The sequence below is a fragment of the Microtus oregoni genome, unplaced genomic scaffold, assembly GCF_018167655.1.
Source record: "Microtus oregoni isolate MIOR12 unplaced genomic scaffold, Mior012 000011F_ref0000422, whole genome shotgun sequence".
NCBI lineage: Eukaryota > Metazoa > Chordata > Mammalia > Rodentia > Cricetidae > Microtus > Microtus oregoni.
The window spans coordinates 50112878-50256092 of NW_024543070.1; the positions used below are offsets into that span (position 1 = coordinate 50112878).

General features: G+C 48.8%; 2 protein-coding genes across 5 annotated transcripts; both read left to right on the plus strand.

The window, feature by feature from the left end:
* Positions 1-8881: 8881 nt before the first annotated feature.
* On the plus strand, positions 8882-9454 carry Tifab (TIFA inhibitor). The gene has a single exon (XM_041659752.1). It carries the CDS (start codon positions 8882-8884, stop codon positions 9452-9454), a length of 573 nt encoding a protein of 190 aa, XP_041515686.1.
* A 35583-nt stretch (positions 9455-45037) lies between these two features.
* On the plus strand, positions 45038-110798 carry LOC121453341 (core histone macro-H2A.1). Of its 4 annotated transcripts, none has more exons than XM_041660046.1 (9): positions 45038-45230; positions 56334-56538; positions 82176-82282; positions 82644-82841; positions 89288-89398; positions 95613-95703; positions 99741-99830; positions 102111-102285; positions 110048-110798. In XM_041660046.1, the coding sequence occupies exons 2-9, from the start codon at positions 56367-56369 to the stop codon at positions 110211-110213; spliced, it is 1110 nt and encodes a 369-aa protein (XP_041515980.1). In that variant the 5' UTR covers positions 45038-45230; positions 56334-56366; the 3' UTR covers positions 110214-110798. The 4 variants fall into 4 exon arrangements, with proteins under 4 accessions (XP_041515980.1, XP_041515981.1, XP_041515978.1 ...); XM_041660047.1 differs by having other exon boundaries at positions 89291-89398; XM_041660044.1 differs by lacking the exon at positions 95613-95703 and adding an exon at positions 93935-94034 and having other exon boundaries at positions 45039-45230.
* Positions 110799-143215: the final 32417 nt, after the last annotated feature.

Here is a 143215-nt window from a genome sequence, read left to right on the forward strand (position 1 = left end):
CCAGATTTTGGGATGTCATCACCCATAGTGAGTGGGAAATTTGGGGATCATCCTTACCCCTGTAAGTAAGTAGATCTAATAAGTCCATTGGCCAACCAACCTGGATTTAGCTGGAGCTGTTCTTCGGTCTGCCGTGGGTGCCCTATCCAGGGTAAGGAGCTGTTCACTCACACCTTGACAGGGAAGGCCATGCAGCGATGGCAGAGCGGAGCCTGGCTTCCCAGGCAGCCGTGTGTGAAATGCAACCACCACTATGATGTTAGGGACCTGTGAGAGGTGACGAGAGGCTGAGCAGATGGCTTGGTGAGGAAGGCACTTGTGATGCAGGTGTAAGGAACTGAAGACCTGAGTTTGAGTTCTTAGCATCCGTGTCGATACTAGGTGGGCGAATGGGCCACCTGCAATTCCAGTACTCAGAAGCAGAGATGGAGGGTGCCCAGGGAAGTGACTAGCTAGATTAGATGATTTGGCAAGTTCTGTGTTCAAGTGACAGGCCTGACTCAATATTCAAGGTAGAAGACAATTAAGGAAGGCATCTCACATCAACCTTTGATCCCCAAAGAATGTACATGGAGACACACATGTGTATCTACACACATGGATGTGCAAATACATATGTGTGCACACCCTACACATGTATATATGTAAAAAAGAGAAATAAGATTATGAGGGGCCTGTCATCCTGAATGGACTAATGGTTACCAGAGCATGGGACAGGTATCTCAGGAGTAATTTTTGATAAAAGGATAATGAAGTGTGGCCCTCATCCTGGGTCTGGCATGCTCACCTGATTCAACATCAGGCTACTAGACTTCAAATCTTCTGAACTGTGAGCCAAATACTTTCCCATTCATTATACATTGCTCAGTGCACAATACCGCTGTGTAGGTTCCTTTTTTGCTCTATGGTCCCTTGGTCATCAGGATGCTGTAGCTAAAGGAAGAAGAGATGGCATGGAACCCAGGGCATTGGGAAGCCTCCTCCTCCATGTCCCTGCTCTCAGGCAGCCTAAGAGACAACCAGTGCATCCTGTGGACACAGGGAGTCAAAACATGTGAATTAATGGGGCCTTAAGGGAACCAGCTCTATATGATCTGGTCTCTCCCCCAGGTCATGGTTCCAGTCATTGTTGAATTTAGCATTAAGTAGAATTTTGTAAATTAAAAATAGGAAGGGCAATGAAATTGTTTTAGTAATGAATCCTGGAATAGGGGAAGAAGTATGGACCAGAATAACAGCAGCTTCCTCTTCCCACCAGCTCTGACTCCTCAGGTGGAGACCAGCCAGTCTCTGCAAGGAGGCCCAGTGTTTGCATCTGGAAGCAGGAAGGGCCATCCTGGTCATGCTCCACTTCCCCCAGCAGGATGTAGGCCAAGGGACAGCAGAGCTGTTCCAACCTGTGTGAGCCCCACCCAGTCCATGAGAGCTTACCCCTTGGGTTGACACGGAGTCCAGGAGTTAGGGGTAAAGATTTGGAGATCAGATCTGGGTTTGAGAGACAGTATGTGTAGACGAACCAGAGCAAGAGGCCTCCTTAGCTCTGCCTCAGTTTCTCACTTGTAACAAAGATAAATAAATAGTGGGCCCTGTCTCTACTGGGAGGATTGAACCAAGACATAATATTTAGGAAGGAATTACATGTTTTAGTGTTTTGAAATTTAAATATTCCATGATTACTGTTCAGGGCAAGGCAGAGTCGGCTACAGAACAGGAACCCACCCCTACAACCATCTTCCCACCAGGCCTCACCCCCCGTCCAGCAAGGCACCAACTCCTCATAATCACACAGACACAGGCACATCTCCAGGAGATCTTCCTCGTGGCTGCTTGTTTGAATATGACGAGTCTCCCACAGCTCATCATCTTGATCAATCCCTAGATGACTACAGCAGTGACAGGTGATTGACCAACAAGGGTGTGACCTCATCAATGGGTTAATCTATGGATGAGTTCATATCCAACTGGGTTATCAGGCAGTGGGGCCCAGTTGGAGGAAGCAGTAGGAAGTGGGCATGCCTCTGAAGAGATATCTTACCCTTAGATCTCCCTCTCCCTCCCCCAACTCCCTTTCTTCTACCACACCCTTCCATCATGGTCCTGGCCATTCCGCCTTGCCCCAGACCTAAAGCAATGGAGGCAGGTTACCACAGGTTGAAATGTAACGAAACTACCAAAACAGGCCTTCCTGTTTTGTTTTGTTTTGTTTCTTTCATGTATTTGATGACAGAAGCAGAAGGCTCCCCCGCCTTGGGGTCACAGTCACAGTGAGTCACAAACACTCACCCTTCCTGAGAGTTGGCAGGGGCAGGAAGTGTTGTCTCAATCATAGAGAGCCACACTCAGCTCCCCCGGGAGGGGAGTCAGGGCCAAGCTTGGTTATATCTTCTCCCAGGTTCCCCTCAATGGGCAGGTCATCTCACCCCATCTTACAAGACAACTGTTCCCTGTGTCCTCCCTCCTGTGTCTCTGCCCACTGCCCCATGTAGCCTGTCTTAACTCTGTACTCTCTGCAGTCTGAGTGGGGTCAAAGAAACCAGGCTCTCTCACTGTGTTGACTGTCAACTCAACACTGAACTAGAGTCAGCTGGAAAGAAGGGCCCTCAAATGAAGAATTGCCTCTGATAAGATTGGCCTGTAGGCAGGCCTGTAGGGTGTAATTTAACTTTCTTTTCGGATCGCCAGTTCATAGATAACAACATGAGCTTATTATTAATTATGAACGCTTGGCCTTAGCTTAGGCTCTTTCCTAACTACTTCTTAAAACTTAAATTAACTCATATTTTTAAAATCTACATTCTGTCACGTAGCTCATTATCTCACCCCAATACTGCCTGTTCTGCTCCCCCTCTGTGTCTCTCTGGCGACTCTGCCTTTCTTCTTCTCAGAGTTCTCTCTCTGTCCGGAAGTCCCACCTACACCTCCTGCCCCGCTATTGGCCACTCAGCTTTTTATTACACCAATCACAACAGTGTACACACGGTGTACACATATTCCAGAATATGTGGGAGCATTTTCTTGGCTAATAATTGGTGTGGGAGGGCTTGCCCAGCCCAACCCTACAGTGCCATCTCTGGGCAGGTGGTCCTAGGTTGTAGCTGAGTAAGCCGTGGAGAGCAAGCCCGGCAGTGGCATTCCTCATTGCCCATGCTTCAATTCCTGCCTTGAGTTCCCGCCCTGACTTCCCTGGGTGACGGACTGACACTTGGAAAAATAAGCTGAAACAAACCCTTCCCCCCCCCAAAAAAAAACAAACCCTTCCCCAACCTGGTTTTGTAGGGGTCTCATCGAAGCAACCAAAGCCAGATTAGGGCATTTCCCATCAGAGGGGTGGTTCTCCTAGGATTTTTGTCTCTTCTCCCTCTTCAGCTTTGAAAAGCAGGTCACTGGTCAAGGGTGCGGCCGCAGATCCTCAAGGCAAGACACGTCAAAGGCATCCAAGTCAGTTGGGGAGCCGGAAGCAGGCATCCTTAGCTGAGCGGCTAGCTGGCCAGGCAGCTAAATTCTAGAGAACACCTGGATGCAAGTAGCAGCTTGATGTGGTCCAGGAGCCTCACAGACCAAGCTCTAGAGTGGTCTGCTGCTGTCCAGGCATATGACCTTGAACGAGCCACCTGACTGCTTCAGCCTCAGCTTCCGCATCTGTAAGATGGGTAGCAGGGACCCATTCTGCAGCAAAGAGTCAGAGACTTTCTGGCATGCTGTATTTAGCTCATTTTGATTACAATGGAACTCAGGTGATGCTCCCACATGGTGGGTATTTCACTCCTAAACTCTCCTGTTTTGATCCCTACTGGAGCTTTTTGGGAATGTAAGCTTTAAGTGTGTCGGTGTCTCCTGAGAGCCCCTCTTCCGGGGTACGTTCTGGGTCTTCAGCTAAGGCTTCTGCTGAGGCTGAGTTAGCAGATCTTGCCGTGCCTGGCACTTTCCACGCTTTTAGCCCTCCCAACTGCAGCCAGTTACAGAGCAGAAAACTGAGGTCCAGACAGGATGCCTGACTCGAGGTCATACAACTGTTGCTTGAATGAGCAAGCCTCAGACACAAGCGTGCCTGGGCATGAGAGCCTGAGGGGGAAGACCTGGGGAAGTGGTTGTTTTGTTTCTGGGCTTTCTAGCTGGCTCGTGATGGGGGCACATTTCCCTGAAACAACACCCCAGAGTCCTATGCTGGATGCCAACAGTCAGTCAGTGGTGGTGTGGGTAACACAAAGTCAGTCAGAGGAAACCTTCCTAGTGAGGCCGGGAGGCTGTGCCTCCATTTCCTGGCTTTATTTTCCCAGTCACTTTGCCTCCAACCTTTTACATAAAAAGCTGGCACGAAGTGTAGTCTCTACACACCAACCCCAGAAATCCAGAGAGTTCCTATTACGTCCAGAACCTGGGACAGAACTTCCTCTCACCAGAGTTTCACTTCCCTTTCGTAATGGGAAGTGTTCTAGGCCGCAACTTCTACCCTGCAGGGACTGAAAACTGTCTCATACCCACACCCTTGTGGAGGCGTGACTGTTGCAGGGAGGGTCCCCTCCCGAGAGGAGAGACTCAGGAGTGGGCAAAGGCCCGTGCCATGCCCTAATCTGCAGATTGAGAGGCGTAACATCTGAGCGTCATTGAGGTATCATGTAAACTAGAAGGCCAGCAGACGCGGGGAACACTGAGGAGGCTCTTTCATGCAGAAAGAGGGGCTTGGGTTGTCTTCAAGCTTGAGAGACCTATGTAGGCAAAGACTGCAGCATGTGAGCTCCGAGGTACAGTAGACACATCCGTCTGTGTGTATGCAGTCCATGAGGCTCCTTCTTGTGGCTACTGGACTTCTGGTCATCCATCCACCCGTCAGAGACTGTACTGTTTTCACAGAATGGGACACAGCCCTGGTAATATGGCTGAGGTCCAGTCTAGCTTCCCATCCTATGTATGGCTTCTCACCCTCCCCAGGCAATTAGCATGTCTGTCACATCCTCCAGGCCACTCCTTGGGTTACTGTTGCCCCCCTAAGTTCCCTGAAGAGACAGCCAGCCGGTCACCAAGAATTGCCAGGATAGAATTTTCACAGTGCATGGGTGTTCTACTCCTTCTTTTTCAAAGCCAGGAGGCCTAGGGCATGGGGAGTTGGGGGAAACTGAAGAAAGGGCTGTCGAAGGCACTAAAGCCACATCCATGATAACACCAGTCGAAACACCCTGCTTCCTGCCATCAGTGGCTCCCAGAGGCAGCCTGGCTCCTTCCCACCTGTCCTGAATCACCAATGGCAGAGCCATACTTTTTCCAGACCCCAAAGACTGTCCCCAAAACATGGCCTAGAGGATTCCGTGGCCCAGCAAGCAAGGTATTGCACTACAGCCAGGCCATGGAGCCCAGGGATGAGTTCTCCTGGGCCCTTACCTGGCTGTGCTGCAGATTCACTATGTGACCCTGGCAAGTCACCTCTGAGCCTTGGAGTTGGTTATTTCAGCACCAGCTCTGGGGTGGAAAGGAAAGGAATGGCCCAGGGGTAGCCATGGCGCCCCAGAGCTCCCTTGAGCAAGTACAGCCTCTAAGACACTGTATCAGAGGGTTCAAACCATGCCTTCTTATAAGAAAGCAGCAGAAGCCTCTGGAATGAGTGAGTCTCTGCTCAGGAAAGTATTGCATGCCAGCCCCTCTCCCGTTCTACCCAGCCCAACTGCAAGCCAGGACTGAACTGTCCTTGTCCCACCTCCTTAGATGTCCGCTTTTCCTACTGCCCGTTTTAAGCACATGAAGCCCTCACTGTAATTTTTTATTCCATTCTCCAGCTATTAGCTTGTCTTGGAGACATAATCTCCTGATTACATAGAAAAATCAGATCATGCGCCTTTAGATTATTATTATTGTATTGTTATTATTATTATTATTATTTGGTTTTTCAAGGCAGGGTTTCTCTGTAGCTTTGGAGCCTGTCCTGGAACTAGCTCTTGTAGACCAGGCTGGTCTCAAACTCACAGAGTTCCGACTGCCTCCTGAGTGCTGGGATTAAAGACGTGCGCCACCACCGCCCAGGGCACCTTTAGATTATTAAGTCTACCTTCAGTTCATGTCCCTGCATCCTGGACAATTGAGAGGAATTTGAAACACTAACTATATGTAACCCTCCCACCTACCCGGACTTTAATAATACATACATAAATATGTAGATATTTTAAACATATATAACATATATAATGAAGCCCATTTTAGAATGTCATCCTTATTGTTTCATTGACCTGAACCAGCAGGTCATTCTTCAGGGATGGTCCTGAGAGAAAGGACCAGGGGATCAGAAAACAAAGAAGACAGGAAAGTGGGCTCAGGCGGTCTTGCACAAGATGGGTCTCATGCCAAGCAAGTTTATGAACAACTACAGCATCTTCTGTCTGATTTTAAGGGGAGAAACGGAACAAAATTATCAGAAGGCCTTCTCTGTGTGCCGAAAGGGGCCTATTCCTATGAGTGGTCATACTCTCTGTCCTCTGGGTCTCTCCTGAGATACCCTGGAGAGCTGCCATTTCTTAAGACTTCCTTAACCAACCCCTGACAGCAGAAAGGAACCGTGTAATCTGGGAGCTCTCTGCCCAGCAACCCTCTGCCGTCAGATGGGAGAGGAAGGTCGTCAATACTCTGTGGTCTCTGGGGCTGGAGTAGTAGAGCCTGGGAGCTCTGAGGCCCGAGACACCCCAATATCAAGAGGAGGGAATAGTAAAGGCTGGGAGCTCTGAGGCCCAGGACACCCCAATATCAAGAGGAGGGAATAGTAGAGCCTGGGAGCTCTGAGGCCCAGGACACCCCACTGTCAAGAGGACTCTCCTAGAGGGTACCAGTTTCGCAACTCTGGCAGTGGGTTCCCCTTCTGCCATGGAAAATGGCACTTTCATTTCTTTCCTAGAGGGAAAACGGAAGAGCCGTAGGACGGATGCTCTGACAATGCATTCCTGAACTACAGAAGAGCCCGCCCAGGCCTTGCCACAGCCCAGTCCCCTCCCTGCAGAGAGAGCACACAGCTGCAGAGACATACCCCAGCAGTAAGGTAGGTGGAGGTCAGAGGAACTGGGACCACCAGGGAGGCCTTGTGGGACTAAGGGGAGGACTCGCGGCCAGAACCAGCGTTCCTGTTTGTCAGTCATGGTGGGCAGTAAGAGGTCTGGGTTTCTGTTCTCCCAGATCCACTGGGATCCAAGACAAACAGGTCAGCCTCTGCAGACGTGCTGCTGGGCAGAGAACAGGCTCCCACCAGCTCTGACTGCTCAACAGCGCAGAGAGAGATCTCACAGGGCCATGTTTATTTATAGTATCCATGGGTCACGGTGCTGGTTTCTAAAGGATGAACGCTATGCTATGCTATGCTATGCTATGCTATGCTATGCTATGCTCTCAGGCTTGAGAGCTCTGGTACCCAGCCCTCAATCCTGGGCCCTGCCTCAGGAAGAAGTGTTCTTCGGGGTCAGAAGGCAGTGGCCAGAGGTGTGTGTCTGCCTGCTAGGGAGTGAATGTCCTCAGGGGACTCGGCCCCGTTGTCGGTTAGATTCCCACTGACATATGACATCCGAAAAGCACCAGGGCAAAGGGTGGTAATCTAGCAAGGCTCCCAATCCCACAGACTGTAAGAACCAAGCTGCCATCTATAGTTGGTTGAATATCATCCAATATATGTGATGTCGCCTTACCTTGTTCCTGGCAGATGTACCCCCAGACATTTGTTGTGGCCAAGCGCTCTCTGAACTATATGGCGGGTCACACTCTGCCATTGGGAGACATTAGGGAGACAAGAGAGAAGATTGAGGAAGACAAGAGCCTGCAGAACTCTGGGGGTGGCAATACAGATGTGTGTGAGGGAGTAGGGGTTGGCTGAGTGCCCTTGTGGCTGATGTTAGAGGACACAGACAAGGTCACCTTCTCTAGAGAAGAAAGTATTTGCACTGGTTCGTGAGAGATGAGCAATGTTTTCCCACACAATCTAGGATGGTACAAACATTCTTAGCAGAAAAAAAATATACTGCAGACCAAAGCCAGGCACTAGAAAAGGTATATAATGCTATTGAGCCCCACTCAGCCCTTGGTTCCTGCTGAAATTAGTGGCAAATCTGGGGTTATGTGAAGTGTGTAGATGTGACAGAATCTGTCCTTCAAAACCAGGCAGGAACAAAGCTGAATATAGGATGGTCCTTCCCACGTGTGCCCATCAGACACTGAAGGACGAGTTCCTGGAGGTGGAGTTTTGGGACCTTATGTGCATTTCCCGGAGGCCCTGAGGGGTCTCCGGTGAGCCAGCTTCCCTCTGCCCAGTCTCCACCAGGATCTGCCTTCTGCCCGGATGTTCAGGAGACATGGTGGCTGGCCCGTTGGAAGCACCAAGAAGGTGCTTGCTATGTTCAGGACCCCTTTCTGTTGCTCTGTACCTCCATATCTGGAAGCACCATATCTTCCCCTCAAGAGGGGTGCCCCCAAGAGTGAAGGCCTGTCTCCTTCTGCCTCACCACAGCACCCAGGCTGACACCTGGCTCAAAGAAGGGCTCTGCGAGGCTTTGTTTGTTCGTGCCTGCCAGATACAAGGAAGCCTCATGCGTCTGCTTTCTTGTTCCTCTAACGCAGAGACAAACTGTCTCTGGTGACCTGCAGACTCTCAGACTCCAACCTGTAAGCTGGTAAGGTTTATCCCATGCCTAGAAGGATAGGCATGCCTTTATTACAAAATAGTAAAACCCAGGGAAGACGGGCAATGTGTCCTGTTCTGCTGTGAAGAAACAGAGTTCCAACACTAATGTCAACCTCCACTCCATCCTTGCTTGGGCAGAATAACTGTATCCATTTAGCCATGGTCCTCATTGGCAAGACGTGGCCCCAGGACCCCCAAGGTGACACAAAGGTGTGTGTGTCTTTGTCCAGGATCTCATCCATGGAGAGGACCCTCACCATCCTGCAAGTGAGCCTGTACCACTCCACGCCAAGCCAGGTTGCCTTTGCCAAAGTCCCACTACAGCTGCAGCACGATACCAGTCGGCTGTTGGTGGGACGAGGGAAGGACACCCACATCCAACTGCAGCTGCCCCAGCTGTCTCGACACCATCTGTCCTTGGAGCCCTACCTGGAGAAAGGCAGCACTCTGCTGGCCTTCTGCCTCAAGGTACTGTCCCGGAAGAGCTGTGTGTGGGTCAATGGGCTGCCACTGAGGTACCTGGAGCAGGTGCCCCTCAGCGCTGTTAACAGAATCTCCTTCTCCGGCATCCAGATGGTAGTCCGCAGAGAGGGGGGTGACTCCCTTGATGCCTTTGTCTGCTACTTCCGGTTCAGCTCCTCACCCCTGATTTACAGACCCCAGGCCCAGGAGACTGACGAATGGGAAAACGTAAAGGAAGAGACTCCTCCTGTTCGGAGGGAGGCAACTCATGGTCTCTTGGGGTCTCCCCATGGCTCCTCCTGGACTCAGACAGCAGTTTCCAGCCAAGCCCCAGAGGAGCAACAGAAATAAAACTGCAGAGGGAACCCCCAGACACAGCACCCTGCCAGCCCTGCTGGCTGAGAGCAAGCCTTGCTAAAACAGGGTTTGAAATATTTGAGCTACGGCACACGAGATTGACACACGAAGCTGACATGCAAGGCCTGCTGGTCGCCCCTTCATAGCAAACTGATTCTGTAAACTTTGAGCAGCCCATGGGTGGAAAAGTGCCCTTCATGGCTCTGGGTAATGGGAACTTCATATACTTTAAGAGGCCCTGAGGGGTTCTGGGAGTCTCTCCCAACACCCCCACCCATACACACACCATTTCCTCCCCTGTCTGTCTGCAGTTACTTTATGTTGCTCATTTTACTGGCTGCTGAAGAACAGAAGCATAGGATCGCAACAGGAATGCAAGGACACGTAGAGAGATGACATTTGGGGTAGCTCGGGGTTGCCTTCAGCTTTCAAATATCCACAGGCACTCGGGGCTTAGGAAAGCCTGTATTTAATAAACTGAAAGTATTTCATTAAGCTGGCATACTCAGTAGGATTCCCTGAGCCCCAGATGGGCCACATGTACGCCATGTTGTCGTATGGAGCTGTGTGTGTGTGTGTGGGGGGGGGGGACCTGGAAGAGGTGTGAGAGGAAATTGGGAAGGTAGGTAGGAGTTTCTGGGAAGGCTGTAAGCAGTGCTCAGAGCTTCCAGGAGGGGAGCTAGGAGCCAGGACTGCTTGACTATTTCTTCCCCTTCTCCCCCTCCCCATCCTCCCTCCTCCTCCTCCCTCTCCTCCTTCTCCTCCTCCTTCTCTTCTTCTTCTTCTTCTTCTTCTTCTTCTTCTTCTTCTTCTTCTTCTTCTTCCTTCTCTTCTCCCATTCTCTGTCACTTTTGGACCAAGGCCTTTGCTCACCAGAGGGCAAAGATCCTCAGGGAAAGATGGTTTCCCAGAGAAGTAGGCTCTTTCAGAACTAATTTCATGGTTGGAAGGCAAGGCTGTGTCTGAAGTCAACCAAGTTATCCCACTCAGAGTAAACCAGATGCCTGCTGGGCTTATCTTCCCTGTGGGTTGGGGATGGGATCGTTCAGGAGCAGGCAAGGGTTGGAGAATTTTCTTAGTGAAAAGGGAGCAGAGGGCTAGCAGCTGCTTGTCACTTAGAAACACGTTGACTCTTGAGAGCAGGAGAGTCCCTCAGACTCGGGTAACCACCATAAGCCCACACTTTGCCCTAGAAATACGCCTTCCAGCAGCTTGCTCTTCCTCGGGAGAGATAAGCAATGGGAACAAATGACCTAATTATTTTATCTCAGCTGTTGGATTGGATCTTCTCTCTCCTCTGATTGGGTTTGAGATCTACCCTATCATTAAGTGGATTTGAACTTGATACTTACTGTATGTCCATACCTCTGCTAAGCAAGTCACAGTGTCTAAGTCCTTGAAATCTGCAGCCAGCTGTTACTACCTTTCAGTCCTCATAGTTCCCCAGATAGACACGGATAATCTCGAGTGCAGTTCGCAGAGAAGGAACGTAAGACCCAGAAGGCTAACTATCTAGCCAGGGCCTTGTCATTTGTGACCCAGGTGACCTTGGGCAAGTGACTTAGCCTGTCTTGCTCTCCATTTCCCCCTCTGGAAAGCCAGGAAGACAAGCATACCTACCTGCCAGGACAGTTGAGAGGCTCTTAGGAGGCGGGACATGGAAAATGCTTAGTGCCATACCTGCCACACAGAATGCACTCAAGAAAGGCCAGCCATTCTGAGACCAAAGACAGGGAAGCCAAAATATACAAATCCTGAGGCTCATCACAAACATGGAACTTGGAGAACTTGAACCTCGGTGATGTGGCTCCAGAGCTCAAGGGCTTCCAGTGTTCTCTGACTCTGCCGGTTTTGTTTCAGAGCGGCTCCTGGAGGGAGGAGGGGGCTTTAAGCTACTTTCGTATCAGAAGATCTAGGTTTGTAGAAGGAGAGACACTATTGGCAGTGGGGAGGAGGCCCTGCCTGTAGTTTCAGCTGATGCAGTCCTCTGCTCAGGATTGCTTTGATGTGCCCCTAATTCTAAAGGAGGCACAGATCCCTGGAAGATTCTAGCACTGCCCAGTCTGTGTATTACAGAGCAGCTGCCCACAGACAAAGCTTGAGAAGCCACACTTAGAGACTGCTGGCCACCCAAGGCTGAAGGCACCTGGGTCTCTGGGTGCAGCCCCTTGTACCTCTGAAGAACTTTCAGAACAGGCTACAGTGCCTGAGCACCTCTCTCCATCCAGGAAGGCATGAGCCCATCCCTGCTAACCGTCCATGAGATAGCGTAGCACATTTCCTCTGTGGGCGAAGTGTCTGTGAGGTTCTCACGCGGAAAAGTGGGTAGAGGATGACAGGCCAGACACAGGAAGGGGAAACGCCAGGAAACATCTGGCTCCTTTCACAAAGTCTCCTCGGAAACGTTCCTTCCTCCTCCTCGTTCTCTTCTTATTCTTTTTTTTCCTTGAGTTTTAGTATTTTTGTAGACAAAGTCTCACTGTGAGTCTCAGAGTAGCCTTGCGCTCGCTACCTCGCATCTGTCTCCCAAGGCGTCAGTCACAAGCGTACACCTGGCTTGTGCTAAGTATTCAAGACAGCAAACTCTGCTAGACCTCCCTCCTCTGGCAAAACACAAACTCAAGCCATCAGATTCATGCCCCCATCCCCCTCTATCACTTGAGATTTCAAGGTTGACTTTAAGACCCTGGTTTGTGGATTTGACATCACCACCACTTCTCTTGCCTACACAGGCTCTTATCTAACCATCTCTTAAGAATGTTCTAAGCCTCCCCCCCCCTTCCAGCAGGGCAACATGTATGGCCACGGGGGTAAGCACATGGAAGCATACGAACATGCAGACATGCAAACACCTATATGCACAAAACACAGGTTGTTTCGAGCTCTCTGGGCAATTCATGCTGCTCACTTACCATCCCATGATCTTTGGACCTGTGACTCCTACAATAGAGTCACTGTAGAAGGAAAATGAGGCACTGGCTGTACAGTTGTCTGTGGCACACAGTAAGTGTTCAGGAGGGTCGGTTAGTGATGGCCAGTGCAATGGAACAAGCTAAGCATATGTGATCCTGTGGGCTCAGTTACGTGTACACATATGTTGCAAACGCACCTGCCATATGTGGAGAATCTCTTATGATCAGATGGACCGCAGACCACTGCAATCCCAGAGAAGACGTCTGGAAATTCCAAGGTCATTCCCTGCCCTGCCTGTTGAAGCTATTTAATCCTCACAGGTACTGATAATGCACACCTTCCCAAACCGACACTGTCTGCTCAGGACTGTGGGATGCTGCTCTCCCAGTGGCTGGGATGGAGCTGGACAGAGGATGTGAGGCCAACAGTGACAAAGGTCTGAGGTAAACCCACAGACACCAGCACTCAGAGGCCCACAGTGGAAAAAGCTAAGTAGCCAGCAAGGTCAAGAAGACCAGAGAGCCTGGGAGGATGAGACAGAGCTGTCGGTCCCTTCCTTGCCTCAAACAGAACACAGCAGTGTTTCCTTTCTCTTCCTCCTCAAGCCTCTGGACCCCAACTCAACTGGAATCTGGGCTTTGCGATTTTGCATGGTGACTGGTGACTGTCATGGTGAAGGAGACAGTGCCCTCTCGCCAGCACTGGTGGCTGTCATGGTGAAGGAGACAGTGACCTGTTACCAGCACTGGTGGCTGTCATGGTGAAGGAGACAGTGACCTGTCACCAGCACTGGTGATGTCATGGTGAAGGAGAGACAATGCCCTGTCACCAGCACTGGTGGCTGTCATGGTGAAGGAGACAGTGCTGTCACCAGCACTGGTGGCTGTCATGGTGAAGGAGAGACGATGCCCTGTCACCAGCACTGGTGGCTGTCATGGTGAAGGAGACAGTGCTGTCACCAGCACTGGTGGCTGTCATGGTGAAGGAGACAGTGCTGTCACCAGCACTGGTGGCTGTCATGGTGAAGGAGAGACGATGTCCTCTTGCCAGCACTTCTCGTCTCCGATAGAGGTGCAAGAGGGCAGGCTCCTCCAGGAGACCCTGAGAACGGCCCTGAGCAATGCCAGTCAGGGGTCTCTGGCTAGACTGAGTCCAGGCCAGTCACCTACCAAATCTTTCTCTGCTTCCCATCCCAGGCACACACCAGCAATACCCACCTTGCTGTGCCAGCCTGCCATGTACACACACCAGTTCTGCTTGAAGCCATAGGGAACCATGAGGCCACCCTGCTAGAGGCCTGGACAGGACAGTTCTTAACCTGAAAGAATACTTGTTGGTAGGCAAAGGAGCAGCAGTCAGTTCTGCCAGCGGGACACCAAGGGAGCACCAGAGGGTCACCGAGGGAGCACCAGCAGGTTACTGAGGGAGCAACAATGGGTCACCGAGGAAGCACCAGCAGGACACCGAGGGAGCACCAGCAGGGCACCGAGGGAACAGCAGTATGACATCTAGGGAACAGTTGCTCCATTAATGTGTAAAGGAAGCTTTAGTTGAGGGGTCTGGTTTCAGGCCTCCCAGTGACTGATTGACTGGTAGAGCTGAGGACCTGGACAGAGGATCATTTCTATAACAACCCACTGCACCACCAGGCTGCCATCAGCCACGAGGTGTCAGAAACAAGCAAGCTTCACTGAGTGTGCACGGCTCCACACTACCTCTGCTGCCCAGAAACCAGCGCGAGCTGGGACAACTGCCTCCTACTCCATCGGCCTCTGGGTCGCAGTCACTATCTGTTGCCTCAGCCCCTCCATCTGGCCAAGATCTGGGGGAGGGGGTTAAGCCATTGATTTCAGTGAACTTGGTTCACATTGCGGGACTCTGATTCCTCTTACCTTTAATGTGAACTCACAGGCGGATTAAAGTGAAATAAAACCTACCATTTGAGCTACATTTTCAGCTTATTGGAAACATGCACTACCTCCTCGTGACGGGGCCGTGAGAAGGAAAGTTATTGTCTCCCTTTAGAGTTTGTAAACGCTTTATGGCCAAGGCATTAATCCTGCTGGGGTGGGTGATGGAGGAAAAGATTGTTCCCACTTACCTTTGTTCCCCAATCACATGCTCCAGAGGGAATGGAGCATCCCAAGTGAGCAATGGAGGGCCAGGTGAGCCCCAGCAGCGGAGTGTGATTACCTTCTTCTTTAGGCATGGGAACTGCAAGGGCATTAAAGTGCCATTTGGCGAGGGAGCTTGTTCCGTCCTCCGGAGAGCACGCAACTCACCCGTCCTCACCCCAGCCTCGCCCCGGATTTTCTAGTATTTATTTCCAGGAGAAAAATGGCCTCCATCCCCATGACAACATCTGCATCTTAGAGGGGGTGCTTGCTGGGAAGGGCACAGCTCTAGACATTCAGGAACAAGAAGGAGCCAGAAAAAAAGCAGCGTGAAGTCATGATCATATCCATGCAGGAATGAAGGAGTCACCATGTGGACCTGGCTCTAGAGAAATGGGATTCTTCTCCCCTAATCCCTCTGTATACTATCAACACAGAGAAGCCCCCAGCTCCAGGCTTGGAGTCTGGCTTCCTAACTCCTGGAAGGAAGCCTGGCTAAGGTGTCTGCTTTCTTTTAAAGCTATGGAGTCAGGGGCTGAGAGTGTCTTCAGGGAAGCAGAAGCTGGCCCGAGAAACCAGGACTCAGCCAGGCAGACAGACCTGACATTTCTGGGGTTGCTTCTCTGCAGGGTCAGATGTCATGATGCTATTCTCCCGGAGAGCCTGTCTCAGATGGGTTAGGTACAGGAACACTATCAAGTATCCCTGATTAGAGAGTTTTAGTCATCCGGGGTCAATTCAGGCAAACAAAGACAAACACAAGTATTGAAAAATTAAAAAATGTAATTTGGGGAATTGGAGACACAAGTGAGAGAACTGCTGAGCTGCTAAAGAGGAAGTAGAACTTAGAGATGGGCATGCGAAGACATTATAACCACTGCTGGCTGGCTGCACCCCTGCAACTGGGGGTGGTGTAAGAGACACTAGGGTGGCCCCGATCCTGAACTGCCATGGCCAGCTGGGATCACAAGTGGCTCGTGAGTTGGTAGGAAGAGGCAGAGATGGTGGGGTGGCTCCCCTCTTCGTGAGCCCCCATCTCCCAATAGACCTCCCATTGGCAGGAACAGTTGACGAAGGATTCTGAGACTGACTATTGGCCTGAAGGGCCTGGATCCCTGCAGGACAGAACGGAGGCGAGAAGAGTGTGGTGGACCAAACTCCAAAGCAAGCTCCGTGTGCTCCCTGTCAGTGTCCACCATGTACAATGCAGTGCTGGGAGGGAGAGTCACCGTACAGAGGACACCACTGCCCAGGAGCTCTGTCCCCAGTCTCTCACCGTACAGAGGACACCACTGCCCAGGAGCTCTGTCCCCAGTCTCTCTAACCTAAGCATCTGTAGAAAAGAGGATGGGTACAGCATAGTGACACACAGACATAGCCTTTTTGGGCTCGCCTAAGCCATTACCAGGATGTCATAATGCCCTGCTTTTCTTCCCCTTCTCAGGAGTCAGGGCATAGAGCAGAGGTGTCCAGAGAAGACCAATCCCCAAATCCTAAATGTTCTCCACTGATTCTAACAACCTCATCATCACACATGCCACCATTTCCTTGTCTAAAATGAGAATACTGTTAGCACCTTCCTCCCCTCTGTGACGGTGGAATAACCCAACATGTGAAAACAACTTATTACTACATGGACCATGCACCAAGCACCAGCAGACACATTAGCCACTGGATCCTTACAGAAAGATCCCTGGCTGCTTCTGCTGATAAGAGCCCTCTACCGCCCAGCTCCACACCAATGCTGGGGCACTGAAAGCAGTTATCTGTGGCACAAAAGTCCCCATCTCCGCAGGGGTTCATTTTAGATGTCTACTTGCTACCAGAAAAAACCCTGTATGTGGCAGAAACTCTCAGACATGCCTATAGACTGGCAGCTGCCTGGCTCCCGGTAGGCAGGAGGGTCAGCTGTGAAGAATAATTTTGGTGGGGCAAGAGCAGGCTTCTAAGGACAAGGCTGAGCTGACCCTTGATGAAGCCTTGGTAAAGCTGTTGCGGGAGCCAACCAAATGGACTTTGAACATCCGGGTGCTCAACTGAGAAGATGAAAACGGTTTTGCTCTGTTGCGGGAGCTACTTCGGCTTCTTCAGCCAATAGCCACTGAGAGACCACGCCCCAATGGTGCCATCATCACACTGCTTATTTAACATTTTTAAGGCTTATTTTGTTATGGATGCATGTATGCCTGTGCGCCAGAAGAGGGCGCCAGATCTCACTACACTTGATTGTGAGCCATGATATGGTTGCTGGGAATTGAACTCAGGACCTCTGGAAGAGCAACCAGTGCTCTTAACCACTGAGCCATCTCTCCAGCCCCCAAATATATCTTATTATTAAATTAAATGGTTTGGTTCTACTTAGATGTCTCACATCTCATGATCTTTTTAAAGATTATATCTATATCTATCTATCTATCTATCTATCTATCTATATATATATATGAATGTGTGGTTTGCATGTGTGTCTGTGCTTGAAGGGTATGCCTTATGATCCTCTGAAACTGACATTATGAATGGTTTTGAGCCACTGTGTGGGTGCTGAGACTGGATTTGGATCCTCTGTGAGAATAGCAAGTGCTCCTAATGGCTGAGCCGTCTCGCTAATCTGACATCTCGTAGTCTTTAACAACCAATGCTTATGACAAAGCCTCAGTCCCCTGCTGCATGGAGAGCATTCTTGTCTCCAGTACTCGGGTGCTGGTTGGGACAAGAAAATAAGCAAAGTAAAAATGCCTTTAAAACATGAAATGATTTTACCACGCAGGAACAATTTTCTTTTTTAAAGCACCACAGAGGTCAGAAGTAACTTCAGGAGAAGGCTTAGTTGTAGCATGTTCTAGATGAGGAAATGCAGGGTCAGAGAGCAGAAGGGAGCCCGGCCTTCTCAGGCGGTCAGTGGTGGCCCTCGGGCTTTGCTTACCTCCCATTCCTCCATCCACAGATAAAGGGCAGCCCATGGCTAGCTCTGAGCTTGCCTGGTGGAGCCTCATTGCTGAGGTCTGCCTAGCAAGGGTGGCCTGTCGTATTTTATAACTGGAGAGCCTATGCAAGAACTGGAATCAGGCAGCCCTTAAAATGCAGCCTGGTAGGGAGTAGCAGATAAACGGCCATAATCTCGTCTTTCCAGAGTCAGTGACAGATTGAGGGTCACACATAGGCACCTAGAGACCCCCTTCCTTCTCACAAGGTTGGAAGAACAGGGTTCTCTAAACTTCATCTTCTGCCCTCTGGGATACAGGATGCTAATGCTTCTGGAAAATGGATCAGCAGGAAGCAGGAGCAAAGGGTTTTAGCCTAGGTTCTCTGAGTTGGTCTCCTGGTCGCTAAGAACAGGGCAGTGCATGGTTGGTCACCCATGTTATCTGTGCAGAGCTACCCAGCAGCCCTTGCAGGGCCCCATGACACCTCACCCTGCAGCTTTCAGCGCTGGGCTCCTGGACCCTGCTGGGTCTGGAAAGCAGCCCCACACAGCCTCCAGTGTACACTGTCCCCTTCTCCCACCTCCTTCTCTCTCAGTGCCACTGTTGCTTCAGCTTCCGGGCAGGAGACACCCGTTGCCCAGGCTCCATCCCTTCTGTCTTTGTATCTCTCTGTTTTCTGTAGGTTTGGCGTGCTCGGCTCTCTTAAAAATCACGCTTTATGGTCGTTTGCAGTGCAATTTTGTTCCTATCCTGCCATTCAATTTGAATTAAATATCAAACAGATGTGAGTCATTTTTGCACTCTTTTTAAAGAAAAAAATGTTTAATATCGGGGGGCATGCCCTGCTAAGGTCAGGAAAGCCATTCAGAGAAATAAGCCCCCTCAAATTAAAAAAGAATCGCATTGGTTAGCTTGAGGTGCTTTCAAGTGGTACCTTCCGAAGTGCTAGGGAACCGTGTTTCCAGCAAGCTATAAAGCATCAGGAGAAAGCAAGGCAAGATATATGGCCTGGGGCTGATGGGGAAATTGAGCTTCGAGAAGGGGCAGCCCCACCTGGGAGGAAGTGCTGAGCCTGGAGATGAGGTTTGCAGATGATGGGGGAGGCCATCTTCCCTCGAGGCCCCAGGGAGGGCCTGCGCTTTGCAGCCTGTGTGGTCAGGCTGAGTAGGGACGCAGGATGGGTCATCCATGTGCTCAAAGAGCCAGCTGAACCTGTGCAGAATGTCCCATCTTCACAGGCTGGTACCCCATGGCTTCTCCCGCGGTCAGCTGTTACAGCCTGAATTGTCTTCCTAGACACACCAAACGCCTTTGGGTCTCTGTTACAATCTCCTGAATGGGGGATCTCTGGCCATTGGCTGGCCATTGGAGGAAGAAGAAAAAGACACACCTCCTCTTTGCAGACAAGATCAGAAATAGACTTGTCCATGACCTCGGTGGCTATGCTTACCACCCAGCATAGAACAGCTCGCCCCCAACCTCAGTGGCTAAGCTCACTGCCCAGCAGAACCTTACAGCATAGAGCGGCTCGTCCTGAAGTGCTCCACTCACAGGGCTGGGGCCCATCTCTTGATGGCTTTCCCCATGAGCAGGAATGGCTGGTCAGGCTCCAAACAACTCCCCTCAGTTCTTGGCACAGCCGTACATGCCTCTCCAAATTATTGGACCTGCCGCCATTCATGGCTTCCAGCCAGGACCTCTCCAGGGCCCAGCGAGGCTAAAGTGTTTCCATGTGGTCCCTTGACTCAGTACACCAAAGACACCACTCCAACCGCTGTGCCGACTGCAAATGGCATTTCCACATCCAGGGCGCGGGGCCAGCTTGTTCTAGATATTTTGGATATTAATACAATGTTCTGCACACCCAAGGTTTGCCTCAGGGACAACAAGGGAAGACCCAGGGACCTTACATCAGGCCCTGCTGATGAAACAGAGCCAGCATTTCCCAAAATTCTGCAGAAAACAGACCAGGCAAGCAAAGGAATTTAAAGAAAGAAAAGCCTAGATGTTGGCTTTAGGTAGCCGAAATCAAGACCGAGGTTCTACCCCTTCCTAGTTCTGTGACCTTAGCAACAATCAACCTCACCCAGTCTTCCTTGTTTGTTTTTTTTTTGTTTGTTTGTTTGTTTTTGTTTTTGTTTTTGTGTGTGTGTGTGTGTAATTTTGTGTGTGAGTGTTTGGCCTGCATGTATGTCTCTATGCTGTGTGCTTGCAGTGCCCACAGAGGCAGGAAGTTACAGTATGTTGTGAGCCACCACGTGGGCGGTCAGAATCAAACCCTGGGATCCTCCAAAAGAGCAGTAAGTGCTCTTAATAATTACTGAGACATTTCTCTAGCTTCCCCCACCCGTGTTTGTTTTGTGTGTGTAACACAAGCATCTCTCACCTCATGGATGCCAAGGAAGATGGGGTGACATGTGGAGGAGGGCTCAGCACAGCGGAAGACCAGTACTTTAGCACTAGTGGTAGGCAGTTATTCACCCCACCTTCAGGTAACAGGCACCCCCATCTGATAGAACTTTCTAAGGTCTGGGAAGCTGGATGTTGGGTCAGAGCCAAGTTTCTCCCAGAAGGAACCGCACTGATGACCTCAGGAGGAATGGCAGACACAAAGAAGGGTGGTGAACTAGTTTTAGTTATGTCCCAGGGAAGGAAGAGCCAGGGTGGGGTGGGTGGAAAACCTAAAGAAATATCAAGAAGCTACAGATAAGGAACTAAGAGTTGTGAACCCCTGTTGTTCCAAAGGTCCTGCGTCCACAGCATGCTCAGTAAGAATGACCCAAGGCCGGCCTCTGAGAGCCTGTGGTGGCGGAGTGAGATGGTGGGTTGTTGAGAGCGTGGAAAGCAAAGGTCCTGCCCTATAGGGAGGAGCAACCCTATCTGGTTTCTAGCAGGACTCTCAGCTCAGACTAAGGCTGGTGAGAAAAGGTTTCTAGAAGAAGCTGTGCTTGGATGATGGGCAGTGGACTAAGACGGGGTGGAGGAGGAGAGTGTTCTCTCTTGCTGTTCACCAGGATAGGCAGCCAGCTCTTGGAGATCTCAGTCACTGCCCAACCTGCAGAGCTCCGCCCGCAGCCGCTAGCTGGGACTTCACTGAGGGCAAGAGATCCTCAGAAAGGGCGGCTTAAGGCCCAGCCGTGGAATAGCCATGGAATAGCTTACCGCTGACGGGCTCTGCACACAGAATGACCTGGAACCCTCTTCTGGTAGAATGCAGTGGACTTCAGGGGATCTGAAGGCCCTCTGGATCTTGGCAGAAAGCATGCCTACACCTCAGCACAAATCCTCTGCCACTAGAGCTAAAGAGGTCAGATATCCTGAGGTGCAGCCACAGAGAAAGGGGCTCTTCTCTCTTAGACCCAGTATTAGGTAGGGCTCTCCCTGCCCCCTCCATCCCTACAGAGTGTAGGGGTATGAGATCCTAAGTTATGAAAGACCAACCATGGGATGGGGGGGGATGGTTCAGTAGTCAAAGTACTTGCCACTCAAGCGTGAGGACCCGACTTTGGATCCCCAGTGTTCCTGTAACAAGTTGACATGGCAGCTATACCTATATATCTATATAGGTGTATATATACAGCTATATACCCAATGCTGGAGGTGTGGAGACAGGCAGGTCCCCATAGCTTGTAGGCTGGCCAGTCTAACTGAAATGGCAAGATCCACGTTCGGTGAGAAAGCCTGTCTCAAACAGAATAGAATGGGATGGGATAGGATAGAATAGAATAGAATAGAATAGAATAGAATAGAATAGAATAGGCGATGAAGAGTGTTAGAGAAAGACACATATCAACCTGCACAAGCACAGGTGAGCACACCTACACACACAGAAAGACACACAGACAGACACAGACACAAACACACAGAGACACACACACACAGACATACACACACAGACACACAGACACACACACACACACACACACACGTGTGGGCGCGTGGCTGACTGTGGTGCTGACTCAGTCTCACACACCCCAAGCATACGCCTCAGGCCGAAACCTTCAATCTGCAGCCACCCATATTCACACTGACGGCCTGCTTCCACATCCCCGGCGGGGCAAGGGCCTTCTCAGTCCCTGCCACATCTGAGCTCACACTGGTCTCGTCCTCTGCTGATGCCATGGGGCTTAGGCTGATTGGAATTCAGCATCTTATACACATTCGTGTTGTCTCTGTTGCTGGGCGCAATAACCTATTAGGTGGCTTAAGCCCAGTAAATAAGCAATTACTACACCGTCATTCAGTGTTCCTCAAGGCAGACAGGCTTTTGTTTCCTGGGCTCTGGGTCTGGGTCCATGCTTGTCTTATTCGTCTAACCGGTTACTTTGTCTAATCATCTGATAGACCTTTGAAATGTTTGCCGTATCTCGGGCTGTGTTTGAAGTTATAATCCAATGCATCCATAAAATGTGCCTTTGGAGCAATTCCCTTGGGGCCATTCCAGGGCTACGTGCCCAGGTGAGAGCTCTGTATTGGATTTTCTCACTCTAAACCCAGGCATGTACCTGAGAGTTGACAAAGGTTATTTCGTTAGCCCACATGCCAGTCTGGCTCGGAGTGCTCTTATGATGGGAAAACAGCGAGGTGGGGTGGGGTGGGGGTGCTGGCTCAGTGGTGCCCCATGTCTGTATGTATCATTTCTCGGGTTCCTCTGCTCTTGAGGTGTAGTCTGGATTGTACTGGAGCTGTGAGAGCCATTGTTCATGGTAGCAAAAGACTAACAGTGGAATTAGTCCCGCAGCAGCACAGAGGCACGAGGGGAGGAGAAAGCTGCTGCTTTGGCCTCTGAAGCTGCCTCTGCAGATGGCCGTCTCAGACCAAGCCCAAGGCTGCCCTTCCTGACCCCTCTGAAGATGCCCTTTTAAGTGAGTGGGGTGCATTAGGATTTCTAAGCCTCTTGGAAGATGTGAAAATGGGGGCAGGTCAGTCACATGAAGAGCGGGCTACAACGTGTAAACTCACCTTGAGGATGCTAATCTCCCAGGTCAGCTTCTGGGGCCTGGCTGCCCACTGCAGGAGCAAAGGCTGTGTGATCCTGTACCAATGACAGGTGGTCTCCGGGTTCCTAGGGTCAGGCAGGACACTATTAGTGGGCACCTATGCCCGCTGCAGCCCAAGTGTCCTGCCCAGCCTTCCCCAAATACAAAGCCGCCAGAGCTGCCAGGCTAGAGCTGAGCTCCAGGTTCCCAGAAAGATCCCTGGCCCCTGGTTGTGCCCCTGGCTGAGGTGCACAGGGCTAATCAGAAACACCTGTGTACATGGAATTTCCTGCCCTGGTTCAGCCTTCATTTCCGCTGCCAGTAAAACCCCAAGGCAAGCAAAGGTGAAAGAAACCAGCCAGTCAATCACCCAGACGACGGCCACCAGGGCTGCAGGGAAAGGACTTTCTAAATTAAAATTTAATTCTCACCTGATGGCCCAGCCAGGACAACCATGTTTCCAACCTTGTAACCAGTGGTCATAGCCAGGGAGCTCTCCACCCTGTCCTTGCTGGAAACAACCGCACTGCCTCGGCAGGCTTGGTCATCAGGCAGTAGGGCAAACCCCTGAGAACGACACCCTTTCTTGTCAGCTCTATCCTGCAGCTGTAAGGGCTGTTGCCTGATTAGCTGCTCTTGACTTTAGGCTGTTTGAATTATTAGGTGCTGGAGAGATCAGAGCTCAAGGGTGACCTGGGGACATTTAGTAGACAACATCAAAGCCGGGGTCCAAACTGGAGGATAATGGTCAGAGCCTGAGGGTCTGTGCTCTGTCCTAACCCAGCAGGTTTAGGTGAGGAGAGAGTCATAAAAATGCCTCTGTCTTTTCCAGACCATTTTCCCAGAGATCCCTGAAGGCTAGTGGGGGTGGGGCTTGGAATGGGGAGGAAGAAGTGTGGTGCTGCCCACTTTATGATCAAACAAACTTTGTCTGAAGAACGACCTGGCTGATTGCACAGATGGAGAGCAAGGCACCAGGCTGAGGAAATCACAGGGGAAGCAGTTGTGGGATGGACAGGGCCCTGAGAGACCACATCCCGACTAAGGACTTGGGCCTGAGGTGATTTGATTGTGAGCTCAATGCCTATCTTGGGCCATTGCATAGGCTGATTTTGAACAGAACAGAAATAATGGTCCTCTCTCTCTCTCTCTCTCTCTCTCTCTCTCTCTTTCTCTCCCTCTCTCCCTCTCTCCCTCCCTCCCTCCCTCCCTCCCTCCCTCCCTCCCTCCCCTCTCCCTGATTTGGCTAAACTGGCTAACCAATGAGGCCCCAGGATCCTACTGTTTGCACCTTTTAGGGTGAGAACCATCCGAATGAACTCCAGGGAAAGCACAGCAAGCCCTTGGCTCCTGAGCCATCTTCCCCCACCCCACCCCACCCCCACACACTCCCACTACAGACAGTGGTAATGCAGGTGGCTTCCACAGGAAATACCAAGCACAAGCTTACAGACAAAACAGTTCCTATGAAGAGTAAAATGGGACAAACGGAGTTTGTTACATTTAATCAGAAGAAGGGGGACTGGAGAGATGGCTCAGTGGTGCAGAACTACTCTTGCAGAGAGAGGACCTGGTTTTGGTTCTCAGCACCTGAATTATGCTCATTACTGCCTGGAGCACCTGGTCCAGGAGGCCCAACATCCTCTTCTAGCCTCTGGGAGTTCCTACAAGCATGTGGGGCAATATTCTCCTGAAGGCTTGCACACACATAAAAGTCAACAAAGCTTTAAAAATAAGAAAACACAATAAATCAGAAAAGGGTCCTCCTTGCCACAAGTATCGAGTAGGGGTTGCTATTGGAGATAGGAGTGCAGTAATGACTGACTTATTTTGACCTCAGTGCTGGCTATGTTCACTTAATGAAAATCCACTCAGCCCTACACTCAATTTGTTTGCTTTCCCTATGCATGCCATATTAAATACCATTTTCATTAAAAAGTTGTCAGGTCCAAAACACTGTATATGCAAATAAATAAATATGTAACAGTCATCCTAGTTGAGAAAATGTGGGTCTTACTTGGTTTTAAAGCAGAAATCTAGAAATACGTCATTCATCTCACCATCTGGAGTTAATTCCTTAAATGTTTTAGTGGATTTCCGTCCCATTCTTAAAAATTCTTTTTTAATATTTATGTACATGTTTGTGCACAGGTACATGTATGCAGGTGCCTGTAGAGGCCAGAGAGGGTACTGGGTGTCCTGGATCTGGAATTAGAGGTGGTTGTGAGCTGCCTGCTGCGTGTGCCAAGAACTGAACTCAGGTCTTCTGCAGGAGCAGTAAGGGCTCTGAGCCCCTGAGCCATCTCCCCAGCCAGTCCTTCTCACTTTTTTCTAGTGCATGATGCTGTGTGTGTTTTTAGCTTTAGTAATAGTCTCATATGTAAACATTACATGCACTTTAGAAAACAGTCCATGGCTAGTACACGTCTGCTCCTGCTCTTGCTAATGACTGGGTTCAGGATTCCATTCCTCTTTCTGGTCAGTGACACTCCATTGTCTAGACGCAAGCCCACATTCGCTTCCCTATCCATCGGCTTCTGGCTCCGTAGGCTGCATCCGCATCTTGGCTATCGATGAGGCCTGTGTATGCACAGGCATGCGGATTCCATTTCCTTGGTCCATGAGCTGGTGTGTCCCTGTGCGTCATGTGGCAGAAACCTCCATACTTGCTCGACATCGTGACTGCCCTGAATGATTCTCACCAAATGTATTCACAAGTTTCTTTTCCTCCACATCCTCTCCGGGATTTTATTGTTCGTTCTTTCTTTTTTGTAATAGCCATTTTAACTGGAACAAGTTGATACCCTGTCATAATTAATAATAATAATAATAATAATAATAATAATAATAATAATAGAGTTCTTTATGTATTATGGGTGTCTGTTGTCTGTCAGCTGAAGCGCTGGCAAATACCTCCTCCATTCTGTAGTCATCTCACGACTCTGTCCATTGTCTTCTTGGGACCCCACCTTGCAGTGTCAGCCTTTTCCTGTGCTGTCTGGATCCTCTCCAGAGAATCCTGCCTGTGCCAAAGTCTCGGAGTGCGTCCCTTCTTCTTGAAATGTCAGTTTCAGATCCTCAGGTCTTTGATCCATTTGGGGTTGATTTTTGTGCTGAGTCAAAAGGATTGGATTCCAGTTTAGGGGAGGGGATTTTTCGATAGTCCTCAAATAATGAGTTTTCTACTCTCAAATAAAACAAAACACTGGTTTCTGGTGCTGAGCTCGGTGGTGCCTCAAGAGCATGTGACACTTAAAACTTTGACATGAGCCATCTGCACAGGCATGCTTGCATCTTACGTGAGCTGGCAGTGCTGGTGGCATAATTTCTGGTGTTTGGCTGCACTGGGACAAGTAGCCTAGCAGAGCTCTGTGGGTAAGAACTCTTTCCATGAGACTTGTAAGAGCCACAGTCAAGAGATCAAATAACCCGCTTACTCTCGGCCCTACAGCAGGCCTGGTCTCCATCAAGCAGGACGTGCCAAGCCAGTCAGGACATAACTTCCCTGCAGACAGCGGGGCTATGAGGCAAGCCATAAAATGGCCTAATCTCTTAAAGCAACACGAACTGTTGGCAAGAGCATAAGGAAAAAACAGCATTAGCCAAAGGCTAATTTTCTTCTTGTTTTAGATACCTCTTGACTGCCTGCAGAAACCAAAAGGGGAAAAGTCCTGCTGATACTAGTGGGCAGCGAGATGCACAAATAGCCTTGTAGCTACTAGTGACAGCCACTGACTGAATGCTCTTCTGCAAAAGAGAGTTTTATATTTAATTGCTTGACAAAGCTTTGTGCTCCTAAGGTACTAGTAGTATATCATCCGATGCCATTCATATCCTATACAAAAACCCAGTAGACACTTGAGTATTTCCTACAAAAGGTTTTCATATAGGAATCAAAGGCTAATAAGTTGTAGTAAGAGCTAGAGAAGACTATGAATAGTGGTGACAACTATCATTGGAATATGAGGAAATGTCACAATTCTTACATTCGAGACATGTAGACTATATATCTCAACTGAGGACAGCAAGCAGTTGCTATAACTGGCACCATAACTATTAGCACAACCAATTCTGTCACTCTTGAAGCTGGTGGCCCTCTTGGATTGGCTTCATTACTGTCAAACTCTTTTGAAAGAAGACTTACTGTGTTCTACCTTCCAAAAATCTCACAAGAAAGATCACTAAGAGGAATTTATTTCTACCTGAGAACCCTAGCTGCAAGGGAGTCCAGGAAACTTCAGGCAAGCAGCATGGATTGAGAATAAGACTGTCTTCCATCTAGGCTTCTCAGTTGAGGTTAAATTAAGTAGGTAAAAGCCTGGCAATGGTGGTGCATGCCTTTAATTCTAGCACTTGAGAGGCAAAGGCAGGCAGATCTCTGTGAGTTCAAGGCCAGCCTGGTCTACAGAGCGAGTTCCAGGACAAGCAGAGATACACAGAGAAACCTTGTCTTGGGGAAAACAAAACAAAAAACAGACAAACAAACACAATCAAGTACACAAGCCATTACCTGAGCCTAAATTAAGGGATTCTGAAGTCTGACCTTATCCTCTGCTTTCTGGGGAATTAAGAAAAAAAGCACTTTGTATTTTAAGCATTTAATTATCTACAATTACATCAATTAGGTTCTTATCAGAACTCAAATTAAACTGCTGTTGGGGGCTGTGGACTCCCAGAACCTGAATTTCCTGTGCCAAAGTAAACAGCTTGTTTTTCCTATGCTTGCAGCTGCTCTGAGCACAAGGCCCTCATCAGGTCCTGATAGCAGGGGAGCGGATTCTGGTGGGTTGCAGCTGAAACTCCAGAGAGCTAGGGCATGGCCATTGGTCAAGGAGACTTTATATAAGCTGCCCTGGAACACAATAAAGTGGGTGTTCTTGATTCAAGCTGGCATTCTTGGGAAATCCGAGGATGACCCATGCCTCTGTCTCTGTGTGTGTGTGTGTGTGTGTGTGTGTGTGTGTGTGCGTGTGTCACTCTCAAGGCCTTTGCCCTGCTTGTGAACCGTCTGTCTTACCTACAGGTCTAGAACCATAGTACACGTAGTACAGGTGCTACAGCACCATAGCACAGAGCAGGTGTTGCTTTATAAACTGCCACAGGATCACCCTGAATTTCACACAGACAATGCATCTTGGTTGTGAGAAACTGATTGTTTTCATATTAGTAGAGATAGGATAAAGACAGACACAGTGAGAGGAATAAAAATCAATGTGACTGGCATGGATCAAGCTTCAGATCAAATCTGTTTTCACCTAGGTGTCCCCAAGCCATTCTCCAGGGGTGACCATGGCGTGATACACATAGCTAAGCCTCACTGACACTTGGGAGCTAGGTCCTGTGCCTAGTGCGTCACACAGATGAGTTAATGTCATCTACTCAATGAGTTAAAGAGGCAGTGCTCTCCTTTGAATTTCATAAGCAATGATATTGAGTCTCAGGTCAAAGGAGATGCCCAAGGTCACACTGCCTGCCCATGGGAAAGCAGAGCTGGTATCCAAGTCTATCTCAGATTACATTCTGAACTTTTTAACCCCGGGCCGTGTGCATACCTTCCTGACCACTTAAGTTCTAGAAGCTTCTCACAGCCCTGAGGAGTTAGATCCGTGGAGGGATGGCAATGACTGCAGAAAGACCGTGGTGATGGCTCTGGAGCACTTGAGCAAGCTGGTGCCAGGAGATCGGGAGCCGCATGAGACCAAGGCATCTCCCTAAGCCAGTGACTCCTGCCAGCTCCGTCATAAAACCCCACCCTTCAAACCCATCCCGCTAGGCCCGGGACAACTCCTAGAACCACACTGTTCCAGATAAAGAATCTTTGCTAGCCCAGCCCTGCACAGACAATGGTAGCAGGAGGGCCGAGCCCAGGCCCTGCCAGCCTCGTCAGCTTTGGCACTAACATGGACAAACCCAGTCTTGCCAAGGAAGCTGCTTCTTACCGTGAACGGGCATTAACACACAGCCACAGCTGGACAAGGCACTGAGCACAAGGGACTTCTGGACACTCAGAAGCGGGATGTCTTCCTCAAGGCCCTCCCTCAGGGCTCACGGCTCTATGCAGAAGAGACAGGAAGACTATAAGAGCCAGAGGTGAAGGTGACCCCAGGACACAGTGACTCCGGAAGCCGCAGGACTGCTGCGCACGTGAACTCAGGAACCGTGGCAGCACACACGTGACCTGCACAGGTTCCAGCACTGAGAGTGGCCCATGAGCAGGAAGCCCCACCCCTTCCCAAGAAGCTCTCTGTGGTTGATACCCACCAGCAAAGGGAAAACTGGCTTTCCCCAGTGGACTCTCAGTGTGTGTATCCGCAACACTCCAGAGCAGACCCACGCCCAGGAGTAGTTAGCCAACACAAAGTGAACTCCATGGTTTTTCTGTGCTGTTTGTTTCATTTTGGTTTATTGGTTTTGTTTGTTTTTGGTTTTACGGTTTTTTTTTTTTTGAGAGGAGAAATCATAAAGTTGGGTATATAGGAAAATGGGAAGGGTCAGAGAGGAGTTGGGGGAGGGGAAAACATGACAAAAATGTTGCATGAAAAATTTTGATGAGAGACAGAGAGAGGTCCCATAGCCCAAATGATGTGCCAACAGTACACACACACACACACACACACACACACACACACAGGAATTCCTCCACATCTGTGGCCAGCTTGTGAAACTGGATAATGGTCTATTTCTTGAGCTGGGCAGTGTTGACCTGGCCATATTGACACAATGAAAATTCTCTGAACTCAATACTTCCATTTCTACATCTTTATATTATCTCAAGTTTCCAATTGAAAATTTACTTAGAAGACATAGTGTCTGCTGGACTGATCCCAGGACCAGGAAACTCATCCACATTGTGTTTGAAAACTCTCTTCTTTCTAGACGAAGAAGTTGAAAAACATCCCTGCCCAATTACAACCACCAACTCAGCTTGAGTAAGCACAGTGAAAGGCAAGGCGGTCTGGGAAACCGTGGCAGAAGCCATGACATTACTTCTCATGCTTTTAGAATGCAGGGTTTCCCTATCTATCTCCGTCCCTCTCTATTCCTCTTTGTCTCTCTCTGTGTGTGCATATGTGTGTGTGAGAGAGAGAAAGACAGACAGAGAGAGAGAGAGAGAGAGAGAGAGAGAGATCTACACAAACCATTCACCTCTCTTCCAGAGCAATCAACTAAATACATGTCTCAGCCTCCCTTGCAGGCAGTGCAGCCATGCAATGGATCCTGGCCAATAGAACACTCAAAGTGGGCACAAGTAGTGAACGTGAATTCCAAGTCTGGCTCATGTCATTGTCTTGTACAACCTCAGTTACCGCTTCTAAGCTGCTGGGAAAGTTCTCAAGGTGCTGGAGGAGCATAGGACATAAAATGGAAAAGGCCTGGGCTCCCAAGAGACCACAAGGAGCAGAGCCACACAGGAAATTAACCTGACCCGGTAGACCTACAGTGGGGCACTTGCACAAACAAGAAACAAAGGCTGAGGCACACAGTGGTAAAGCCTCCTGACTCACGCGAGGACTACTCCCTCATAGGGCACATCTATTCTCTGAGCCATTTGCATCGCTTCTGTTTAGAGGCAACCCCCAAAACATTTTTAAGTTTCAAGAAAACATGGTGACCTCTTAACCTGTGACTTTTAAAAACGATTTATTTATCTTGATTTCCTGTGTGCATGCAGGTTTCGCCTGTATGTGTGTACTTTTACCGCATGCGAGCTTGGTATCCTCAGAGGCTAGAGGGTGGCTTTATATAGCCTGAATCTGGGGCTGTGGAAGGTGTGAGCTGCCATTGGGGTGGATGGGAGCCTAACCCAAGCCTTCTTCAAAAGCAGCACGTGCTCTTAACTGAGCCATTTCTCTGCCCCAGACTTTTAAAGCAAAACCAAACCAAACCAAACAACGAGAACAACAATGAAAAAAAGAATTTAACAACAGCGAGTCACTGTCTGGCTCTCAGGTCACCAGAGCGCGAATCCAGAGGGAGAAATTCACTGTCGTACATGGTAAGAGCTGGATATTCTGTCCTTTCTTTGTATCTTTAAAAAAATTTCTCCTCCAAAGCCAGGGCTTTGGGGGAGCCTAGGCAGTTTGGATGCTCACCTTACGAGACCTGGATAGAGGTGGGTGGTCCTTGGGCTTCCCACAGGTCAGGGAACCCTGATTGCTCTTCGAGCAGATGAGGGAGGGGGACTTGATCGGGGGAGGAGGAGGGAAATGGGAAGCGGTTGCGGGGAGGAGGCAGAAATCCTTAATAAATAAATAAATAAATAAATAAATAAATAAATAAAATTTCTCCTGTCTTCCCCATCGCTGACTGAGAACTCAGACCAACGGCATTCTGGATTCACTTAATGCAGGGCCTGACGGTCCTGCACCACCAGGGGGCAATACTATATAACAAGCAAACGCAGATCGTCAGTGTTGTCAGAGAGAAATGGAGGGAATCCTCCGGCAGGGACTCCGGCAATGTGGTCCTTGGGAAATGGGAAAGGGATAGCTAAGAAGGCTTCCTCGACCTCCGGCTCCCACTTCTACCTCCTCTGCCATTCTTCCCAGAGCTGCCCCTGCCTGTACGTTTTCTGCACATATGAAAACTCCACAGCAGGAAGGTCCAGCTGCATGAGGCAAGGAACAACCGCGCTGAAGCCACCTGCCGCGGAGACATCTAACACATAGCTGTTGGAAAACGAAAATACGGAGGGCAGAACTACGGGCCTGCGAGACAACAGTTTCTTCCACATTACCCTGTGGTTTCCTAGTAAAACCGAGGGCTGTGAGTTCTGCTTCCTGGAATGGGAGCTTACTTCCCCTAACCCCCATAACGAGCCCTCGCTAAAAATACTTTGAGAAAGTTCAGCCTGTTTAACAGCTGCAAAGAGCAGCTGAAGGTTTGTAGAGCAAGATGGAGGAGAAACGGTGAAGGAGCTCTAGCTGGTCCCAGCGCTGGCAAACATGGCTCTGGAGGGCCTTGCCTTTCCCTCGTCTTTGCTAAAGCTAGCCACCAAGTCTATTCCCTTATTTGGCCACTTCTGGCTGGCTACCAAGGTGTAGCTATCAAAGTATTAAAGTCCAGAAATCAAAGCCCCATTTTGACCACCCTAACTAACAACAAAATTAAACCCCTCATTTTAACACGGGCTTCCCCTTTTTATCTTTATAAACCAGCATTTGCCTATGGGCCACACCTGTTTCTTCTCTATCCAGAGGCAGTCATTTGTCTCTCTGGGGCAAATATCCCTTCGCCCTCCCCTTGTTCCTTTCCCCATCTTCCTGGTCCTCTATCTTCTGTCTCTGTTCCTTATCCCTGCACTCTGTCCCTATGGGGCAAACAAACCTCCTTAGTGCTGAGACCTTGGTCTTGAGGTGCCTTGTGCCAATACTGGTCCTTTCAGATGGGGAATTCAGAGTTCAGGGTTAAGCAGAGCCTTTGACAAGCCCTCACTGGCTCACGGCCCAAGATACCCCAAACAGAAGTGCATCAATGAGCAGCTCGGATTTTCAATTGGGATCTCTGAGTTTGGCTCCAGAACAAGGGGATTTGGGGGCAGGTAGCCCGAGGTAAAGGGTTTGACATGCGTGCAGGAGACAGGATCTTAAGGGAACATCACAGAAAAAGGAGACAAGCAAGACAAGGAAGAGAAGAGGCAACAGAGTTTAGACAAGGAAGATGTAAAAATTCTAATATTAGACCAAATAGATTCCAAGATGTGTTATCAAGAAGAAGGGTGAAGGTTTCTAACGGTGCGGCACAGTTCATTATGACATCACAGTCCCGATCTGTCCATAGCTAAGACATATATAGTGTTAACACATTCATGTGCAAAGCATGTTATACATAAAAGCATGCGTATATGTACATATATATAATGCTAATGTATCTAAAGCCACAATCATAACTGCCAGAACTAAAAGAGATTGGCAAATCAACAGACAAAACGGAAGACTCTCACACACCCCACTCAATACCTGATTTAAAAAAAGACAAGAAATAAGGACATTGAAAATTTGAAAAATATAATTAATAAACTTGACTTAATTGATATATAAAATATAATCCCCAGTGATAGTAAAATGCAAACTATTGCCAAGTGCATATGAAATTTTAATAGAAGAAAGCCATATGCTGAACCAGAAAGACTCTCAACCATTTTCAATGCTCATGTGATCTGTTGAATAGTGTCTGCGTATAATGGAAGTAAGCCAGGAGTAAGCATCAGAATCCTGATGAGCCCAAACGTCAGCTTTACAAGTCACCTAGACTTGGGGGCTGGAGAGCAATTAAAAGCACTCGTTGCTCTTGCAGAAGATCCAGGTTCGATCTCCAGCGCCCTCGCGGCTGCTCACAATCAACTGTAACTCCAGTTCGAGGGTAGCCTAGGCTACAGAAAATCCATTTCCAGAAAGAAAAAAGAAAACGGAAACAGAACTGGAAAAGACACTAGAACAAAATAGGAAAGCATGCAATCTTAGCAATTTAATTGGGGTAACTGAAAATTCAATTGAAGTGAATTAATTCTGGGACAAGCAAGTGACCAAACTGACACAAGAATAGATAATTTAAATAATACCTAAGAAATAAATCCTGCAATTCAAACCTTCCCACCAAGTGAAACTCCAGACGGCTCTACTAATTTCCACCAAGTTTATATATAGGAAATGAATCCAGTACTACTGATCCAATATAAAATCTCCCAGAAAACTTAAAAAGGAAGGAGAACAGTCATCCAAATTCTATTTTGGGCAAGTAATCTTGAGGGTGTCAATAAGCTGATTCTAAAGCTTGTGAGGGAAGCAAAAGACCCAGAATGACCAGCACAGGATGAGGGAGAACAGAGGAGGAGCCCTGATGCACGTTCAAGACTTCCTGCAAAGCTGCCGCCCTGAGACAGCTGGTGTGAGAGGCAGAAGGGCCTCCCACATGGCTGGGGGAAACAGACAGCCAGGAATAGGTCCACATGAATGCAGGTTTCTTTAGTGGTCTTTGGTACAGGCCTACAGTATTCAATACAGAGAAGGTTTTCAACATAGTGTTGGAGCAACTGGACACACAGACAGACAGACAGACAGACAGACACACACACATATATATAACAGTAGGTACAATAACCTAGTGATGTACACACAGACCTTGGACTCTTTACACTAAATGAAATGGGTCACAGAATTGAAATGTAAAACACAAAACTATAACATCCCTTCATGATACTATAGAAGAAAACCTTGGTGACCTGGGCTTGGTGATGATCCTAAATACAACACTGGAAGCACGATCTATGAAAGAAATAATTTATAAGATATACTTCATTAAAATAAATTTACCTAGGGGCTGGAGGGATGGCTCAGGGGTTGTGAGCACTTGCTAAAGGACCCAGGTTCAGTTCCCAGCACCCACACTAGCTCACAAGCATCTGTAACTCCAGCTCCAGAAGACCCGATGCTCTCCTTAGTTACTGCTCGTACACAGTGCATATACATCCTTGCAGGCAAAACACTCGTGCACATAACATTTTAAAATCTTAAAAAGTTAAAAAGGTTATCTTTCGTCTGAATTCAGTGGACAACTTTCCAGAAAAGTGAACCCCTCACAGAGAGTTAAAAACAAAATCAGTGGTTGCCAGTTATTGGAGAGTAGAAGTGGGAAGGGTAAATAGGTAGAGGGAAGACATTCAGGCAGTAAAATCACTTGCATGAAACAACAGCAGAAGCCACATACCCTCCACGAGACCTTTGTACAAACCCTTGCACTATGTAACACCGACTGTAAACTATTGTAAACCATGGTCTTTGTGTGACCATGGCTTGTCAGACTGACTTTCTATTTGTAACTAAGGATGGCTTTGGTGAGGGCTGAGAGTGGGAAAGCTGTAATAGAAACATCACCAAACCGTATGAGCTACAGGAATACAAAGTATCAAAGCACTAATAAATAACCACAAAACTCCAAAGTGCAGAACTGATCTAGAAGAGCCTAGGAAGTTAACTTAAGGTAAGTGTGGAAACAGTAAACAAATGGTGCAACAGGGGAAGGAGAGGAAGAGAAGAAAGGGACTAAGGGAAGAAGTTATGGAGGGGGAGAGAAAAGAGCAAGAGATGAAAAGACACAAATATAAAAAGAAAGAAAGGAGAAGTTAAAGATAATTTACTGATTATCTGAGAAAAATACCAGACAAACCCAGGGGCTGAGGGGATGGCTCTGTCAGTAAAGTACTTGCAGCAAAAGTATGAGGATCTAAGTTCAAATCCCCAGCACTCACGTAAAAGCCAGGAGGGACAACACACATCTATCCCAGCTCTAGGGGTATGTGAAGAAGGGCAGGTCCCTGGAGCTCACTGGTGAGCCAATCTAGCTGAATCAGTGAGGTCTGGTTCAGTGGGAAACACTGTCTTAAAAATCAAGGCAGACGCTGACTGGGGAAGACAGCCTGCACTGACCTCTGGCCTCCGCACGCACACACACACACACACACACACACACTCACATGCATGTTCATGCACATGCAAATTGGTTAAGTGTAAGATTGGGCTAAAAATTCAAAACATAATAATTAAAAATAAAGTAAGTTAAAATATTACTAAAAAGTACAGTGGAGAGAAAAGCGGGAAGGAACACGGGAAGGGACAAAGCAAAGAGGACCAACAAGATGATTCTGTGGACGAAGCTCTTGCACGAGCCGGACAGCCCACATGCCCAGGATTCATTTGAAAGTAGAAGTAGAGGGCTGATGTCACAAAGTTGACCTCTGACCTCCACATGTGTGCCATTGCACGTGTGCTCGCCTGCCCACAGAATGAAATGAAAACTCCTGCAGAAAAAAAGAAAGAAGAAGAGAAAGGAGAAGGAAGGTATTTCTCAGTAAGGAAAATTTTATGTAAGTAAAAATAATTATGTGAGTATATGGAGAATTAAAAAATAAAAAACATAATTAAAAACATGATAAAGTTAAAAAAATACAGTCAATGTGCAGGGGAAATGGGGGTAGGGGAGAGTAAGAGCCTAGAAAGAAAACAGTGGATGTGTCTGTTTTCTAGAAAGTTAGAGCCTGCTCGCTATGTGCTGTGAAGGAGGAAGAGCTGCCCTGCTGGAGTCTTGCCTTTCTTCAGCCTAGTGGCTTCCCTTCTTTGTGTACCAGGGGCCTCTGCTGGCCATGCTTAGCTTTGCAGTCTGTGGACTTGGCTCTCTCACCCTCCTGAGACTTCTCTCCACACCTCCTGGAGAGGCTAAAGCCCCAAGTGTGTCCAGAGTGTTGGCAGCAAATGGCACTGAGATCTGAGCCAGTGGAGGTCCTGCCTTCATACTCAAATCCTCCTAAGTATAAACTACCCTGGTAGAAGGTTGCATTGGGCATGAGTTAGTCTTTACTAAATGTGTCTTGGCCTGAGCCAAACCTCCTGCCACTTGTGCCCTTTGGTTTTCAAGCATCTGTCTGTTCCTCCTCCTCTTCATGGCTGCCCCAAATGCTGTCTCTCATCTTGGGGGTGTGGCCGGTTAAGTTCAGGCTCTCTGAATTGTGGTGGCTCCTTGTTCTCACGCTATCTCGGTTGGAATCCGTGGATTCACTCCAGAGGTGGTTCTGGCAAACACACTCTGAGTCACAGGGAACAAAGAAAGGGGACTCTCTCAGTGACAGGTTCCTACAGAGACCACTGTCTCACTGAACCCTGAACTTGCATTTGAAGCCTGTGAGACTGAGGACATGGCGTCGGGCCAGGACTGCAAGTCTGTTTTCACCAGGGTATCTGGCTAACCTTCTGGGTTAGGCTTCTGCTTCCTTTTCCAGACCAGGGCACAGGGCTGTGACTGAATTCCACTAGGCTTGCTTTTCTGTGTGTTCTCTTTTTGTTGCGTCTTTCTGGTGAACTGTCATTGTTCATTCAGAATTCCAGAAGTCCCTTTCCTCTCTCTTTGGAAGAGTTGGCATTTTGTAGTTTTGATTTTTCCTGTACCAGGTCAGCTGAAGGCAGTTTCTCATTCACTACCTCAGCCAGCAGTACATTTGCTTGATTTTTGACTTCGCTTTTTCATTTAAAGCCTTTGGCTTTTAATAAGGTCAAGGCAGGGGCATTAGGATAACCTTTTCAGATAACTGTGCACATTGTCCGATTCTGTACCCAAATTTGACAAGTGGCCAGTTCTTAACACTGGAAAATGTTGAATTCTTAGATCCCACAGAATCTAAAGCCATGTCACTAACTTCACATACTGATATTAAGGCCACTGGACTATCTTGTACTTTGAATGGATCTTCTCATTTACATATAATCTTGTGACAGCATACATTCATAATTTGGAAAAGTTACGCAGATATTTAAAATGTTAGTTGACCTTATTCTATACTATACACAATGTATGCCATCAAGAAGTCATACTATTTTGTGACACTGTTTTTGGGAAACAAACAAATGTCTACTCACTCCAAACAGGGAACCAATGTCAGACCCAAGTCCAACTTGGTGAACCAATGAGTTTTATTCGGGTTACTTACAGGAGTCTGGGCAAGGGATTACTCAGAGGAGCAGAAATGACTCTGGGCAGCTGCATCACCAAAGCCCCTTCCCCAGTGCCTACCATGGGTAACAGTCCATGAACGCTAGACACTTGAATCTCACTGTACAACTTATAGGAAGCTCAACAGGTTGGAGAGTGTCTCTTTCAGCTGTTCAGCTTGCCGGAAAGTATCTCTCAGTAGGCCTTACTGCTTATACATGCTTGGAGAGGGAGGGGCCTAGTACATCTGGTTCATTTCAGGGCCTTTCTAAACCTTTTGAGTTGTTTTCTTGTTGAGTGGCAGTGTTGAAGGGCATTTGTTTACACTGTGTGAAGATGTGTCTTTGTGATTTGTTTAATAAAAAGCTAAATGGCCAATAGTCAGGCAGCAGAGAATAGGCGGGACTTCCAGGGAGAGAGGAAATAAGAGACCAGAATAAGTTGGGCATACAGAGTGGGGAGAAAGGTAAAAGCCACAAGGCAGAACGTTGATTAATAGAACCAGGTTAACTGAGGTTATAAGAGCTAGCTGGAAACAAGCCTAAGCTAAAGGCCAACTTTCTTAATTAATAGTAAGTCTCCGTGTCATTATTTGGGGGTGGGTAGTCCAAGAAAGTCCAACAAAAAAATCTAGCCACATGGAAGAGCTAACCTGCAGGATGGAAATGTCTCACCTTCCTTTAGGACCGACCGCCTGTGGGGTGTGGCCCCTTTGGGATTGCAAGACTCTTTCACGGGGGTCACCTCAGACCTTCAGGTATTTACTTTATGATCCATGAGACAGCAAAATTATGGTTATGAAGTAGCAATGAAAATAATCTCATGGTTAGGGGTCACCACAACTTGAGGAACTGTATTAAAGGGTCACTGCATTAGGAGGGTTGAGAACCACTGCTTTAGAACATCCTGTGTCTTAAAGGACTGTCCTCCAAGGGGGAAGGCTTTATCTAGGAGGAAACTGACACAGAATAATACATCAGCTGTTACCTGTCACGTCCGAACAATTTTACGCTTTGGGAAGACACACAGAGTTCATGTTAGAAGGCAAAAGTTTTAAACTTTTCTAAATTTTTATGATTACAAACTTTTTAACTCTTATGTAAAAGCGTGCGTGTAAAAGGCAGAGAGCGAGGAGGATAGGAAGTGAAGAAGCTCAGTCTCCTGTGTGCTGCTGGGCGTCAGGTTTATTCACGGAAGCCTTTGCATCTCATCATAAACAGCAAAGCAGGCGTTTTTTTAAAAAAAAAAATGGCAAATGACACTTTGTTATCAATATAAAAACAATTTTGAGATACAAACTTCATGAAAGGATCCCAGAGTCCTCGGAGGACCACATTCTAACTACAGCTGCTGAACTGCAGAATCTTTCAAACTGTTTACTGCCCTGCTCTAACCTCGGGGGCAAATTCCCACTTCAGTCTAGAAAGGTCTGTAAGCAACAAAAGAGTTGGTAACACAGTTTCTCCTCCTTCCCATAACCACCCCAGGCGGCCTCCCTGGCTTCTTTGTTATTCTTCAGGAAAGGTAAGCAGTCAGTCTCTCTTCCCCTAAAGCCGGGCATTCATTGCTTAACAAATTTAGGAGTCTGAGTCTTAGAAAACCTGGGAAGGTGTAGGTTGGAAAAGGAAATTGTTGGTGGGTCAAAGTAAGAGACCAAAGGAGGAGCTAAGTGCTCCCCGTGTGGAATGGAACACTGGCTTGCTAGGAGGAGGCTAGGAGGAGGTGAGAGCAGACAGAACACAGTGGAGAGGTCTGCCACCCTCTCCTGCTTGCCCCACCCACTTTCCCTGAGCACACACACCTTTCTGGTATCCTGGAGACCCACTCTTGCCTTCTGCACAGCACCCAAGGGAAATAGGTTGTTTACTGCAAAGACATGGGAGATAATCTCAAAGATTTGTTTTGCTCACATCTGAGCATTGGGGATACAGTCTTAGAGGCAGTGTCAAAAGGTCAGAGATCCCTCGTATAAAGGACTTCTAGCCAAAGTGGTCAGATGGCTCAGGGGAGACATCAAGGTGTGTAGCCAGTGGGTGGGGTTAAGTGCCCTCCGTGTCCTCAACACTTCTCGCCCCCTCAAAATGATCCAACCTTTGTGGATCTGAGGGTCAAACTGAGGCAGACCTGGAAGGGGAAAGGGGGGAAGAGCACAGCCACCATCTGTTAAGTACACAATGGCTCCCACCCCTGGCTGCACCCGGCACCTTCCTGAGTTCTGGTGAGTCAACACAGCTCTCACAAGAGCACTGAGACATGACTTGACTTTTCACTATTGATTTTTGCACAAAGTAGCGCAACCATGGTATAAACACAAGTCAGCAGTCTATCTAGTGAGCAAATATGATTCAATTCACTACTTCCCAGTCTCGCAAGGGGAACAGCCAGCCCTGATGTGCTCTTGATGTCACAGCAAACAGGTGAATAACTGTTGAGCCTTCGGGACAAATTTTAAAAAATATTCTATGTGACTGAATGAGAAACATGTATGAGGTGCTTCGTTGTCTGACAAACGTGGACGGTCACCTGGAGGAAGAGCGCTCACTACATTCCTTTCCTGAGGGACACGTTTCAAACTGGCACCGTGATGCAGGGCTCTGTCATGCTTTTGTGGGTCACGGACACTCATGCTTTGTGAGCCCCATCCTTTGGGAAAAGGAAGGGAAAACTTCATTTTGAGATCTTGCTGTCATGAAGGCAAATTATTACTATTATCTGTTGTTTTCTTCCATTAAGAAAGGACCTAACCTTCATTTTCTTCTGATTTTGAAAGAAATGATGTTTTTGTAGACCCCCAAAGACCCACAGGCTTTGCTGTAACTCCTTAGGATGGGCTGAGCAGCTTTGAGACACCTCGTTCTACAGGCACGATTCCCTAAGAGGAAGTGTTCATAGGCTGTAACAATGTATCCGTCTTTTTACCAATGCAGGTTGTTTTTGTTTTGAGACCGGATCTCACCATGAACCCTTAGCTAGCTTGGAACTTCCTGTGAAGACCAGGCTGGCCTCCAACTAACAGAGATCTACCTGCTTCTGTCTCCTGAGTGGAATTTGCGGGGGTGGGGGTGGGTGGGTGAACAAAGCAGTTATTTCAAGGAAAACCCATGTGACATTACTGTTTCCAACAATCTGGTTGAGCTTTTGAGCAAAAAAATACAAATTTGTTTACCACCATGAACCTGACAACTTTCCCCGGTCTGAAAAAAACCCTCACGGGGCCTCTGCTGCTTAGTTTCTGTCAACTTAATCCGAAGGGTCCCCTGGGAAGAAGAAACCTCAGTTGAGGAATTGCCTCTGTCAGTTTGGGGCATGTCTGTGGAGTGCTTTCTTAACTGCTAAATGACAAGAGGGGCCCCAGTGGCACCTTGGGCAAAGCGGGCCAGTAGTATAAAAAGGTTACTGAGTGGGAGCGGGCTTCAGTCCCTGCCATGAGCAGGCCATGAACAGGTACAGTACCTGTGTGCGCCATGAACTGTTTACCAGAAATCCATCCTAAGTAATTCAGGGAGTTTGCTTCGTCCAAATGACCCAATCCTGTGCAGCTAAAAGGTCCCTTCCAGACATAAGACCAATGCTTTGTAATGTACATGCCATCAAAACTGGTTTCAGATTCTACATTGCAATAATCTTCAAGAAACTATTACTTTTTAGGGCTAGAGATGGCTCACTGATTAAGAGCACTTGCTCTCTTCCAAAGAACCCGAGGTTTGATTTCCAGCACCCACATTAGATAGTTCACAACTACTTGTAACTCAAGTTCCAGGAGCCTGATGCCTGCTTCTGACTTCCATGGGCACCTGCATGCATGTGGTATATACACATACACTCGGGCACATGCATACATATAAAATAATAAAGAACTCCTCAAAATATTATTGAACTTGAATACAGTATCAAGAAAGTATTTGCAAAGGCTATTTAAACCCTCTATTCCAAATACACATCTATATCCACAAAGCTGATTCATCAAAAGTGCATATAGCAGCTGATTGAACACAGAAGATGCTAGAATGTAGCTCTATTAAATCAGGCATTCAAGAGGAGTTCAAAATCATGGCACAATGTCACTCTTCTTGCTAGCTTTTTAGTTAATACAAGTATTTTTTATAACTGTTTCATTATTGTGTTATACATATGCTAACATTTTTAAATGAACATTTTGCTGAATATTTATTTTTTCTCAGTTTTAGTTTAGTTTTATGGTACTTTTTTGGCAGAAAGGACTTGAATGTAGGGCCATGCACTTGCTAATTAAGGTCTCTATCACTGGGCTACATCCTTAAACCTTAGCAGAGACTACACACACACACACATTTTCATATAACCAGGTCTCTTCAGGGTCTTCGGTAGTTTTTAAGAGTGTCAAGGGGTTCTGAATGCACACAGTTTGAGAGCTGTAGCTATAGGAAAACTCTCTGGGAAAATACTCAAGTAGAACCATTAAGTTTAAAAGCAGGTGCTGAGCACCGGAGTGGAAACCGTTCACATTTAATATGAATCAGATTTAGGGAACCCGTGTAACTCAGCAGACTTTAAGGGAAACATTCTTTCCCAGTGAGTGCTTAGAGTGATACTTATCTTTACAACGTTTTTATTTTTGTAGTTTCCATTATGAACACACATTTATCTTGCAGTGTGTGTGTGTGGGGGGGGGGTAAAGTCTTTAAAAATTAAGAGGAGCATCTGTGTGTCTCCCTGAGCCAGACTGGGAAGAGGGCAGATCACTGAGAGAGAGGGTGGGGCACACGGTGGGGGGAGAGAGGCAGGTAAAGGCTTGCTGCACTGGACAGTACAAGAGTCTTACTGTATTCTTATGTAGTCTGTGTCAAGAGCATGCTGGGGTTCCAGGGGTGAAGGTGACACAAGATGGCCTCTTGAGGGGGGCAGGCTCTGACTTTACCTGGTGGCCACCACAGAACTAAGGTGCTTGCCCAATGATTCAGAGGGGGATCTAGCGACAAAGAAGGTCAGCCCTCTGGCTTCCCCATTTCTGCTCCCTAGGCACCCTGAATGCTTTGTTTGGGATTCGAAGTGTCTTCATTTCCTCAGCTTTTCTCCTGTCACGGCGAGTCTTGATTATATCTTAATTGCCAATTGGAACAGATTAAGAAGTATCTAAATTAGTAAAGTGTATCTTTGGGAGGAATAAGAAAGAAGGAAGATCTGCCATGAATCTGGGTGGCATCGTACCATGGGCTGGCAGCCCAGACGGAATAGAAGAGGGAGGAGAGCACCAGGGAGGCAGGTCTCTCTGCATCCTAGGTATACAAGGTGATGAGTGGCTCCAGCAAGCACTCCCTGCCTTGATGTTCTGAAACTGTGAGTTGGGATAAATCTTCCCTAATTTGCTTCTTTTAATTCAGTCACAACATGACCAACATGGAAATATGATATATGAGAAGTTAATCTGACTGCGTAGTGCAGATACCTTTAGAACTAGATCATGGGAGGAGATATACAGCTTGAAGATGTAGGCTAGTCACACCCTGTAAGCAGCATTTAACAGACAAATTCTGGTCGAAGCTCACAAGACCATAATGGATATTAATGTGGACAAGAAAAACAGTGTTTGTGAACTTTCAAATGACAAGGACTTCGTCGGAAACTGAGTCCGTGTTTATCACATTTTGGCACGTAGTTGTGTCTACATTTTGTCTGTGTCCTGAGACATAGAAGACTGGGTTTGAACGATCAATTAATCTGATGGCGGAGGACTCAAGGCAGCACTGAAGTGTGGCATGGGTGTTGCTCGATGCTTTTAGCCAGGTTTACAGTGAGAATTGGAAGAAAATCCCGAACAGGAAAGATTTGAGAAACTTGCACCTTGGTCAGAAAAGTCAGCGTCAAAAGCTGATAAAGACATGGTTTCTAAGGAAACCAGAGCTACTAAGGAGAAGCCAAGAGCTTTGTATTAGGACAACAGAAAGGATACCTTGAAGGCATCTCGAAGATCAGCCAGACTTCCCCTTGATAGGAGTGTGCTTAGCAGTTCCCAGCTCACACAAGGGCACCTGGAGAAGTGTTTGGTTGTTTTCAGCTGCCTGGGCACTCAGAAAGTTGAGAAACACTGCCGTAGGGGCTCACAGTTAAAGAGTTTGCCTCAAGTGTCAAAATTTTGGACTTGAACTTTTGAACAACATTGGGATATTAAGACCATGGCCACTTGTGTCTTTTGCATTATGAGATGACACTGGCCCTTTAGCCCCCAGAGGCAAACAATATGGCTTAAATATGACGCCCGCCCTGACATGTCCACTGTTGAAAGTATGGTCTTTAGTTGGTGATGTTGCTTGAGGAATTCTGAGAAGTTTTAGGGTATGAGTCCTCGTGGGAGGAATTAGGTTACAAAGGGCTCATTACTGTCCTGGCTCCCTCTCTCTCTTTGCTTCCTGTTTGCCATGGGATGAGTAGCCTCGGCCATGTGCTCTGCCACTTTGATGTTCTATTTCACAATATGCCCTAATCATTAGGGCTGTGGACTATGGGTTGAAACCTCTGACATTTAGTAAAACAAAACAAAAAACAAAAACCCTTTCTTCTTTAAATTGTTCCTCTCAAATATCTGTTACAGTGACAGAGAGTCTGACTAATGTGTTTTCCCTTCATTTTCTGGACTCCATTTTCATACTCTGCTCCATAATAGTTTTAGACATGCTCCTGCCTCAGAGCCTCATGCTTGGAACACTCCTCTCCAACAACCACATGGTTTGCTTGCCCCCTTTATTCCTTCAGGCCTTTCCTTGAATGTTTCTTTCATACTGAGCCTTTTGTTTTGTTTTGTTTTGTTTTGTTTTGAGACAGGGTTTCTCTGTAGCTTTGGAGCCTGTCCTGGAACTAGCTCTTGTAGACCAGGCTGGTCTCAAACTCACAGAGATCCATCTGCCTCTGCCTCCTGAGTGCTAGATGAAAAGTGTGCTCCACCACTGCCTGGCTGGGCCATCTCTTGAAAACAAATTTACTTATTTTAATTCTCTGTGCATGAGTGTTTTGCCTGCACGTGTGTAGGTGCTCCACATGGTGCCTGGTACCCATGGATGTCAGAAGAGAACATTGTATCCCCCCAGACTGCAGTTATCAGGACCACACGAGTGCTGGGAACAGAACCCGGGTCCTCTGTAAGAGCATGAAGTGCAGTTAAATACCGGGCCCTCTCTCCAGCCCCAAGACCGCCTCTTAAACACACCCTGTCTCATCTTTCCTATTAATTTCCTACCCCCTTTCCTCCCAGGATTTATATTCTGTAATACATGATTTCTTTGTCTCTTGCTTTTCTTTCCCCACCAGACTGCAACTCTAGGACGTCAGGGACTTTTGCCTATTTTGTTCATCACTTCGTACCTAACACTTAAACTTATGCATGGTGCAAAGTATGTCCTAGGTATTTACCTGAAAAATGAAAGCCTGGATGACAGGTATCAGTGCTTTGTGTCGCTTGAAAATTATACGTAAGGGGTGGAGAGCTGGCTCTAATGTTAAAGACTAAGGGTCATAATCCAAATACCTACTGCTATTCTAGCGCAGCCCGAGCTGGGGGGGGGGGCTGTCTTTAGTTCTGTAGATGGACTTGGATGTCTTTTTCTGACTGCTCTCCCCTCCTTAATACATGTGTAAGAAAAGTGTCATTGCTTATACCAGTAAATCTCCACTTAGAGCCAAGAGCCAACAAACGTTTGCTTAGTGGAGGTAGCTGACCGATTCCATGAACAAAGCAAGATCGGACTTTGAGGCCATCTGTGAAGAAACCCCACTGATCCAGGGAGTTGAGATGCAGCGGCGGATCCGGGAGCACGCATCGGGTTGGCTTGTGGCGCCGGGGGTTTGCACTGACTGGGGAGAAAAAGATCCCTGGTAACAACAAATATGCTTTCCCCGTCTTTGTCTTTGTAGAAGACGCTCCTGGGCTTGGGGCTGTGCAAGCCACACAGTAGGTGCTCACTGAAGACACAGGCTGCGATGCGCCCTGGACGAACATCTTCCTAAGACCTGACTCCCGCAGCTGGCGCGCGCGGACCCACGCCTGGGGACAGGGCGGGCCGGCAGGCCTGGGTGCAGCCCAGGCTAGAACCGTTGACGTCCAGGACCCCGGCGCAGGCCCGGGGTCAAGGCCGGGGCGCTGGGCAGCGCGGGGAGGGGTGGCCGGACGCGCGAGGCCGGGAAGGGATGTGACGAGCGGCGCGCTGTGCATTGTGGGAATCCCGGGGCGGCCGCGAGTGGTTCCAGTTCACTGGTTCCAGCGGAGCCGGGCGGAGGGCGCGAGCGCGGGACGCGCGGGCGGGAAGCGAGGAGGCGTGGGCGGGCCGGCAGGAGTGCGGAGCGGAGCAGCGCGAGCGGCCGACAGGGCTCGGGCCCCACACCTTGCAGCCGCCCGGTAAGTGCCGCGCGGGCCTCGGAGCCGCAGGCTGCCGGTCCGCACCGTCTGGGCCCCGCGCGCCCTCCCGCCGCCGCCGTGCGCAGCGGCCCTGCTTGGTGTCCGGGAGAGCTCGGGCGGGTGCCCCCGGTCAGTGGGCTGCACGGAGCCCGCCAAGGCCCTGTCCGAGTAGTGCGCGGGTCCGGCTGGTTTTGTTCGGAAAGCAAACCCGGAAACCAACTTCTCTTGGAGACGCACCCCTGTCCCCGCCGGGGCGCTTTGTGGGAAAGGGGCCGTTTGGGTTTCCTCCTCGGGCGGTAGAACCAGAGCTGATGCGGGCCCGAGGACACCGAGGCCCGGAGGCCCTGACTGGCCCGTCCGCCCCGGGCTCGGAGCTGCTGTGCTCGGAGTTGTACTTGGTCGCGCGCCGCCGGCCCGCGCGTGTCCTCCCGGGCACAATAAGTGAGGCGCGAGCCTTGGGCCGTTGTGTGGCCGGCTGGAGGGGACCCGCCGCGAGGCCTGAGCAGGGGAGGCCCGGGGACCACTCGAGGACCGAATCCCAGGCCGGGGCGGGCCGGAGAGGAGCCACGGAAGCCCCGCTGCTCTCGCTCGCCTTTTGTTTGCTTTGTGGTGGGGAGGTGTTATTTTAAGGTGATTCCGGAAGGCCGTAGGCTCCCCGCGGGCAGAGGGACAACTGAGAAGTCTCTGGGGGTGGGGCGGGTGGAGATGGAAGGTGCGGGATGCTGCTGGCAGGGTCACCTGACAACAGGTGTGCAAGATGATGAGCCCTGTCCCCCCCCCCCCCATACACACCTGCAGTGACCGCTGATAACTCACGTTGCTGAGCCGAGCAGAAGATCGCTTGAAAGAGTTTTAGGGGACGTGTTTTTCAGAGCTTGAAAGTGACTTTTGAACGAGCAGTTGAGACAGACCTTGGCTGCAACAATTACAATCATTACGAAGTCTTTGTAAGATTTTAATGATCCAATAAACTGCTTAGAAGAATAGACAATTAGAAGGGTTCTCCTGCTCGCTTTCCTCCTTGCTGACACCTCTGTGGTTTGAGGTTTTACTGTTAAAAGAGAGGAAGTGTTTTGTTTCCAGTCTCTGCTGCAGGGAGTCCCAGTTTGGGGCAGTTTTATGCTGTAGTGCAAGACTCGGGAGCAAACTTGGGCAACTCTACTAACCCCCCTGCCACCTTCAGTTCCTGCTCTGCAGGCACAGATGCCGTTAGCACCGAAATGGACAGTTGGTGCCTGCTACTGTCCACAGTCGGGCAGCAGCAACTCGGCTCACACACACCCTCTGACTAAATCACCTTTTTCGATTTGTGGGGGTTTCCCCTCAAGGATAATGAAACTCCTGAGACTTTAGACTTTCTCCCTTTCTCGTTTTGCTGTGAATGAGGGCCATAGTTTTCACGTGTTGCTGTTAGTGCTGATCCCTAGGTAAGGTGTGGGGGAGGGGGAGGTGGACACTGATAGTTTACATATGATGAGGCAGGGAGAGCTCACATTGTAGTAACTGAGAACTGTCAGCACAGTCATGCGTGATGCCTCCACATTGGCTTGATTTTTACCAAATGGGCCAGCGTCACTGGTACCATGTGCCATGTGCTTGACTCCTAGGAAGAGCCAGTTTTTTCCTCCCCCAGTGACAGGCTTGGAGCTGATGATACCCCAAGTTGATTAAAGACTTACTTGAAAGAATAAACTGGAAAACCCAGATAATTTCTCTGTGATGTTCAGAGATGTACAGTAGCATTTGGTTCTTGATGGGCTCTGAGCCTGTTCTTGGAACACGGGATGGGAAGGGGTGGTGGGAGTAGGAGGGAAGCCTACCCATCCTGAGCCCCTCCCCCAGCCAGTATGCTTATGGTTAGTGGCTCGTGCCTCAGGTCTTCTGAGTGCATCTGAGTAGATCAACTCTTCATTCCAGAGAGGCCTGTGGCTTGTTTGCTGAGAGCAACCCCACCTGGTTGGTCTTGCAGTCACTAGTATGTCCCAGGAATCTGTTCTGGGTTAGGTAATTTCATGAGCAAGAAATGTCCAGCCCTTGTACTGACTGTAGGAGATGCAAGCAGGTGAGTGGCTCTGAGGAGACCAGTGGGGGAGGGACAGTTGGGTTAGTGGGACTGAGCTCTAGTGGCCTGAAAAGATCAAGGGGAAGTTTGCTGCACAAAGAAGGACAGATGGGGGCCAGTGTCTGAGGACTGAGGAACCACGTGTGCCGATTGTAGAAGACAACAGTGGAGGACCTGGAGGTACAGCCAGAGGTTTAGGATGGCACTCTAGGGACAGGGGACAGGCAGGCAAAATCACAAGGAATCCTCATCAGAACCACAGTTGATCCTAAGAGCAGTCCGGAGCCACCAAGGAGCTCTGAGCAAGGGAGGAGAGCAGTGGCCAGAGATAGTCTTGTTTGGTTGGGATGCCTGTTTAGCAAACAGCCAGAAGCTTCCAGACATCCGCTGACTGGGTTCCTGCCCTCTTAAGGTCACATTTTCTTCTAATGGCTTTTTGGAGGAGCTGTCTTGGAATTTAGCACAACCTTTAGAAGGGAGAGGAAGCAAGTGGCAGTGTTGCCCTCACAATGCAGGACTGCCTTCTCCTTGTGCCACTCAGGAAGCACACTGTAGGGCATATTCAAGGGTGAAGTTTCAGGCCCAGCTACAAGCCATCTCCTGCTTGTGATTGACCCTTGGGTTCGGGGTGTGCTTTTTCCCCACTGCTGGAAGCTGGACACAGAGCAACACATGTGTACTGGGACTGCTTCTGTTTGTAGTCCCGCCTTTGGTTGCCAATGATTCATTATGTGACTTAGTGTTTGATGAACACAGAGAGATTTTTCCTGATTGACTAGAGTACAAAGACCAGTCTCTGTTCTGAACCAATCAGAATGCAGCTTGGGTCGTGTAGCAGCCACGTGCCTCTGGGGACAGGACAACAGTGCCGCTGTTAATAGTCTGGCAGGAAAGGAATATGCAGGAGAGCGTTGCAGACAGGATTGCCATCAGAGTGGAGCCCCTCTGCTTTGCCTTCGTGATCAGCGCTGACAGGTGATCTCTACTGGATACAAGCATCTGCTCAACTGCAGGGAATGGAGCAGGTGGCCCTCATTGAAAGTGCCTTAAACACTTCATTTCAGAGTCCTCCATGCCTAGGTCTAGGACTCAGGTTCTCTGACACAACTCCCCAGTGGTTCTAACCAATAACTTCATTCGCAGTCAATACACATATATTTGAAGCTTAGAAAATGAAATGGATCATTCCTGCGATTTGGGTGCCCTGATTGGTTACATATACAGCCAACAACCTGCAAGCTGTATGCGTCCTAGGGTAGCATGAATGTGGTCCAGCACTTTGTAGATGCTAACTTCATGTTGTTCTGTTAAAAGCGTTGGTCACCCCTGGTAAAGGCTGTCTCTGCTATAGCATCAGTGGGTCGGTGTCTTGTAAGTGTGAAGATTAACATTTCCTCTGGCCAGTATTCGTCAGAATAGTGCTGAGAAGAAAGGCAGACAGGGTCAAAGATTGTTACAGCCATAACCCTTTGTGGGACTTGTGTCTCATCCATCAGGACATGTTAACTTCCTGGGAACTCCCAAGGTGGCACAAACTCCCCTGACTTTTGAAGTTCTCAACTTTCACAGCTACTTGACAGATGGGTCTTGACAAATGGTATATGGAATAATCCAAAGATTACTGATGTCCCACTAGCCATGGCTGAGTCTGTAGCCTTTGGACATGCTGCCCTGTTCTCTTTGGTGTAACTAAACCAGTTATTCACTGTAACTAAACAGCCAGACAAGATAGCAAGCAGGGATATAGTGGCAACCAGAGGAAATTGGCTTGGGATACCAAGACGGCTAAGAAAACAGGTGCCGATGATACATTGTAGCAAGTGTTGAGGCGTTCCGATGATACAGTGTAGTGAGTGTTGAAGTGTGCCGATGATACAGTGTAGCGAATGTTGAGGTGTGCCGATGATACAGTGTAGCGAGTGTTGAGGTGTGCCGATGATACAGTGTAGCGAGGGTTGAGGTGTGCCGATGATACAGTGTAGCGAGGGTTGAGGTGTCCTGATGATACAGTGTAGCGAGGGTTGAGGTGTGCCGATGATACAGTGTAGCGAGTGTTGAGGTGTCCTGATGATACAGTGTAGTGAGTGTTGTGGTATGCCGATGATACAGTGTAGCGAGTGTTGTGGTATGCCGATGATACAGTGTAGTGAGTGTTGAAATGTGCCGATGATACAGTGTAGCGAGTGTTGTGGTATGCCGATGATACAGTGTAGTGAGTGTTGAAGTGTGCCGATGATACAGTGTAGTGAGTGTTGAAGTGTGCCGATGATACAGTGTAGCGAGTGTTGAGGTGTGCCAATGATACAGTGTAGCGAGTGTTGTGGTATGCTGATGATACAGTGTAGCGAGGGTCGAGGTGAGCCGATGATACAGTGTAGTGAGGATTGAGGTCGGATCAGAATGGTGAACAGGGTGGAAGGGAGGATTGAAAAAGCATTTGAAGAGAACATGACATTGAAAAGAATCACTGAATATATTAGAAGGAATTGGCAGAGGGAAATTATCATATAAGGATTTATTTATTTATTGCTGGGTCCCCAGGAGCTATAGCAAGAATAACTGAGTAAGTTGGACTGGGGATGCTTTAGTTGCTAGAAATAAAAGATTGGGGAAAGAAAAGATGCTCAAAACTTTGTGCCTCAGAACTGACCTCGCCAGGATGTCAGCAGGGACAGAAAGCTTGGCCACAATAGCATGGTGAGCCCCTTGATGGACTTGCATCATCCGTAGAAGACACAGGCCCCTCTAGGGAGGACAGCGGGTGTGGGGAGGGTGGATGGGAGTGAAGGAGGTTGCTGTAGGAAGGTGTGCCGGGCAGGTGGCAGATCTCTACAGCACTTCCCTTCCTGTCCCTCCTGGAGAAAGAGGGCTTCTTGTCGTGTCCTCCCCTCCCATGGAGTCCTCACACCAGCTTTCTGCTCCATCTGTGCTCTGAGGACAGACTGTACTATCCCAGTACACCTTCCTTGTCAAGCAGCTTGCGAGTAGAAATTGCCTTTTCACTCATGTGCTGTTTCTCCACAAGTTTTTCTTTGGGTAAGTTTTGGGTTTCTGCAAACGAGGTGCATGCTTGCTGTGATTAGCCTGGAGATGAAGGAGCTACAGAGTGAGCTCCTCTGTCTTGGTACTATGATGAGCTTTCAGAGGTGGGCTATTTTATAAAAGAAAGGGGTTTTGGAGGTAAGCCTTCATCCTGTTACGGTCCTGAGGTTGTGTAGAGTATCAAATGGTGTGGGACAGGGATTGTGTGTGTGTGTGTGTGTGTGTGTGTGTCTGTCTGTGTCTTAAACTCTCTTCTTCCTTTAAAGGCACCAAGATTGACTCATGCGGATTCTTGTCTAGTGACCTTACTCAATCCTAATCATTTCCTGAAGGCATCACCTCTAAACGTACTGCCAGATTAAGTGTCTATCCTCTGACCACCCAAAGCTGTAGGAAGTATCCCAGAGTATAGGGATGTGACCCAGAGATCCCCTAGGATGAGTGGCAGGAGCTTCATGTCCTAGACTGGTGACAGCTCAGGGATGGCTAGCATGCAGTATATCCGGGTGCATTTTCAGTGTCTTCAGAGTGTTTGGGACCCTCTGGATTCTTCTGGATGGATCCTCCTGGATGGTTAGCACAGCAAGGAGAGAGATTCTTCGATGCCCAGAAGAATAGCAGTGGTGTCCTGAGAAGAGACTGAGTGCTTGGAAACTCTTGTCCACGATGTTGGACTGTCCTTCCCTCAGATCAGGCTGCAGTAGGACACAGGTTATATTGGACTTGCCGCTCAGACCGTGGCTTCAGAGTCAGCTTTTAGACTGGCTTGTCATGGTCCATCACAGCCCCTCTTGTGGTTCCATAGAGATGTGTAACTAGGTTCTGACTGATAGCTCACAGTCAGTAGTGGTGTGCCCATTTTCAGGCATGGCCCCTCAGACTATATGTTATCCTCCATAGCAACAGTGGGAGACAGGCATGAAAGATGACAGAACCACAGATGGGAGGGGTCGGGATCTATGTGTCATGGAGATGCGACTACCAGTCATGGAAACCATTTCTGAACCTTTTTGTATTTGCTTTTCTGCTGCCATCTTGAACTATCTGAGACTAGGTAACTTCACAAAGAAATTGACTTAGCTCACAGTTTCGAAGGTTTGTGGGTATGGTGCCAGCCTCAGCCTAGCTCGGATGAGTCCCTCCTGATGCATATTACAGTGCTTTGAGGAAGGGGTCGGTAAGCATGATCCTCTCTGGTTAGAGAGGAAGGCAGAGGAGTCTGGAGGAGCCAGTACTAGAGTCCCCACTAGCTCCACATCATAAAGTCAATGTCCCTTATCACCAAAATGGAGTCTACTTTAACACTTGAGTCTAGGCGGTGTCACGTCTAAACCATAGCAGGAATTTTTATGAGTGAGAAATAAGTTGTAGGGAATTACCTAATGGCAGTTTGGCAGTGGTGCCCTGTCCAGAACAAGCGTCTCACTAAAGAGTTGCCTTTTCTTAGGTGTCCTGTGTCTTGGCTCACAGTTGAGCAGTGACTCGGAGTGTCAGCCCACTTCCTCACACACTCAACCAGTTTTCCTATCAGTTCTTTATGGTCCTTTTTACCATCACCTCTAACAGACAGAGGAAAAGAAAAGGTTCAGAGGGATTAAGTCACTTGACCAAGGCCATATGCCTACTGGTAGTAGAGCCATATTAGAAGCAGGTGAGGTTGGTGGAACTTCTCACTATAGATCATGCTGCCCAGTAGCCTCCTCTCCCACGGCCGCTCTTCTCACACTGGAGCTAAGCTGGAGCTGCTCTCACCCCAGAGGTCTCGGAGCAGGCAGGACCTGGCACATGCACAGGCTTCTCTGGAGACTGCAGGTAGGAAGTGATTGGGCAGAGAATGCTTAAAAACCAACACACACTGCTTGAGGTGAGGAGGCTCAGGGCACACAGCGTTCTTCCATGACTTGGGGAACTGTAGAGGAAGTGCAGAACGGACCCAGGCGTGTAACACAACTCCAGCACAGCTGGGGAACTGTAGAGGAAGTGCAGAACGGACCTAGGTGTGTAACACCACTACTGCACAGCTGGGGAACTGTAGAGGAAGTGCAGAACGGACCTAGGTGTGTAACACCACTACAGCACAGCTGGGGAACTGTAGAGGAAGTGCAGAACGGACCTAGGTGTGTAACACAACTCCAGCACAGCTGGGGAACTGTAGAGGAAGTGCAGAACGGACCTAGGTGTGTAACACAACTCCAGCACAGCTGGGGAACTGTAGAGGAAGTGCAGAACGGACCCAGGCGTGTAACACCACTGCAGCACAGCTGGGGAACTGTAGAGGAAGTGCAGAACGGACCCAGGCGTGTAACACAACTCCAGCACAGCTGGGGAACTGTAGAGGAAGTGCAGAACGGACCTAGGTGTGTAACACCACTACTGCACAGCTGGGGAACTGTAGAGGAAGTGCAGAACGGACCTAGGTGTGTAACACCACTACAGCACAGCTGGGGAACTGTAGAGGAAGTGCAGAACGGACCTAGGTGTGTAACACAACTCCAGCACAGCTGGGGAACTGTAGAGGAAGTGCAGAACGGACCTAGGTGTGTAACACCACTACAGCACAGCTGGGGAACTGTAGAGGAAGTGCAGAACGGACCTAGGTGTGTAACACCACTGCAGCACAGCTGGGGAACTGTAGAGGAAGTGCAGAACGGACCTAGGTGTGTAACACCACTGCAGCACAGCTGGGGAACTGTAGAGGAAGTGCAGAACGGACCTAGGTGTGTAACACCACTGCAGCACAGCTGGGGAACTATAGAAGTGCAGAACGGACCCAGGCGTGTAACAACTGCAGCACAGCTGGGGAACTGTAGAAGTGCAGAGAGCACAGGCATGTAACACAACTGCAGCACAGCTCCCATGTTAGTGAAGATGCTGACACAGGGAGGAGATTCGGGGATGCTCCTCACCAGCATGGTGGCTTTGGGGTCCATGATGAGCCACCTGCAGCAGTTGGCATGCAGTCGCTTGCACAGCAGTTGAATTGGTCAGACACATACACGTGCTGACATACATGTGCTGACACAGGCTTTGGTAGGGAACAGTGGTCATTCTGGCTATGGCCAGGGCCAAGAGGGTGTGTGTGTGAACCTTCGTTCAGTGGGTTGACAGAACAAAGGGCATTCCAGGTGGGAGAAACAGCGTATTTAAAGATATTCTTGACACAGCATGGTGGGCTTGGGATGTCAGAGGGGCCTGGGGTTCCTGAGCCAGCAAGGACACTAGGAAACGGTGCTATGGAAATAGGTAAAGATACATTCTCAGAGCTCACAGAATATTGCCACAGATGGGACTAGAGACCCAGAGAACTTTAAGGTGCCTGTAGAACTGATAAGTAGGCCTTTGTCATAGAGGTCTGGTAGCCGGATAGATACTGACATAGGGACCGAGTGTCTCTAGTTTGTGGCATAAAGACTCTTGGCTGCTGTCAGAAGGAAACAGAAGGAATATCACTCCTAAATATGAATATTTAATACTAATAGTGAATACCTAAAGTGAATACTTTTAATACCTAAAAGTGAATATGTGTAACACTTGTCCCGTCCTGCTACCTATGGCCTCCACTGAACACAGCTGTCCACAGAGGCAGCACAGTCACATCTGTAGGCTTTCTGGGGGAGCTGCTGGTCTGTGCATGCATCATGAAGGGGTTGAGCTGCTGGCATTATCCTTGACCACAGGCTGCTCCTGCAGACAGAGGAGAGACCCTCACAGTAAATGCTCTGAAAGTCTTGGGTTGTTGGCAAAGATTGTAGGAACCAGTGCCAACTCCCCTGAAAACAGTGTGCCACCCCCACTGTGTGCTCGTCGAGCCTGGATGCCTGTGCACGTGGTGTGCCCTGGAATGCTGTGGCCACAGAGAGCGCATTGCTTCAGAAAAGCTCTGACCGTCTCCCAGCATCCCAAGACCTTAAGACTTTGTATCTTGGATCTGGCGCAGTGCAGGGCTCCTGGCAGGGCTGGAGCTACCTTACGTCGGCTGTGGTGTGGCTGCCTCTGCACACCCAGGAATTTTGTTGTCTGTGGCCCTCACAGCTAATAACAAGAGCTCCTAGCCTTGGGGTCTCCATGCTCACAGGCATAGCCTTTAGCACTGGAAGGCCCACATATAGAGCCTGACCTCAGTGCCTTAGCACATGGGAGACCTGTCCATTTGGTTCAGTGAGCGTTAAGAGTGCCTCAGGGAGACTCCAGAATCACCCGGTATCCCTCAGAACCCATCTTCATCAGCACCCACCCCACACTGACTTCACATGCAAATTTTACATTTGTTACCATTATAAATTAAGTGACTATAGGGTTCTTTTTTTCCCCTTTGGCTTTTTTGTTTCAATTTGTTTTTTGAGACAGGGTTTCTCTGTGTAGTTTGGTGCCTGTCCTGGAACTCACTCTGTAGACCATGCTGGCCTCAAACTCACAGAGATCCGCCTGCCTCTGCTTCTTGAGTGCTGGGATTAAAGGCGTGCGCCGCCACTGCCTGGCTGACTACAGGATTCTTAATCAACACTCCCCACCACCTTGGGAGGGCAGGGAGCTTTGCTGGGTAGTGTAAGCTCCTGTAATGCACTCTGAGTGTGAGCGTTCTCCACCCTACAAGTGCAGCCAGTTCAGCCCTCCTCCCACGTGCAGTCTGTAGAAGAAGCTGGAATCAGGGCCCATCATTGCTGTGGCCTGAAGCTGGCGGAGTTGAGATTATGCTAGATCAGAGATAATTAGCAGAGCAAGGAGAATGCAGCTAAAGGAGGTCCTGACAAGGGGAGAATCAGCGTAGAGGCATGAAGAAGCCAAGCCAGAGGACCTTCGTGGGGTGCCCCGTGGATCTCCATCAGAGCTGAGCTCATAGTGAAGCGATGCCAAATTAGACTTCTGTGGCAGGCTCAGATTTCTAGGGCCTCGCATAGTGGTGCCCAAGGATCATGATTTTTATCTTGGGGTTTGTGGTGGTCCTGGTAAGCTTGAATCAGGGTGAGGACACATTCAGGTGTGTGTGTGATAAGACTGACCAGCCTGCAGGGTAGAGTAAGAGAGCAGGCAAGTGAAGGACTTTGCAGATGCCTGGGACCACGTGGTTAGCATTGGGTGAGCTGGGTCCAGTCATGGCAGGTGACCACATGGTTAACATTGGGTGAGCTGGGTCCGGTCATGGCAGGTGACCACATGGTTAACATTGGGTGAGCTGGGTCCATTCATGGCAGGTGGCCACGTGGTTAACATTGGGTGAGCTGGGTCCAGTCATGGCAGGTGACCACGTGGTTAACATTGGGTGAGCTGGGTCCAGTCATGGCAGGTGACCACGTGGTTAACATTGGGTGAGCCGGGTCCAGTCATGGCAGGCGTCTACGTGGTTAACATTGGGTGAGCTGGGTCCTGTCGTGGCAGGTGCCGAGGAACATCCTCTGGGCTAAGGGCCGTGTGGGTGGGAGTAGAGAGTAAACGAAAGTGGGGCCGAGGCAGCCCCAGTGGACTGCGTGCACTCGGAAGGCCTTGTTCAGCTGCCACCTCTGGCATCTGGCGTTTCCTCACTGCTTTTGCCTGTCATAGATCAGGGTCCTAGGGGAGAGAACACAATTCTCACTACAGAATCCAGCCTCTTGGCTTTACGTCCTTATTCTAGGTGAAGACTGTGGACTTTCCTTTATGTTGTAGATTTATTATTCCAGTCTCAAGTGTGTAAAAATACAATTATTGAAGAGGTGTAGAACATAATAGAAAATCCCATTATTTTTATTATTTTTACACATGAGGCATAAAGGCAAGACACTTAGGAGCAGTCGTCAGTATAGCATTTAAATGGAAGTGACCGGTAAGACTGATTCACAGGATGAAATGTACAGAACTGTGCATTCTCTGTGCAAGGCTCGGATAAGGCCTTTCAAGCACATAAATGCCTCGGCAGGCTGCCTGCTGTGCCTGCCCTCTGTTCCTGTCGAGACCACAGCAGCCCTGGAAAATGGGTAGTGAGCCATCCCCAGTGGCCCTGACTGTGCTTCTTGCCTTCACAGTGAACTTGCTGATCTGCTTCTGGGGCCACCGCCATGTCGAGCCGTGGTGGGAAGAAGAAATCTACCAAGACCTCCCGGTCAGCCAAGGCAGGAGTCATCTTCCCCGTGGGACGGATGCTGCGGTACATCAAGAAAGGCCACCCTAAATATCGGATCGGCGTGGGGGCACCTGTGTACATGGCTGCTGTCCTGGAATACCTGACAGGTAGGTGTGCCCAAGCCAGCTGTGGCACCATGGGGTGGATGTGCTGGGTCTGTGAGCTTTCTAAGGACTTGGGGAAGCTTCTTCCAATTTCTGGAAAAGTCAGAATAGAAGAATTGTTTTTACCTAGATCTGCCAGTCACTAACATTTTACCTCACTTACCTGCCCCCTCCTTTACGGTTTTGTGTGCAGATTCTTCTGTGTTTATTTTTAGATGTTAGGTACCTCATTTTTAAGTTTTCAGAGTTACCCTAATTTCTAGCGTTACCTTTGGATTTCTTTCTGGATTCAGGATTTGTTTCAGTATGTGGGATTGCGCGTGTCCCTCAGGTTAACTGGCTCCAGGCTTTGGTTGTTTCCGAGCCTCCCATCGCCTCGGCATCTTAAGGCTCCTATGCCACTCACCTTGCCGGATGTCCTTTGCTCTGAGCTGCTCTCCTAATGTGAGATTGAGGCCCTGACTTGCGGGCGAAGCAGGGTGTTCACTCTTACTCTGCAGCGGCTGTGGGCGTGTCCTGTTCCTCATTCTGCTGGAGTGGCCGCTACCAGCTCAGCTCACTCTCACTCAGCAGTCTGTTGTTCTTGGTCTTTAGTCTCCCGGGATGATCTTAGGGCCCATAGGTCATGCTGTGGTTGAGCAAGGATTTGGGACTTGGGCTATTTATTTATTTAGAGATAAAAATCTCATGTAGCCCAGGTTCTCCCCCAACTCTACAGAGATAAGAATGGCGCCCGGCTTTAATCCCAGCACTCGGGAGGCAGAGGTAGGCGGATCTCTGTGAGTTCGAGACCAGCCTGGTCTAGAGAGCTAGTTCCAGGACAGGCTCCAAAGCCACAGAGAAACCCTGTCTCGAAAAAAAAACAAAAACAAAAACAAAAACAAAAAAAAAAAAAAAAAAGAATGACCTTGAAATACGGTAGTTATAAAATAGAGCTTTTTTTCCATTTCTTTCATTCTGTATATCCTAGGTGGCTTTCTTCTATCAGTGGGATGTTCTCCACTTCGTTGCCCTTCCCTTATTTTTGTGCTATCAGTATTGGCTGAGGACTGAGTGACTTGCTGTGTGATTCTCCACTCATGTCATGGCTCATTTTAATGCTCAGCTGGCCCAAGGTAGAAGGAAAGGCTGGTTCTTATGCTCCTCTTCCATGTCCTCATTGCTTTCTGTATGTTTTCTTGCTGTGGAGCTCAGTGCCTTAGTCTCACCTTGCACATCTCTGGTCCTGGTCTTGGAGATATCCACTTCTCAGCAGCCTGTGTTCCTTTGCACAGGTCTAGTCTTTGATTGTGGCTCCATTGTGGGAGGCCAGCTGAGCAGGGAAAGATTCTGTCCCTGTTTTCAGTAAGGAGAAAATGAGGCCTCGGAGCAGGAAAGGACCTGCCTGGTCTGCACACACCCTTTAAGGGGCTCTGAAGGTCCCAGATACTGCTTGGTCTGCATATGCCTGTTAAGAGACTCTGTAGGCCCCAGATGCTGCTTGGTCTGCATGCATCCTTTAAGGGGCTCCGAAGACCCCAGATACTGCTGTCTTTCAGAATGGCATTTAATTGGATGAGCTTCCTGGGTGCTAAAAAGAAGCTCCCTGATGCTTGTGGCTGCCTCCCGTCTTAAGAAAGAAGAGGTTTAACAAGACAGGGCACCTCTTCTAAACCGGCACAGCTAGTAGCAGAGTTGCTGGACTGCTCCTGGATTGTCCACACCTTTCCGCATGGCAAGTCTCAGGCCTCCCTGGAGCAGACACAGTCGTGAGGGAGATGACATTCTCTTGATCATCAAGCCTCGAAAAGTAGTCATTTTGTTCGAGTCATGAGGTATTTGCACATATTTTGGGGCTTTTGATTTTCTGCTTGGGAAGTGTGCACATAGGTGACAGACCTGGTGGTGTGAACTGGGCACGAGTCTCACTCTATAGATGAGGAAACAGAGTACCCAGTGTTCTGGTGTGTTTCTCTGTCCTGTGGAAAAACATTGACCAATAAAAGAAGCTTGGTGGAAGGAGAGAGTTAGTTTAGCTTACAGGTTATAATCCTTCATCGGGTGAAGCCAAGGCAGAAATTGGGGTAGGGACTGAAAATAGAGCCCATGGGGGAGTACTGCCTGCTGTCTTGCTTCCAGTTTTGTATTCAGATACGGTTTTTACACAGTCCAGGCCCACCTGCCCATGGATAGCACTGCCCATGGTGGACTAGGTCCTCCTCCATCAGTTAGCAATCAAGAAAATGCCCCCCAGATGTACCCACAGGCCAGTCTGTTGGCTCAATTCCTTAGCTGAGGCTCCCTCTTTCCAGGTCTGTCAGGTAGTAACTGAGGCTGACTGTGACAGGGAAATGACACATAGCATTGGCAGTCAGCCGGAGAAGGGGTGGGTGACTAGATAGAGAGCAGAAGACTGTAGTTTTACATAGGCAGTTACAGACATGGTCACCTACGGTGAGTCACTTTCCTTACAGCTCAAATGGAGTCAACTGTCCCTGCTCCACTAAATCCAGGCTCTTTGAGAGCCAGAGCAACTTCTTTAGAGTAAGATGGGAAAGCTTTTGTCTTGGGAGTTCTATTTTTTCCCTATATCTGCTTCTGTTTTGGTAGTGAAGTGTGAGGGGAAAATACCATTGTCATCTCAGGCGACTGCCACCTGTTGCCCCACACGTGTCTATGTGAGTCTCTTGTCTTTCTGTCTCCTTTTGACTCTGAGCCCACGACTTAGGGGACCTAGGTGGAGATCCTTTTGCATGGGTTTGGAGATTTTTGACCCTGGTGCCCTGCCATGGCCTCTCCTGCTATGGGCATGGTGGTGGTGCTCACAATGGAGAGGGCATCGCTGGAGAAGCAGTTCTTCAGGTAGGGCTGCTGCTGACTGCATACACACTGTGTCTTCCTGCAGGCATCTTTAGTCCTTAGTGTGAACAACCCCTGACACTGCCCATCACACACCCAGCCCATGTAACTCAGGAGAATGTCCAGTTGTTGGTGCTGTACTGTTACCTGTGAGGCCACGGTATCCTGTGTCCTGATGGAGACAAGTCAGATGAGCACAGGTGCTATGTCCAGCGGGAGTCCTCAGAGCAGCGCTGCGTGCACGGGGACTGCTCTCAGAAGGTTGTGGATCAGAATGTGACGTGCAGGGATACCTGGGGTTTGACAGAGGTTTCTGTCCTGCCCAGTCCTACAGCTGTTCAGTCACAGAGAAACACACAGAGACCTACATAAATTATAAACTGTTTGGCCTATTAGCTCAGGCTTCTTATTAACTAATTCTTACATCTTATAGTAACCCATAATTCTTGTCTGTGTTAGCCACGTGGCTTGGTACCTTTATCAGTGAGGCGTTCTCGTCTTGCTTCCTCTGTGCCCGGGTGATGACTGCAGACTGAGCCTTTCCTCTTCCCAGAATTCTCCTGTTCTGGTCACCCCACCTGTACTTCCTGCCTGATTGCTGGCAAGTCAGCATTTTATTAAACCAGTACAAGACCATTGTCCCACAGCATCAATCTTGCTTTGAGATCATTAGTGAAAGGAGAGGTAGACCAAATCCCCTTTCTGTTCTGCTCTTTGCTTTTGTTTTACCAAAGACCTTTTCTTGTTCATCTTGCATATTTATTGAGTACCTACTATTTGTCAGATGCTGTGCTGTGCTGTGCTGTGCATGAGACCACAGAGTGATTGGGCAGAATGGGCTTTGCTCTGTAGAGCTCTATCCAGTTAAGTACCGTGTGCAGAGTAGGCACAAGCAAAGCAAAGGGGTGCCTGCCTGATCACCCCTGACCTGGAGAATGACTGTCAGGGAAAGTTTCAGGGGTCAGAAGGAGATGTCAGCATTGGCCTGAGGAGGCCTTGGTGTCAGTCACACTGCAGAAGCTGGAAAGTTTCTTCAGTCAACTCCCTGTGCTCCACATCTGCTGGATGCTCGCCCCACACTCAAGCACAAGCAAGGTATAGAAGGAGGAGGGAGCAGAGTTCAGCATGGAGATCCTTCAGCTTGGAGTCTAGTCAAGTAGTCAAGATGAACATTCAGTTCTGTGCTGTGACACCAGGCGAGTGTCGGCGGGAAGGCTCGTTCACCTAGCTGGTCCTCACAGTGGGCTATGATAAATCTGGCACAAACACCAGACCCATCCTACTCCAGAGAACTTCGTTCCAGAACAGGTACAGGTAAGTGCCAGGCAGTGAGGAGGCAGGACCACCCATATTGTGAGGGAGAAGTGGGACTGTGAGCAGGTATCAGAAACTCTCCTGGAGGATGTTGTTAAAACCATCTCTGTATATTTTGTTCTCCCTGCACCCTGCAGAGAGATTGCTTTCTTCTCTGCATGGCCCAGACTCAGAGGCAGGCATGGCACTGGGGATTTCCATTTGAAAGATGAACTTGCCTCTTACCTTTGAAAAGGCTGCTGGAGACACAAGAGGGGCCTGTGGACATGCTGAGCCTTCTGGAGAAGGGAGGATGTCCATGGGTGGCCAGCTCTGTTAGTTTTGTTGTCTCTGGGACAAGAACCCTGACAGAATGACTGAGGAAGAAAGCACTTGTTCCTCCTTCCCTGTGGGAAGGCAGAGTCTCCCTCTCATCACAGGAGGCGGTGGCAGGAGATGGCAGCTGCTTACACTGTGTCCAGGCAGGAAACATGGATGCTTATGTTCAGCCCACAGGATGGTACTGCCCGTATTTAGGGTAGGCTTTCCTACCTTAATTAACCCAATTTAGAAACTCCCTTATACACATGCCCAGAGGTGTGCCCCCTGGGGGTTTCTACATCCTTCTGATCTGACAGTATTGATTGTAAGGTGGACATCTCAGTCCTTGTCCCAGTGAGCTCTGAAGTGGAGGAAGAGGCAGCTGCAGAGTCTTCTTGACTGTGTACCCTGTGTGCCAAAATAGAACATAAGAGAGGTAGGAAGTCTCCACAAGCTCTATTCTGAGGTGTCCGGGTTGCCACTTCCATTGAGGATGATAAGGGAAGCTGTCCTTGTCCACTGTGACTTGTCTCTCCAACTGACCCCCTTGCCTGGTCTCCCCAGTACCCACAGGATGTCTTAGAGTTGCTGGATTCTGTTCCAAAAGCCTTCATCATTGGACATTTCAAGGTGCATCCTTGGCAAACTCTTTTCTGGTGCTGAAGGTTCTGTGTCTTGAGTTCTAAAACATTCTTGGAAATCTGAAGGATTTCTCAGGTTATGGAGGACCTGAGAGGGCCCAGCTTTTGGCCTATTACACCTAGCTGAGGCCAAACTAGCCTGGGAAGGTGTTGAGCTGGTGGTACCCTGTGAACCAGAGGTTCGGAGCATGGTTTCACATTGTGGAGGTTGTATTTTCAGGGTCAGCCATGCAACTTGTCTTTTATTCCTCTTAAGGATGGAGGGATGTGAGGAGGTGGTAGTGCATCTTGCTCTGGAACTTGAAGCTGGCATTGGTTCCTGTGGGAGGAGCCCAGACATTCGCTGAAGGAAATCTGAAAGATTTCTCAGGTTATGGAGGAGCTGAGATGGCCCAGCTTTTGGCCTATTACACCGAGCTGAGGCTTCCTGTCCCACCAGGTCCCACAGCCATTAAGTCCCAAAGAATCACACAGAGGTCTACATTAGTTTTAAACTGATTGGTCCATTAGCTCAGGCTTCTTATTACTCTTACAACTTATGTTAGCCCATTATACTTGTCTATGTTAGCCACATGACTCGGTACCTTATTTGCTGAGGCAGTCACATTTTCTTCTGTGGCTGGGTCAGGACTGTAGATTGCACTTCCCTCTTCCCAGCATTCTCATTGTCCCGCCTCTACTTCCTGCCTGGTTGTCCTGCCTATACTTCCTGCCTGGCTACTGGCCAATTAGTGTTTTATTAAAATACAATTGACAGGGTACAAACTATTGTCCCACAGACCAAAGCAGCTTTATTCAAGTAAGAGCAACACATAACACAGAAGGACATCCCACATCATCTCCCCTTTTCTAAGTAAAAAGGAAGATTTTTACTTTAACATAGCAAAATTACATATGTAAAACAAGTTATCAAGTAAGAATTATACTTAAAATATTTAGTCTATTTGTATCTGGAAAGTTTCATATCTAATTTATCTTTTTATCATTAGTAAGCCAAACTATAACTGTAACTATCTGTCTTCAACTCTTCAAAGACTCCAGAAAGATACAAAATTACCCAAGTAAACAGGAAATGCATTGCAAGCAATGTCTAAAACTCTGGAATTGACAGATACATATTACTGCCTGGACTGTCACCCAAAGTTTCTCTGCAATGCTGGGGCATCCATCTTCAGCCTACAGGCCATAGTATCCATCAGACTTTTCTATGAAGCAGAAAATTTAAAGATCTATTTTGTCCTGTAATGGCAAAGTTCATCAGTTGCTTTCTTCTGTGTCCTGCATAATTTCTGGCAGTTTCTTCTGTAAAGCAGGAACCCTGAAGAACCATCCCATCTTTTGGAAAGTTCAGCAGTCACTTTTCTGCTGTTTGTTGGGTGAATTATTTTTAGGGTACATAGACACCTTTTGGGGGCTGTTGGTTCTTCAAACCACAGCAGCCTGGAAGGAATCCACAGATTCTTACCTTCTGTGGAAACAAAAGCAGAACCTTTTTTCAAAGTAACATATCCTTAGTTTCAAATTTTAAAGTCAAAATACCTGTAATATATATATATGTTGGTTTAGTGTAGCAGCATCCAGAATCAAATGTGTCTCTTTAATCAAAAAATTTAAAGAAAACACAATAATATACATAATCCAGACTCTCTATGTATGTCCCATCTTTATGTGGCTTAATTTTTTTACTCCTTTTAATACTGTCTTTACTTCTTTAATTTATGACTTTCTGTACTCTTTCTTCTCTCTCGTAAGCCCATATACATATATCCAACATTGTGACCCATTCAGAGGTCTTTTTTTGTTTGACTCTGTCTTTATTGCATATCTGTAATCATTTTCTGACCAGGAGCACCTTTTTCTTCCTAAATGCTAAGTGGGTGTGGCTAGGACCAACTCCATGGCCTTGCTGTTGGCTCCACCCCATCCAACATGACAAAGGTATGTTTACTGCCTCTGCTAGCCATGCTCATGGCCCCAGCTCCAGGGATGCAGTGGGTCTTTGTCGCCATTAAGGAACTAGTAGCATACTGCTCACAAACCCCATTTAAGCACAGGACCTCTCAAATAGCCAGAGTTCGTGCTGCCAGCACAAACCTGGAAAATGCAAGGTTTTTTTTGGTTTTGTCTGTTTGTTTGTTTTGTTGTTGTTGTTGCTAATGGTGAGCCAGGAAGCCATCCCTTAAAGGAGTCACACCTCTGCTTGCCACCAGCAAACAGAGCCTATCTGGAGAAAAAAATGCACCAAGAAGCTGTGTTTGGCGCTCTCGCGCTCTCTCTCTCTCTCTCTCTCTCTCTCTCTCTCTCTCTGTGGGTCTAGAAGCCTTCTTCTTCTTTTTTTTAAGTCTTTTTAGGTTTTATGTGGATCCATGCTCCAGACAGTGGGTGTCTTTTTGTAACTGGAGACTGCTCTTAGGTTTCCTAGCCGCCCAGATCAGAATAATCACAAAGAAACTATATTAATTACAACACGTGTCAGCCTGTTAGCTCAGCTTAGCTCAGGCTTCTTATTGGCTAGCTCTTACATCTTAAACCATTTCTATTAATCTGTGTATCACCTTGAGGCTGTGGCCTACCAGTAAGTTCCAATATGTCCTTCTCCTTCAGCAGCGTCATGGTGTCTCCTTGATTCCACCTGCTCTCTCTAGATCTCTTCCAGCCTGGCTATAGTCTACCCTGCCATAGGCCAAAGCAACTTTATTCATTAACCAATAAGAGCAACATATATACAGAAGGACATCTCACATAAGAAATAAAGAAGAAATACCTATATGAATACTTTGCTATGATAGTTAGGAGCACGGGACCCAAAGTGGTGGCATCTGAGGAGGGCTAAGTTAGGAGACACAAAGCTTCACCTTAAAGAATGAACTGTAGTCTGGCTTGGCGTTGATTCTCCAAGCTGGACCTAGGAATACCCAGGTCTCCTCCATAGAGAACTGTAATGTAGACAGCTGAAATATCTAAGTTAGACAGTCACCTTGGGAAGTTTTATGCTCATGCTATATATGCTTGCGCTAAGCTACTGAAGGGACCTAGTGCTACACACTGGGGCTGGAAACAAGAGCTCAGCCTTCAAGAAGCTTGCCCTGGAAGGAAGAGCCTTCACGGCCTCTCAACCAAAGCCCTGCGGGAACAGGCCTGGTTCTTCCATGATCAGACAATTTTCCTGTTTTTGTCCCATCCCTTGTTATGTAATCTTGCCACATACCTTTTATTCTGTATTTAACATTCTAGTGACTGAAGCCTGTGTGCCCAAATGAAATCCACCAGCAAAGGGTGTCATGCAGATGAGCAGAATGGGAAATGTTGGCTACCAACTCCCAGGATAGGATATCCCTACAGGACCATTGATTTGAGTTGAAGCTAGGATGTTTAAAAACCTAGTTTCATATTGGTATGTGAATCTTGTAGGATGAGGTGGTGGCCTGTGGCTTTTCTGCCTTGCTTGAGTCAAATCTATAAAACGTATAATATAATGAAGACATCAGTACTTGCATATTGATCATCCCCTACTCTTTCATTCCATTTCCAAAACCCCACCCCATCCCCCGTGTTTCTAACCTTGGTCTTCCGTCTTGCGTCTTGTCCCTGGCTAGAGCCTTTCCATGACCTCTCGTGGTCAGTGCTACAGGTCAGATACTTGACTGATGGTTGTAAAGTTTCAGGGCTAACTCCTGACTTGGAGAAGCAGATGTTCCCCCACTCCTCCACCCCCAGGGTGACCTGATGGTCACTATTCAGCCTGAATGAGGTTCAGGGCTTGGGCCTGCCTGCACTAAACCCCAAGAACAAGGCATGACTGCTCGACATTTTCCTGCCAACTGGGTTTGGCCAACAAAATGGTCGTCCTCACCCATGCACCATGGGGCTTCTGGTCTCTAACTTGGGCTAAATGTTGCATATGCCACAGACCATTCCTATCCCATCTCTTAGGGAAAGGGAAGAGAGAACTCTCCTGGCAACAACAACCTTGCTACACAGATGTGCCTTGCAACTCGCAGCTGTCCTTGCTTTGTTTGTTTGTTTTCGAGACAGGGTTTTTCTGTATCTTTGGAACCTGACCTGGAACTTGCTCTGTAGAGCAGGCTAGCCTCGAACCCACAGAGGTCCGCCTGCCTCTTCCCCCAAGGGCTGGGATTAAAGACGTGCTCCACCACCGCCCAGCCCACACTTGCCACTTCTGTGGAGAAAAAGACAGGATCCTCCAAACTGAAGATTGGCTTTGGCAGGGCCTGCAGTTAGGGCCTGCGTTTAATCTGTCACTTTCCTTGAAAATGAATCCCAAATCTCTTTGCTGCTTTCCTTTCTGGGACACCCCAGTGTGTCCTGAACTAACACAGCTAAAAATAGAGCAGAAAGTGGAATATATTCAGGCTGAGCTCTGTGATGCTGTACAGCCTTGGAATGCCTGCGTGCCTTGTCTGCATGACTGCTTTGACACTATGACAGCACCAACCTCATTTTCCTTAAATTAAAATAAAACACAGAACTGAGAAGCCAAAAATTTTAAGGAGACAGGATTGCAACAAGAAGAAAGGTGGAGGCTACTGAAATTTAAAGTTAACTGTGCAGAGGCCATTTTGGATCCGTTTCCTTTTCTGGCTTTGTGAGTACTTTGTGTTGGAAAGTTTAGGAAACTGAAACATACTTACAATCCCACCAACCAGAGGGAGCAGCTGGCTGTGCAGCCCAGTGTGCAGGATGAGCAGCGTTAGTCTGGCTGTCACTAACATGAACTATCAGTGTTCTTTATTGGAAACAGACTATGGAGTTAATGCTGAGTCTTGCACTAAACTGTCGAGTGACTAAGGAGATTCAGGAGCTGTGTCCACCTGCAACCTCAGTCTTTCATCTCTTGAGGGGCAGATGACTCCAGGGAGCCCTTGAACAAGAATCAGTTCAGCACTACTTCCCTAACTGAATGGTGTCAGTAGTAATGGCTTCCCTTGGGGTATACTTTAGGGCTAAAGGGAAGAGCCTGGAAGCCAAGGGTCGCCTTCCTGCAGATGTGGAGGAGCAGGAGGGCTGGAGGACTGGCCTCCTCTGCTGCACTGCTGCACAGGCTCTGTAGAGCTCCAGGCTGAGTTCTTAAAGAGTCCTTGATCTGGATTTAGTTTGTTTCTTTCTTATTTCTTCCTTTCTTTTTTACTTTTGATTTTTGAGGTAATATGTTTCTCCCTTCCCTTCCCCCCTCGCCAAACTTTTTCCACTTTGCTTCAAATTCATGGCCTCTTCTTTCATTGTTACTACATGCATATATGTATATGTTACTTACATAAATATATATATATATTACATAAATATTCCTAAATATAACCTGCTTAGTCCATGTGTTACTTGCATGTATGTTTTCATCAAACAGTTGATGTGTTCTTCCCTGGAGAAGACTACCTCTCCTGCTCCCAGGCCTTGTGGGTTTTTCCCGCTCCACCTCGGCGTGTCCATTGATACCATCCCTATTCAGCTCACGTTTGAGCAGATGTGGTGAGACTTTATGGGCGTAGCTTCTGACATTACTAGCAAATTCCCTGAGCCTCTGGCTCTTATGATTTTTTTTTTCCCTCTTTCTGCAGTGTTCCTGAGCCTTAGGTGCAGGACTACTTTGTACGTGTAGCCTTTCACACTGGGATCCATAGCTCTGCATCTCATTGGCTGTGGTTTCTCTGTTGCAAAGCGAAATTTCTTTGGTTAGGGGTGAAGATTACACTTACCTGTGGGTGTAAAGACGTGTATATATTGTTGTTAGGGCTTACACTGACTAATCTGGCTTTCCTAAAATGTCCATGGAGCAGATGGGTCCTGGATACTCTGAAATAGTTGTCCCGGATCCCCATTCTCTCCCAGGGCTGGATCACATATTTATATCAGACTTAATTTATGTTATCATTTAGTGCTTAGGCTTCTTTGTATGTTTATTTTGTTGTTTTGAGACAGGATCTTAATGTGTAGCCCTGGCTTGCCTGGAACTCGTGTAAATGAGTCTGGCCTCGAACTCGCAAAGATCTGTCTTTCAGGTGCTGGGATTGAAGGCCTGTGTCACCACGTCAGCACTACCACGCCCCCATTTTGAAGTCTGTAATCCAGGCTGGTCTAGAAATCACTGTGTATCTATGTTGGCGAGGACTAGGGTGACCTTAAGCTCAGAATCCTCCTGCCTCAACATCCCCAGTTCTGAGGTTGTAGGGCGATATCACCACACTCAACTCATTGTTTTTCTTCCTTTCATCCTTTTTTCCTTCCTTCCTTCTTTCCTTCCTTTCTTTTATTCTTTCTCTCTCTTTCTTTTTTGGGGAGGTTGTTGTTAATGTGGCACTGGGGATTGACCCTAGGACTTCACAAGTGCTGGGAAATGCTTTGTCATTGAATTTCATCTCCAGCCCTTGACAGTGTCTTTCATAGAACAGAACAAATTAATTTCAACAAAGGCTAACCTGTCAGTTCGTTCTTTCACAGATGGAACTGTAGTGTTTTCATCAGACCCAAAGACATCAAGGTTTTTTCCCCATTACCTTCTATGAATTTTATGGTTCTTGTTCTATACAGTTAGATCTGTGGTCTATTTTGACTTAATTTTTTTTTGTTGCCAAGTATAACATCCATATTGAGACTGTTTACATACCTATTCACACATTATACTATACTTATTGAAAATCTCTGCCATTGTGAAGATAAACCACAGCACCTAAGAACTGTAGAGTGTGGAGGCTCACTGTGCTTTCATGGTCTCTTTCTCTCTCTCTAAAAAAAATTCATTTATTTTACATCCCAACCAGAGTTTCCCCTCCCTCCTCTCCTACCAATCCCTCCTCCCACCTCCCCTCTGCTCCCTATCTCCATTCACGTCTCTTCCATTTCTATTCAGAAAAAGTCAGGCCTCCCATGGATAGCAACAACATATCAAGCTGTAGTAAAACTAAGCACCTGGCCTTGTATTGAGACTGGGCAGGGCCACCCAGAATGAGGAATCTAGCCCAGTATGAGGGTCTCCAAAACCAGTAAAAGAATCAGACAGCCCCTGCTTCCACTGTTAGGAGCCCCACAAGAAGACCAAGCTCTACAGTTGTCACAAATATATGCAGAGGGCCTAGGTCAGTCCCATGCAGGCTCCCTGGTTGTCAGTTAAGCCTGGGAGCATCTGAGCTCAGATTAGTGGATTCTGTGGGTTTTACTGTGATGTCCTCTGGCTACCACAATTCTTCCTCCTTCTCTTCAGTAGGATTCACTAAACTAGGCCTAATGTTTGACTGTGGGCCTCTGCAGCTGTCTACACCAGTTGCTGTACGAAGCCTCTCTGATGACAATTGGGGTAGTCACTATTCTTATGAGAATAGCAGAATATCATTAGGCATCATTACATTGACTTTGTATTTCTGTCATCATTTTTGGTTCTATCCTAGGTCTTTGACACTCCAGGAGTGGGCTCACTCTCCTGGCATGGGTCTCAGCTGGACCATGCATTGGTTGGCCACTCCCACAGTCTCTGTGCCACCCTTATCCCAGCACAGCTCATAGGCAGGGCAGGCTGTAGATCAAGGATTCTGAAGCTGGTTTGGTGTCCACTGGAGATCTTGCCTGGTCACAGGAGATGGCCAGCCAATTCAGGCCGTGTATTCACTATTTCTAGGAGTCTTAGCTGGGGTCATCCATGGAGATTCCTGGGACTTTCCCTTGTACCAGGTTTCTACCTAACCCTGAAATGATCCTCTTTCCACTCATTTCTTTCAGCTCTCCCCCCACCCCCATGATATCTCTTGATGAAGCAATCTGGCATTTTTATTTTTGCCACCAGTATCTGCAGAAGAACAGACAACTTCTACATTAAGGGCCTGTTTTTCTTGGGCCAAGAGAAGCTTATAGCATCTTGAAATGCAGGCTTCACATGCCACAACCTTAATGTGCTTTCTTCCTTCTGGGATGTATGTCTGTTCATGGTAAATACTCTCGGGTTGTTTGTGAACTTGACGGTATCTCGGTCTTTCTTTATAGATGACAGATTTAACATGTGATAGTGTTTCATTCCACCTTCCTCTGTTAATCTTATTTTTTTCCCCATCTCTTTCTGAACATTCTAGATAAGCTCTTCTGATCTGGGTAAAAGCCCTCTGGGTTTTCCCAGTTTATTGACTCTCTCTTCAATGATGCATAATCTGTGGTTCAGTCAGAAAATGTTATGTTGTGTGCTGGTGTGCAGTGCCACGGGGCACATGGGGGTCAGAGGACAACATCTGTGGCTGGTGTGCAGTGCCACGGGGCACGTGGGGGTCAGAGGACAACATCTGTGGCTGGTGTGCAGTGCCATGGGGCACATGGGGGTCAGAGGACAACATCTGTGGCTGGTGTGCAGTGCCACGGGGCACGTGGGGGTCAGAGGACATCTGTGGCTGGTGTGCAGTGCCACGGGGCACGTGGGGTCAGAGGACAACATCTGTGGCTGGTGTGCAGTGCCATGGGACACGTGGGGGTCAGAGGACATCTGTGGCTGGTGTGCAGTGCCACGGGACACGTGGGGGTCAGAGGACAACATCTGTGGCTGGTGTGCAGTGCCACGGGGCACGTGGGGTCAGAGGACAACATCTGTGGCTGGTGTGCAGTGCCATGGGGCACGTGGGGGTCAGAGGACATCTGTGGCTGGTGTGCAGTGCCACGGGGCACGTGGGGTCAGAGGACATCTGTGGCTGGTGTGCAGTGCCACGGGGCACGTGGGGGTCAGAGGACATCTGTGGCTGGTGTGCAGTGCCACGGGGCACGTGGGGTCAGAGGACATCTGTGGCTGGTGTGCAGTGCCACGGGGCACGTGGGGTCAGAGGACAACATCTGTGGCTGGTGTGCAGTGCCATGGGGCACGTGGGGGTCAGAGGACATCTGTGGCTGGTGTGCAGTGCCACGGGGCACGTGGGGTCAGAGGACAACATCTGTGGCTGGTGTGCAGTGCCACGGGGCACGTGGGGGTCAGAGGACAACATCTGTGGCTGGTGTGCAGTGCCACGGGGCACGTGGGGGTCAGAGGACAGTTTCTGGGGTCTGTCTTCACCCTCTTTTTGAGGCAGGGTCTGTCATGCTGGCCCATGAGCTTCTGGATGGTTCTTGGGTCTCTGCTCCTATCTTTCCTAGGAGTGCACATCACTTTGGGCTCTCTGTGGTTTCTGGATTGAACATGGGTCATCAGACTGGAAAGTGCTTCTGCCACTTGAGTCATCCCCAGGCCAGGCTGCAGCGATACCCCAGTTTCTCTAAGTTCTGTTGGAGCTCTTAAAAAATGTCAGCTAGTCTGTATTTATTTTAATATAATTTCTTGATTTTACATAATTTTCTGTTATCATATTTAAATTTTACAATTGTATGTTCTTTAAATAATGGTATAAAATCTTTACAAAAGATTTGTTTTAATTTTATCTGTATGGGTGTTTTGCCTGTATGAATGTAAGCATACTATGTGTGTACAGTGGAGGACAGATCCGTTAGATCTGAAATTACACACTGTTGTGAGCTGGGCACTGAACCTGGGCCCTGGACAAGAGCAGGCAGTACTCTAACTGCTGAGCCATCTCTCCACCCCAATGCAATGTCTTCCTTAGTGCGTTTCTGTTGGACTCTGAGTCACTGTTCAGAAGGGGACACACACGGACACACACTTCATGCTTATTGATTTTGTATGTGTATATGTGTGTACAGGAGATTGCTTCCATGGCACGTGTGTGGTGGTCAGAAGAATACTTTTGGGAGCTAGGCTCCTGAGATTGAGCTCAGATTTTATCAGGTCTGGTGGCAGGAGCCATTCCTGCTGAGCCATCCCCAGCCGTATGTTCTTACGCCGTTGCCCTTTCTCACTGCCCTCCCACTTCTCGACTCCAGCAGGTTTCCCTCCTCCTCGCAAGAGTGACCTGTGTGAAGGGCAGAGAGTAGGTATTGACACCACGGGAAAAAATGGTCTGTTTGTAGTGGTTTATTTTTTATATTCTTACTTTAAAGCATTTGGAATTTATCCTGATGTGGTAAACTGGTTACTCCAACACGGTTAACTGAAGACCTTATCTTTTCCCTGATCTAGCTGCTGCCTGGATCACACAGGATAATGGGGATTCCTTCTGGACCCCTTTTCTGTTTTATTGGTCTGAATTGTTGCATACTTCCCCCTCGTAGCAGTTTCTTATACCCAATGGTATGCATTGCCTTGCCTTTTGTCCAGTTTATTTTTTTAGTAGGTAAAAGTTCCCCTGGTAAAATTCACCTGACAAAGGATATTCAGTGAGGCCTAGGATCTCTCTCTCTGTGCTTTGACTACCTGTTTCTCCCTTGTTTTTTATATATGTACTTTGTGAAAATAGTCTTTTCCTTTGAATAAATTTTCCAGAATAAATCTAGAAAATGAAATGAAAAAAAAAAAAACAACTCAGTGCACCAAGAGGGTAATGGGCTCACATGGTATGCACAGGTGGATTGAGTGGGGTGGACCTAGCCCGCCTCTACCCCTTTCCCCAGCCCAGTCTTCACTTGGGGCTGTGAGACAGGGCTTGCCACACCCCGAGCCCAGCCTTGCCTGCTTTCCTCTGGGATGGCACTTTGTCCCCATGGTCCTCGCCCGCACTGTATCCAGAGCCTGTGTTCTCATAGATGAAACCAGGCCAGGGCCTTGGAGAACAGCCCATGCACCGCCTTCCACACCTCCCGACCACACCAGTGATCGGGCCTCTCAGTCAGTAATTCATCCGGAATGACCCACTTGTGAAAGATTCACCGAGCGCTGAACAAGTACACAAGCTGGGTGTAGGAGTCAAAGGATTTGTATCCATTGTCCCATGTGTCAACCATATCAGAGGCTGTCGCCTTGATCCAGCACAGGGACTGAGCCTTTCTCTCCCATCTCTCTGGTGGTAGCCAAGCTCCTCGCATGGGGCCTGAAGTCCCACAGCATGGCAGGAACAGTTCTTTCCTGAAGGAGGACACTAGTCAAGATGGTAGGCTTTGGGAGGGAGCAGGGCACTGATGGGTCGTGATGCAGGGAAACTGGAGCTGCACTGGAGCCTGGAGTTTTAAATGAAGCAGAATTGGGATGAACTTGAGCAATGGCCACACCTGTGGAAGGAGGGGCACTTGATGGGGCAGCTGTTACTGGCAAGCAGGAGGGATTTAGAAGACTCACACAGACTGCCTTTTCCTGTTGCTCCTAAAGTCCCCAAGGTCTGTCATCTATACCATGAGCAGGTTTGCTTGCCAAGGAGGTGACATAAACCCTCCTTGGATTTGCCAGGTGCACCTTTTGCCCGCTGCTCTGGGTACCTTCCATCCCTCCTTTTCTACCTTCTCTTGAGACCCTGTCTGCTTCTTTATTAGGTAATCTTCCATTTAGTGGCTGGAGTGTGTGTGGTCTCGGGTCTCCAGAGCTGCCCCCTTCTGTAACTTATGGGACTGCCCGATGTCCTCTCATTATATGATTACACATGTCTGTCTGTCTGAAGGGAGCTGTTTTGCATCTTTTAGAAGCCTACTCCTATGGCTCCCATTTCAGCTGGCAGGGTCGTTTGGAAACTAGACGCTCTGCAGATAGCTATGATCGTCCTTATATCCCAACTGATGTTACTTGTCGTGATTAGTAGCTGAGGTAGACTTTGGCAACGTTTATCTGTTGTCTTTATAAATCCGGATGCTGACTGCTGAGAGTCAGTGTCTGCATTCATTGAGAAAACAAGGACAACTTGCCTGAGGCAGTACCGTTTTCCTTGACCTCCTGACCCTACCTCAGGCCCCACTGGTCTCCAGGGACCACTAGTCCACTTTGTGCTTGCTTGTTTCAGGTAGCCCCTGGTGACCCCCAGGAGGACTGGTGTACATCCAGTCTTAGTTCTTAGTGAAGGCTAAGCCTGAGGGGGCAGCTCCAGAGCAGACAGACACATGTTACTACCGGAGTGTGCAGGGGCCGGAGACCCTTCTGTGGCCTGGTGGACCAGGGAAACAGAGGTCCTGCAACAGAGACCAGGGGATGACAGGTACAAGGCCAAGGGTGAGGGGACTCCAGAGCATGAGTTGGAAATGGTAGAAGCCAGGAGGGCATGGTTCTTCGAGTGACCTGGGCTGGGGTTTCGGGAAGGATCTGGCCCATGCTGGCAGCCACAGAATAGCAAGTTTCTAGGGAGCATCTGCATAGCCAGGAGCCTCAGGAGAACCCCACAGGCCTCAAATGGAAGGCCTGTGCAATCAGTGTGCAAGGTTGTGTTGCTCAGGAGTGCTGGGGATGCAGTGGAGGGCAAGAGGCTTCTGGACCAATGTCTCTTCTTTGGCCCCTCAAAGGAGGGAGAATGGAGTGCAGGGTGTATACTGAGCTTATGCACGTGTGCCTAGACACTGACCCTCAGCCTCAGGAATCCACAGATAGTACAAAGGTAGGACTAATGAGGGTGGCCCCAGGAGCTGCAGTCCCTCTTGGGGTCCTTCCTTTTGTGGCACTCTGCTACTTTGGCTACTCTTCTAGAAACACTCAGCCATGGAGAGCAACCTGACGTTCCCTGTGCTCGCAGCCTTGCTCTGAGAAGACAGTGCAGGCTGGGAGGCAGTGTCCGAGGTACTTGTGACTTGTAGTAGCCAAAGCCTGTGGGACAGCATGGAGCTGCGCCACTTGGCATTCACTATTGTTTTGATTTCTTTGTTTCCTTTACTTCTCTCTGATTCTGGTTCCCCATGGCCATGCTGCCTATGTGAGAGTGTACCGCAGCAGTTTGCTGCTGTGTGCCTGGGTTTCCCTTTAGAAGCCCATCTGGAAAATGGTACCAAGTAGGGGCTCTTTAAATGAACTTCCTCTTTACATTATGCTCTAAATCATTTCATTTCCGCAGCCATCTGATTGTTCACTCCTTCCTGGCTGAACGAAGAACAAATAGCTGTGGTTTTCCGTATTAAAACAAGCATACACATTAACCATTTCCTTGTAAATTAATTTAGAGACCTTGAAAGTAAGTGATTGGTGGTGCAGCACCAGCCAGGGCTGGGGTAGAGCACCTTTACTTAGGCCACCTTCCCTTTCCCTCTTCTGCTGCAAGAGTTCTGTAGTCTCCGCACCTGGCTCTGGTTCTGCCCGGCCATGGCGCCCCCTGCTGGGGTCAGATAAAAGTCCCTGACCCCATCCCAAGACAGAGCCCGCTTGCTGCCTGGGGGTCTGCCTGTGCAGCTGCCTGGGGTGCTGTGTTCTATCAAGGCAGGTCTGGCAGGACAGAGGTTAATAGAGTTCAAGTGCATTTTTCAAACATATGTAAACTGTTAAGTGTAACAGCAAAGGGTGAACTGCTGGGGAGGAAACACCAGGGTTTCTGCTGCTCTTCACACACCTCTGTCCACCCGGTGCTTAGATGAGGAAACAAGGGAAAGAAAGTCTAGTTTCTTGCCCTGGTAATTAAGGCTGGGCTGCTGCTATCGCCTCCCCTTCCTCCATCCCCACCACCTTTCCCTTCTGCCCCTTCCTCCCTCTCCTCCCTCTTCTTCATAAGGATAGTGTAGCCTTAGTACATAGTAGCTTGTGGTTACTAAGTCTGCTAAGCATTTTTACTTAGCAACAGCCCTTACAAACCTCAGAGCTAACCTCAGTCATATTTCATAGAATGTGGAAGGGTGTTGTCTTAGCCATGTCTGACAGCAAATTACAGAAGCTAAGATTCAAATCTCTGTACCTGACATCAGACCTGACCTGGTGTCACCCATGGCACATTCATGGCTGCTGCCCTTTGCCGCAGGCCCCTGGAGGTGGTGTAAGTGAAGCTCATACCTGCAGAGGTGAAGGACAGGTCCCTGCATTGGAGCTGCTCAAGCACTGGGCTTGGCAGCAAAGTTCAAGTGTTTCTTCTGTTAGCATGCATGCCTCTTCAAACCCGCATATGACTCTGACATGTGAAAAACACGTGTCCAGTGGAGCATACTTCAGAGACTCCACGTTAGGCTGCAGTTCTGCCTTGTTGGTAGTCCTTGTGGGACTGGACCAGATGCCACCTGGTTCATAGAGCTGACAGCAGGGATGAGCTGCATGGGCCTCGTGGGAAGCAGTGGAGCAGTTCACTCGTGAAAAGTCTCTGTATTCAGCATAGAAAGACTGTCTACAGTGCCTGCGTAGCCTTTACTTTATGGAATACCCGGTTCCTCTGAAAGCCCAGGGTTGGGTGAGGGTGGATTCTGGGACAGGCCAACAGCAGGGAGCCCCACCAAGGGGACAACTCTGCCAGCCTTAGTCTCTGCGATTCCCCACCTGGAAGGTGGGGTGGATTCTGTGGTGAACATGGCAGCAGACACTAGGGTCACTGAGGGAATTAGAGAGGACCATGGTGTTGTCAGGACACAGGAAACTCTTAGCGGTCATCCTCCAGTTGGGGTTGACTGGGTTAAGGCCTTCTGGAATGGTGTCCCAGTTCTGAACCTCGTGAAGTCCATGGAGGGGTGAGCAATCAAAAGAAACACAATGAACAGATTCCTTGTCATGCTGTTGGCTCTGCAGCAGATATCTGTGTTCTCCCTGGGATTACGCGAGTATTTGCTTTCTTTGATTTCTGATTGTTACTTTCGATCTTTCTTTTGTTAGACGAGATGCTTCAAACAGCTCTTTAAAAGCCCCAGATTCTTTCCTATTGCAAGGTCTGTGTTTGGACTTTGGCTCAGCCTCACCACATCACCTGTTAGCTGTTAGAGTCTAATTCTGCAAGCCATGACTTCATCTCCCTTAAGGAAGGTAGACGGAATGCTTCCATACAGCAGAGCGCTATAGTTGGAGATGTTGTGTGGGGGAGGGGGAGGGGAGATTCTAAACCTTTGGGCTTGGGGTAAAATTGAGAAGCAGGGCTGTCAGAAGTATTCTTGCTCAGCCAGCTGTCCCAGAGATGAAAGGGCTGCTAAATCATGGCCTTGTCCAGGGCCATGGGAATCTTGTCATGTTGCCCTAAAACCATCATGTTCAATGAGGCTCGAGAGCTGTGCACTCTGAGGAGACAAGACCATATCACCAGTCCTGGTCACCACAAGCCAGGAGACCTGGCCAAGAGTGGGGTGCTTGGGTGTCTTTCTAGTCAGATCTTTAAACAGTATTAAAAGAACAGCTACCAAAGTACCCATTAGTGCGCCTCATGCAGCCTTTCTGCCTGGGGAGCTTTTACCGTATTTACAATCCCCTCTGGAGCTGACCTCGTGTGCTCCGGGCCCCAAACCAGGCCAGTGTTGGTCATTAGCCATAACAGTTAGCCTGTCTCTGGCCAGGAAGAATGTTCCACGGGTGAAGGGCCTGGCACGGGCTTCTGGTTCTTGTCTCCTAATGCTCCCATCCCAGCCTTCCATGGCTTGTCACCGGCTCCTAAACAGCCCTCTGAGGAAGGGTCTAGGCACTGAGCCCTGGAAGCCATGGAGATGCGGTCGCAGGAATTAATTGCCCTACAGCTCAGAGCCCCCCATGATCTTGCCCTCCATGTAACTCACCAATGAGAGGGTCACATTCAGAAGAGCTGAGCTCAGGCCCTCCTCCCTGTGGTGTTCACACCCACACCCGGCCACAGTCTCACAGCAACCTTCCTCTCCCTTTGTGTAAAGACCAGTGTACCCTGAAGAGCAACCAGGAACCACCCTGTTCTGCTGAATGCCTGGCAGTTTGTATCTCGCCTTCTCCATGCAGCAGGCGGCCCTATCCTGGCCAGGAAATCTGTTACTTTATTGCTGTTTCTAAAAGGGCAGAGGGTACCTGTTGCTCAGCAAGGAGCGAGCGCTCACAGCTGCAGTCAGGATTTGCCCTTCTTCTTTCTCACCTGTTGTAAAATGCAGTGTAGAGGCAGCTTGGGTGTGGAGCACATTTCTTGTCAAAGGTGTGTCTTTGAGGTGCTCTGTCTTGTGTGTCCCCTCGTGATAGTGTTACTGTGGTTACTATCCATCTAGAAACACATGCGAGTAAACAAACCACAGTACTGGCTCAGTCAGCTGGAGTCTGTCCAAGCCGCACCTACTGTTGTAATGTGGACAGCTCCTGCTCCTCCCTGCAGAGTCCAGGGCCCACTCTTTGGTGCTAGGAACCTAGTGCTGGACATTATCTTGGCCTGTGCACATTGCTGGGTTTTGCAGAAAGGAAGCTTTGGACTTCAGTTCCTTGGTACAGAAGGCAAGGGAGTGACATCATTCCCATGCTCTTTTCCAGGAGCCCCCGTTCCTACAACTGTCCACCCTCCTCTCTTCACATCACCATTCCCATGGGACTCCAGCTGGCCTCTCTGAATCCAAGCTAAACTGGCAACATACAAGGTGTCCTTAAAGTTTTCCAAGGGAAAACTAATCCATTGAAGCTGGAGCCACAAATCAGGGGCAGGCTAGTGAAAGCTGGGTGTCCTCAGGTCTGTGGGGGTTAGTGCACCCCTTGACCTCTGGTGCTGCTTCTGAAGCATTCGGTTGCTTTCTATCCATTTCTCACAGTCTATCTTCGTCCCGTCTCCCCCCCCCCCCCCCCATCAGCTGCTCGCACCACTCAGGGTCTTCTGTCTTCATATCTGCTATTTCCCTGCACAGAGAATTGAGGACAGTTTTGGAAACAAAACAAAACCCACAAAAAGTCAGAAACCCCAGAGAGACCCCACCTCTCCTTCACCCCACCTCTGACTGGGGAAGCCTTCTGTTAGCACTCCTGTGAGAAGAGAAAAGAGGCTGCTTCTCCAAGAAACTGCTCCCATGTTTGCTTGTCATGTGGTGGGCTCAGAGTGGCGCTGTAGGCTCCTGTATGCTCCCTCTGTTCCAAAAGGAGCAGGCAAGGCATTTTTAGCAGGAGGGTCAGCAGACTGTAACCTATCAGGCACCCTCTGCACACTCTGGCTCCTCCTTCCCTAAAGCTTCAGGGAAGGAGGAAAGGCTTAAGAGGGGAGTATGCTAGAGGCTAGAGGCTTGATGTTAGTGTTCTGGTGTCTGTACTGGCCTGTCCTTGGGGTCCTGACAGGATATGTCTTCAGCCCGCAGCCACTCAGAGCACCTCCTGTGCACATTCACTGTTTCTTTTTAAAAGTGCCCTGCCCACCTCACCTCTCTTTCTTTTTCTCTGCCCCCCCCCCCTCTGCTTCTCTGCCTGTCTCTCTCTCTCCCCCTCTCTCTTTCTCTGTCCATTTTTCTCTTTTCTCCTGCTGCTCCTATCCCCAGAGGCCAGTCTCCCCCTTCCTTTCTCCTGTTTTATGTTATCTTTCCCTAATAAACATCCTCTCCACATAAGCTCTGTGCATGGTGTCTTTCTCTCTAGCACCGCTTTTTAGTTTACAACACTAGGAAACGTCCAAGAGTGGGCTCCAGAGCTCCGTGATGCCAGAGACCACCCTAAAGCCTTCCTAACTGCCGAGTTCTAGCCCTGGAACTGCTCTGGTGGGCTCTTCTCTCTGCCCTTTACTGCCAGAATCTGCTCTTGTGGCACCTGTGGTACCTACTTTGCTAACTTTAGAGCTGAAGGTAGAACAGTAGCCTTGTGGATTTCCTCCTTCACCACAAGGCCAGGAACCTGAGGCTCCACTGGACCACAAGCAGGCATTTCTGCATCCTGAGGCACTACAGCTAACCTCTTCATTTACCATGAGAGCCCATGAGAGAACAGTTCCCTCAGTACTGAGAAACCGTGCGTACTGAGGTTGTAGAATCACCTTGTGAGGCTAGGGTGGAAAGGTAAACCTGTCTCCAGTTAGTGCCTGCAGGGGTTGGCCAGTCTCCTGCCTCACACTGTGACTGTTGTACATGAAGCCCAGTTTGGTACTCCCTAGAGCTCTGGCCTCCTGTGCAGTCTTGTTCGGTCTCCCTTCCTGCTGGTAAGACAGAGACCTCAGTGCCTTTGCATCCCTTCTCAGATGCAGGCTATTTGTCTCTGGGTGACGACTGAGCAAAATGATTTCCTGGATTTAGGGACAGTGACCTGCTGTGCCAAGTGTGACTGATTCCCCTTCTGCCTGCTGTCATTACGACAGTGCTCATGAGTAACCACATACACTCTTGTCTTTATACAAATGTAACAAGTTTGGCATGGGGCTTAGTTGCTAATCTCAAAAATATACATACTATCTCAAGTGTGGTGATGCCTGCACTAAGCTAGCTCTCAGGAGATTGAGGCAGGAGAGTCAGGTTTGAGGCTAGCCTGATTACCTAGTAAGTCTAAGACCAAAGTAAAACTGTGTCTCAAAGCAAGCACAATAGACGGCCCGAGTATTGTAAGTTTGAGGCTTGGTTTTCACACAGCTGCCAGTATATCTCTATTTGTCCCAGGGTGTGTCCAAGCACAGACTTTGTGGGGGTAATCTAGAACATGCAGCGAAGCTGGAATTATTAGGCCTTGGTCAGTGCTAGCAGAAGGCCAGACCTGAGTTGGCCCGGAGGGTGGTATAGAAGGGCATCACAGGTGGCATGGGCAGACCCACAGCGTGGACAACAGATGACACAGTCAGGAACAGTCTGCACATCCCATGAAGACAGTGAGGGTTACCAAGGGAACTGTATTGCCGAGCAGGGAGCCTGGAGGGATCTCTTGCCAGGGCACTCCCCAGTGCCATTGGTAATGGGGACGATCTGTGTTTGCCCCACGAGACTGCCTTGAAGGGCAGGAAGATTGACTTTGTAAGCATCAGCTATATGTTAGACCCCGCCTCCCAGTCTTGTTTTATTCCCCCTCGTGATTTTTGTTTTGAAGACATTTTAGACATACAAAATGCTGGAAAAAAGGATTGTATTATTCCTAATGGATAAATACCAATCTTTATACTCAGGGTACAGTGCTGCTTTGTATGTGTGTACTTAGTATGTTAATCTGGTTAGCATACTTGTCCTTCATATTCCTGTGTTTAGGTTTGGAGAACATTTAAAATACGTGTTAGTGATTAGGAGATACATAGTATTACAAACTACAGTCACCATCCTGGACACACCATTAGAACTCTCCCTAAAATATAACTCAACCTTTACCCTTTGACCCTCATTTCCCATCACCACACCCCCACCCTAGCCCCAACTTCTAAATTAAGCTTAGGTAGATCTGGTATCTTAGTAGGCTCTTACAGTATTTATCTTCCTGTGCCTGGCTTATTTCATTTAGACATATCACTTGTCTGTAAAGTTCAGGTCTGTACATGTTACAAAAGACAGGGTTGGGAAGAGGGACTCTGACCCTAGCAGATTAAACAGCAGTTGCCACAGTTTGTTCTCACAACAACGTCAGGACGCTCCATTCCTAAATACTTGAGCATGAACTTTCTGTTTTATTTTTATTTACTTTCACGTTACGTGTGTGAATGTTTTCCTGTATGTGTGCGCGCGTGTGTGCGTGTGTGCACGCGTGTGCGTATGCACATTCAGTACAAGCAGAGGCCAGAAGATGACGTCCGTTGCCAGGAACTGGACTTAGATGTAGTTGTGAGCTGCCATGTGGGTGCTGGAAACTGATCCCAGGTCCTCTGAAAGAATAGTCAGTGCTCTTAATTCCTGAGCTATCTAGCCACAGCATAAATTCCTTAAGAACAAGAATGCCCCCTTCAAGTTGACCATGCTACTGTCCAATTTAGGAAAGATTGTAGTAGGAGACTATTCCTTTGTTCCTGGCTGCCTAGACCCAGACAATCACACAGAAACTATATTAATACAACACTGTTTGGCCAATGACTCCCGTGTATTCCTAACTAGCTCTTACATCGTAAGTTAACCCATTTCTATCAATCTGTGAATGGCCATGAGGCTGTGGCCTACCGGTAAGGTTCCTAAGGTTCCAGTGTGTCCTCCTTTGGCAGCTACATGGCGTCTCCCTGACTCTGTCCACTCTTTCTCTGTTTGGATTTCCTGCCTGGCACCACTCTGCTAAGCCATTGGCCAAAAAAGCTTTTTTCATCAACCAGTAAAGCAACACATGCACAGAAGAACATCCACATCATCAAGACCATTCCTCGGATGTGACTCCCATGTTCAGCCCTCTTCACTTGTCTTCAGAATGACTTGGGAGGATCCCGTCAAAGGAACACACCGTAGCTGGCTCTGTTCCTAGCTCTCCTCAGCCTGTATTATCCCCACCCCTTTTTTTTATATGACCATGACATTGACTTTATAAGTCTACTCACAGCTTTCTGACTTCAAATCCAAATGTGCAGGTGTTCTTTCTTGATTCAGGCACCAAAGATTTCTCAAGCACTGTCTGTATCAAGCCCCCTCCCCTATATTCTACAGGTGGGTGATGTATTACCGGAAGTGCAGGTATTGTGTCCTTCTGGCCACATCCACTCCAAACACCCTTCCCAGGCAGCTCTGGGAGATGGAAGCAGAGCTGGATTTCTATTTTAGTCCTACCGCGGACTTAGTCAGTGGCCTTCCACTGGTCCCCATTCCTCCCAACTTTCCATTTCCAAAACGAAAGGTGGAACCTTTAATCCTGCCCATCTTTTCTGTTAAACTCTCCCTGGTTTCTCCAGAAGTTCTGCCTAGAAAACATACCTGTAGTTTCCCACTTCTGGTTAGCTCTTTCTTGTGCCCCGTCCTGCATGAGGTACAGAGGCAAGTGAGTTCTCTAATACCTTGAAATGACCACATGTTCCTCTTTGCCTACAGCTGAGATCCTGGAGCTGGCTGGCAATGCAGCAAGAGACAACAAGAAGGGACGGGTCACTCCCCGGCACATCCTGTTAGCTGTGGCCAATGATGAGGAGCTGAACCAGGTATGGGGCTCTCCAGCCTGCCTCCCCCTCCCCCCGCATGCTAGTAATACACTCAGGCGGCCCAGGAGAGCCTGTGGTGGCTGTCAAGACCTGGAGCAGCTTCTTTTTTTGTTGGGACTTCACTGGGAGTGGGGTAGGGGGTTGGCAAGGGTGCCCACCTCTCCTGGGAGAGATGATAGTGTAAACTGAAACCAAGTGATGAGTGAAGGACTCTGGCCCTGTGTCGTCTGAGTCCTGTCCCGTCCTTGTAGCTGCCACAGAGGCAGGGTATGTATGAACAGGGCCGACCACTTGAGTCAGGCAGGGCACTCCTGGAGCAGGTGGTCTGGCTCACCCCCTGTGACTTTGCTTTTCCTGCAAGCTGCTCAAAGGAGTCACCATAGCCAGCGGGGGAGTGTTGCCCAATATCCACCCTGAGCTGCTGGCGAAGAAGCGAGGATCCAAGGGAAAGTTGGAAGCCATCATCACGCCTCCACCGGCCAAAAAGGCCAAGTCTCCATCCCAGAAGAAGCCAGTGGCTAAGAAAACAGGAGCCAAGAAGGGGGCCCGGAAGTCTAAGGTATGGGATCTGGCAGGGATGTGTGGGATGGGGTAAATAAGGTCACAGGGGAACTTGCGAGCCCTCTTCAGAGCTAATCCCCATCCCTGTTTGGGAAACTGGCTGAGACAGGAACATGTGGGAGTCCAGCTCCCTGCCTAGTCTAGAGTGCCTCCTGGGACCTGGCCACAGTTGGAGGACTGAGCCCTTGTGACTTGGGGATGAGTAGTGGGTATCCAGGAGCAGTTGGAGATGGGTGGCAGCCCAGCCCCACACCTTCTGACCTGGTCTCCCACATAGATGTGAGGGCCTATGGAACGGTTTCCTTCTGCCAGAGCTTGGCCGCCATACCGTCCTCAGAGGGGCCTTCTGCCCACTTGCTTTGGTGCTGAGTTGTACAGTGTCATTGTGTTTCCATGGCAATGTGTCCTCCTTTGGGTGTGCTTGAGCAGGAACACTGCAGACAGCTGTCAGCAGTACAGGCTTGGGGCAGTTCCTCAGTTCTTCCCTGGTGTGTGATGTCCAGGCCGTGATCTGTGGGAGGAAAGCCCTCTCGGCAGCATGACCTAAGCTATTTTCATAAAAGGGCAAAAAAAATCCCCATCTCTTCCCGTGTTTTGAAGCGTGTGTTAGCTGGGGAGAAGGTGCTGTGAGTGTGACGTGTGACAACACTGCCTTAGTTCTAAATCTAAAGAAACCCCTTTCCAAGGCCCTGAATCGTTCGCATTCCTGGAAAGAGAATCCTGACCTTGAAGAGCAGCCAGGCGTCCTCTCCAGAGACTTGTGTCCCACCTGGCACAGGAGGAGTCCTGGAGGAGGCAGGGCAGGCAGGGAGGGGCTTTACAGAATGTTCCCCATTCATTCCTAACTGTGAAGTGAGCAGATTGGAAGGTTCTCTCCCCCTTCTTCTGTTTGCAGTTGGGAGGAAGGGACGGGCAGAGGAAGCAGGACAAGTGCCAGGTGGCCTGGCCCTTTGGAATGTTAGAAGAAACGCAGAGAAGCCAAACCTCTTTTCCCTTGAAAATAGACCCCTGGGGCCTGGCGGCCTACATAAGGCCCTGGAACTAGGTGCTGGCACCAGCAGGGTAGAACCATGTATTGAACTTGGCCCTTACTCTCTTTCATGTACTCAAGTAGTGCCATCTGAACACATCTTGAGATACCAGTGCCTACAGCAGACCTGACTGAGTCCTGGTCCTTTTGACCCTAGTCTTCTTGTTGTAGGTTTTGACCCTAGTCTTCCTGTTGTAGGTTTTGACCCTAGTCTTCCTGTTGTAGGTTTTGCCCAGTGATTTTTCTAAACTTTCCAGCTCACTAAACACCAGGAATTTGTTCTTTGTGGAGTGTGCAAGTGAATGGACCTGTATGTATGAGTGTGCGTGGTGTGTATTTGTGTGGATGTTTGTAGTTGTATGTGTGAAGTGTGTGGCATGTGTATTTATGTGTATATGTGGTGTGTGTGCGTGTGAGTATTTGTGTGGATGTGTGTATTTGTATATATGTGTGTGGTATGTGTGAGTGTATTTGTGTATATGGTGTGAGTGTATTTGTGTGGATGTGTGTATTTGCATGTGTATATGGTGTGTGTGTGGTGTGTGTATATGTGTGTAGTATTGTGTATATTTGTGGAGGGGGGGTGTGTGTGTGTTTTCTAGTCCCTAGTAGCTATGTTCCTAATAACCATATGTCAATAATCACTTGAACACTCAGCTTTTCCCTTGATTACTAAAGCAGAGAGTCTGTGGTGGTGGTCTGTTTTTCTTCCACACAATAAAACACATTGTCTGCTTACTGTACCAGTATTTGGCTAACATTAAACCCTAGGGGAAGCTGAAATTGGAACTGTGAACAGCTAATTTTCAAAACATTTGTTTAATGTAAATTGTATCAACGCCCAGCAGCAGTGTGGAGGACCTGGCATCTCCACGTTGCCATGGAATATCCTGAGAATCCCCTTTCCAGGGGCCTGTGCAGAGCCCCCCCTCCCCCCCCAGGGACAGTGCTAAAACACTTGCATTGAAAGGTGGTTGGTAGTTTTCAAGTGTCAACACTTGAAGTTCAAATCGTAATTTTCTCCCTCAACTCTATATAATTTGAAGGTTTTGAAAATCTCCAGTGTGACAGTTGGGTCAGCAACAGTGGGAACGGAGGGCACAGAAAACCCTGCAGCCCAAGTGCAGAGCTCTGCTGTGCCCTAGGCTCTTCCTACTTGGGTGGCCTCGGGCAAGTCTGCTCCCTCTCTGCCTTGGTCTGCCCTAGCCCATAAAATGATAGGGTCTGTTCCAGCCCTACAAGCCAGTGACTCTGGGGATATTGCATAATATATTTTTGTATAGGTAATGTGTGTAAGTTTGGAGGCAGAAACAACAACAACAAAAAGATCTTGCTCCCGTCAGTCTGTAATGAATTATTAACAGACTTTTCAGAAAGTATATATATATATATATATATATATATATATGATTTATTTATGGGAATCCCTTCTATCCTAGATGTTTAAAGCATTAAATCACATAACCACTGTTTTGGCAACGTAGCGTAGTGTCAGAAGTGAAAGGCCTAGGGTCTGTGACCTGTGTTTTCATTATACCATGTGTGTGTTCTTGGCGAGTTCCTTATGGTACTCAGTTTCCCAATCTGTGAACTGAAGCTACAGCACGGGACCTTGGAAGGCTTAGAATTCACGCAAAGCACTTAACTTGTCCGTGTTGTGGCAGGAGCTGCAGCTGCCCTGACCTGGGTAGTTCTCCCATCCTCTTACATCTCAAATCCACCCTTTTTCTATGTAAAGTCTATGTAAAGACCCCCCCCCCCCACACACACCTGGTGATGGAGGTGTGCTTACTGCTCGTGCCTGGCAGAAGGCCAGGCTGATTTTGGTGAGTGCCCCTTTTCTGAGGACTATCGGGCAAACTAAGCGAATGATGGTTTGCTGCAGCCGTGGTTCTGACACGTGGGTCAATACTCCGTGGGGAGTTGCTTATCAGATATTTACCTTATAATTCATAACTAGCAGCATTGTAGTTTGAAGTAGGAACGAAATAAGTTTTATGGTTCCAGGTCACCAGAACATGAGGAACTGTGTTAAAAGGGTCACAGCACTGAGAACACTGTTAAGGGATGTCAAAGAAAGGAGTTGGTTCTCATGAGTAATTGCTACTCTGGCAGTTCACTGCCCTTTGACTGATGAAGAGAAGATGAGGCTTAGGTGAACTTGGTTTATTATCTCCATCTTTTTCAACAAGGTCTTAAATGTGACTCCAGAAAACAGCCTTGTACATGGTCAATATACAGCACTTTTGCATTTCTATAAAGTCAGTGACAAGTAGATGCCTGACACCTGACCATGGCAACAGTCTCTGACAATGGATGCCTGACACATGTCCCCGGGCATGTGCTCTAACAATGGATGCTTGACACCTGTCCACAGAACACTCTCCGACAGGGGTGTCTGACACCTGTCTGTGAGGTCTTCTCACTGCTTACAAGGCAGTGTGCTCTCCCTAATCTGCTTTAACCTTGGGGAGACACCTGCAACACTGTGCTGACTAGAATAGTGGTGTTCAAGATTTTTGCTTAAATACCTCCTAAGAGAGCTTTCGAAAGCTTTGTAGATATGCATTTAAAACCTTGACAGACTCTTCATAAGAAATTTAAGGCTGTTTCTTGGTATGCTCTCTTTCTCTTGCTGTATGTGTGTGTATATACATATATTTATATACACACACACACACACATATAGTCAATTGTTTGTATGCATTCAGGAGAGTCAGCTATCCAGTACAAATTCACAGCAAAGCAATTTACTAACATTGAAAAATTTGTACTATTTTACTTACCGTCCTTTCACTTCCCCTACAGAATTTAGTTCTAATATAATATTTTATTAAAGTGTATATGTGTATGCATGTGCTCACGTGTGCCTGTGCTGTGTGTGCATGTGCCACCATTCGAGTATGGAAATCAGAAGACAATCTCTTTGATTGTTCTCTTTTCACACCTTTTTTATAGGTCTTGGGGACCAAGCTGAGGTCACCAGGCTTATGTGGTTTGTGCCTTTACCTGCTGAGTCATTTCACTGACCTCGTATACTGTATCTTTATGCCTAGTGTTTTAGCCATGTTTGTAGCAGAGCATTGCATGTTTCAGTTCATTTGAAATCGTTCTTGTGATCTTATACTAAACAATGCACGTTTTCCAAGTTAACACACTTAATAGTATACATTTAATTAAACCAACAAATGCATGCCAGGTTTTAGAGGAAAAAATTAAAATTTATTGGAAAACACTTTGTAGTATGTAGTAATATGGGCGGCGGGGCTGCGTTCCCAGCACCCTGGCCGCCTGCTCAGCTAGCTTATGCCCCAAAATAACAACACACAAACTGTATTCATTTAATCACTGCTTGGCCCATTCTCTTCTAGGCTAATTCTCACATATTAATTTAGCCCATTTCTAATCATCTGTGTGTAGCACCCCAAGGTGCGCTTACCGGGAAGATTCTAGCCTATGTCCATCCTGGGTCGGAGCCTCATCCCAGGAGTGGGGCATGGCGTCTCTCTCAGGCGTCTGCTCCTGAGAGGAGAGCTTTCGAGTCTGACCTCACTTCCTCTTCCTCCCAGCGTTCTGTTCTGTCTACTCCTCCCACCTATCCTCTAACCAATAAAATGGGCCAAGGCAGTTCCTTTATTAGCCAATGACCTTCCTCCATCAGTAGTAGAATGATTTCCTCTCCAGTTCGTTCAAGGACCCTAAGTTGTATGGATTGCTAAGATGAGACAAAGGTCAGCATCTTGTTCTTTAGCACAAGCTGCAGTCCTTGCAAACCTTGCTTCCTGGAACGATGAAATGATGATAGAGAGGTCTGTTTCAGCAGCGCTCTGTCCTCCTCTGTCCTGGTACAAAGGTCAGGCTAGCAGTCTCCCATCAGCTAATGGACTCAGATTTACAAGTGAGTTTCAGAGACAGCATGGAGATTTCGCTGTTGTTAGTACACCATGCTCACCGCTGATAGCAGGTGACGTGGGAACGTCACCTTTAACCGCTCCCCCCAGTGTGCTTTTTGGTGATCTCCAGCTGTCAACTATGATGGCTCTTTAGTTTTGTTGAAAGCAGCAGCCGTGTGAATGGCTTTGCCAGCCTCTGCTTTCCTCACTCAGACAGGGTATCTCCAAAGGCTGTGGCTCTCATGCCATTCTTGTCTACCTGGCTCTCAGACAAATTCAAGCCAGTAGGAAAATGAACCAGCGAGAACCTACACATACATCTTCTGGCTCTCCTCCTTGATACAGTGCTTTTGTCTGATCCCCAAACCCTGGAGCTGTGGGCCCAGTTTATTTAGTTTATGGAAGGCTAGCTATTATTATTACCAAAGCAGTCGTCACTGCTAAAGCAATCGACAAAATTAGATGCTTTTTTCACTGCAGTGAAACAGTGCTTATGGATTTGAATCGTAAGCAGGTACATGGCCAGGACACGGGCCTTGTCCTGAGCTCACTGTCCGAAACCACCATTCTGGAGAGCAGAGCCCTCTGTGATGCCCCTTCCCCATCATCTAGGCAGGTGTTTGCCACCCAGCTAAGCCTCAGCCGCATCTTCTTGATCTTCTCCCACTGGACCTTTCTCGGGATCCGTGGATGATCTGGGGAAAGGGAAAGGAAAGAAGCTGAACTGTCTAACTAGAAGTCCCACCATTCCCACTGTCCTCATCTGATAGCTGAATTAGACAACCCACAAATAAGTGAAATCCATTCCTCTTCGTTTCCATCTGTGTGTCCCCAGAGCCACGTGCGCTTTCAACACTTACTTGGGTGGTGAGAGGTGAGGGAGCCAGGGCAGAGGAAACACACTGGGGAGCTGAGAACAGAGCCCCTGCTCTTCTGGGGAGTTCCTCAGGAGCTCTAGGGCACACCCATTTCAGTCTGCAGGATGCTGGGGAGAGCGTTAAAGTATGGCCCCATGGTGCCTCCATGGCACTCTCCCAATGAGCTGAGCTCTAGGGAGGAAATGGAAAAGGACTTCAGCTACTGTCTGCTCTCTAAGAACTCAGCTGTGTAGCCCAGGTTGCCCTAAACTAGTGGCAGTCCTCCTGCCTCAGCCTTCTGAGCACTGGATTGCAGTAAGTCATGTGCAAGTATCTAAAACGGGGAGATCTTTAAAAACTATTAGCAAAGAGATATTATTCTGAATTTATGAAGTGATTCTATTCTAAGTTATTGGAAATTTAGGTTTGCTTTTAAGAATTTTTTTCAGGACTATAAGTTATAAATATACAATTTAAATTTTTTTTCATAAACCTCTGGGCTCTCAAAATAAGTCATAGCCTCCACTGTGGGACCTGCCAATGTTTTTTGTTTCCTGTGTTCTCTTAATTGGTAATGGGTGAGGCCTGGGGTCATCTCATTAGGAAAGACAGCTGTATGGCCCCTGCCCAATGGTTCATGTTCTAACTCTGTGCTTTGTACAAGAAGAAGCAGGGAGAAGTCAGCAAGGCAGCCAGCGCAGACAGTACAACGGAGGGCACGCCTGCGGATGGCTTTACTGTCCTCTCCACCAAGAGCCTCTTCCTCGGCCAGAAGGTAGGCAGACACCGCTCAGTCTGCTCCAGGGCCCTGGGAGAGAGGGCACAGGCTGAGATTCCTGAGTACCACTCAGCTCAGAGGGTGGGCAGACCAACTTGGCCGGGTGTGGGGGGTTGACTTTGGAAGTAGTCCCAGGGAGGGGGTGAATGCTGATAGAATCACCAAGCTGGGTCGGGATTCTGGCAGGTTCCAGGGAGGGGAGGTGGGGGACAGGACCTGGGGCTCAGCCCAGAGTAGGCGCCACTTCCCTGGAGTAGGCTGGTCATCAGGGGGCATGTGCAGGGGAGAGACCTTATCCAGCAGTTCTGGTGGGCTCTGATCTGATGCAGGGAGCTGAGTTGATCTTAGACAAACTGACAGGTGGACAGGGACTTCTTCACTGACCCACCAGGCGACCCCTCTAGCCAGTCGTTTGTTTTAACCATGGGCAATATGTTTTCAGCCGCCCCAGTGATGCAGCTTTGCCAGGACGCCATGGTTTTGTAAAAGTTGATTCACTTTTATTGAAAATAAAAATGATGCAAAGGCTTTTAAGACCTGAAAATGAGAGTTGGTTAAAAGAGGGGTGGGGATTGTCTCAATTTAAAAAAAAAAAAAAAAAGATAAAAAATCTTTAAGGACTGAATTCGACCTTGCAGGTTGGTTTGCTTAAAGGTGGTGTAAATTGGTTTAGAAGCTGCATCATTTTTAGGTCCTCACTGTCAGTTTTATTTTGCATCACAGTGCCACCATTTTCTTGCTCGCTCATTGCCAGTTGTCCCCAGCCCTTCCCTCTCTGTCACTAATTGCACTCAGGCTCTCATGATGCAATTCCTGCGGTGACTGTTCCGGAATCTAACCGTCCTCTTTACGTTTTATAACCATCATCTGTATTTTGCGTGCATTTTTCTAAGGCAGCAGCTCTAGTTGTCATCTTAAGGTCTGGGACTTTGAAAGTTGAGCTTCTGCTCAGCACTGAAGGCAAACACCTGGGTCTCCTTCCACTCCTTTAACAGGTCCAAGCACAGTGCCTCAGGTGCCACTGATGTGTGAAATCCCTGTTGTTTAAGACTACTCTCCTTCCCTAAGGGAATGATTAGCCAGAGCCAGGAGACCTAGTGAACAGGTAGCCCTGCTCAGTCTCTGGGGACACCTACCTTCTTCCTCAGCTGCCCTGTCCTCTGTCACCTCCACCCTGGCCTTTCCCGATTCTACTCCATTCCACTGCCACCTCAGCTAGAATTCACATTTGCCTCACCGGAAAAGACACAGTTACAGACAGAGGGAAAGCACCAAGCTATGTCAGGCCAGTGTGCCAACACAGATGTCCTTTGGGCTCTGGCAGTTCAGAAAGACATGGGATCATGGGCTGTTGTCTGGAGCCCCGCTGAAGATACCTTGCCTTTGTCTGCAGAGCTGGGCATGGCAGCTCTCTGCAGTTCTTCCTCCTGGTCTGAGTGCAGATTGGGTACCTCAGGGAAAACACTGTAAATCTCTTTAATACTGACTGTCCCTTTTGGGCCTGGCAGGGTCCAGAAAGCCAGAGAAAGGTGTTGATGCTCCAATAATTTGCAGATGGTCTGATAAGTAGAACGAAGGCATCAGGCTAGACCACAAAGCTAGTCTGCCTGATGGGCCTGCCTTTTGATAAAGACTTACTGGACTAGAACCTAGAGTACAAATGGTCAGCCCTGAACAAGGCACTGAGTGCCAGCCTGTTTTCCTAGACATTTAAACACTTCAGACTTTGGAGGTCATGAAACTCCCCTTCTTGCTGAATGTGTGTCCAGAAGGATGTGCTGACCCCCCCGATCCCCAGATGAGGTCCCCAGAATTACTCACTGCAAACAGAATTTGCATTACCTCAGTCAGCCTGGGCACCCACAGTGGAAATTAGGGTGCTTCTGTCTTTTCAAGAACCCTCCCCTCCGGTAGCCTGAGGCAGAGTAAGTGCCATCTAGGACATTACTCTGCAGCAGCACTTCCAGGCCCTTTGCTGGCTTTGACTGTCAGGCAGCAAGTTTAGTGTGTAGTCCTGTGGGGCAGGAGTCATAAAACGGACCGCGGAGTCACACAAAGCACCCTGGACACCTGGGTCGGGCATTAGTTTGGGTTTGGTAAAATGTTTCCGAAAGTGTTCTGTAGGATCATGGTTGTGATCCCCTGCTCTGTGACAGTGAGAGCAGCACTTGAATGTAGCAAGCAAGCAGGTGGAGAAAGGCAACACTGACCCTCCAGCCCTGTGAGCCTGGTTGCTAAGCTACTCACAGGAGGAGCCAGTCAGGGGCTTAGAAGCCTGGGCTCTAGTTGTTGGTAATGATGCATTTCACAGACTGCAGCCTCAGGAGCAATTGCCCTCATTACTCCGTGATGGCCGTGCTCACACATGGTTGAATTTTTTTTCCCCCTTTTTAAGAAAACAGTGTTGTGAGCCCAAATCCACAAATATTCGCCTTGTGGTCCCACCGAGACTTGACTTCTCCTTCACCCTTTAAAAACTTCGCGGTTTATTTAAAGCAGCAGCAGCAACAACAACAACAAAACCACTTGCAGTGCATGCATCCGTGTCTCTGTCAGCAGTGGTGCTTTGTTTTGTGGAGAAGCTGTCTTTGAAGCAGCTGGGAAATCAAGTTAGGGAGGGCATAGTTCAGGATCTTGGTACAGTGCTAGAGGCCCAGGTGTCAGGTACTGGGCATTCCCTTTGTTCCATGCCACTTCTTCTGAGGGTGGGAAGTTTGGCAAGAGACGGGGAGCTCTCAATCCTGTCCTTCCGTGCAGATCACTGGACAGCCTCTGAAGGAGGACAGGGCATGATGATGGGGTTGTGCAGCACGGCCCCACCCTGGCCTCTGGCACTTTCTGGATGTTCACGTCTTTCTGGGGCACTGCTTGGTCACCATATGGTACCCCTAGGCCCAAGGCTCTGGGAGGCTTTAGGCTAGAAACATGGGAGACATAGGGACAACACAGATGTGAAGACAGGAGTGGCCTGATGTGGCTCCCCTTACTTCTCTCACCAGTCTCTTGCCTTTTCACAGTGCAGGTTGGTTGTTTGGTGAGGGCATGGAGTATTGGCTTAGTTTGTTTTTTTTTCCAAATAGTGTTTCCTTGGAGTCTGTGCTCATCCTCCCTTCTTCCCAGCAGGAAGGAACAGCCAGGCCCACAGGGTTGAATGCATCTGTCCCTGGTCCAGAGCTCCTGATACGCAGCTTCATGAGGAAACCTGGTGGCTTTCTTCTGCTGCCTTAGGGATGTGACTAGCCCCAAATCACCGCTAGGTGCTAGGAAGAGGAAGCCCTAGTGAGGAAACCGGGCCTTTCCTCTGTCTTTGAATCTTTCTTTGGCCAAACAACCACATTCGTTTTTACCATTGCTTTCTCCCAAAGGACTTTGAGAGTCTAGCAGCTTTTAAGGATCAGAAATTTGGGGGAGTATTTCTCTTGCATATAGCTTACCAATTTTTTTTTCTTTAAAAACAAAATGTTTGGCCTTAGAAGTTCAACACCTGGGGGCTCAGTAGCAGGAGCCATACTGGCTTGTACTCCATCTACTCCCCTCCATAGTGAGCATCAGGACAGGGATTCAGTCCTGCTGTCCCATGCAGGCTCAGGCACTCCCCAAGCCTAGGCCTTGGTGCATGTGTACTGCTTCTGCTACAGTTGATACCACTGAAGAAGGAGCAATTCAATGACAATTGTGAATGTGCAAGCGTAGCCACACCTGAACCTACAGAAAAGACAGGGCAGCAGAATCCAGCACCCACTGCTCTTAGTTAATGACCAAGGGTTGCCATGGCAGCAGAGCAACACTGGGAGAAAGGTCAGTGGCCCTTCAGAAAGACCCAGTGATGGGGCAGACACAACACAAGGTATTTGTGAGCCACCCACCAGCCTCAGTGCTACCTGACCTGTGAGGTGAAATTATTTTTAAAAAGATACATTGTCTTTCTGGAGAATGACTGGGTTTCTTTCCCGGTGTCTCCAGAGCTCTATTATGTGACTAATGAACACATAGAGTTAAATGTTCCCAAGCAACAAACTATTCTTGCTCTTTGCTGTCCCTGAGTAAGATGGAAGGAAGGAGAGACAGCCAGCAGCTACAGTGGTGAAGAGAGCCTTAGAGACTTGCGAACACATACAAGACAGTGGCACTTTGTAGCTGTATAAACAGCCAGGTAGGGTTTCTCTACCACCTTAGTGCCCAAGGACAAGGACCCTGCCTCCCCCCTCACCGAGCATCCTGGTTCTGGGTCCTCATGGTTACAAGTTCCTCTACAGGAAAACTACCAGCTTTTTTCCCAGGCCAGTGTGGCTTGTGCTTCCCTTTCACCCTAAGCAACACCTGCAGGTTCTGAATGCCCCGCCTAGCTTGCTTCCCCTAGCAGCCTGTGGCACTGGACTCTTCTGTTTGAAGTAGATCCGCATTACCAGCGGCTCCTGTTTCTCTCTGTGCCCAGTACACTGTGGGCATTGCCGCTTCACCCATGTCCAGGGGTCATCTCTCTGCACCTTGCCGGCTCTCCTGTTATTTCCCACCTCGTGCTTCTCTTTTCAGCTGAACCTTATTCACAGTGAGATCAGTAATTTAGCCGGCTTTGAGGTGGAGGCCATAATCAATCCTACCAATGCTGACATTGACCTTAAAGATGACCTAGGTAATTGGGGATGGGGTTTGGCACCACCAGCTGTCAGATGAGAATTTTTGGAACCCAGAATTTAGACTTTTCATTTGCCTAGACTTAAGTATGGTCAAGGCAAATCCCCAATCCTTGATTGGCATATGGTTGTAGACCCTAAATATTGATTCGCTCTAGGCCACTCTGAACAGAGACGGTCTCTTAAGTCTCGATTGTGATTGGCTACTTCTCCTGTATTGCAAATACATCACCATCTAAATTCTCTTCCATAATGATCAGACTGGCTGCTGGTTTCTTGGGAGGGATTTTAAAATGTGTTTTTTTGGTTTGTTGTTGTTCTTTTTCTTTCCTTTTTATTTTTGTTTTTTTAAGCTGAGAAATCTCAGGTAACAACAGAACAATAGTTTCTCCATTTGAGCTTGGTTAGAATGGCACTCAGGGTGCGGCAGAAAGCGAGCTAGCGTTTATGTCGTGGACTGTCCTCACTCAGAAGCAGATTTAGCAGCCCTGTCCTCAGCCTTTGCTCCCGTGCAGTGTGTGTCTGGGTGCCTCCTGCAGGCACTGTGGCTGGTGGAGGGGGGGTGTTAATCAGAAGGGCAGATTCTTTCTGAGTTTGTTCCATTCAAGGAGAGCAGACATTCAGCATAAGGTATCCCACCTCTGTGGTTTCATTCATGAGAGGAACTGTAGCTCAAAGCATGATAAGTACCCGTCTGGGTACAGCCTTGCTGGGGCTTACAGGCTTTTCAGATGCCTCTTGGGCAGTGCCACACAGCACCAACCACAGGATAGTCTCTGTGCCTTCTGCTCTCAGCTGCAGCTGCTTTTGTCCTAACCTGGTGGGTTTCTCATCAAGGGGCCACTCCCACCTACACAAACTGGCCTTTGCCGAACACCCAATCAGAAGTACCCCAATTGAGATATGCCTTCCACCTGCCTTATCCAGATGCCGTCTGTAAAACAGAAGGGCAGAAGCTATAAATGGTATCCGTTCTGTCCAAAATACATTGAAAAGATTCGCTGGGAAAAGAGAACGGCCTGGAAAAATATTTCTGCCCGTTCAGTGAAAAACTACGGGCAACTCTGGACATGATCTGGGCTGTCCTGAGCTCTTATTTCAGGGGAGGCAGAAATAGTAAATCCCTAGGAAAAGTCAAGCCTCCAGGTTGATTGCTGCAGACCAATGGAGAAACTCATTGTTGTGGTTGGCCTGACAGTCCACATTTTTTTCAAAGCAGATGCCATGTTTTTGTAGCCTTCTCAGTGGGGTGCCAGCATTGTACAGGCTTCTGCAGGGTAAAGTGGGGCATCGTTGTTCTATTTCTTTTAATCTTTGGAAATGATATATGTGTGTTTCTCTCTTTTTTTTTTTGACTTGTCATTCAAATGTTTAATTTAAACATGTCACATTTGATATTCCTCCTCCTGTCCTCACTCCCATCCACATGTGCGCACACTGCGTGGACTGATTGCCCCTTGGGCTCATATGTTGGAATCGACCAGGTAGGCCAGCCCTGCCATTGGGGCGTTAGTAAATGTGCCTGTGCGTGGGTCTCGGTCCAACACAGTTGATCTACATTTGTTTACCTGTTATAGTTGCAAGTTGTTCAGGCTGACATTGCCTCGATCGACAGTGATGCTGTCGTTCACCCGACAAACACTGACTTCTACACCGGTGGTGAAGTAGGTAATGCCGAGCTGGGTGCTGCCGAGTGTGTGTGTGCATGGTCAGTCGGCCGCGCAGACAGCTTGATCCTCTGACAGCTACGCAGGCTGCATTCATTTCACACTTCCAGCCGTCCCGACCTTCCTGGGGCCTTCGTCCCTGGGTTGTGAACTGGAGAAGTACAGCTGGCCGTCAGCCAGTGCAGCGTGCAGCTGCCCCGTGGGCACTTCTGGTTTGGAAGCTGGCTCAGCGGCATTTCTTTCTCCACCTCACGAGGTACCGCTCTGTTGGAGACTGGATTCCCACAGGCCTCAGTGACAGGCAGGCAGGGCCACTGGTGTGCCCTCATCGGAACAGACATGCAAACTCCCATGCACAGGGCTCAGTGCCCACGCCACTGTCATATGTCAGAAGATGTTTGTTCTTGCAAATGGTCTCACAGACTAGACACACAAAGGGGTCAGTCACTCTTTCTAAATGTGTTCCTACATGCAGGGTTTCAGCGAGATTCAAGGTGGATTTAATGAGCTGTCCTTGGACACCACTTAGAGAAGTGTCCTCCTAGACACAGGAAGCACTTGGCTCCCCCCTGGCAGCTGGCACCTGTGGGTCCAGTGTGCTCATTGCTCAGTGTAGCTGAGGTGACAACTTGAGGGATGTGGGTCAGGACTCAGCATGGCCCTGAGGGTATGTCGTGAGATTCCCCACCTAGGAAGAGCCTGAATCCTAGCTTCACTGTCGACCCATTATAAGACCTGACCAAGTCATGTGAGCCCCCACACCTCCTTTTCTCTCCTTGGTAATGAGGGTCTGTGAAGACCAGACAGCACCTACATGGTGGCTCTTGGATTGTGCTTCCTGGTGCCCTCAGTGTTCCGTGCATCTGTGACCTGACATAGGGGTGCTGGGCCTCATCAGTGTTCTCAATGTGGACCCAGAGAGAATGGTGACATTCCAAGTCATTACCAAGCCCTGTCACCTTGAGAGATGAGACAAGCTGGGCCCGCACTGCCCAGCTTGGCTCAGTGTCACCAGCAGAGCCTATGCTTGCACTTGGCTCAGACATGCGAATTGGGCTGGTGATTCTCCTGGGCATTTTATACCTCAGACACGGATGGAAAGTGAGCAGATGGCAAGTGTGCCATGCCAAAATGAAACCCGGCTGCAGGCAGTTAAATCCCCTCCTAGGAAGGCAGCTAAAAGAAAGATGTTTCCTTTCTCAAGTCAATAAAAACTTGATGGGAAGGAAGTACTTATTTGGAGAAAAGTAATAAATGAGTGGCACAGGTCTGGTCTTGTGAGCTGGGAATGCCTAAGGCCTGCTCATCCTGTCCTCCAGGGTGTAAGATGCAGTGGGGACCCTGAAGGCCCCGGGCAGAGTGTCTCGCTGGCTCCGTGAACGGCTCCTGGTCAGCAGAACTGAACAGAGGGGAAGAAGTATAAGTTTGAGACAGGGTTGCAGCCCATTAGTGAGTGACATGAGAAGCAAAGGTGGCGTCCCCAAGCTGGGACTGGTACCATCGCTGTCACAGCTAGCAAAACCTCAGGAGGAGGAAAGAGTAGCAGATGGGAACCCAGTCTTCCAGAGCCCACCTCTGTGCTCTCTGCCGAGATCCAGTCCAAACTAGTACTGACCTCAGATACCTCGTACAATCTCAAAACAACAATAATCCAGATTCATGCATGGCCTCAATTGGCTCCAGCTCCCACTTGATGTGAGAGAAGGGAAAGAGGAAGCTAGGAGGAAATGGCTGCACTTTGTGTTTTTGGTGTGAATTCCTGAGTCCTGAGACTGCTGGAAGAAGGGATTCGAGTGCAGGAATGCTTAGCCCAGTGATTAACTTTACCCATCAAAAGTTCTTTCTAACAGTGAAATAGACCACAGGCTGAGCCTGACATTTGTCCAAGCCTAAATTTTTGCCTAGGCTGTTTTGAACACTGATACTTATGCCTGCTTTCTAAGCATGAAATAATGTTCTTGTTCTCCTGGGAGTAACACATGTTTATGCTTGGGGGCAAATCAGCCGATTGCTTTATGATTAACCCTGAAGTTGAACCTAAAAAGCAAGAGCCTTACATTAAGAGTGTTGACAATATGGTTGAAAATGGGCCTGTTTCTTGTTAAAAAGTACACGTGTGTCTACATGAACATGTGCATACATGTGTGTGTGTAGGAGTCAAGTCCTGACTGGGTTGATTGCCTGTGACCTAGGGTTCAGTTTTTAAGTTTGAGAAATGCATTAAGTGTATTTTTAGCTTGCAATTTCACTTGTAATTAAAGCAATATTTCATTATGAGTAAAAAATTTCAAGTACACACACTCTTCCTAAGATAAAACACCTTTAATTATAAAGCAGCCTATTTTCTTAGGAAATGTTTTATATCTTAGAAGGGAATCAGTGATCTTCACAAGTGAAGAACCTGACTGTTTTCCAAATTGCTCAGTTCTCACCTAAGAGTAGATGTCACAGAGCCTTAGACAGTAGCCAACAGAGTAGCGCCCCCTTCACACTTGAGACAGGCTAAACGGAAGACTAGACTATGGACTAAATTATTTGGACCCCACGCTTTCAGCTGCATGGACATTTCAGCTGGTGCTATCATGGTCTCATATCTGGGCCGTACCAACTTTTGAGTGTCGGGGCATGAGGCCCAGAGTGGTCCCCTGAGACACATGGCACATTCAGTTACCACTCTGGTGCTGAAGTTTGCTATGAACATGGAGTAGCAGCAGGTGAAAATCTTTGGAAATGACTTTGAGCCACATAAAGTTCAGGGTGCTTTCAGGGAGGTAAAGGCAAAAGAGCATTCTGAGCTGTTGACACAGGATCCCACCACAAGACTCCTGAGCCCGGTCCTGTCTTAGCTCAGGACTCCTGACCACTCTCGTCCACGCCCCTTGGGCTGCTGCAGTGATGGTGATGGGTCAGTCCCTGCCGGTAGCCTTGCTCTGCCTTCCCTGTGACATGTTCAGGGTCTTCCTCTTGCTTCCAGACACTTCCTGGGTTAGTTCACACCCTAGGAACATGCATGTACACGAAACAGTAATTCTGGTCTGGCTGGTACTTTCCAGTAGACCTTGGCCAACCCAGGTACGCTTAGACTTTCCAAGATAAATGGGAATCTTAAGGGGGGAGTATTTCATCCTCTTCAAGGACAAGGACTTTAAGATGCACAAACTGAGGAACCAGAGCTTAAGGAAGAAGAGAACTGTGGGCAGGACAAACAGGACAAGCTGCTGTCACCACGGCTGAGATTGCTGCTCGTGGCCCACCTGAACTGGGGAGCCCTGAGTTCTAACAGTGCTGGTCATCTTGGCTTTAATAGCAAGCATCCTGGTTTCAGAAAGGCCTTTTAAAAGTTGGGTCCTAAGCAGCCAGCCTTTTCCAAGTGTTGTGCAATTCCAGTTTGTCTTTAAGCTCTGCTTCTGATGTTTTCATCTTTTCCTAAAGCAATTCTGAATCATTAATGTAATTAAGAAAATATTGTCTTGAGACCATTTTTTTCTTTCTTTTTTCTATTTATTTAATTCACATATGACACCAAGGCTGCAACATAGGAACTAAGCACGCAGTGCTGGCCCAGGGTGGCTATGGGAACACTTTCTCCTTGGCCTCATTCCAGGAGCGCTGGCTGCTGGATAGGAGGAGCTTGTGCCTCAGCTTCACAGACCTCCTTATTTGGGGCTTCTCCCCGAGATAAGCCCCTCAGCACACTCATTGGAAGCCAGTGCCACCTGGTTTGTCACACACTGGAAATCAGGCATGTTTGCCAAGAACAGATGTCTCCTTTGTATCTCCAGTGTTGCTACCCCTGTTACCCTGAGAGAGGGGCAGCAGAAGGAGCCAGAGCGAACTGTAGTGCCTAGTGGCCACTGGCTGAGGGCATATCTTTTCTGGGTTTTCACTCTCTGGCCAGCCAGGGCATAGGTTCTGTTTTGCAGCCTTGTGAAAGTGTAGCTTCTCAGACCACTTAAAGTATGTAATCAAGTGACCTGTTGAGTGTCTGTATGCCACAGACAGGGGGTGGCACTCTGACCCTGCCCTGCCCTTGCCTAGGAAACACACTGGAGAAGAAGGGTGGCAAGGAGTTTGTAGAAGCTGTTCTTGAACTTCGGAAAAAGAATGGACCGTTGGAAATAGCTGGAGGTAAGGTGGGCGGGCCCTGTGCTCATCCGGTGTGGCTTGCACAGTGCTCGGGAGGAGCTGAGAGCAGTGCCACTTGTCTGTGAGGAAGACGGCCTTGACCCCTTAGAACGTAGCCCGTGCATAGTCAGCAGGTGAAGGCTCATGAAAACCTCCTTCATGTGCAAAAAAATTTTAGTAGCTCCTGTCTGGTGTGTCTATCTCAAAGGAAAAGGAATTATAGAAGCCAAGGCTGACAGATCTGAGAGCTGGGAACAATCGAGGGTGAGACTGAGCCACCTGCAAGTCTGCTGGTGAGCCACCTTCCTCAGCCTTCCTCAGCTGTGCTTTTAATGGGAAACAAACACCCATTTCTCATGTGCCATAACCACCATTCTTGGCTGGAGAGGGAAGAAAAAGACTGGGGACGTCCATGGGGGATGGGCTGAAATCCAGAAGTAGGGCTCAAGTTTGGGAACCTTGGGGAGTTAGGTGTGAAGAACAAGGCTTCCTGTGTCCATTCAAGGGGAGGGGGTACCTGCTCTGCATGAAGACAGACCCTCCCTTCCTCATTTCAAGCTCTTGTTCCTTTGTTTGTTTGTTTTTTGAGACAGGGTTTCTCTATGGAACTAGCTGTCCTGGAACTTACTTTATAGTCCAGGCTGGCCTCAAACTCAGAGATCTACCTGTTTCTGCCTCCCAAATGCTGGGATTAAAGGCGTGTACCACCACCAACCAGCTTTTTCCTTTCTTACTCTACAGTCCTGGATGCCCATTTTGTCAAGGCCCTTTTTTAAAAAAGTAAATCTTGACTACATGTAGACATTAGTAATTATATATAATGTCTACAGAGGTCCTTTCAGGAGAAACAGCTGGCCTTGCCCAGCAATGAAATACCACCTGCATCCTTACTAGTATCAGCATCCTGTGGCATGGGAATATGAACTTTGATCTGTGCCGTGGGGCACGATGGGCAGAGCACCAATGAAAAGGCTCTTCTAGACAATCCCACCTAAGGCCAACCTTGTACGAGGGTAGGGAGGGTGGACACAGACAGCTGACTACAGCAGGGGCTACTGGCCACTCCTACCCATGCACCCATTGCAAGCCCACGAGAGACTCTTGGCACATGCTATGCTCTGATGGGAGGCAAGCCTGGCACAACCAGAGCTGTGACTGAAGGAAGGATGTTAGATTTAGAATGGTTCAGATTATTTTAATAGAATTTTTATTATTAAAAGGCAGAAACAGGTAGATCTCTGAGTTTGAGGCCAGCCTGGACTACAAAGTAAGTTCCAGGACAGCTAGTTCCATAGAGAAACCCTGTCTCAAAAAACAAAGGAACAAGAGCTTGAAATGAGGAAGGGAGGGTCTGTCTTCTAAGCTTTCTAAGGTCTTGATTCTAAGCTATGAGGATTTTGTAGTTACCCAAGCTGTTCTCAAACTTGAGGACTCAGGTGATGTTCTTGCTGAGATTATACCTGACTTAAACTGTTTTGAAAAGTATAGGAGCTAATCCGTTAATGTGTTTTTATTCTAGCCCTCTCCCACCCAATTTAGCCCTAGCTTCAAATGCTCCTTAGGACTCATGTCACCCTTTAGCCCAGAGCGTGGGAGCCTATGGAGCACAGCCTTATAATTGTTATTGGCACCACAAGACCCTTAAGTGTCTTACGATGCCCCTGGGGCAATGCTGATTATTCAACAAGAGTGCCTTCCTGTAGAGGCTCCAGCACTGCTCCAGGAGACACAGAGACTGGTTCCAGCTCATGCAAAGGACAGAACTGAGGCTGTGCCCTTAGATTTCACGTAGGAGAGGAGACAGTCATGGAGCTGTGCGTCTGGAAACCAGTCCCTCCTTCAGAAAGGGAAGCAGGGCTCCCTAAAGAGCCAGTCTTGTTCTGTCATCGTGGACAGGAGCAGGTCACACAACCAGGCTGCCGCTTCTGCAAAGCCTCACGCCCAAGGCCGTCTTGACCCATGCATAGGAAGTAAGACATAGTTACTCACGAACATTCAGTGGAACTGATGTGAAAGCCCCACGCCATGCTTCTGAGACAGGGACTGCAGACATTCCTCTGCAGCTCCTGGAGCAGCGAGTTGAATGCCACTGCTCATGTGGGGAGATGCCTGAAGCGTGGGTCCCAGGTCAGGCTGATGTTGGAGTCATAGCATGGGCACAGCTGCGACTGCAGCTGTGTCCTTGGACACAGGACCACAGAGGCAGCTAAGGGGTCACTCTAGAGTGGGAGAGAGGTGTGGGTTTGGCCTCCTGTGACATGTGTCGCTTTCTGTCCCTTCCAGCTGCTGTTAGTGCAGGCCATGGCCTGCCTGCCAAGTTTGTGATTCACTGTAATAGTCCAGTCTGGGGTACAGACAAGTGTGAAGAGCTTCTGGAGAAGACGGTGAAAAACTGCTTGGCCTTAGCTGATGACAGAAAGCTGAAATCCATCGCCTTCCCGTCCATTGGCAGCGGCAGGTATGGGCACAGGAATGGGTTTTCTGTAACGATGGCCCCCTTCAGAAGCACAGTCAAAAGAATGCCAAGGAAGCCTCAAGTGGTGTGGTGGGGTTTCCTGCTCTTCTGGGGTTTACCTGGGGAGTCTTCCAACTGCCTGAAACTCAAGCTTCAGGGTAACGTGCTTCTCACTTCTGCAGACACCTGTATGCAGATAGCACATACAAATATATACATACACATCATTTAAATAAAAAGTCATTTAAAAATACAGTGTGCTGAAGAAGAGTTAGAAAGACCTAAAACTCTGTGACAGCAAGTCTCACCACAGAGGAGTCTACAGACAGACAGACCTCACAGGCTCTAAGACTCCGGTGGGTTCAAGCAGGAGGAGGAAAGCAGGGAGAGAGAAAGACCTTTCCAGCACACACCTGTAACCGTGTGGTTGTTGAAACCGGGATTGCCGTAGAGAGTTCTGGCAAAGCCCTCGTCTTAGTGTTCTGCTGCTGTAAAGACACACAAAGAAAAGCATTTCCCTGGGGTTGGCTTATAGTTCAGAGGTTTAGTCCATTGTCATGGTGGGAAGCATGGTGGCAGACACGGTGCTGGAGAAGTAACTCAGAGTTCTACATCTGGATCAGCAGGAAGAGAGCCAGCCACTGGGCCTGGCTTAAACTAATGAAACCTCAAAGGCCATCCCCAGTGCCACACCTCCTCCAGCAAGGCCACACCTCCTAATAGTGCCATTCCTTATGAGCTTATGGGGTTATTCAAACTACCACATCCACTCCCTGGCCCCCATAGGCTTGTAGCCACATTAGAATGCAGAAATGCATTTAGTCCAATTTCAAAAGTTGCTGTAGCCTGTAACAGTCTCAGGCATGTTTAAAAGTCCAAACTCTCTTCTGAGACTCATGGCGATCTCTTAACTGTAACCCCCTGTGAAATCAAAAAGCAGATCATATATTTTTAACATGTAATGGCACAGGATACGCATTACTATCCCAAATGGCAGGAAAAGGCGCATAGTGAAGAAATACTGAACCAATGCAAGACCAGAAACCAGCAGGGCACACTCTAAATGCTGCATCTCCATGTCTGATGTCAAAGCGCTCTTGAGATCTCCAGCTCCTTTCAGCTTGCTTATTGCAGCACACTTTGACCTGGGCTGGTTCCACTCTCCATTAGCACCTTTCCTTGACAGGTATCCTGCGACTCTGGTATCTCCAACATATTGGAGTCGCCACAGGAAATCCGGGTGTCACCTTTACAGCTTCATGCAGTGACCTCTAGGCCTCCATACAGGGACACCCCTGACACATGCCTGGCCTCCTTAGCCATAGAGGGAGGTGGATACAAAGTGGGGCAGAATGAAAATATCCAAAGACAAGCTCTCGGGGCTAGGCCCTGCCCCAGGTCTTGTTCATCATGTGCCCAGGTGGACTATGAGACCAGTGCTGGGACAGTGTACTCCTTCTGCAGCTGAGGCAGGGGTCGGACTTAGCCATAAACCATTCCTCGGCTCAAGTCCAGACTTGGCTCCTCCATGCCCTGCTGACTAATGGCAGAGAAACTCCCGTTGGGCATCTCAAGGCTGTTTGGGGGAGGTTTGAGAGCTGTGCCGTGGAGAGGGACAGGGTTCCTCAGAACATCAGGCCCTGAATCCTCTCTGCTACCAGCCTGGGAAGGCTGGGGCCAGGCATGAAGCACAGTGCAGGCCCTGCAGGGGCTTTGCTGGCAGGAGCTGAGTCCTCAAGAAGCTTACCTGGGAGTCTGTACTGGGCGAGTGGTGTAGCTCAGACAGAGCCCCTCCTCTACCTGAGTAGGTTGGGATAAGGGCAGTGACTGTCTGAACCCTGTGTTGTGCTGTCCTCCAGGCAGCCTCTGTCTTGCAGGTTAAAAGCATCTCTTGCCAAACATTGCTTCTGCCGTCAAAAGAACCGTGGAAGGCAGAGGCCCCTGCTTCCCTGGGCAGCGCTGAGATCTCATTACCTAAGTGACTCCATGATGGTCAGTCTCTAGCTGTTGCTGACCCTGTTTCTCTGAAGCCATAGCAGACAGAGCCCATCCCAGCCGTCCCTCCCAGGCCAGGAGCTGTGGCAGATTCTCTCTGTAGCCTGCACTGGTGACAGGCCCTTCAGTCCCCAGTGTTGTTCACATGGAGACCAGAACCAGACTCCGCAGTGTAGATGAGCTCGAAGGACTCCAGCTCACACCTGTTCCTGCAGCTCGCTCACACCTGGCAGCACTCTGCAGGTGCCATGCCAAAGCAGGAGCTCAGCCCAGCAGAGCTGGGAGCCCCTGGGAACTCAGTGGGTGGCTGTGTCCTCTGAATGTCTCCACTCCAGTCTCCTGTCAACACTGTGTGTAGACAGCATTTCAGATCGGCACCAGAAAGCCGAGTGACAGCTGACATGTAATACCAGCTCTTGGAAGATGAGGAAGGAGCCTGGCTATAGTGTGAGACCCTACCCTATCTCCTGGACACACAGCAGAGTTGAACCTTCCAGTGCCCTTTCCCTCTGCTGTGCAGGTATCTGCGAAGACAAGTGTCTAGTCATGCCACAGAACTTGTTATAGAACTGGATGTGTTACAGGTGTCAGGACCCCTCCCAAAGTAGATTCAAGATCTTTATTATTTTTTATTTTAGCAGAGCTTCTGAATCGGAGCTTAAGTAGCCATACTTGCCGGGCAGTGGTGGCACATGCCTTTAATCCCAGCACTTGGGAGGCAGAGGCAGGCAGATCTCTGAATTTGAGGCCAGCCTGGTCTACAAGAGCTAGTTCCAGGACAGGCTGCAAAGCTACAAAGAGACCCTGTTTCAAAAACAAGCCATACTTATTGCTTCCACCTCCCATAGAAGGTCTATTGTTTGGCATTATGTTAATGTGCTGTGTGACCTCTGGTAAATGAATCAGTCTCTCTGTTCTGGGCCTTCCTTAATAAGTGAGGCCATGGGGGTCTACCCTTCTTCACAGATGGTTCAGAGGCTCAGTTAATTAATGTTTCGGATGCGCTTTGATCTGCCCTGATGAAAGGTGCTTCTGAAGAGCAAGGCATAGCACCCTTTATCGGAGGTAATAATTTCACGCTCTTTCATATGGCTATTGGGAAATTCTTAATTGAAGCATAAAAGTAATTCCCATAAAAGAACATCTGTTATTACAAACTTATTTACATTTTTCATGGAGTAAAAGTTTTTAAAAATAATCAATGGGAAGCTTTTAAAGGGCAGAATGCCAAAGGCAGCACATGTGCAGGCTCCCCGGCCACATCTGTCAGGCAGACCTCGTCCCACAGCCGTGCAGGCAGCTGCCCCTGCTTTCATGGGCAAAGGATGGGATTATATCTGGCCAGCCAGTAAATCACAGGGGTGAAGAGGGGAATAAAATGACTTGTTTGTGGCATCCAGTGTCTCTGGCGTAGAAGTCAAGGGAACACAGTGACACTCTGGGGAACACTTCCCAGAGACACGTGCTGGCCTGCTCCTGTCACCTTCTGGTTTTGCCTGGGGCCAGTGGAGACCCCATGCCTGTAACCCTGGTCTTGGTCACACCTTGCCATGTTAGACACAAGGAAGGGACCCATCTTTGGCAGCACACAGGAACTCTGGCGGGGCGGGGGGACTTGAGCTACCCCTCCTTCTGATTTATGAGCATAGAAGGAAAGCTGGTGTTCTTCAAACACCATTTATGGGCAACAGAGCCCCGGGCACTGCGAGCCGCTTTCTCTCCACTGTTAAATCCATTCAAAGGTCAAAGAGCGAACTTGGAGGGCAAGGCATGCACCTGAGGTCACACAGCTCATCCTTGGCTGAGCTAGAGTTTGCTGTCAGGCAGGCTGGACCCCCTGGTGCCCACTGTGGATAGATTTTTCTGGGAAATGTGATGAATCTCAGCACTGCCTGAGCTGCTAGGGCACAGCAGTGTCCTGTACCCAGGTGTGGCACCCACTGTGAAGTCCCATGGCCTTGTGGGAATCGCACACATGAACACCGAGGTTCCAGTGCTCTTCGCTGCTCTACAAGATGTAGCCTGGGCAGCTTCACAGGCAACCACTCAAAAGCCACAGAGAATGTGGGGAAATGGTAAAGTCTTGGGGACAGCAGCACGGCACAATAAAACTCCTAGCCGAAGTGATCATATAGGTGACAGCAATGTCCACCCATTACCCAGAGCTCCCTGCTTCTCCTTCCAAGACACCTGTCTGGGCTCTGTCTCAGATGTGGCTTCTGACAGGTTTTCTGGGGTCTCCAGCTGGCCTGCTTCTCACAATGTCCCTTAACCCCCTGGAAGTGATAAGGCTTAGCAAGGCCTACACAGGAGAGGACTCTGCAGACTAGGGGAGCTGGAACACACCCCATATATGGGTCTGCCGAGCTCAGCTTTCCATGGACCCATCTGCCTGACCTGACCGAGCCCTTGAGATCCCTTTGCACTAGCCCAGGGAGACTGGGGCCAGATGAGGAGAAAGGGTGCTTCAGACACAGCAGGGGTGACCCAAGGGACACTCACATGGCTCTAGTGTGTGCCAGACAAGGCCCAAGATGGGTAGAACAGAGAGTCTGGGAGGGGGATCCCAGGTGGCCCTAGCGGCCTCTCCTCATCCTCATCACACCTGAGAACACCAGCGCTCACATCTTGATGCTCTTCCTGCCCACGAGCAGCTGAAGCCTGACTCTACCTCCAGAGCAGAAGCCCTGAGCCCTCTCAAGTCTTCAGCTCACCCAAATTAGAGAGGAAAGCAGAGACCTGTCAAGACTGGAGTGACCATTCAGACGGGAACTGAGGCAGTACCTGTACCAAGGAGCTCGTGGTATACATGCCAACAGCCAGACCCACAGTTCTCCAGTAGAGCTGGGCACCATATCCTGTTTACAGTGCTTACGGTTGGTTGTGATACCAACAGCAGCCATCTAGTCATAGCTGTCTGAGGGCTGGGACCCACCACAGGAACCTTATGGATGATCCTGGGCCACACCCCGATGCTTAACACACATTATCTTGTCTTGCCCTCTGCCTTCACAGGGCTGGGCAAGTCACAGACAAGGGATCATTGTACAGCCAGGAAGTCTGCATCTCTCGGCTGCCCTACCTCTACCATGGGCTAAGAGCATGTAGTCAGGTCTCCTGTGTGCTGTACGAGGGGCTAGCCATGGCACTGTGGCTACAGTTGCCCTCACCTTTTGCAGGGATGGTGGGTGAAGTGTCAGCATCTCACACATCTGCCAGCAGCGTGAGGAAAGTCCCTGCTTCGCTTCTTCCTGCTGTCTCCATGGCCTCAGCAGGCTGCTTTAGGGCCTGGCTCCCTAGGATGAACGGGTTCGCATACGTGCAGGGCAGGGCAGCAGGAGGACATGCTGGGTGTGTGTGAAGGGTGCTGCTGGTGTAAACTTGCAAGTCCAGACTGGCAGCCCTGCCCTGCAGCCTGCATGCAGAACATGGTGCCAAAGAATAGCCACAGACCCGAGGGAGGGAAAGCTGCAGGGAGAGCCCAGCCAGGACTGCGTGACGAGGTGTCCATGATGCCAGCACCAGCTACAGGTTCAGACTTAGGGTACAGGAACAGGAAGGAACCTTCCTCCAGCAGTAGTTACATATCCCTTCCAAGAGCCACAGAACTGGAAAGTACTGAGGGTCTGTCCATAAACACTGACCAGCAGTGTACCTAGAGACTGGCCTTGCAGTCAGGGAGAGGCTTGGACCACAGGTGTCTACATCACCGCGCTCCCGTGGGGCTAAGGTTAGAGCTGGAAGCCAAGCACAGCAGCTGACTGAGCACACAGGAGGGCATCCTGAAACCCAGTTCCTCAGGCCCTCCTCCCGCTCTGCTCACCTGAGCATGCGTGAAGAGACAGGCAGGCCTGTCTCCGGCGGAGCATGGCTCTCGTGGAGCATGGCCTGGATCTTTACATGGAGAGAACAGCTCCCCCACTGAGTTCTCAGGTCCCATCTATCTAGGTTATGCCCATGGACTGAGGTCTGCCTGGTCTAGCAGCCGTTAGCTGATCCTGAGTGAGGGTATAGCAGGGCACAGGGACACCCCAAAAGTTAGTTGTGGCCTGCACTGCTGGGAAGAGCTCTTGACAACTGAAGGGCAAACTTACCTCCTCCGGCAGCCGCACCTGGCATACTCTCTGTGCTCCTCCATACTGAAGGAAGTCATGGCCCCTGTGCCCAGTTGACCGTGAGACCTGAGAGAGTCGCCTTGGGTGCCTCACTATAGCCCGTATTCCTGTCCTGTCCCTGACATCCTGCAGCCTGGCTAGACTACCAGGGTCACTATTTCCCACAGCCTGGGAAAATGCCCTGAGGGGGCACTCTACCCTCTTAAGGATGAACTATGTGGGACTGCCCCAGTCTCCTGGGTGACAGCAGGTCACAGAAGAGCATTTTCCTGTGGCCCTGTGACACCTTGAACACTAGCAGCTATGGAGAATGTCACTCCCCAGGTGGTTCGGTGTCACAAGCACATGGTGCAGAAGGCTAGAAAGTGTTAGGGAAAACATTGCCACTCCAGTGTGCAGACCACCCCACCTAGAAGTAGGCACCCACCCAGGAAGACCAGCCAAACCAGCAGGCAGACCAAGACAGTAGACTGCAGTAAGCAAGAGGATGTCCATGACAGCTACTCTGAGTGTTCGATTATTTCCGCCAGGCTGGCACCCGTGCACTGCAACTCCTGGGGGTGCATATGCAGTGTTGACCAGGACCCGAGTTCATACTCTAAGTTCCAAGCTCTATGGCATTTTCAGTGGAACCACACACCAGTGGCAGGACACTGATATGGAGACTTTGATGATATCCTGAAGTCAAGACCCAAAGTTTTGCTCTGCAACAGAGTGGCTGCTCTGCCTTGAAGATGGTCTCTGGACCAATAGCCCTTGCTGCTGACACCCAGTAAGAGAGCCATACAACTAGAGGCCAGAGCTATTTAGAGACACCCCCACCCCACCCATGCCATGATGGCTGACATTGACGGGACTCTAACACTGGTTCCAGGGACAACAGAAAAGAGAAGCAGAAGCTTATGCACCCTTGACCATCTTGTGCACGTTCAGCGTCCCTACTTACTGATACCCTTCTATAACGTTCCCTGGGGCCCTGCCTCCCTGTGACGATTGTATCATATTCTTCCTATGCCCACTGTTAAATGCCTGTCATCTTGTGAGTGCTGGATGGCTCCGCCTAGATGATGAGCTGCAGTAGCCATGCTTTTGGTTTTAAATGAGTTGCTTGTTAAGCATGCAGAAAAACAGTGAGCCGCAGGTAGACAGCAAACACCAGACCAGGTGAATCGACCCCAGAAGCCTAACAGAGAGGGCGGGCAAATGGAAAGGAGTTCATAGTAAGCAGCTGTAGTTATCGGATGGGTCGGCTGTGATCCCCATTTAGACGGTTCTGAGCAGTGCGTCTAGCTTCTTTTTCCCCCCTGCAGGCATTTTTTATAGTATGGTTAGAAATGGTTTGCCTTCTGGTGTGCTCAAGATCTCTGTTCTTAATGTCATCGGGCTGTTACTCTTGGCGCTTGTATCAGAACCAGTCTTCCTCAGGGCGAGGAGTCTAGGAGGGTCCCTGAGATGGTCATGCCCTGAGACGAGAGAGGTCACTCCCAAGTACAAACAATACATGACAGCTCCCTAATCGACTTGTCCCACAAGGACTCTCCATGAACACCTCCAGAGCTCAGTAAACTCCAGCCCAGAGCGAGGACCCTGCAGGGGAAGCCGAGGTGGGCTCATTGTGGAGCCCTGAATGCTGACCACTGTGTTCTCTCCTACAGGAATGGGTTCCCGAAGCAGACGGCGGCCCAGCTCATTCTGAAGGCCATCTCCAACTACTTCGTGTCCACTATGTCCTCCTCCATCAAAACCGTGTACTTTGTGCTTTTTGACAGTGAGAGTATAGGCATCTATGTGCAGGAAATGGCCAAGCTGGATGCCAACTAGGCCAGTGACCCCTAGAGCCAGCACAGACCATGTCCCCTGCCTCCAACTGGAAAGAAAGAAAACAAAAAAATAACCTTTGCTCTTACTGGGAGGTGGGACTGCTTTCATTTTCAGTTTTGCTCATCTAGGGAAAATAAGGTTTTGGTTTCCAGTTTGATTGTTTTGGGCCTTCTAAAATGTTTTCTGTTAGCACTGATAGTCAGCATTGTCCTCGTTAAGCACTGCGTTCCAGACCGTGTCTGACTTAGTTAACCTAGGGGATTTTATAGTTTTCCTTTAATGAAGTCCTGATTAACACAGAGCAGTGGGGAGGACGGTCCCTCTCCTGTGTCGCAGCAGCAGGAAGCCCCATTTGTAATGTGTGTTGTGGTGCTTTACTGTACACCCAGTGGCGTTCTTTTTACTATGTTTTTTCCCTCAGAAGAAAAATCATAAAATTTGCAACAGACCTAACTTTTGTTTACTTTTTGTCTTAATGATAGATTTGAAAATGAAAAATGTTAAAGACAGAACTGAATCTGTTGTCCTTAATTATATTTGAAATTTGAAATTTGTGTGAGTTGATTTAGTAAAATGTCGAACTGCTGTGACTGGCATGTTTTGCATTATTGTACCTGAGTGTCCCAGGCCAGTCTCCCTAGGACGTGGGTCTCCTTATCCTACAACCCAGAGGTTCCCCGATAGTCCCTCTGCCTTGGCCAGTAGGTTGGACATCTGCTGGCCCAAGAGGTGTGTAGAGAATTCATGTAGGAAGCTTCAAATCTCCCAAGGGTGGTCCGGGTGTCTGCCCCATTTCACAGAGGAGGCAGGCTGTGTACCCAAAAGCCACCTGGGTGGTAAGTGGCAGGTACAGAGACAGCCTTGGTCTCTGGGCCAACCTCCTCCTACCCTCCTACCCCGTCTGACTTGGGCCTGGGCGCTGCAGATAGAACTGAAGCCTCAAGCCCTCTCCTGGTTTATGTTTGGTCATAGCCCTGAAGGAGGGTCCCTGGCAAGAGGGTCCCCAAAGACATTGTGCCACTACCAAGATCCCAGGATGTCCTGCCACTCCAGGGTCCAAATGTCTTAGCGAAATACAAAACACATTTTACTTCATGGGCACTTGTGACTTAATCTTCATTTGCCTAAAGGCACAGGTGCCGTCTCTCATTTATTTCAGAAGTGACTGTCTAGAAGAGCAGGCAGAACCATAAGGAATATGAAGTACCTGAACAGATGGACGTGAGAGGTCTCTTCTGCCAGGTGTGGTGGCAGGGGCTGGTGGAGCCCTGTGAAGAAAAGGCTAGTCGGGGCTGTACAGACTGTCTCAAAAACCAAAAGGGGAGGCTCGCAGACAGTCTCAGCAGTAGACACAACCACTTCTAACACAGACCTCAACAATGCTTTCCCAGCCTCACAGGATCCCCCGCCCAGATTGTTGCTAGGTTTAGATCGTCTCGTCTACTGATTAGAATGGGGCTCAGTTTGGCACTGATTTCCCAAGGGACGTATCTTTAAAAAGGAGCGCAGACTTCAGAGGAGCCGCTCAGTCCTCGTCCTAGAGCATCACTCCTACGTGTAGCTGCTGCAGGCGTATAAGTAGAGACTGCTGTTCAGTGAGAGTTTCGGCATTTGCTGTGTGCCAGGCGCTGTAGTGAGCCCTTCCCGGGCAACAGTGCACACGCTCCTTGCTCTCACAACGAAAGGCGAAGCCTGCTGTAGCCACCTCCCAGCTGAGGGTAAATGATTTGCCTGGGAGACCGCTGCCTGACAAGATGCATGGGCCCAGACACTGATCTCTCTGACAGGCCACCTGGCCTTGGTGGCAGTTCTAACTCAGAATGAACCTCTCAGGCACTTACTAGAAGGAGCCAGGTTTAAATGGCTTCTTTGAGACTTGGGTTTCTCTACCTTTGGTGTCTAGTGAAGCAAGGCGGAGTTTTTGAAGACCCTCCACTAGATGTCGCCCAAAGGACTCGGAAGGGAGCCGAGAAAAGGGCAGGCAGTTTCTGTTCTGGCAAGAGCACAAAAGAATTCATTGCATTAGCAGGGTTTGCACGAACTAACAAAGTCACCTAAATGATTCTCAGTGTACAGTGAATTCCTGGGATTGTGTGCGCTAAAGAAACTTCAGGGAAACGAAAGGGAAGGTCTAACTGGCCACCTGAGATTCCCTTTGTCTGTGAACCAGCTCTAAATGGGTCATAATGTGTTGTCCGCCACCAGCCTCCTGTTTGGAGGTGGGAGTCAGGGAGAGACTCACTGCTTTTAAGAAAACCATCTGGGGCTGGAGAGATGGCTCAAGGCTAGGCTTGCAACCAAAAGTGTAAGAAATGTATCCAAGGGGAGCCTCTTGCGTGCACGTACGTGTGTGTGTGTGTGTGTGTGTGTGTGTGTGTGTGTAAAAGAAATGTACCTATAGGGAGCCTCTTAAAACGTGTGAGAAAGAGTGTGTAAAAGTACCCACGGTGTGTGTGTGTCTGTGTAAGAAATGTATCCACGGGGAGCCTCTTAGACCACATCCCAGCCTCCTCCAGAAGACCAGGCTCGAGTTAGTAAACCGTGCACAGAAACTACTGTGAGGGACGCGTGCAAGCACTACAGGTGACCTGCAGCCCAGGGCATCCTTCTGCCAAAGCCACGGGTAAGTGACAGCGAATGCCACAAAGTCCCCACCTCCATCCAGGCTTCAGGGCCATACAAATGTCCTTCTGTAGCCCAGGGCATCCTGCCAAAGCCATGGATAAGTGACAGAGAATGCCACAGAGCCCCCCACCTCCATCTAGACTTCAGGGCCATACACCCTTATATTCCAAAGTGACCCCAGAAAACAAACTTGCCTCCTCTCTTGGGAAGTTGTGTGTGTGTGTGTCTGTGTGTCTGTGTGTGTGTATGAGATATATGTGCACCTCTGTGTCCTGCTCTATCATGTTTACTTAAGACAGGGCCTCTTACTGAACCCAGAGCTGGGCTGTCAGCTAGCAAGCTGGCACGATCTTCCTCCCGCTGCCCCATCACAGCACCGGCATCATAGCCTCATGAAGCCGCACCTGGAATTTTTATTTTTGTGGGTGCTACAGATTTGAACTCAGGTCCTAATGTTTCCATAGCAAACACTCTTACCCACTGGGCCATCTTCACCTCCTCCCCTGATTATTTCTGAAGAGCAACTTTTGCCCTCTGGTGGGGCTCCACCCTGAATAAATCCATGATTTTCTCGGCAGACTCTTTCATGAGCCTTCAGTGACCCTTGGGATCTAACAGATACCAGAGCTCCAGCTGGGACTGAACTCACCATAGCCGCAGCGAGCATCCCCTCCATATGCATGCTCTCCCCTGCTCTCATGCAAGCCTATGAGGACAGTAACAGTTTCCACAGCTATGGGGAACGGAGGTGAAGCGTGTTCCCACAAGACCACATGGCTAGAAACAGTGAGGATTTGAACCCAGCTCTGCCTGACTCTACCAGAGCTTCCCCAGGGGGACTCCCCTCTGGTATCAGCCCATTATTTGGCTCTGCACTTAGACAGGGCTTCTTGTCTGCTCACTGGGTGGTCAGCCTTGGGGCCATAAACAACCTAGTGTGTGAAAGATGAATCAAAATGTGTACTGAAGGAGCCGGAGAGATGTTCAGGGGTCAAGAACACTGGGTGCTCTCCTGGAGGACCCAGGATTCATCCCCAGCATCTACATGGCAGCTCATAACTGTTCATGACTCCAGTTCCAGGGGTTCCAACACCCTTCTGGCCTCTTTGGGTACCAGGCACACATGGTGCATAGACAAGGGTATGCAGAGCACCTATATGTATAATATATATAACTTTAAAATGTGTATTTTAGCAAGCTAGTGCTTGACATGGATTTACTGGATGCTTTCTCTGATGGAGGCTTTTGCTGGGTGACCTGTCATACAGGCAAGTCAGACAGTGCCTCTGTCTAGCAGTGGGCTTAGAGGCTTTGCTCTCTGATATGGAAGGCTCAAGAGAGTTTCTTGGAGCATGTAGCCTAGCCCTAGACTTGGTAGGAAAGATTGGAATCTCTCAGCCAAGAGAGCAAAGCAGAACATGGCAGCTCCCTCACTCAGCTCCATGTGGGAGAAACACTGGGCCCTCTGCTGAGGACCCAGGCCTGCGTTCTACTCCTCCATCCCCAACCTCTGCACCCTAGTCTCGGCGTTGGGCAAATTCCTTTCCATCCAGGGTCAGGTGGGTCCTGGGTCACAGCTGCAACCAGCCCTGACAGACAAATGAGCTTATACACTACGGGGGATGCGGGGGGCATGGGCACCAATCTCCCTGCTTCACCCAGAGCCTACACCTCCTGGTCCCAGGGCTCCAAGGCTATCTGCTCAGCCTTCCTCAGAGGTGGGGCCCAGCAAGCTTCTTCATTCCTTGTTTGCCATGCGGGCTGCTTGGCAGTCACGCTGGGGTCCTGGAGGCAACGCCTAGCCCATATCCTCATTAGCAACCGTGATATTTAATTTTCCCCGAGCTCCTTCTGGCAAACTTTATCTGAGAAGCTGGCCTTGGGGCCACCTTGCAGGGGAGGGGGGGATGGTCTGCCTGAGGCTGCTGGGGCAGGAGGGAGCCTGACACCCACTCCTCAACGAGAAGAAAGGGACATGGTCAATGGCAAGGGGTGGGGCCACCTTTTCTCAGGCTTTTCTTCTATTTAAAATATGACTTGACCTGTCATGTTTGCTTGTGGGGCCCCCTCATATCAAAAATCATATCACATGACCCTCCCAACAGGTGAGGCAATACACTGCTCATTGATCCCAGGCCCCGACGCCCCCTGCGCTCCAGGCAAAGGCACGTAAATAGACTGGCCTCTCCCTGACCCCTGGAAGCCAACCCAGCAGGGGCTGCACTGTTAGACTCAGGAGCTGTTTCAGAAAGAACCACTTCCCTCCACAGAAGACACCTGCCTCCTCTGCAGCCTCTCTGGCAACCCCATCCTTTGCTCATGTTTGTGCCTGCACCCACGCACACACACAGACATGCTTTCACATACATAGAAGGTTCTGGAACCTTCTGTCTGGTCAAGGACAGACTTGGGGGACGCACAAATAACCATCTTTAGACCCTGAGTGGGAACAGTGGGTGCCCACTCCCACCAAACAGCTACAGTTTCTGAGGTGCCCTCCTGGAGCTGTTTTGCTCTGTGAAGTGGACACAACTGTCTACAGATTTGCCATCAGAACCCTTGAAGGACTTCAAACAAGTCTCCTGAGACTAAACAGAGTCTGCTGGGTTCCCGGCCCACAGCAGTCATGCGCAGCACTCATGCATTAGGATGATTCCCCTGCACCTGGGTGGGTTTGTGTGCACAAAGTCGGTCCTATGCATCCTGGCCAACAGGTCTCCTGATTGCCTTCCTGGGCAGAGTAGGGAAGCTGCCCCAATGTCAGAGGTTGAAAGTCATTGCTTGGCTTCAGGTTTCCATCTGGACTGTGACAGGGGAAAGCATACGGTGCCAGGAAGACGTTCTCCAAATCTCCAGTCTAGCACTCCAAACCACAGGACTGATTACAGAACGGAACGCAGCACAGCTTAGAACACACAGAGACCGGGAAGCCAGGGCTCCTTGCTGGCGGGAGCCCTTTCTTGCCCCAAGCTCTTGGGCAGGTGACATCTCCGCACCCTCAGGTGATATTTTGTCCCCCACACATGCCCAACACACCATGAAGGCTTAATGGGCAAGAGATCCATTTCCTCTAGACCTAGCTGCTGGTACGTCCCCAGCTGACCATCATGGCTTGCTCAGGCCAGATCCCAGATGAGACACTCTGGAACATCTGCCTGTGAGCCCCTGCCCGAGCTGCTTGGGAAACTTAATATTTCTGTGCTGTGAAACAAGGCTTCCTAAGCTTAAGAGAATAAATTAGAGTTGAGTTCAAGAAGGCTCAGCTGTGGCAGATGGGCAAATTGATTTGCTTCCCGGCTGGGAGATTAAATTCCACTGCCCAAAAAACGGCAGCAGCGTAATGAGCTGTCAGTCAAATGGTGCAGAGCAAGACCCCTCGCATAACTGAAGCCAAGCAGCTCCGCATTAGGTCCCACAGAGGTCTCGGCTATGAGGTCTCACCTTGAGGTCCTCTGCCTGCACTAAAGGAACCACCACAGGGACAAATGCCCCGTGAACTTAAGGGACTTCCGCTCACTCCAGGCATTTGTACTGTTTGCCCACTGTGCTTAAGAGTGCCTAGGAGTTAATGTTGTGCCCATCCAAAGAGATGAGAAAGAGCTGATGATTCTGTCAGCATCACATCCAAGGGGCATTCCTTCCCAAAGGCCGTCTCCGGAACTCTCTTTTGCCTTCTAGTGTGTCTCCAGCACACAAACCGTCACTGTCACACGGCCCCTTCCAGCACTGCCATGGAAGTCCTCACAGGGTCCCAAGGTGCAGACTCAATGTCTGTCTCACAGATTAAACAGAGACCCTAGAAGTAGGGAGCTGCCTTCCCCTGTGGCCTGACAAGGAAAAAGGCTGGATCTCTCCCTGCTCTCTTTAGCACCTCTGTGTCTGACCACATTCCAGAGGGACCGCACGTCTTGCTCATGCAGCCTCTTGCATGCACCAGCTCTTTCAAGACCACCACCGCCTTTGCTTTTTGCTTGTTTACAGCCCTGCCCAACCCTGCGTGTCTCTACTCCTTAGACATTTCCTGCATCTTCCAGGAGCGCTTCCCTTTGGGAAGGATGCCTTTTCTCAGTCCACCCTACATATCCTCTGGTGTTGGAGGCTAGCAGCCCCTCTGGCCATACTGCATCCCGCAGCCTCTGGTGCCTCTGTGTGACCTGGTCTCAGACTTGGAGAGAATGCGAGCGCAGCCCTACCAGGAAGGATGATGGGGAATGCTTGCAGGAAGGACTTAGTGTTGTGGCCTCAGAGAGCCTTTGCTTGTGTGCCAATGAGCCGGGTAGGTACATTTTACAGGACAGGGCACTGGCCTCAGAGAGCTGTCCTGGCTGGGCCACTCACAGCCCATCCTGGTGATTGCATGCACGTTTGTGTCAGCGGGGTCCTCATAAGTCACGATGTGACAAGAGGGTCCAGTCCTGCAGCTTGCTCCAGGTACCATAGACTGGCTCCTGGTACTGTGTACCTGTTTGTTCTGTTTCTGTTTTCACATCCAAAAGAGGGGCCTGTGGCCCTCAGCATAGCGAGGCTGCCCAGGTTTGTCTCCAGGTGCTCCTGGCAGGAAGCATGTCCCACCTCCGCTTCCCTGACCATCATACCACTGAGCGCTGTCATTGTGGCAGTGGGGCCTTAGAGAGCCCACCATAGGATCCAGGCAGGTGCCACCTCTATTCCTAGGCTGAAAACATCGACAGCACAGGGCCGTGACTGTGCAGTAAGGACCGTGTGAACACTGTGTGTAGCCAGAGGAGCCCACAGACGGTCCCGCGTCCTCCTAACCATTCTGCACACCATTTCCCTGTATCCCTGCCTTCTAGGTAACATTTGGATCAGAGGGGTAAGACAATTTGTGTAGACCACAGAACAGGGACCCGGCCTAACCAGAATTCAAGACAGGAATGACAAATTCTGAAATTAGCTCTTATTCGCTCTGGGACACTACCTTCGGTTGGCCTTGAAGAGCTGGGATCCCATTTTACAGATGAGGACAAGCGAGGAGGAGGTGAGTTCAGTACCATGTCTAAGGAGGCAGAGCTAGTGAATGCGCACTACAGTCTGCACGCCCTGGGTCTCCCGGGTAGCGACAGACGGGAGACACAGCAGAGCCCGGACTCACAGGAACTGCCCCTGTGTTCCTCCTCAGGTTGGGGTTCTGGCAGAGGCCTTCCCGTAATTAGCAGACTGCCGTTAAGACCCAGTCGCGCCGCACTTGGGCCGGCACTTGTTTTTGTTCCCATGTGAAGGCCCATGAAGGAAGGCCAGGCCCAAGTGCGCAGCCCCATAAATCCAGGCGGCGTCGCTCATTACAACGTTCCGCTTCAGGACTCCGCCAGCCTCAGCCTGCGAGGGCTTCTCAGGCCATAGGGCCTCCCGGCAGCCAGGCCCAGCTCTCTGTGCTGCTCACAGCCTCAGACATGAGCTCATCCAGCACGCAGCGTGTGAGGAAGTGGCCGGGCGGCACTCTGGAAACATGGGGACAATGTGCCTATTAAGGCCTTTTCAGCTCCCGCCCCACAGAGCAGGACCACCCCACTCTGCACCCTGCCCAGCTCAGGGTAGCGCTTCGAGAAGCCATTTCACAGAGATGTGCCCAGGGGTGTGATCTGTGCTCCCAGAAAATGTCAGAGGATGTCCCTGAGAGTCAGGGGCAGAGAAAAGGGCTCCTAGGTGGAGAGCTGCCAAGGCTGTCCAGACCTGAGGGACTGGTCTCCTCACTGGGGAGTCTGTGAAAGTGGGTGGACACAGAGGAGCTCCAAGTAAGAGGGACGGTGTCCTGTGACCTGTGACCTCCAGTCCCCGTGTCCTGCCTCTGCTGCAGGGGAGGCCTGGCCTGGCCTGGCCATTCTTTTGGTTTATGCTCTGAGGAACTCCCAGGAGAGTGAAGACCTAAGCCACCACTGTGTGATCTTGTGAATAGTGACCTCCCCTCTTGTGTAGGGTTGGTGGCACAGTGTTGATCACAAATGGCCTAGAAGTAAGAACCTTCATTTCTTAGTCACAGATAGGGTAGAAACTGTTTGCTGGTTAGGGCTCACACCCAGACTAGCCACAACCAGGTTTCGGGAGCAGCAACCTCACCTACATGGTTATTCCAGCCATGGGCTAATTAGGAGTCGCCTTGATTGTATGAGGCCAAAGGACTGAAGGCTCTGGAGTCCTCTATGTTGCCCTGTCGTGTCTCAGAGCAACCAAGCACGGCCATCTTGGAAAAAACATTCCAGAACAGCATTGGCAGACGCTATCACATGTGGCTAAATTTAAACTAATTAAGATTAAACGAAGCCACTAATTCATTTCCTCACCCACACAAGCCACATTTCAAGTCTGTGGTGGCCACCGAGTCAGTGGATGTCACGGTTTGATGGAGACATGACAGCTAGACTGAGCAGCTTGACTCTAGAACACCAGGTCCACAGAGCTCATCAGAATGATGTCCTGAGTTGTCTGTGTCATTTGACTTAGAATATGGGACAAATGTCCCAATCGGGGCCTCTTCATGAACGAATGATGCTGATCCACTAAACACGGCAGCAGTGAGAACCAGAGATCCGTGGAAACAATTGCTCACAGAATAAACATGGCTGCGTTCCAGGAACACAGAAATGCCTGCCATCCACCCTCATGCCGAACTCCTGAAGAGGACTTTCCTGTTTGTGACATAGCTCCACTGTCCAGACCCAGAGAGACCACAGGACCCAGGCGGATTGGCCAAGCCAGGCCAGGCTGCAAAGCTGGTCTGTAGGCAGGAATTCTGAATGGATTTGCCCAGAGGACAGTCTGAATGTGCGTCCTCCTCTACTTGATCCCACTCCCCTGGGAGCCAAGGTCCTCTCAAGTTCTTACTGTAGATACCACCCATGATGCCTCAGAGCTGAGATGGGGCACTCTGAGTCACTGCTCACCCAGGCCACCCAGGTCCCAAGAGGACCTGCTCCTCTGCAGTCCGCCTGGGTCAGTCACCATGCAGAGATGGACTGAGCTCCCTGCTACAGCCCACTTCAGGGGTCAGGTTTGTGGAGCTAGAAGGGCATAAGTGTCAGGTGATGCCCAGTGAGTGTGCCTGAGGTTAGGGTGTGCCTCATGCATGTGTCTGAAGTTAGGGGGTGCCAAGTATACGCATCTGAAGTTTAGGGGGTGCCAAGTGCATATGTCTGAGGTTAGGAGATGCCCAGTGCATGCATCTGAGGTTAGGGGATGCCTGGTTCATGCGTCTGAGGTTAAGGGGTGCCCAGTGCATGCATCTGAGGTTAGGAGATGCCCGGTGCATGCGTCTGAGGTTAGGGGATGCCTGGTGCATGCATCTGAGGCTAGGGCGTTCCCAGTGCATGAATCTGAGATTAGGGGTGCCCAGTGCATGCGTCTGAGGCTAGGGGGTGCCCAGTGCATGCGTCTGAGGCTAGGAAGTGCCCAGTGCATGCATCTGAGATTAGGGGTGCCTACACATGCCTGTTTTAAGCCACAACTGTAACACAGCAGGAAAGAAAGCAGGGCAAGGGGACTGGCCAGACTAAGAGCCCCGCGCCTCAATTTGTTAGCCATCCTCAGCTATGTATTGAGCAAAGAGCAAGTGCAATTCATTCCATCATGGCCAAGTGTGCCTGGTAGCCCTGAGGAGATTGTCAGCGGCCGGTTAGTTCTTCTGGGCCACAGAAACCTCATCCCCCACTCCAGCTCCTTCCTCTGACTTGGTTTTCTCCTTGTGACAAACTCTTGAGTCTAGCACTCAGAGAAGTGACCACTCCTAATAGGACAGGTGGAGAAACTGAGGCTGGACGATCTCTGGCAGTGGCCAACCCTCCAAACTGCCTTGGGGTGCAACCTTGGACTGTGTCACCTGCTCCTGAGACTGTCAAAGAACAGTTTCCACAGACAGATGCCTGGTGCCCTCTGTAGCTCCTGAAGCCAAACAAGGAACCCTCTTTTCCACCCCAGGCCTCTCAGTGTCCCTTATCACAGCAGGCCACCCAGGAACCCCAGTCACCTGGCAGGACAACTGCTGAGAACGTCCCTCTGATAGAGGACATTCCCTCTCTCACAGACACCAGCTTGTTTAGCGACTCAGAACTGCTGCTTCTGAATTGGGTCCAGGAAACAGTCCTGGACCACAGAGCTCCCTCCCACTCACACCCAGGGGGTCACCAAGGACTCACCAGAAACAGCCTGCCAGCCTCAGGGCAGTCTCCCAGCTGGGCTCCTCTGGCCACAGGCATGAACCCATTGTGATGGAAATGTCCAGGCCTGCACCCAGGCCCTGGCCTGGCACACCGGAGCAGCCCCCTGCTCTGCAAAGGGCAGAGGGAGGCACAGCACCTCCCCGAGGCCTCATCCTACATTTGTCTTGCGGAAGCCCTAGGACTCCGGTTTAAGAGCCTTTTTATAGACTCCTATAAAGGAGAAAGTGAACTTTTAACATGTTTGCACTCTGCTAAGTCAATACACATAAAAAGGATAACAGCTGAGCTTCCTCTACCCACTCACAGCCCAGCCGGCCGAGGGCAGGAGGTGCCATCAGTTCCTGTGGGCAGCTCAAGACTGCTCTTTGTCCCCCAGGCTGGAAGATGGCCTGTACTTTGCAAAGTGGAGGGTGGACTCTGATGAAGCTGGAGGCCCTACCCTGGCTGGCTGGGCTCCGGGGGTGGGGAGCTGGGTGGTTCCAGCCCTCGCAAGACGGCCCCCCAGATGCATGGCTTTCATGGCTTAAAGATGGAGAGGAGGGGAAAGCAGGAAACTGTAAACTTTTACTAGGAGTTCTCCGCCATCCTTCTTTGGCCCCGACACGCATGCTGCCCTTCCATTTAAAGAGAGCTTCCTTTCGGCTTTGAACCTTAAACCTAGGCAGCCCTGTGCTCGCCCTTCCGGTTGGAGGTCTGTCTCCACAGATGCCTGCCTGTCTGCCTGCCCGCCTGCCTACCTGCCTGGGAGGAGCAGGAAGACTGCCCAGGGCACTGTTCACCTTGGGGCAGGTCTGGAGGAGGCCACCTGCCTGCCTGGCAGCCCAGGGTAGTCCAGGAATCGGGGTCTCATGCCTGAGACCCAGTAACACCTCGGGGGTGGGGGTATAGGTATTAGTGCAGAGCCCTCGCCCACGCACCTGTCCTAGGCAGCTCCAATATGCAAGTCACAGAAATGACGGGCCTTAGCACGACCATGTCAGTGGTAGCCGTGCTTGGCTTCCAGCTCTGTGCTCTGCAGACGGTGGTTTGGGGTATGCTACTTAGCTTCTCTGGGTCTGTAACTTACCTATAAAAATGTATGACTGCTGTACACAGACACACTGTCACTGAAATAGCTGTGAAGATGAAATGACCTGGTAGATGTCCCCAGAGTGGAAGGAGTCCTCAATAAATGGTAGCTCGGAGTGGCAACACCTCTCTGAGGAAGGGCTATGGCTTAGATCTTGTTCCCCAAAAGCCCACACACCGACGGCTCCCCCAGCATGAAGCTATTGGTAGAGGATGACAATGTTAAGAAGCGTGCCCCAGTGGGGAGTCTACTGGGGCAAGCCACAGTATCTTTGTCTCTTCTCCTCTTTTGCTTCCCAGTGTTCCCTCCATTGTGAGGTGCGGACTCAAGCTAGGCACAAAAGCAACGGGGCCAGCAAACACAGACGAGACCTCCGGAACTGAGAGCCGAAAGAAAGCCTTTCTCTTCCTCAGTTAGCTTTCACTGGCGCTGGCTGCATGCATGGATAGGTTCCCTGGCTTGAGAAAGAGCCAGGCTCCTAACCAAATGAGAGAGTGAGGGGTGACCTTAGCTGGCATCATGATTTAGTGCTGCTTCTCCTGAAGAGGCAGGGTCACTATGACGTTCTTTGGACTTAGGGGATTCAGTCTAATGCATGGCTGCTTTTTCACTTGCTCCAGAAGATAAACCTCTTCTTACCTGAGTAGTTAGCTGCACCAGGCTCCCTAGAATCAGTTCACCCAAAGCTGTCTGACCAGGGAGGGCCATGGTGGTAGTTACCCCAGACAGGGCTGCTTAGCATCCATCCCTCGTGCGAGCTAGCATCTCTCTGCTGCATCTCAACCTGGAAACATCTGGGAAGTTGATAGCTCTTTTCAAACTCTAAGAATTGTCTACTAGTCATCTTTGTGAAATTCATATATCCGAGGAGAATGTGTGAAATAGTTTCATCTTGTTTCTGAATGGAGCAAGAACCCATCAACGTTAGGCACACGAGAAGGCTGGGATAGAGACTGCAGAGATAGCCTAATCAGTTCACTTCTTACCCTATAAGCATAGGGACCTGAGTTCCAGTCCTGACCATCCACAGGAAAAGCCACGCGCAGTGGCTTACCTCTGCAAACCCAGTGCCTGGGGCAGGGGAGACAGGAGGCTCACAGGAGTTCACTGACCAGGCAGTCCAGTCCATCAACTAGCAGGTAGAAAGCAACAGAGAAAGACATCTGATGTTGACCTCTGACCTCCACAGCATATATGCAGGTATACACATGCACACGCAAATACAAGAAGAAAAGTTAAAGAGGCCAGGTCCAGTCCCAAATCAGTGTACAAATCAAACAGATGGTGCTGCAGAGAATGTTGGGGGGCAGGGGATGGGAGGAAACAGGTACAGAGGACAGAGAGATGCTTGAAGGAGTCACCAGACTCCTGTCAATGCCATGGAGGAGGTGCCTTCTCAGTTCTCCCCCTCCTGGATAACAGCCCTGAAATTGGACTCAGTGGGTTATAAGAAAATAAGGATATGAAATTTGAAGAGTGGTAAGAAGGATGAGGGTGGATGGGGAAGAATGGGGGTGAATATGATCCAAATAATTGTACGCATGCATGAAAATAACCCAAAGAACTAATAAAATACTATATATATGTTTAAATGTGCCAGGGAAGATGAGATCTAAGCTGTGTCCTAGATGGCCCCTTCTCTAGGGTTATACATGGAGACCAATGCATTGTTTATTGAAGTCAACTGCAAGGCGGGTGGCTTTGTGGGTATTATACTATCCAGAGGAAACCTTGGCAGCTCCAATCTGGCCTCTCAATACTATGAGATTCCAGGACTCCAAAAGGAAGAGACAACTTCTGAATATATCATTTAATTCTCTTGGAAAAAAAAAGATTAGATCACTTACCTCTTAGCCTGGGCTCCTACCACAGGGCCTGGCACAGATGGACTCTTGGGGAGCAGGTTGCTCTTCAAGCCCATTTGACTGAGGATGAGGAAGGCAAGAGGAGCCTCCAGAAACCCAGCATGGGCCATGCAAGCAGAACCTCCTGGGCTTACAACAGCTGTGCTTTGGGGAAACAACCCCCCCCCAAAAACCCAAAAAACAAAACCCCCAAACTGCCACTCTGTGATGTAGGCTTGCTTGTGGGTCTCTCTTGAAAGCACACACCCTTGCTATCATCCCCAAGAGAACACTCAACCTAAGCCCAGACCAGGTCCACCAAGAAATGGCACACCTGATTCTGTTCAAGCTCCCCAAGCCTTTCTTCACTGCTGGAACGACCTTTAGAAGCAGGTGCAGAAAAATCTCCCCCTTTTTCCATGGTCAGCCAAGGCTGCTCTGAGGAATGGCCAACACAAACAACACGTGAAAAATGAGACAAGAAACTTAACTCTCAGCTACGGGATGATGCAAGCCTATTTGTGGGTGGTGGCCCGAACTTCACAGGGCAACTCCCAGCCCAGGGTCATCTGTCCTTAGCCCAGAGACATCACAGGAAGTGTGCTCCACTGATTGAAGGCACCTTGCTCCTGAAGGCACCTTGCTCCCAGGCCCTGAGAAGGCTGGACAAGCAGAGGTTAGGGTCTCATGAGGGCTGAGCCCATGCACAAATGGAGAAACTCTGGCCATGAAGAAACAGTGTGGGCCTCAGAGCTGAGGGATGGGCTTGGGAGCAAGGCTGAGGTGATTGCTCAGTTCGCCAACAAGCGTGGTTTGCTAATTTCTATTCAGAGAATCATCTGTTGTCTCCCTGGATGGCACCCCTAGAGTCCCCTCTTAAATGGTTGCTTATGGACAATCTGCCTCGCAGGTGGTCTAGCCATTCTACTCACGACCACTCAGCAGCTCGTGTGAGGCCTAAGGACGCCAATTCTTAGCAAACCTGTAGACTGCAGTGCACGAGAAACTGATCTAGGAAGATACCAGATGCCCCGTGGCTAAGTGAGGATGGTTTGTCATGTGGGACCCAGCTCTCGGGTTACCTTCCTTGTTCAGGACATTTCAGAGGACAAGACAGACCCAGGGTCCTTAAAGAGCCAATAGGTTTCACAACTGGAAAGTCCAATTCTGCTCCTCACAGAACATTCTCAGAGCCAGCACTACCATCTGACAAAAGTATCGCCAGGGCATCTGAGCTATTGCAGACAGAGGCAGTGAGTGAGGAGAGTCAGGACCAGGGTAACACTGCTGACAGCATAAAATGACCAGTCTCGGCCAGCAGCAAAGTCAGCGGAGGCAGAGCCACTTGAGTCTGTAGAAAGAAACCTTTAACAAAGCAAAAATGCAGCCTGGGACCTTTCAGAACAGAGACCAACTGCCACATGAATGAGAAGGTTCTGGATTATTGCAGAGAGCAGAGACCAGCATATGTCATATATGAATATATATATATATATACATATATATATATATACATATATATTCGAGATGGGGTTTCTCTGTGTAACAGTCCTGGCTGTCCTGGAACTAGCTCTTGTAGACCAGGCTGACCTTGAACTCACAGAGATACACCTGCCTCTGCCTTCCAGGTGCTGGTATTAAAGATGTGAACCACCACCGGCAGCAAATGTATTTTTAAACTTTTAAATCTCCAGCAGTTTTAATTAACTCTGTTCAACTAATTATCGTATCGGCTTTGAACAGACTTACCTCATCTGTCGCTCGGTGTGACCAGTTGGCATTCTACAATAAGAGCTTTCTCTTCTATATCCGCCAGCACAGTGTGAGGGACTGGCTGCTAGATAATAGCTCTTAACCCATCACCATGACAACACGTTTTGATGCTCAGACACCGCAGGCTGGACTAGGAGAAACTCAAGTCCCTCAACTTCTCTTTTACAAGACCTTCTCCATCCTTAAGCCCTTCCTTCACTTCTGCTGTAATGAGATGCCCTCGGCTCGTCGTGAACTGTTTCTGTCTAGGCTTGGAACCAGTGCTCTCTCTAAGGACCACTGTTCCTTTAATGGAAAATGGTCAGTCTCTCTCTCTCTCTCTCTCTCTCTCTCTCTCTCTCTCTCTCTCTCTCGTGTGTGTGTGTGTGTGTGTGTGTGTGTGTGTGTGTATGTGGAGGCCACAGGGCAATAGCAGGCATCTTCCTCTATTGTTTTCCACTTTATCTGTGGGTATTTTGAGACAGAGTCTCACTACTTCATCACTACTTCACAGACCAGGCTGTCAGAGATCAAGCTGCCTGTGCCTCCTGAGTTCTGGGATCAAAGACAAGCACCTGGTTTCATGGCAGAATCGTTCTAAACTGGAGCTCTCTGGCTCAGCAAGGCTACCTGGCCCGTGAGCTCCTGCTCCAGCTCCCAGACACAGATTACCTAAAAGCACTGTAGCCAGCTTTTCACATGGGTGCCAATGATCTACATTCAGGTCCTCACACTGGCACGGCCGGTTCTTTCCTCACGAGGCCGGCTCCCTGCTACATAACTAGATTCTTAAATGCCCTATGCTGCTGCTCCACAAACCACCTACTGCCCGGCCTATTGTGTGGTGCGATTGCTTCAATGCAGTTTCTCTTTTCCTTTTTTCCATTAATTTATTTATTTTAAAAAAGAAAATCTTTTTTTCATTATACATACCAATCCAAGTTCCCACTCCCTCCCCTCCTCCCATCCCTTCCACTTGCTCCCCACCACCATCCACTCCTCAGAAGGGGGCAAAGCACACTGTTTTGGGGAAGGTCCAAGGCCCTCCCTATTATATCCAGGCTGAGCAAGGTATCCATCCAAAGAGAATAGGTTCCCAGAAAGTCAGTATAAGCAGTAGGGATAAGTCCTGGTGCCACTGCCAGTGGCCCCACGGTCTGCCCCAGTCATACAACTGTCAACTGTATTCAGAGGGACTAATTTGGTCCTATGCTGGTTCCTTCCCTGTCAGGCCAGAGTTGGTAAGCACAGACACTGACAGCAATAATAAATAAATGGGACCTACTGAAACTGAGAAGCTTCTGTAAAGCAAAGGACACAGTCAATAAGACAAAAAGGCAGCCTACTGGATGGGAAAAGATCTTCACCAATCCCACAGACTGGTCTCCAAAATATATAAAGAACTCAAGAAATTAGACATCAAAATTCCAAATAACCCAATTAAAAAATGGGGTACAGAACTAAAGAAAATTCTCAACAGAAGAATCTCAAATGGCAGAAAGACACTTAAGGAAATGTTCAACATCCTTAGCCATTGGGGAAATGCAAATCAAAACAACTCTGAGATACCATCTTACACCTGTCAGAATGACTAAGACCAAAAACACCAATGATAACTTATGCTGGAGAGGATGTGGAGTAAGGGGAACATTCATCCATTGCTGGTGGGGATGCAAATTTGCACAACCACTTTGGAAATCAGTGTGGTGGTTTCTCATAAAATTGGGAATCAATCTACCTCAGGATCCAGCAATACCACTATTGGGCATATACCCAAAAGATGCTCAATTATACTATAAAAGCGCTTGTTCAATTATGTTCATAATAGCATTATTTGTAATATCCAGAACCTGGAAACAACCTAGATGCCCCTCAACTGAAGAATGGATAAAGAAAACATGGCACATTCACACATTAGAGTAGTACCCAGTGATTAAAAAAAAAAAGACAACTTGAATTTTGCATGCAAATGGATAGAACTAGAAAAACACCATCTTGAGTGAGGTAACCCAGACCCAAAAAGACGAATATGGTATGTACTCACTCATAAGTGGATACTACCTATAAACAAAGGATATTGAGCCCATAGTTCATGATCCTAGATAAGCTAAGTAACAAGGTGAACCCTAAGAGAAACATAGATCCACCTGGAAAGTCGAAATAGACAAGAATGCCTGACAAAATTGGGAGCATGGGGTTGGGGGAGAAGAGGAAGGGGGAGGAGAACTTCCTTCTGTTTAATTCATGCAGTACGTTCTCAGAGTTCATCCATATTGTGACACATATGAGCAGTCCCTTCATTCCTACTGTGACATCACACTGTGCTCAATGGGTGGCATGCTTTGTTTATCCGTGAATCGGCTGATGGGCACTTGGGTTATTGCCAGTTGGTGCAGTTGGTGGTATATATATATATATATATATATATATATATATCACTGCGATGAACAATCATGCATAGCCTTCACTGGGTAAATTCTTGCTTGTCTTGGGTAATGTGGCTGGCAAAGTAGCAGGCATGTGTATCTTGCTCATGGGCTGACCGTAAGAAAGCAAGACAACCTGGATTGTTTTATACTGTGCCCATTCTCTCATCCCCAGAGCCCGTGAGCATCATACTGTATGGGAAGGAGGAATTAAGATCCCCATAGACTGGAGGTCACTAATCAGCTGCCTGTAAGGACGTGAGATTATCTGGATTATCTGGGGGAGAACCCAGAAAGAGATGCAGTGGCTACTGCGTTCAACTGTAAACTTGGGCTTAACTTTTTCAGAAATTAATTTTAAAGTGGCTGTACCATTTTACATTCTTATGAGAAAAGGGTGAAATTAGTTCCTTGTAGAGCCTTGAGGCAATTGTGTTTTAATGTTTTGTTGGTTTTATTATTGATCTCCAGGAGAGAGGTGTTTCCAGGCTTCTCACACCTCCATCACATGACAGCAGAATGGCGTAGTGACTCAGTTACTGAGAAACAAAAGATTCAAAGAAAGGCCAAATGTTTCTTGATTTGCAGGCAATATTAGAAAGTGAGAGATTCTGGGGTTCCATCTTCAGCTGGTGATTTGGGGTGAATTATCTCACTGTCCTCTGTCTGTCCACTATAAAACAGTGCTAATCCCAGGATGTGCTTCCTAGCTCTGTGCTGGAGATAAGACAGTCCAGGTGCTAAAGCTATTAGCTTTATATGTAACAGTCATGATGAGCAGGGCAGAGAGCGGATGGGCTTCTGCCTGCTCTGACCTATCAAAGAAGACAGCATCGTGAAGACGGATTGGTTCCAAAGAGCTTGGGTTCTTGAAACATTTAAACACTTGTCTTATTTGGCATGTATATTAATTTCTTTTGTATTAATTTTACAAAATGAGTTTTGTTGTGACCTCATGATGCATGTGTATAATGACCGCATGTATATAATAGGCTTACCTCATATTAAACCCATAAGTCTCTTATTCCCCATTTCCCAATCCTTTATCCTAAAGTTAGACTATTACATTCACCTTCCTTCCTTCCTTCCTTCCTTCCTTCCTTCCTTCCTTTCTTCCTTCCCTGCCACATAGAGCCGCACATGCGAGAAATATGTGACATCTGTCTCCTTGAGTCTGGTTTACTTCATTTAACATGGTAACGTTTAGTTCTGCCTAGTTTCATCAACAATATGATCTTATTCTTTGTTCTGGAAAAAGAGTTCCTCATTGTGCAGACACCCCACATTTTCACTGATGAACACATGGACTGAGACCCTAACTTGGGTGTTGTGCACACTGTTGCAGTAAAGTATAGATACTGCTCTCTCTGGTACACGGCCGACTCCTTTAGGAATGTACCCAGGCATAGCACAGCTGAGTCATTGGATGAATGTTCATACTGGTTTCCATAGTGCCTGGTTTACAATCCAACTAATAGTGTAAAAGTGACCCTTTCCCATCATGCACCCCAACATTTGTTACTACTTTCCTTACATTCTCTATGGGTGTCTCACAGCTAAAGACATCACACATGTCTTTCATGTATAAAGGAACCGCGTGGTCTTCTTTTCAAAAACACGTGCTCTGCTTGTCTGCCTACTTGTTAGTTGGCTCCTTCCTCACCGGGAGCTGATGTACGAAGTTCCTTCTTTGTTTCAGATCTCAATCCTCTGCCAGAGGACAAGGTTTCCTCTCATCCTAACGGCTGCCTCTTTCCTGTTGTTTCCATTTTAACTGGTCGCGACCTCACTTGTCCTGTCTTGCTGTTACTTCCTGAGCCGCTGGAGTCTTATTCACAAAGTCACTGTCTGTGCCTGCATCTTAAAAATGCAGAAGCCTTAAAGCTAAGTGCAGAGTTCCAAATCACACCTTGCCAGTGAAAGCCACATGCCACCACCATCTTTCTCTATCTGTAACATCTCTTTGAAAGAGGATAGGACTGTAGACTTGACCAGATCTCAGCACGCACTTTCGCCTTCTTCTAAGCAGCCTGATGGGAGATGGACTGAGACTTGGGCTACTTGGAAAACTGAGGCCCAAAGTCACCAAGTGGTTCACTCAAGGCTCTGCAGAAAGTGGCGAAACTGCTGCTAACGTCTTAATGAGTTTACTTTGTGTGAATATGTATGTTTGTGTTCATGTGTGTGCAGGTGTCCATGCACCTGTGTGCGTGTACCTGCATGTTGGAGGCCTGAGGCAAGCCCCAGGGACCCTCTCATCTCCACCACTCCTGCGTTGTGATTACAAGCGTGTGTTGCCTGCCCGGCTTTTTCTGTGGGTGGTGGGAATCTGAACTCGGGTCCTCATGCTTACAAGTGCTTTACCAACAACCTTCTCCTTAGCCCTCTAAACCCTGGTTCTCACCCACAGGTGTGGTTTCCACCTGTCTTTACCCACTGACTGTGGGAAGGTTAGGGTTCAACAGCCACAAGCACAAACAGGTGTCAGTACCCCACGACTCACCTTACTGGGCGCAGTCAGGCTTGGCTTGGTAAAGAGTTGATTCTTCATCACGGAGAGGAAGCCATGCTTAGGCTAAATTGGCGTCTGTTCTGAGCCCAGTGGTATTTTTGTAAAAATGGAAATGAGTCAAAGCACCCAAGGCCAATTACATCTCTCCCTGTCCCCTGCCCCCAGCCCACAGTGAAGGCCTTGCCTAAAGCTCCTGTCTTCACCCTTGCCAAGACAAACCCTTCCTGAGCAGTGGTCTCCTCCCACATTCCCCAGTCAGAAAAGTCTTCAGTGGCCTAGGACACAAGAGGAAGAGCTACCAAAGTTTGCCAAGGCAAGATAGTACAACTTTTCAACAACAACAAAAAAATCCTGCTTCACAGAAAAGTCTGCCAGATATGCTAGGCCTGTAGGCTGAAGCTGGATGCCCCAACATTGCAGAGGGACATTGGGTGGCTGTCCAGGCAGCCAGCTGGTTCTGGCATTTCTCACATTTTTTGGAAGTCGCTTGCTTGCACTTTCTGCTTACTCAGTTAATATTATTTCCTTCTTGGGTCTTTGATGTAGTTGAAGACTAGATAGTTACAATCACAGTTTTCTTTAGTTATGATAAAAGATAAACTGAATATAAAGTTTTAGACCCACAAAGACAAGATAGATGATAAAATGTTTTCTTTAATTTTGTCAAATACAAATAGACTGGATATTGTAACTGATTATTACTTGATAACTGTTTTTGTTGTATATAATTTTACTACATTAAAGCTAAAACCTTTCTTTTTAATTAGAAAGAAAAAAGGGAGTGATGTGGGATGTCCTTCTGTGTGCTGTAAATATGTATTCCTCCCATTGGTTAAAAAAAGAACCTGCTTTTGTCTATGGCAGGATAAAATATAGCTAGGCAGGAAATCCAAGCAGAGATAGAGAAAGAAGGCAGGGTCAAGAGAGATGCCAGCAAGCCACCCATAGAACAGGATGCCAGAACACCTAAGGTAATGTCACGGCCATGTGTTTATTTACAAGTGAGAGCTATCTGGTAATAGCCATCAGCCAAGCAATTATAATAGGCTCCGAGTGATTATCCTATAAGCAATTGTGGGGACCAGTGGACAGTAGAGAAACCAGTCCAGTGGGCCCAGGCGAGACAGAGAAGAAGCCTCTGACTGCACATGTCTGTCTGTCTCATGACCTCCTTTCTGCCTCTAGGTCTTATAGAAGTACCCAAACAATACTCCCTCAAGGCCCTTGTCCCAACTTTGTTGCAAATGGGGAAGATCAGGCTCCTCCCCGGCTCAGAACTCCATGGCCACAGCAGTACCACCCAGAGGGTCATACCTGCATGTCCTCAGGACACCAGGGAGGGGCAGGATGTGTGACCTCCTCGTGACTCCGGTAAACCAGAGAGGGGCCTCCACTGTCTCCTGTAATCACCTAAAGAGATTTCTGGGGGTACTTGGCAATCAGGACTGTTTCCCCACATGCCTCAGGACCATCCAAGACAGGGAGGTCGAGAAAGGGAGTGGACAAATACTCCAATCTCATTTTAGAAGGACAGCCAGCCTCATTCATTCATTCATTCATTCATTTGTAGCCTATTCTATGACAGCAGCCAGGTAGGAACTAGTGACTAGCATTTGTTGTGAGATATTTAATTACATTGTGTCAAGATATGTCACTGTGATTGACTCAATAAAAAGCTAAATGGCCAATAGCTAGGCAGAAGATACAGTCAGGACTTCTGGGCAGAGAGAGGTCTAGGAAGAAAGGCAGAGTCTCCAACCAGATACAGAGAAAGCAAGACACTCAGGGGGAGAGGTAAAAGCCACGAGCCACGCGGCAGCAAGTAGGTGAACAGAAATGGGTGAAGTTACGAGAGCTGGTTAGAGACAAGCCTGAGCTAAGGCCGATCTTTCATAATAAGTCTCTGTGTGATTTGGGGGCTGGCAGTACAGAGAAAGATTGACAGCAAGCATCAACACAGCGCCCTACAGTTTCCAAATTCATTTTACGTGACTGACCTTTGGGGACTCTCATGACATCAAAGCAGGGGTGATATTCTGCAAGTTTCACAGATGAGCATACTGATGTCAGGAAATGGCTTGCCCTGAACACAGAAGTGCCCAAGCCATGCTAAAACTGAGGATGGAGGTTTGTAGATGGACCGCACACACCATCTGGAGACCTGGTCCTCTTTTGACAGGATAGGTGTGCTACAATGCAATGTATCAGAAATATTTCATGGCCTTGCATATCAATAATCTCAGCACTCTGAAAGCTGAGGCAGGAGGATTGTGAGTTTAACCTCAGCCTGACTCAAAACAACAACCAGAAGGAGCATGTGTCTCCAGACACACACTGCGGGGTGTCGGTGGTCAGCGCGCCCCTCCCAGCCTATCCCTCAACACTACAACACTGCTGCCCCTTCCTGCTGTGGTGCTCCACCAAGTACCTAACAACCTCATCTGCATACCGGGCACACCAAGCATCACCGCATCAAGAGGGCTTTGGGGACCAAACAGAAAGCATGTTTCACGGAACATTTTAGGATGTTTCTAGACAGCTGGCCTGGCGCACTGTGGGGGTTCAGGACTCTAGATTGACCAGAGTCCCCAGGCTAGTGAACCAGTTTCCTCCCTGCCTGGCCTCCCAGGAAGAGAAGATAAAGATAGTAGGAGGAGGGGAAGGAGGAGGCGTCCGAAGGGATCTGTGGCTACCTTATGCCCATGCATTCCTAGTTCTCGCCTTTGTCTACACCCCCGTAACTGAGAGGCCTGTCTAGACTGAGCGGCTACTAGAAGTAATCCCAGGAAAATCTCCCTGAAACCTGATCGCTCTCCTTATCGAGGGGCAGGCAGATTAGCCTAACTGATTGAACAATGAACGTGATGTCTTAACAGGATCTCCATGTGTCTCTGGTGCAGAAGAGGCTCCAAGAGCATAGGACCCACCTAGGGGAAGGACCTGTCCTTTGGGGTCAGCGCTCTGCAGGTGAGGGACTTAGGAGGATCCACCTCCTCTAGGGTGTCAACTCTAACCTAACGGCCCGGGTCCTTGCTGGGGCTTGAGGCCACCACAGTGTAACGCACACGTTCCTGTTTCACACAGAAAGGTCCCCAGCCTCAGCAACTCCCTCAAAGTCGTGTGAAGCCAGCTTGTCTGCTTGACAGAAGCTGGAGCTCCTCCCCACATTCTCATCTTGCCCTTGGCTCCTCCCCACATTCTCATCTTGCCCTTGGTAGTCACAGAGCTGGGGTCAGCTGGCCAACTGTGGGTCTTGTCTGTGGCTCAGATGATATTCTCACACCTTCCAAGCCGCTTCATCACCATTGCAAGTTCGAGAACCAGCCTTTGTCCCTGCCTTGTTCTCTGAGGGCTACTAAGGGTAAGATCAACCTGTACCTGGTATGCAGATCACATTCCTCGGAACTGTGGAAACTCAGAATTGATTTTCTAGTCATTTAAAGCAACCAGCTAGCAGCAATAGACAGGAAAATTGATCTCTACCCCGTACTTGGAGAGATGTTTATGTACTGGGGATGGGGGTGGGGGAATCCTTGTTCTGAATACCATTGCCTGTGAGCTGCTCTGATACTGTGCTAGGGGTTAGAGTCACAGATGAGGAAACTGAGGCTCCAGAAGACTTCATCAAGGAAATTAGACGGCTCTTCCCTTAGGATGCACCTGAGAGGTTTCCACGGTAACACTGTCAGCTCATTAACTAGAGTGGGTAGCACTGATCTCCCCTAATACCTCTGAGAGGCTTTGCAACCTGAACACCCAGCCAGGGTCCTAATTCATTTCAGCAAGTGGCATCGAATGTGTTTCTGTCTCTGTGATCTCAAATTGGATAATCCTTGCCCTACTGGCTTCCCATTGGCCAGAGGAACACCTGGCATGTCACATTGAGCCCTTTGCTTGTGTGTGATGCAGTTCTGATAACTCCAGCTGTCCCATAGCGACCTCAGAACCCCTGCAGACTGTCCGGAGTGAACCAAATTCTCAGCTTAGGATCTGGCCCATCCTACCTCCCAGACTGTAGCTGTTTGGGTTAGCTGTTGCCTAAACATCGGCCTCACATTACCCTCGGCTTAGCAGAAGGCATGGCAGTGCCTTCACCTCCAGCCACCAGCCAGCTTCTTCATGTGGCTTTACAACTAGGCAAGGAATAGCAACTGAGCCAGGCCCTCCTTTAGGGATAGGGACCAAACCCATGGGAGAGGGTCTGGGGCAGGGGAGTAGAGGAGGCAGAGGAGAATCAGGCAGTAGCTTGGCATTGAGAACAAAGGAGGCAAGAGGCAGGTATCTCCATGAAAGCTAGTTGCGCACCCAATCCCCCTGGGTAGCCGAGAGACACCCTGCTTACTAGAATGTCACCCACCAACTCAACTCAGAGGACATGGAAGGGCATGGCTGGCTGGGCCGGATTTCGATTGTACTGAGTTCTCAGACCACTGTGGTGACAGAGTAGCAGGTGGACTAGGGAGGGGCAGAAAGAAGGGAGCCATCCATCCAAGAAAGCGAGCTCCTGGGTCCACTCTCCTTACCCTTTATAAGCTGTGTGGCCTTGCGTAGAATACTTAACCTTTCTGAGGTTTTTGGTCTGCTGAGTTGAAAAGAGACCCCAACAGCAGGCCTGTCCTGAGGATTAAACTTGATAACGCATGAAAAGCATTTGGCAGGGTGCCTGGCACACAGTAAATGCTCAATAAATGTTTGCTTAGAAAAACAAAAAGGCGAAGGCTGATTCTAGGGGCCCTTCCCTCCCCCAGTCCCTACAATCAATAAAAGCAGCCCTTTTATCTAAATCCTCAGGTCCAAGGGGAAACCAAACACAGCAGCTGCAGCCCTGCCTTCTTAGACCGGCACCCCCTGTCCTGGCTGCTCCAGGCAGGCCCTTGGTGCTGCTGTGGCCCAGGCAAGAATGCTGTGCTGTGACCTGGCCATGAACCTCCCCCAGCCTCATACACACACACACACACACACACACACACACACACACACACACAAGCCATTGTCTTGCCTCACAAATGCTCCGCTCAGCCCTATCTCCCCGCCCCATCGGGAGTCCATGGATGGACGTGGGCAGATCCTGACAGAGTGGCACACCTGCCTGGAGTTGCTGCCTGGCCCAAACATTTAAGGATAAAACAATGTGTTCTGCGTATTCATTACTTGTGTGGTGCTTTTTGTGCTTGGTGCTGATTCCTGCGTGAAGAACGGAAATTCAATCCGGTGTAAAATATGCTTCGTAAAGGATGGAGACACAAGCTCTTCACGCCCTGAGAACTTTCTTTTCACAAGAAAGTTGTGGGGTCTTTTCGGGTTGGCTGGGAGATACATATTTTACAGAACGTGGGTGTATGGACGAGGGCAGATTTGCTCAGACTCTCCACAGCTACAGAGAGTTACCCTGCCGACCACGATGGACAGAGGTGTGGTGTTCCCAGTGTGATCATCAGCTGCTATATGCTAAGGTCACAGGCGAGATGAACATCACCTCAAACTAAGGGAGGAGGCTCTCCCGCTTGTCTCCAGATCACAGTGCATCTGCCTTGCTGTGCAACAGAGACACCCCAGGCCGGGAAGATCCCAGGCTGCCAGCTCGTTTTTACCATTTAACAATCCACAAGGCTTCCTTGACCTGATTCTCAGCTACAGGGTTGAACTGCGGTGCTGGCAGCTGTGAGGCTGGAACTAAATATGACAGCTGGGCCTGTACCCAGCACGCCATAATTATCTGTCCCTTCCCCTTCCACAAGTGTCCATGTCAGAATACAGCACAGCTGAGCCATCCTCATCCCCACAGCAGCCCAGGGAACCCATTATCTTAAGATAGAGCAAAATCATTTTTAAAATTAATATTACTAGATCACTAAGATAACAGGGATTAAAGAAAAAAAACGCCCATGGATATTATCTAAATAAGCTTCAAGTTTCCTGGGTGTGCAATAAACAGATAAGCAAGGAGCCTACCGGCCCTAGATAAAAACCCAAGCTCTGCCTATTTCCAGCAGATGGAAGGAAATCTGGGGTTGCTTCTGCAGATTTCTGTCTTGCAGTGACTGTTCTTTACAGGGAAAACTACATGGGAAAATCCCTGGGAAGGTGCAAAGTTCATGTTAGAGTGGAAGGAGACATAAATCCTTCACGAACGCTGTGTCTTCCACTTTTAAAACCAGACACTTTGGAGCTGGAGACAGCTCAGTGGTTAAGAGCACTGGCTGCTCTCCAGAGGACCCGGTTTCCATTCCCAGCACCTACATGGTGGCTCACAACCACCTGCAACTCCAGTCCCATGGGATCCACATTTCTCTTCTGGTTTCTGTGGCAACCAGGTGTACACGTGGTACATGCATGCACACATACTGGTATACAAACACACACATGCATATCATACTCATGCAAAGTAATTTTTTAAAATTAGCTTTAAAAGTAAAATGAAGACACTTTTAAAAACTGACTTATGTTTCCAGTTTCTAATGCAGAATTTCTAAAACGAGAATTCCAAGTTATGGAGGCATCCTAACAACGCAGTAAACTTCTTGCTGACTTGGTTGGTAGAATTCTCTGACAAATGTGAAGTGAAATGTCCCCCCTTGGTCTCCAGCATCTGTCTTGTGATAAACACAGACATACCTGGAACCCAGCACAGTCAGGTTTCCACAGTTTTCCTCTAACCCTTCCACAGCCAAATCCTTTGCTCCAGACAATGGTTCTGTCTGTTCCAGGGACCAGGGTCTCATGTGGGAGCATCCTTCCTCCCCTCTGCATGCAGCATGTGGGTGAGATGCTCCCTGGATGCTGTGTTTATCAGTAGTTCATTGGTGTGTGGGCGTTCTGTTTTGTTATTTTGTTGCCAAGTGGTATTTCACGGCGCAACTGCACCACAATCCGCCCATTCACTGATGAAGCTCGGGTCATTCCAAGTTTGAGGCTCTGATGAATGAAGCTGCTATTAATATTCACGTAAAAGTCTCTCGGTGAACATATGTTTCCATTTCTCTTGAATAAATACCCGGGAATGGAATATGGCAAGTGTGTGCTTGACTCTGAAGGAAACTGCCAGCTCCTTTCCCAGAGGGGCTGCCCAATTTTACACTTCACCAAACAATGTGCGACAGGCCCAATTACTCCACCCACCAGCACTTGGAATCGCTAGTTTTTGTTTTACTTTTTTTTACGTTTGAAATATATTCTTCCATAGATTTATTGAGGTATAAATCACAGGCAATAACATGTGCTGGTTTTAAGGACACGGCTTGATTAACTTCAGTACTTGTACATAGTTATGGAACCATAACCACAGTTAATATACAGATACACAGTCGGCCTTTCCACTGCCCCCCCCCCCCAAGCTTCCTCTGCATGTTCTCCACAGCCAGGGCAGTCCACTGGCCTTTGACCCTGCCCCCTGCCCCCACCTATCTCCTATAATCTTCCTTTCACAGAATTTCACATAAATGGAGTCACACAATGAGTGGGGTTTTCACTTAGTGTTTTTTGAGATCCAGCCATTTTGTTGTGTTTAGGAAGATCTCTTTTATGAACCACTATTTAACAATATAGGTCCACCACAATTTGTTTATCTAGTTGTCATTGGGTGGTCACTGTGCTGTTCCCAGCTTGGAACTCTTATAAATAATACTCGTAAGGATATATGAGTCTTTTTCATTATCCTTGGGTAAATACAGAGTCCCGGGAGAGCCCTTGTTCCCCTCTGAGCCTCATGGTTATTTATGGTCTGTATTCCTACCAGCATTCTAGTTTCCTGAACTCTCACCCATTAAGCTATGCTTACAGCATTCTAGAACTTCTCCATTTGCAGCTCCAAATGTTTCCAAATTGGTCCCATAAATCTGTTTCAAAGGCCTAGGAACCACACTGCCGGGTTCCATCCCAGCAGCAACCCTATCCCAGTGCCACTTTGGAAGGACAAGACGCTTTTCTCGTCAGGGTGGCCGAATAGCTGACCGAAGTGCTTGAGGCGGGCGAGGTGGTTTCAGAGAGTGTGGCTGGTGGATACTCGGCTCCAGGCTGACCGGGCAGAAACATGATGGCAGAAGCCATTTGGTGGGAGCGCTTTTCACCCGATAGCAGAGAGGAGATGGAGGCCCCAAGATCCCCCAGCTAGCTCTGTCTCTGTAGGCTTCCACAACCTCCCCAAAGAGTACCACCACCTCTGGACTATGTATCCAAAATATTAGCCTGTGGGAAACCCTGCGTATTCCAAATGATACTATCAACTTGAAAAAAGAAAAAGAAAAAAAAAAGAAAAGAAAAAGCTTACTCTGGCACGTGGTTTCCCAGGTCTGAAGGCACAGCTGCTCAAGCCTGTCGCCTCCAGGTTGTGGCAGGCTAGTGAGAGCCCAGGACAGAAGAAACTCACTGCTCCATAATGGCTGGGAAGTGAAGACAGAGAAGAAGGGGCGGCCAACCCAACATTCCCACGTAAGAGCATACTCCAGCAACCTAAGTTTCTCTACCCACACTCTGCCTCTTACAGGTTCTGCTGTTCTGCAAACGGTGCTGTTTGCATGATTCAAAAGACACAGGGAGAAGATACGGTATGCCTGCCTTATCTGGGAAGGGTATATTCCAAGACCTCCAGGAGATGCCAGAACCACAACAATGCCAAACATTGTATTACTATGCTTTCCTAGAATACATACATAAATACATATATGAAGTTTAATTTATAAATTGGGCACAGAAAAAGATCAACAATGATAACCAATAATAAAATGAAGCAATTAAAACAGTACTTAGAATAGAGTTCTGTAAATATGGCTTCCCCCTTCAAAATATATTATTGCAGTACGATGTTAGCAACTTCAACACAGTCTCAGACCAGTCTAAAGGTGCCAGAGTTAAAAAAATCAACTCATACCATGCCAGGCCCCTGAATGGCACCAATGCCCAGAGGAAACCTTCCAGAACATTTGCCAGCTTATAGAAGGTGCACATTCATCCATAGAGCATGTGAGGTGAGGTCACTGCCCAAGAAGACAAGTGCCAAAGGACCTTGTACTAGGAACCTGTCTATGCTCAAAACAGAGTAAGTTGGGATGGGAGGGAGGAAAGAGGTCTTTGGACCGTCCTGGATGGCACTGGCCAGAAATGCTCTGGTAGATGGCTGACTACACCACTAACAAGACCCGGATCCTGCCCATCCTCATGGCAGAGTTCCAAGAGAGTGGTGAGGTTATCCCTCAGGACATGGAGCCTAAACCTAGCCCGGTCACTAACCACCTGCCATTTGGCTTTTCTGGAAAGTGCCCTTCATTCTGGCCATCTGTTCCTGAGAGCCTGTGTGCACACCGCTTCAGACACACCAAGTGGTGCATAAGCGTTTGCTGTGAGAATCATTAGCACCATAATCTTCATCTTCTTCCTCCTCTCCCTGTCCCTTCTCCCCACTCCCTGTCTCCAGGCTTCTTGTGTGGCTTTTCCTTGTGGGACACCATAAAACATCTGTTCACTCCAGAAAGGGCTCCGGCAATGGACCAAATACTTCACCTAAATTTAGCTTAGTGCACCCGTGAGTTTACTGGGGTAACTTTGGAGGTAGTAAGGGTGAGGAGCTACTTAGATACATGGATGGTTCAAAGGCAGGTGCACCATAGAAAAGCTTGTAGAAACTATGGTGGCCACAAGAACAAAGATTTTTTTTAACAAAGCACTCAGCATTCCTTGCAGTCTGGGATTTTAATTTTTTTTAAAAAAATGCTTATAGATATTTTGCGTGTGTGTGTACCACTTGCATGCCTGGTGCTCATGGAGGCCAGAAGGGCATCAGATCTCCTGGCACTGGAGTTATAGATGTCTGTGAGTTGCCGTGCAGGTGCTGGGAATAGGGTTCACCCAGAAGAGCAGCCAGGGCTCGCTCCAGACTCACAGTTGGGGATTCAGTTGCAGCCCGTTTTTGTAAGCTGAATTTCACCTCTCCTACATTTGCCCTGCCTAGAAAAGAGCCTGATACCATAGCCAGCGGCATCTGGCCAGCCCTGGTGCCCTTCTCCATTTAACATGATCATAACTTGGGTGGTCATAGAAATGAAAACACATTTTAGAGCAGATTTTCAACACATTTTAAATTCTTGCCACTGGTCCTCAGCAATGCCAGTGAGCATCCACGAGGAATGTGCCACAGAAGTCTAATCTCAAGGAGGACATGCTGAGTGTTAGCCAGCCCTACAGTAGCCACAGCAAGGGCACTGGAACCCTGGAGGAACCTGTCCTTTTAGGGAAGAGATTGTCCTTCCCTTTCCATGGCCACTGGAATAGGTCCCACTATGCAAGAGTATCAGTATGTAAACAAAGAAACAAACAAACAAACAAAAACAAACATAACTGGGCTCTCCAGGTCTAAGGACCACAAAAGGGAGGGCCTTGGAAGCTGAAGCAATCAGAATAGAAGCCAACAAACCCCTAAGCATGACCCTTGTTATACATGCACAGAACCTAAACAGACCAAGAGCTGACCAGAGAAAGCAAGGCTGAAGCTGCAGCTTGAACCTAACTGATAATGATCTGCTAAACAATTAACATTACAGAACCCCCAGTTTCATAACTTACCATACAGTATCCCTAGTTCCAAACGACTTGCCATGGTGAGTGTGTAGAAAAATCTGACAATTACCAAAGGAAAAGACTGTCAATGGTCATCAACCCCAAGATGACCCGGATGCTAGAATTCTCCATCTAAGATTTTAAATAGCTACAGAATTACCCTCCATAAAATAAACAGTCTCAGAGTGAATGAAAAACAGACATGTAAATATATAGAAAGGATGAGGAGGAAGAAAATGCAGACTTTAGAACGGATAAACATATTCTGAAATTACAAATCATAGGATAGGTTCAATCACATGGAGATTATAGGAACAAGAATGTACAAACGGGGATGTGGATTTTTAAGAGACTTATCCAAGCTAAACAATAGAGAGTAAAGTTTAAGGACAAATGAACAGAATTTCAGAGACCTGCGGTAATTTCAAAAGGTCCAATATCCATGTCATCGGAAGTCCCCGAGAGAAAAGGCAGCAGTACAAAAGGAAAAAGTATTTAAATACTTTCAGTTTGAAACTTTGGTAAAGAATATAGGGTTATAAATAAACAAGCTAAAGAGACTTCAAATCGAGTAAAGTTAAAGAATATCACATCCAGATACACAAAAACCAAACTGTTCAAAACTGGAGATATGGAGAAAAAACAACCCTAGAGCAGTTAGACAGTGCGTGGTCCGTGAGAACAGGATTAGAAGACTGTTAGAAACCTGTGTGCTTCCACTCAACGGGCCTTTGACAGTTGGGAAAGGACGGACTCTTCAATAAATGGTGTTGGGAAAACTGAATGACCACATGCAAGAATGAAAATGGGCCCTTCTCTCACACCAGATATCAAAGCCAGCTCCAAATGGATTCAACTTAAGTGTAAAGCATAAAACTATAAAACAAGTAGAAGAAAACTTCAGGCAGAAGCTCCACAGTGGTGGTCAGGTCTTTCCTATGGTCTCAAAAGAAAGGACAAGCATCAAATAACATCAAAACAAACAAACAAAAGCCCTACACAGCAAAACAATTTCTCCCACAGAATGGGAGAAAATCTTTGTAAACAACCTCTAAGAAAAGGCTCTCTCTGTCTTTGTCTCTGTCTCTCTCTGTCTCTATCCGTCTGTCTGTCTGTCTGTCTCTCTCTCTCTCACACACACACACATTCTCTCTCTCTCTCTCTCTCTCTCTCTCTCTCTCTCTCTCTCTACTTGTGTGACTTTTCCTGGAGCTATGTAAACAAATGTCTCTATCCCAGATGTCTCCATCCCAGATAGGACACTCACCACAGACCAGAGAAACACTCCCGTCTGTGTAGCCTGACGAACCAGTGACTAACAGGGTGACTTCCTACAGAACAGGGGTGAAGAGTAATGGACAGGAACAAGGACAGCTCAGAGGCTAGCACAGTCTCTCTGCACCTCCAGCGACTGTATATCACTTCTACCTCCTCAGGGAGGGGCTTGCGAGCTCTCCTATGAGCCAGCTTGTGCATCCTCCCCATTTCTACAAGGGAACATTAGTAAATTCAGTCCCGTGAGGATCTGATTTGGGTAATCACAGAGGCTCTGGTTCAAAATGTTAATGACTGCACCATGCCTGGGGGACAGAGCTTTGTCCACACAAGGAATGCAAACTCAATAACAAGAAGAGAATTTGAGCTGGGTAGTAGTGGTGCTCGCCTTTGATCCCAGCACTCAGGAGGCAGAGGCAGAGGCAGACAGATCTCTGGGAGTTCAAGGCCAGTGTGGTCTACAAAGTGAGTTCCAGTACAGTCAGAGCTACACAGAGAAACCCTGCCTTGAAAAAAAACAAACAAAACCAAGGAGAGAAGGGGAGAGAGAAACTTGATCTTTTTTCTTTAATTGGCAAAGATCTGAGCAGATATTTCTCAAATGAAGACATGCAAATGGCCAAAAGGTACGTGAAAACTGCTCAGCATCGAGCTGGTCATTGAGACTGTCTCTATCTCCGACTAGGTCCTTCCCTGCCCTCTCTAAAAGTGAAGAGGGCAGACAGTGAAGAGAGCTTACTTACAGGAAGTGCTTCAGTAGCAGTTTGGGTTTAACAACTT

Coding starts and splice junctions, on each gene's coding strand:
- LOC121453341 (XM_041660044.1), top strand. CDS start 56,367: ATGTCGAGCCGTGGTGGGAAGAAGAAATCTACCAAGACCTCCCGGTCA. Junction 82,283..82,643: donor ATGATGAGGAGCTGAACCAG/GTATGGGGCTCT, acceptor TTTTCCTGCAAG/CTGCTCAAAGGAGTCACCAT. Junction 82,842..89,287: donor AGGGGGCCCGGAAGTCTAAG/GTATGGGATCTG, acceptor GCTTTGTACAAG/AAGAAGCAGGGAGAAGTCAG.
- Tifab (XM_041659752.1), top strand. CDS start 8,882: ATGGAGAGGACCCTCACCATCCTGCAAGTGAGCCTGTACCACTCCACG.